Source organism: Bufo gargarizans, chromosome 1 (genome assembly GCF_014858855.1).
Source record: "Bufo gargarizans isolate SCDJY-AF-19 chromosome 1, ASM1485885v1, whole genome shotgun sequence".
Lineage (NCBI taxonomy): Eukaryota > Metazoa > Chordata > Amphibia > Anura > Bufonidae > Bufo > Bufo gargarizans.
In genome coordinates, this window is record NC_058080.1 from 572085392 (window position 1) to 572211878 (window position 126487).

Sequence of the window (126487 nt, forward strand, 5' to 3'; positions counted from 1 at the left end):
GAGGAGCCGCAGGGTGGGAGGCTACAAGAAAACCCAGAAACCAAGATGGCCGCCAGCACATGTCAAACGAAGGGAACAGCAAGGAGGTAAGACCATGACAGGCACCCCCTCATGCCAAATTCTTAACCTAACCCCTTCCCTCCAGCCAGAGGTGTAAATTGACCAGTATGCATTTTCTATAATGCCAGTGTCTTATGTGGCACAAGGGTCTTTGGGCCCCTCAGGCTCCTGGGCCCGGTAGCGACTGCTACCTCTTCACCCCCTATAGCTACGTCCCTGGCTCCAGGTCCCTGCACCGCCGCTGCTGCTTCTCCCTGTACACGGATGAAAACATCCGATGTTGGGGGGGGGGGGAGCAGACAATGTCAGGTGGGGACAGGGACAAGCATCCCTAGCCATTGGCTGCTCTTCCTCCCCCGACATCGGATGTTTTCATCCGTGTACAGGGAGAAGCAGCAGCGGCGGTGCAGGGACCAGGAGCGGCGCAGGGAACGGGGAGCGGGATAAGTATATTACCTGTGAGGGGCCCGGCACATGGAGGGGCTGTTGGAGACATTGGATAACCCCTTTAAGTCCTATGGTGTTGTATTGCAGTCTGAGCTCTTTACGTATATATATCTATATCCTTGAGGCTGTCCAGTCCAAGATGAATGCAGCTTAGTCCTTTTGTGTGTTTATTTTATTAATCTATTTTATTTATTGTTATGGAGATTGCATCAATAATGTGTGTGAATAAGGCCTTTGGATGTTTCATAGATTGATTTAGGGTACGACCACGTGGTCAGGTTTCCTGATGCAGTTTTGGAAGCCATGATCAGGTGTGGATCATAAACGAAGAGAAAGTATAAAGGACAGATACTACGTCTCCTCTTTTTTTTAATTCACTTCTGGTTTTGGCTTTAAAACTCTGGTTGTGGCATTAAACTGTGGTCGCATAAAGTGCAGCCTCCATTGAAATGGGACGCAGATTCAGCGCAGCTTTTGGTGACAAATTCTGCTGGCAAAAGGCTACGTATGAATGGGGCCCAAGACCTCACCAACTGCTCTCATTGTTGACGCAAAGCAACTGAAAGCCATGCTGGACGGCATCTTGGCGCAAATTCCAAATTGTATTTTGTGATATACGCTTGAGACATTCAACATTCAAATATGTAAACTAGTGGGGGGTATTTCAGCCCAAACTGAGAGCAATGCACACAGTAGTAACCTACTTTTGGTATGTTGCTTGGAACAAAGAAGACGTTTAAGTCATAGCTCAGATCATTCACTGAATTACCGTCTAATAATAAGTCACTGGAAAAAAGCCAACATGTTCTATTATTGTCCTGATATACGCAGCGCACTGTATGCATGTGACAGCACTTCATACTTTCCGTCTTAATTTACTTCAAGTCAATATTATTAGCTTGAACAAAACAAACAGTGCATCTTGTTTCATACATTAAAATATCAGAAATGGCATAAATTATATGATTTTAGCCAATAGGAATACAATGTTATAAACTGTGACTACAATCAAAATGTGTTGGACATTTTTCACAATGAGCAAAGAGAAAAAGTGTACAAGACTAAAAATGGCAAAACATTAAAAAGGTGGATAATTCTGCTGATTTTGTCCCCAGCAGCCCTCCAACAACAGATGTTAGCGGGAAAAAGGATCAGGCGTGTAGAATTTCAATTTGCCAAATCCTTTGTTCCTGTGGGGGATAAGAGTGGTCTGGCAGTGATTTACTATCAGCGCGGTGACCTGCTCCCCTTGCGTCACCTGGTCTATGGCAATCTTTGGATTTCATCAGGCATGATGCTTTTGTTCTCCTGGTTAAAGGAGTTATCCAAGATAAATAAAAATTTCAGAAAACCCTACAATGTCTCAAAATAATAAAACATTATATACTCACCCATTTTTCCAGTGATGGTCGCGGTGGAGCTGGTCTGGTACCTCTGCGGTTGTTTGTTTACAAACATCAGTGGCGGCATCCCTGGATACCACAAGCAGTGATGGTCAGTTTGCATTGTTCGCCAGCGAACACATGCGGGCTGCCATCTTGACTCACCCGTCCGGCGATGCACAGGTAAGCCCTTACCTGTGCCTGTGCCGGGAGCTGGACTGAAATCAAATGCGGTCACCGGAAGCAGGCAGTTCTGAGAACAGCCGCCGGGGGCCTTCATCGGGCTGTTCTCGGAACTGCCTGCTCCCGGTGACCGCATTTGATTTCAGACCGGCTCCCGCACACAGGTAAGGCCTTACCTGTGCATCGCCGGATGGGTGAGTCAAGATGGCAGCCCGCATGTGTTTGCTGGCAAACAATACGAACTGACCATCACTGACCACAAGTGAGCGATGCAGCCAATCACTACGCTCAACAGTCTACAGCTGTGAACAGTGGTTGGCTGCAGCGGTCATGTGCTGTATGCAGGTAATTCCATTGCCAGAGTACTAGACCAGCGCCACTGACAACATCGCTGGAGAAATGGGGGAGTATATTATGTTTTTATTTTTTAATTTTTTTAAAGACAGATTTTTTCAACCCCTCTAAAGGCAGCCTGTATTATCTGGTGGACACTTACCGTATGTCGATTAAAAAAATTACAAAGCTGCACAGACTTTCTAATCAGTTTTCAAAAGCAAATGTTACATGGCAGGACAACCTCTTCTTTTTTTAAAAGCATTTTACTAAACTTTCATATCAATTACATAAACAAGATAAATATCAGTCATTCATCAATAGCGACATATCAAGGTTATATATCCTATCGTGTCATAACTTTACAGTACATCCAGTGGTCAAAATCTAGAATATGAAAACATCCCCTTCTCTTGTCTTATTTGCACAAATGGCATTTATCATGTAGAGAAAATTAATATAAGGCACTTACTAATGTATTGTGATTATCCATATTGCTTCCTTTGCTGGGTGGATTCATTTTTCCATCAAATTATAAACTGCACGTTTCCATGGTTACGACCACCCTGCAATCCAGCAGCGGTGACCGTGCTGATCTGCCTCCCTTACATGCCAGTAGGAAAATAAACTCTTGTGACCTGTTTTTATATTTCTCATAGACTTTAAAGGGATTCTGTCACCTCCCCTCAGCCAAAAAACGATTTAAAAGCAGCCATGCAGCACAGCTTACCTGGATTAAGCTGTGCTGTTTAATCTTGAAATCCGTCCAGCAGTTACTTTAAAAAACGACTTTGATCAATAAGGAAATGCGTCCTGAAGGTGCCCAGAGGGGCGTTTTTTTCTTCCTAGTGAGCCCAGTACCGCCCCTCTTTCAGTGCCCAGCCCGCCTTCCTTGTATTTTCTAACTGCCGCCCCCAGCCTGCCACAGCCTCTCCTGCCTCTCCTCCCCCTCCCTCACGCCGAACGAAGTCTCGCACAGGCGCAGTACCCACTGAGGGCTGCGCCTGTGCGATCTGCAGGAGACTGAGGGCAGGAGCTTCATCTTCGTCACTGGGCATGCGCCGAGCCCAGTGACGTCCGATGCTCGCTCTTCCCTCAGTCAGCAGGGAAGAGCAAGCATCGGACGTCACTGGGCTCGGCGCATGCCCAGTGACGAAGATGAAGCTGCCGCCCTCAGTCTCCTGATGATCGCACAGGCGCAGCCCTCAGTGGGTACTGCGCCTGTGCGAGACTTCGTTCGGCGTGAGGGAGGGGGAGGAGAGGCAGGAGAGGCTGTGGCAGGCTGGGGGCGGCAGTTAGAAAATACAAGGAAGGCGGGCTGGGCACTGAAAGAGGGGCGGTACTGGGCTCACTAGGAAGAAAAAAACGCCCCTCTGGGCACCTTCAGGACGCATTTCCTTATTGATCAAAGTCGTTTTTTAAAGTAACTGCTGGACGGATTTCAAGATTAAACAGCACAGCTTAATCCAGGTAAGCTGTGCTGCATGGCTGCTTTTAAATCGTTTTTTGGCTGAGGGGAGGTGACAGAATCCCTTTAAGCTAATATCTGGAGCTGGCATTCTTACCGCAAAATACCTGTGTGTGAGCCCACCCGAATGCATGAGTGGCTCTGGCTAAATGAATGAACGGTATATTTAGGGTTAAGGATAGCATCGGATCCTGTCCTTGGAGATCAGGAAAGTCTTTTCCTAAGGCCTCTTTCAGACAAGGGATACAGGCTCTGTTCAGGAAAGAACTGATGGTTTTGCATGCAAGTTCAATCAGTTTTTTTCTGTGAATGTGTTTAGTGTTTGCGCTTTTTCCGCCTGGATTGTAGCCGGATTGCATGCATTATTTCACACGTGAAGAAAAACTAACTTGCCGTCCAGCGCTGTACGGCGCTCTAATCGGGCAGGTGCAGGAGTTGAGCTTGCTCGGTCTGTGGCAGGGGTGACTGGGACCCGATGGCTGGAATAGCAGCCTGATGCCTTACACAGGCATCAGGAGTTGCCACCCACGGAAGCTTATGTGATCCAGACCCCTGGATGGGTCACATAAGCAGGCTGTCAGTGTATTACACTGACAGTCAATGCATTACAATGCACATGTACTATATTGTAATGCATTGTAGGGGGGATAAAAGTTTAAGTCCCATAGTGGGACAAAAATAAAAGTAAAAAAAAAATAAGGGGAAAAAAAATGTAAACAGAAAAAAAAATAAGCGCCCTTTCCCATAATTAAAGGGGTTATCCGATATCTAAAAAATCCCCCCAATGCCCGGGCTCCTTGTATACATTATACTTACCTGCTCCCCAACACCCGCGTCGCCCTGGATCCCTGCGCGGTCGCCGCTGCATCTCTTCGTCGCTCAGATGAAGACATCCAATGACTGGGTGTTCAGCCAATAGCAGACCACGACGTTGACCATCCCACAAAAAAATTAGCCCCTACATAAGACAATTGTCTGAAAAATGAAAAAAATATATGACTCAGAAAATGGCAACTCAAAAACAAGATTCTTTATTTTCAAAAAAGCTTTTACTGTGTAAAATGTAATTTAAAAAATAGACATATTACGGTAGGCATCACTGTGTCCGTAAGAACATCTACCCAGTCAGGTGAAAGCTGTAAAAAGAACTAAATACAGTGCCAGAACAGTCTTTTTTTTTTTTTGTCACCTCACCTTACAAAATGTGTAATATTAAGCAATTAAAAAGTCGTATGTACCTCAAAATGGTACCAAATGTCACCTTATTCCGCAAAAAAATGAGCCCCCACATAAGACAATCGCCCAAAAAGAAAAAAAAATTGGTGATGCAAAAACATGATTTTTCTTTATAAAAATGCTTTGTGAAAAAGTAGTAAAAAATAAAAAAAATAAACTTGTTATCTCTGTAATCGTACTGACAAGTAGAAAAAAGTGTTATTTTTCCCACACGGTTTACCCCACAATAACAAACCCTAAAAAGCTATAGTATTTCTCTATCCTGCTTCTCGACTTTTTGGGGTATTCCACTGTAGGGTCATTTCAAATACAGCATGGTTGCCAAAAACCATTTCAACAAAATCTGCTCTCCAAAACCCATATGGCACTCCTTCCCTTCTGACCACTGCCATGTGCCCATAGCGCAGTTTACGACTACATGTAGGGTGTTTCTGTAAACTTCAGAATCAGGGTAATTAATATTGAGGTTTGTTTTGCTGTCAACAGTTGCTGTGTTGCAGGAAAAAATTGATTAACATATACAGGTAAAACTCTAAAAATTAGAATATCGTGCAAAGTTTATTTATTTCAGTAATGCAACTTAAAAGGTGAAACTAATATATGAGATAGACTCATTACATGCAAAGCGAGATACACTGCCTGTCCAAAAAAAAACGTTGCTACCTGGATTTAAATAATTACTGCATGGGCGATTATCTTTCAGCTGGCAATAAGTTATTTAACCCCAACTGGTGCAATGAGTTGCTTCTCATTTCTTAAACAACCATGTCGACAGACACATCTCGTGGTCGTGGAAAAGATGTTAGTCTGTTTGAGAAGGGTCAAATCATTGGCATGCATCAAGCAGAGAAAACATCTAAGGAGATTGCATAAACTACTAAAATTGGGTTAAGAACTGTCCAATGCATTATTAAAAACTAACTAAAGAAATGTGGCGGGAAAAAATCCTGAATGATCGTAATCGGTGATCTCTTAAACGTTTCGTCAAATCAAAGAAAAACAACAGTAGAACTCAGGGCTATGTTTAATAGTGAAAGTAAGAACATTTCCACACGCACAATGCGAAGGGAACTCAAGGGATTGGGACTGAACAGCTGTGTAGCCGTAAGAAAACCACGAATCGGTGAGGCAAACAAAAAAAAAAAGGCTTCATTTTGCTAGGGAGCATAAAGATTGTTATCTAGAGCAATGGAAGAAGGTCATGTGGTCTGATGAGTCCAGATTTACCCTGTTCCAGAGTGATGGGCGCATCAGGGTAAGAAGAGAGGCAGATGAAGTGATGCACCCATCATGCCTACTGCCTACTGTACAAGCCTGTGGGGGCAGTGCTATGATCTGGGGTTGCTGCAGTTGGTCAGGTCTAGGTTCAGCAACAGTATGTGCTCCAAGAATGAGGTCATCTGACTACCTGAACATACTGAATGACCAGGTTATTCCATCAATGGATTTTTTCTTCCTTGATGGCACGGGCATATTCCAAGATGACAATGCCAGGATTCATCGGGCTCAAATTGTGAAAGAGTGGTTCAGGGAGCATGAGACATCATTTTCACACATGGATTGGCCACCACAGAATCCAGACCTTAACCCCATTGAGAATCTTTGGGATGTGCTGGAGAAGGCTTTGTGCAGCAGTCAGACTCTACCATCATCAATGCAAGATCTTGGTGAAAAATTAATGCAACACTGGATGGAAATAAATCTTGTGACATTGCAGAAGCTTATCAAAAGAATGCCACAGCGAATGCGTTCCGTAATCAAAGCTAAAGGCGGTTCAACAAGCGTGTGACCTGTTTTTTTTGGGTGGCAACTTTTTTTTTGGACAGGCAGTGTATTTCAAGCCTTTATTTGTTATAATTTAGATGATTATGGCTTACAGCTTATGAAACCCCGAAGTCACAATTTTGAGGTACCCTTTGCTCAGGGGGTATGGATTATTTAGCTGACTGTCATGATATGTAGAGCGGCGCCCGGGGATCTCACTGCACTTACTATTATCCCTGGGTGCCGCTCCGTTCTCCTGCTATGCCCTCCGGTATGTTCGGTCACTGGGTTATAGTAGGCGGAGACTTAGGAGACTTGGTTATAGTAGGAGGAGACTGCCCTTGTTCTCCTGGGCGTCTTCTTCTCCCAGGCTGTAAGCTCTGCGCTGCGATTGGCCAGGGCTACAGCCTAGGAGAAGGAGACGCCCAGGAGAACAAGGGCAGTCTCCTTCTACTATAACCAAGTGACCGAACATACCGGAGGGCATAGCGGGAGAACAGAGCGGCACCCAGGGATAATAGTAAGTGCAGTGAGATCCCTGGGCGCTGCTCTACAGATCATGATACTTAGTTCACAATGTTTGGACCAATGAAAGGTCCTCTTTAACCCCTTACGGACACATGACGTACCGGTATGGCATGGTTCCCGAGTCCTTAAGGACCCATGACGTACCGGTACGTCATGTGTTGTTCCGATCACCGCCGCCCTGCAGGCGGTGATTGGAACAAGGTGCCTGCTCAAATCATTGAGCAGGCACCTCGGCTAAATGCGCAGGGGGGTCCCGTGACCACCCCATGTCGGCGATCACCGCAAACCGCAGGTCAATTCAGACCTGCGGTTTGCGGCTTTTACCTGGTGCAGCTGTGGTGCCATCAGGTCCCCATGGGGCTGTTGGGGGGACCCAATGGCATGGAAGGCAGCGCGATGCATTCCTGAGGCATCTGCGCTGCTTTCCGGTGAAGAGCCTGTGAGATCCAGCCCCCTGGATCTCACAGGCCCCGGAAGCTGTATGAGTAATACACACAGTATTACTCATACAGCCAATGTATTCCAATACAGAAGTATTGGAATGCATTGTAAAGGAATATATCCCCAAAAGTTCAAGTCCCAAAGTGGGACAAAAAATAAAGTGAAAAAAAAGTTTAAAAAATAAATTCCCCCCATAAATTGAAAGTTTTAAGTAAAAACAAACAAAAATGTAATTTTCCCCAAATAAAGTTAAAAATAGGGGGGGGGGGGGGAGTATACATATTAGGTATCGCTGCGTCCACATCGACCGGCTCTATAAACATATCACATGACCTAACCCCTCAGATGAACACTGTAAAAAATAAAAAATAAAAACTGTGCTATATAAACCATTTTTTTGTCACCTTACATCACAAAAAGTACAAACAGCAAGCGATCAAAAAGGCGTTTGCCCACCAAAATAGTACCAATCTAACCGTCACCTCATCCCGCAAAAAATGAGCCCCTACCTGAGAATAAATAAAATAAACTTTGGCTCAGAATATGGAGACACTAAAACATAATTTTTTTTGTTTGAAAAAAGCTGTTATTGTGTAAAACAAAAGAAAACTGTGCTAAATAAACCATTTTTTGTCACCTTACATCACAAAAAGTGTAATAGCAAGCGATCAAAAAGTCACACGCACCCCAAAATAGTGCCAATAAAACCGTCATCTCATCCCGCAAAAATCATACCTTACCCAAGGTAATCGCCCAAAAACTGAAAAATTATGGCTCTCACACAAAAACATGATTTTTATGTAAAACTTCCATAAATAAAAATTTTTTACACAATGAAGTACCGTATACATATTAGGTATCGCCGCATCCGTGACAACCTGGTCTATAAAAATATCACATGATCTAACCGCTATTTCTTGCCTCACAAAAAGTGTAATATAGAGCAACCAAAAGTAATATGTACCCTAAACTAGTAACAACAGTACTGCCACCCTATCCCGTAGTTTCTAAAATGGGGCCACATTTTGGAAGTTTCTACTCTAGGGGTGCATCAGGGGGGCTTCAAATGGGACATGGTGTAAAAAAAAAACGGCAGCAAAATCTGCCTGCCAAAAACCGTATGGTATTCCTTTCCTTCTGCGCCCTGCCGTGTGCCGTACAGCTGTTTACGACCACATAGGGGGTGTTTCTGAAAACTACAGAATCAGGGCCATAAATATTGAGTTTTGTTTGGCTGTTAACCCTTGCTTTGTTACTGGGAAAATGGATTAAAATGGAAAATTTGCCAAAAAAATTTAATTCTGAAATGTCATCTCCATTTGCCAATAAATCTTGTGGAACACCTAAAGGGTTAACGACGTTTGTAAAATCTGTTTTGAATACCTTGAGGGGTGTAGTTTCTTAGATGGGGGTCACTTTTATGGAGTTTCTACTCTAGGGTTGCATCAGGGGGGCTTCAAAGGGGACATGGTGTCAAAAAAAACAGTCCAGCAAAACCTGCCTTCCAAAAACCGTATGGCATTCCTTTCCTTCTGCGCCCTGCCGTGTGCCCGTACAGCGGTTTACGACCACATATGGGGTGTTTCTGTTAACTACAGAATCAGGGCCATAAATATTGAGTTTGGTTTGGCTGTTAACCCTTGCTTTGTAACTGGAAAAAAAATATTAAAATGGAAAATCTGCCAAAAAAGTGAAATTTTGAAATTGTATCTCTATTTTCCATTAATTCTTGTGGCACACCTAAAGGGTTAACAAAGTTTGTAAAATCAGTTTGGAATACCTTGAGGGGTGTAGTTTATAGAATGGGGTCATTTTTGGGCGGTTTCTATTATGTAAGCCTTGCAAAGTGACTTCAGACCTGAACTGGTCCCTAGAAATTGGGTTTTTGAAAATTTCTGAAAAATTTCAAGATTTGCTTCTAAACTTCTAAGCCTTGTAACATCCCCAAACAATAAAATATCATTGCCAAAATTATCCAAACATGAAGCAGACATATGGGGAATGTAAAGTAATAACTATTTTTGGAGGTATTACTATGTATTATAGAAGTAGAGAAATTGAAACTTGGAAATTTGCAATTTTTGTAAAAAAAAATTGGTAAATTTTGTATTTTTTTATCAATAAAAACGTTTTTTTTTTTACTTCATTTTACCAGTTTCATGAAGTACAATATGTGATGAAAAAAAAAATCTCAGAATGGCCTGGATAAGTCAAAGCGTTTTAAAATTATCAGCACTTAGGCCCCTTTCACACGGGCGAGTATTCCGCACGGGTGCAATGCGTGAGTTGAACGCATTGCACCCGCACTGAATCAGGACCCATTCATTTCTATGGGGCTGTTCACATGAGTGGTGATTTTCACGCATCACTTGTGCGTTGCGTGAAAATCGCAGCAAGCTCTATTTTGTGCGTTTTTCACGCAACGCAAGCCCCATAGAAGTGAATGGGGCTGCGTGAAAATCGCAAGCATCCGCAAGCAAGTGCGGATGTGGTGCGACTTTCACGCACGGTTGCTAGGAGACGATCGAGATGGAGACCCGATTATTATTATTTTCCCTTATAACATGGTTATAAGGGAAAATAATAGCATTCTGAATACAGAATACATAGTACAATAGCGCTGGAGGGGTTAAAAAATAAATAAAAAATAATTTAACTCACCTTAATCCATTTGATCGCGCAGCCCGGCTTCTCTTCTGTCTTCTTATTTGCTGTGTGCAGGAAAAGGACCTGTGGTGACGTCACTTCGGTCATCACATGATTCATCACCATGGTAAAAGATCATGTGACGGACCATCCAGCGCTATTGTACTTTGCATTCTGTATTCAGAATGCTATTATTTTCCCTTAGAACCATGTTATAAGGGAAAATAATACAATCTACAGAACACCGATCCCAAGCCCGAACTTCTGTGAAGAAGTTCGGGTTTGGGTACCAAACATGCCGATTTTTCTCACGCGCGTGCAAAACGCATTACAATGTTTTGCACTCGCGAGGAAAAATCGCGCATGTTCCCGCAACGCACCCGCACCTTTTCCCGCAACGCCCATGTGAAACCAGTGACACTGGTCAGATTTGCAAAAAAATGGCCCGGTTCTTAAGGTGAAATAGGGCTGAGTCCTTAAGGGGTTAAGCTGCATTAATGCAATTCCTTTTAATTTGCATTACTGAAATAAATTGACTTTTGCACGATATTCTAATTTTTGGAGTTTCACCTGTATAATCCTTTTGCTCTTGTGGAAGACCTCAGGAGTTAATACATTTTATAACATCAGTTTTGAATAATTTGAGGAGTGTAGTTTCTAAAACGGGGTCATTTATTGGTTCCTATTACATAAGCTCCTCAAAATCACTTTATAACTCAATTGGTGTTTAAAAAATGAAAGAATAAAAAAAGGTACCATAATATATATAAAATATAATATAAAAAATATATAAAATATAAAAATAATGAACAATAATAAAATGATAACTATATTAAATATATTAAAAATACATTTGCAAATATTTGTTTTGAGAACCTGACCATTATTATATAACATAAATTTTCCTTGCATCTGTATGCACCAATATTGTGCTGATATATTAAGATTATTATATTTAAAACATTATTATTATAATTTTTTATTTATATCCATTTCTTGATTTAGGTGAGCCATCTATTTTTTGTTGCTTAAAAAAACGGTTTTGGAAAATTTCTTGAAAAATATGAAAAATTGCTTCTAAAATTCTAAGCCTTCTAATGTCCTAAAAATTTAAATAAAATGACATTTACAAAATTATGCCAACATAAAGTACACATATGGGAAATGTTGATTGACAGAGGTGGACTGGGAACTAAAAGTGGACCTGGAAAATATACTAAAAGTGGCCCCATTTTGTAGTCGGATCAGGGCCAGGGCCAGCAATACCATATTGTGGCACAATATTACCCCCCCCCCCCCCAACAGAGCCAAATACCACAGTCCATCACAAAACACATCCCCAAAAACTTCCACTGGCCGGCCGTGAGGAGGGCTCAAGCGGCCCCCTGTAAGGTCTATGGCTATGAGATATAACTATCTGTCTTAGGCCTAGTTCACACGATCGTTTTTTTTTGCGAGTGTACGGGCCGTTTTTTTGTGGTCCGCATACGGTCCGTATACGGAACCATTCATTTCAATGGTTCCGCAAAAAAAACAGAATGTACTCCGTATGCATTCCGTTTCTGTATTTTCGTTTTTCCGTTCCGTTGAAAGATAGAACATATCCTATTACTGCCCGCAAATCACGTTCCGTGGCTCCATTCAAGTCAATGGGTCCGCCAAAAAAACGGAACACGTACGGAAATGCAGCCGTATGTCTTCCGTATCCGTTCTGTTTTTGCTGAACCATCTATTGAAACTTTTATGCCCAGCCCAATTTTTTCTATGTAATTACTGTATACTGTATATGCCATACGGGAAAAACGGAACGGAAAAACGGAATAGAACCGGAAACACAACGGAAACAAAAAATGGAAAAACAGATCCATGAAAAACAGACCGCAAAACACTGAAAAGGTCGTGTGAACTAGGCCTTAAAAGAAGAGAAATTCTTATTTAGAAAATTGTTAACTTTTCTAAATTTTCTGTAAATTTTTTACTTTTTTTTTTATAAATAAAGAAAAAAAAAATAATCCAAATATACCGCTATCATTAAGTACAATGTGTCACCAGAAAACAGACTGAGAATCGGTGAGATAAGTATAACCATTCCAAAGTTATTACCGCATAAAGTGACACATGTCAGATTTGCAAAAATAGGCCTGGGTTAGAAGGGGTTAAGCAATGCAAACCAATGCCATTACCGCTGGTGGCACAAACATATTGCACTTACTAATAACATATATAAACTTTAAATCTAACTATCCTATTGAACACGATTTGGGATTTCCAGGACCCTATAAGAGTCACGTAAGCCTTTGGTCAGTGAATGAGTTAACTTTGCTGCCAGCTTGGACATGCGCAGTAGCGCCCTCTGGTGTCATATAACCGAATCGCGTGCTGGCTGGGCGCAGAGTTGCTCGGCACTGGCAGGGTTCTTTCCAGCCCAGAAGGCCGGGACTAGCCTGAGCTCCAGGGGCTATGGAGTGAGGAGGGAGCGCTGTCTGCCGCAGGAGAGGCCACTACTCGGGAGGCGGCTGTGTGGAGGGCAGGAAGGAGGCTGGGAGGAGAGGGGAAGTCATGGAGGGGACCTCAGCCCTGGAGAAGAATGTGGCCGAGCTGACAGTCATGGATGTTTATGACATCGCATCAGCAGTGGGACAGGAGTTTGAGAGAGTCATTGACCAGTATGGCTGTGAGGCCATCGGCCGGCTGATGCCTAAAGTTGTGCGGGTGCTGGAGATCCTGGAGGTCCTGGTCAGTAGGAATAATATTAACCCAGAGATGGAGGAGCTGAGGCTGGAGCTGGACAGACTGAGGCTGGAGCGGATGGACAGGATAGAGAAGGAGAAGAAGCACCAGAAGGTGAGGAAGAAGGAGTCCACCAGCAGGCAGGGGTCTCCAGTGCCATCATGGCCTCACATCTACTTGTAGGAACCCTGCACCAGCAGTGGTCACAGGAAGTTTCTGCTGGGACCACTGGTGGTGGCTTGTGCTCAGCACTTCTCCTGTGCCTGGACCGCTCAGGGACTAATCCTGTCCCTGTCACACCATTGTCCCCTAGGAAGAGGCTGTATGACCTGGGAGAAGGTGCCACATGTCTGGCTGCAGATAGCAGTGCCCGCTGGGCAATACTGAGCAGTGCCAGGCTGTATCCCTTCCCTCTATGGGAAGTCTTAGGATGTCAGGTGCCCCCAGTAGATTGAGGCATTGGGGGCTTGTGTACAGAACTTCTTCACTTTATCTCTACAGTAGGTGAATGCATCAATTCATCTGCCCAGTGATTTCACCTAGAACACGACCAGTAAATGGGTTATGCCAAAAATATGCCCCGTTCATGGTGTCCATGGTCACAAATTATGAATATTTTTCCTTTTTTTTTTTTTTTTTTAAAGGGTATGTCCACCTCAGACCTTTCACTGTCTGTTTGGTGAATGCGGCGAGAAAGCGAATTCAGGCGGGTCCCGGTTTCCAGACAGATGCCTAAAGATCTATAGGGCTGTTCTACGTGCTTTATTCAGCGCAGTAGACGGCACTACGTATACCGTCCAGTAAACATGTACCGTGCAGTATACAATTCTTTCAAGCCATTCCATCCGTGAGATCTGCGGATAGCACACTGACCCTTTCTATGGGGCCTTGCACACATCCATGTTTTTTGTGGATCCGTGTTGGTAGGGATGAGCGAACTCCATTCCATAACGGACTTCTTGGATACGCCGAACTTAAAAACACAAGTTCTCTCATCCCTACGTGTGGGCAATGTGTAAATTCTACATGTCTTCTGTCTGTACTGCGGACAAGAATAACCATTTCTGTTGAAGGGAGTGAGTTAAATCTGGAAAGCACATGGAAGGGATCCGTATTTTGCAGATCTGTTATACCGACAGACACGGCGGTGTGCATGAGGCTTCAACATGGGACCCTAGGGGTGATGTATGCCAGTGTGAACACACTTTTATGTTTTTCTATGGATTAGGGCTTATGTACCCAGCCTTTGTCATTTTTGGTGTCCGCAAAACACGGATACCAGCCGTGTGCGTCCCACATTTTGCGGAACAGAACGTCCGGCCCATAATAGAACAGTCCTATCCTTGTCCGTAACCTGAACAATAATAAGACATGTTCTGTATTCTTACGGGTGTCGCAGAACAGACATACGGATGCGCACAGCACACCATTGAAGTGAATGGGTCCGCATCCAAGCCGCAAAAAATGTGGATCAGATGTGGACAAAAAACATGATCGTGTGCATGATATTTATCATTTTAGGTGCGCCTGTCTTTTGGCGGTTGTTTGTCACATGTGTTTCTGCTCAATATTCTGTGGCATTCACCCACTTGTGGCTCATGTACACGAAGGTATTTTCTTTCCGTGTCCCTTATAGTCTCAGGCTCAGTTATGTGCGAATCCGTCATAGGAACAGGAGAACGTAAAGGGTGAACGCTGATGTGAACTCAGCCTTACTTCATAATTTGCCACTTTTCCAAGTTGTCTGTGTTTTAGATAGAATTTTGCGTTTAGAACTGTTCGAAGGCACATTTACTATTTGCTACTTTTTCCAAAAGTCATAGAAAAGTCTCCACGTCTGACAACCTCTTGGTGTACTTTTACTGACATAGGCATACACCTAAGGCCTCATGCACACGACTGTGGCGTTTTTTGCGGTCCGCAAACCACGGATCCCTAAAAAACGGAAGCCGCCCGTGTTGCCTTCCGCAATTTGCGGAACGGGCGCCGGCAATGTAAATGCCTATTCTTGTCCGCAAAGCGGGGCCGCAGAATGCTGCCACGGATGCGGACAGCACACGGAGTGCTGTCCGCATCTTTTGCGGCCCCATTGAAGTGAATGGGTCAAAAAAACTGCGGCTCGGATGCGGACCCAAACAACGGGCGTGTGCATGAGGCCTAACTGTGACATTTCCTAAATTTGGCGCTACCTTACAAGAGCACCGTAAATGATAAATTCATTATGTGTGTGTGTGTGTATATATATATATATATATATATATATCTATATCTATATTTATATTTATATTTATATCTATATCTTTTGTCTGGTTGCAGCTCACAGCTATTTAGATGGATTGTCCATAATTAGAAAAACATGGCTTCCTTCCGAAAACTGTCAATAGGTTGTGTCTGGTATTGCAGCTCGGCTCCACTGAACTGAACTGAACGTGGCAGGGTTGCAATACCACAGGCAACCTGTGGACAGGAGTGGAACGATCCAGGAGGAAACGTGTGTTTGGGACCAGGTAAGATTTGTCAGTGTCGTGGGTCCAGGCATTGCGGGGGATGTTGTTCGGTGTTGCATAACACCTTTTTTGCGTTGAGTACAGTACAGTAGCCTCGCGGTCAGGCAGGAACTCGCAGCATTGTAAGTCACTATGATGCTGTAAGCTCAGATCAGAAGAGCAGCGTTCAGACCAGGAAATGTGGCCATCACACGGAGCGTCTTAGGCCGGTTTGACACGGGCGTTGCGGAAAAAGATGCGGGTGCGTTGCGGGAACATGCACGATTTTTCCGCGCGAGTGCAAAACATTGTAATGCGTTTTGCACGCGCGTGAGAAAAATCGGCATGTTTGGTACCCAAACCCGAACTTCTTCACAGAAGTTCGGGTTTGGGATCGGTGTTGTGTAGAATTTGGTTGTAAGGGAAAATAATAGCATTCTTATTGCAGAATGCATAGTACAATAGCGCTGGAGGGGTTAAAAAAAATAAAAAATAATTTTAACTCACCTTAATCCACTTGTTCGCGGAGCCTGGCATCTCTTCTGTCTTCTTCTTTGAGGAATAGGACCTTTGATGACGTAACTGCACTCATCACATGGTCCATCACATATTTTACCATGGTGATGGATCATGTGACGGACCATGTGATGAGCGCAGTGACGTCACTACAGGTCACTACAGGGCTGCGCGATCAAGTGGATTAAGGTGAGTTAAAAAAAAATATTTTTAACCCCTCCAGCGCTATTTAACTAAGCATTCTGTATTCAGAATGCTATTATTTTCCCTTATAACCATGTTATAAGGGAAAATAATAATGATCGGGTCTCCATCCCGATTGTCTCCTAGCAACCGTGCGTGAAAATCGCACTGCATCCGCACTTGCTTGCGATTTTTCACGCAGCCCCATTCACTTCTATGGGGCCTGCGTTGCGTGGAAAATGCACAATATAGAGCATGCTGCAATTTTCACGCAACGCACAAGTGATGCGTGAAAATCACCGCTTATGTGCACAGCCCCATAGAAGTGAATGGGTCCAGATTCAGTGCGGGTGCAATGCGTTCACCTCACGCATTGCACCTGGAAATCTCGCCCGTGTGAAAGGGGCCTTACCTGGACTGAACAAGCTTGTGTGAAATTAGCCTTAGGCCTCATGCACACGACCATATTTTTGGTCGGATCCGATGCAGTATGTCCTGGACAGGTGCAGGCCCCGGGAACTTTGTGGCTGATCAGTGTGTAATTCCCTAATATAATATTATGGACGGGACTTTCCAACACGATTGTTCTGCAGGTTATCATCACACTGTTTGGCGACTAATGATAGTTTCTAAAGAATATGAGCATGGTTTACTTTTTTTTTTTAAAGCTTTGAATTTTGACAAAGATTATACGGAAGAATGAAACGCGCTGCGGAGTTTGTCGCAGTATATTCTACGACTGAAAATCTGTAACATTGACCTGAATGGGACTTGCAGAAATCCATGTGGTTGGCTCCTTAAAAGAACGGAACGGTTTTTCAGTCGCGGAAATTTCTGCAACAAAATCCACAAAAAATAATTTCTGCCAGGAAATTGGCTATTGTTTAAATCCAGTTTTTACAATAACTGTATTTATTTATTTATTATTTTTGGTAAATATATATATATATATATATATATATATATATATACGGTATATACACCGTATATCATTTTTTTATATTTTTTTGCATGTCACTATCTCGCACACTAATCGCTAGGCCTAAAACATGTCAAGACTTCCTGTTCTTTCATACCTGCCACATAGGCCATCGACACAGTGGACAGGAGCGGACCCTATAGACTCATATGGGAGAGTTTTCTAGGCGTCCTGTACAGAAGTCAGGAGGGAGCGGATAAGCTGTGATATCGCCTACTGTGAATGGTGGATATGGTGAACTGTACATAGGTGATATCTATTATTGTAATCCTGCTTGTAATAATGTGAGGGCTACTGAAAGGTTACCTGAACAGAACAGGAAGTCTCAACATAGATAATTATTTGGGCTCATGCACAAGTGCATATGTATTTTGCGATCCGCAAAATATACGGATGACGTCCGTGTGCATTTCGTATTTTGCGGAACGGAACAGCTGGCCCCTGATAGAACAGTGCTATCCTTGTCCGTAATGCTGACAATAATAGGACATGTTCTATATTTTTTTTTGGAATGAAAATACGGACATACGGAAATGGAATGCACACGGAGTAACTTCCGCAAAAAAAACGGCACGGACACGGAAAGAATATACGTTCGTGTGCATGAGCCCTTAGGCTTAGGTCTCAACTTATTTTTTGTTTGTGTACGTTCCTTTATTTTTGTGGCCCATGTGTTGAACCATTCACTTCAACGGGGCCGCAAAAAAACTGAAATGACTGTGTGCATTCCATGGCCGTTCCGCCAAAAATAATATGCTATTCTTATTCGCATTACGGACAAGGATATGACAGTTCTATAAGGGGCCGGCAGTTCTGTCATCAATGACATTACTATGTACTGTAGATGTAATAATAGGCTTAGCACACTTGATGTGGCATTCTTATAGCGATCTGTGGCTCCCTTGCAGATAAAATCAGCTTTTTTTTTATGGTCTGAGGAAGGGACAGGGAGGTTAATGGAGAAGAGCTTCTGTGCATTGAGAGCAACACTGACATCCTCATTGCACTAAAGGCATCTTTCCATATTTGAAAAAAGACAATTTTATCTGCAAAAAAGCCATGGATCGCTGGTGTAATTCCGCGCCTTATGTGGAGTGTTTTTCTCTATAGACTTCAATGTTTTTTGTTTTTTTTAATTAACAAAATCCGCCCCAAAAAACAACAACTATAAATCGTGACAATTTATATATGCACCGTGTGCAGATAGTCTTAATATGTCAGTAATAAGGTTTTGATCTCTTAGGAGCTTGAACTGGTGGAGGATGTTTGGAGGGGAGAAGCACAGGACCTTCTGGGTCAAATCGCTCAACTACAGGAGGAGAACAAAAATCTACTTTCCAATATGTCTCTAAAAGATGTCAATTTGACAGAGGAAGACTTCCAGAAGCATGAAGGTATGGCTTTAACAGTTAGGGCTCTTTCACACAAGCATGTCCTTTGTGCGTTTTGGACTTAAAGCTGTCAACTGTAAGTCCAGAACGCACAATTCCTCTCTCACATGGAGCGAGTCCCGCAAGGGACACTCTCGTGTGAAAGAGCCCTTAAAGAGGACCTGTCCCACTCCTGATTTAGTAAATGCCATGTAATAACAATTCTGGGGCATTAGTTCTTAAAAATAAACTTGAAAATCTCATTGGGCAATATTTACTAATGCTGTCTAAGGCCTCTTGCAAAAACGGAACAGATACGGAAGACATACGGATGCATTCCGTTTTTTTTGCTGAACCATTGACTTGAATGGAGCCACGAAACATGATTTGCGGGCAATAATAGATGTTCTATCTTTGAACGGAAATATGGAAACGGAATGCATACGGAGTACCTTCCGTAGTTTTTGCGGACCCATTGAAGTGAATGGTTCCGCATATGGACTGCAAACAGTTTTAAGTCATGTGAATGTAGCCTAAAACTTACGCGACATTCTGGTGAAAGTTATAGTAAATCTGGTGGGCCGTGCACAGCCCCGCCCCTCCCATTTGCGAAAGTGCTGAAAGCTTAAAAAGCCATTTGTCGCGCGACATTTTGTTGCACCAATGTCGCGTGACAATTTTTATAATGGCAGTCTATGGTGTTGCACTGCAACATGCGACATGCTGCGACTGCGACGCGACAGTGGCAGAAAATCCATTCAAGATGGATTTTTCTGCGACTGTCGCGTCGCAGTCGCAACATGTCGCATGTTGCAGTGCGACACCATAGACTGCCATTATAAAAAATGTCGCGCGACATTGGTGCAACAAAATGTCGCGCGACAACTGTTGCGCCCTATCTGTCGCGCGACAAATGTCGTCGTGTAGACCTAGCCTAACTGCTGCATAGTGGGGGATGCATGGCGTTAGCCACTCTGATAGTGGACCTTTCTTATCTAGAAAAATAGCAGATAGGCAGGTTCCCTGGGAGAGACCAGTGCTTAGCATGGAATAATGCCTCTATAGGTCCCAAAGTGCCCTGAAAATTACGTATGCGGTGCAACCGTTGTTTTTATCCTCACACCCTTAATACCAGTAATTATAATAAAATAATTTAAAAAAAAAATCCAAATACAGTGAGTGTAAAGATTCTAGAAAATAACAAAGGATAGAATTTAAAGTCATAAAATGTTATAGCTGCTTAATTAGAGCAAGAAAATAATGGCAAAAAAGGCATGGTGATGAAAGAAGTACCAAGATTAAATTTGGAACATCTGCTCCATTCATCTCTATGGGACTGATCGTGATAGCAGAGCATTGAGGTACATGAAGCAGCATTCATACAGTGGGACACAGGACTTTTGGATCTTGTGAATGTTAGGGATCCCAGCATCAACCCTCACCATTCAGGCACATCACCTGTCCTGTGATAGGGTTAAAATCTTGGAAAAAAAACATTAAAGGGGTTCACCGAGAATAATGAGTTTATAGCAAGAACCTTGGGGGAAAAAAAAAACCTTTAAAGGGGTTCTCTGAGAATAATCATATAAAAATTTAAATTTTATTGGTTCAAGTAAACAGATATATATATATATATATATATATATATATATATATATATATATATATATATATATATATATATGACACGGTGGCGGTCAAGTACAGACAGATAAAAGACACACTGTCAGCATATGTATATTATAGACTACATAGACTGGGATAAAAGTAATAGTAATAGCTATATCTGGGACCCAATATGTCTCATGTGACTAAATAAAGTGCATAGTGCAAAACATACTATTGCCAATGGCATATGCTGACAGTGTGTCTTTTATCTGTCTGTACTTGACCGCCACTGTGTCTTACTATTTTATATACTGTATATGTCTGTGTACTTGAACCAATAAAATTTACATTTTTATATTGGGGTAGCACTACGTTGTGTCTTTGTATAGGTGTTATAGTTGTTGTTGTTTTATACACTGAGTGCATTAAATTTGTGGGAGCACTTTACTTTATTCTGAGAATAACCCGTTTATAAGCCCTCGGCCTTACCTGCTCCCGCCACTCCCATCCTCTGTACTGCCTCCGCTGTGTCCATGTTCTGGTTCCCGCAATGTTACATGGGCATGGAGCAGAGGCAGCACAGAGGACTGGAGTGGCAGGAGCAGGTAATTAGGAATATTCCTTTAAAAGGACAGGACATTTAAGTCTGAATTTTACAAATGTGTTGCTGTTTTCTCACATATTAAAATCTTACCTAAAAGGGATTGGACGCTTAAGGCCCAAAATCTGTGCTGAATTAAAGGGGTTGTGTGGTTTCAAGAGGAAACCAGACAACTCAAGGGATAAAGAGTAGATAACTACTTACCTGCCAGATCCTGTGCCACTGTTCTGGCTTTCCTGGCTGCAGCAGTGACTGCTGCAGCCAATCACTGTCCTCAGAGTTGCACTGAAGAGGCCAGTGATTGTCTGCAGCAGTCAGATTTTGCCAACATGACATCTCTGCTGTGGCCAGAAAAGCGGAGCTGGGGCCATAGCTTGGTAAGTAAGATCTGCACGGTAAGTAATCATCTATTCTTTATTACAAGTCAATCCCCTGAGTTGTCCAGTTTTCTTTTGCCACCATACAACCTCTTTGGGGGGGGGGGGGGGGGGTTAAAATGGACTATCTTGGCTGGTGTATAACGCTGCTGAATCCTTATTCTGAAGTCTAAATCTAGCACAGCTTCTTCATACATTCCAGACAGAAATACCGCTCGTGTCCATGTAGTCACTTAGAATAGAACAGTGTGCTGGGAAAAGAGGCCTTTCCTGCTGATGGTAAATACAGATGAGTCCTGGACGTGTGGAAAGTAACAACTGAATTGATCAGACTCCAGAAATGCATTTTATCACATAATTTACATGTACTTCCATGTGTTGACTGTCCAGGGAAAAACAAGACTAATGGTGACATAAAGCATGCTATCAATGGGAACCCCTACCACCAACACATCCATACTAAAACCCATCAAAGTGTGTAGCATTGTGCCTGTCCACCTAATGATGCTGCTGGTCACACATGCTCAGTCACTATTACAGTGCCACTATTACAGAACATAGCAATGTGTCCATAAATCTGTTTCAGGAAATATTTCGGATTTATAGCGATGCGTTTGGACCTTGAATGTCTATTGTGACAACATGTTGTGTGCTAAAGTGACACAAAAGACTCTTCTGCAGCCCTGATGTTCCTTCTGATATCAGTCCTTGAAGTGTTCTGGTGCTTAGTGAGCGGTACATGCTCTATCAGGGGTGCTCAAGTGCTTATTGTAAAAGACCACATACCTGGGTCTGCTGTAGGGTGAAGGTCCGAGCCCCCCCACTAAGAAAGAATATCCTTAGTGCCATCTAATAATAATGGTGCCCCTTGAACAGTATATCTGCAAAAAAAAGGGGGGTTAGTCAGCACATCCCAATGCGCCGGTGCACGCTGCCATTGCTGAAAACATAAAGAAAAAAAGACAATGCAACAGCACCCTGCAAACCAGATAAAGTACAATAATGCCATAGTCACAAAAAATATTATAGTGCTAATGCTACGCTTATTTATAAAGTGAGATGCTTGGCAAATGCATTTTGTACAAAACCATCTGAGCCCGTCTGCTGAACGTCAAGGCGATCTCTAAGACTGGTCCTAACAGTAAATACTACCTGTTATGTGCCATAAAGTTCAGGATGTGTTAGATCCGCATGCATGCTGGGTCCACTCTTCCTTTTGCCATTTTTGGTGCCATAATAGCCTCCATTATTTACAAGGCATGCAGGTACCAACATGCATGCCGAGCCCACTCTATACCTTTCCTTGTGCCAGACAGCTTCCAATGAAGGCCTAGTTCACACGAACGTATATTTTTTTTTTGCGAGTGTACGGGCCGTTTTTTTGTGTTCCGTATACGGAACCATTCATTTCAATGATTCCGCAAAAAAAACGGATTGTGTTCCGTATGCATTCCATTTCCGTTTTTCCGTTCCGTTGAAATATAGAACATGTCCTATATTTGGCCGCAAATCACGTTCCGTGGCTCCATTCAAGTCAATGGGTCCGCAAAAAAAACGGAACACATACGGAAATGCATCCGTAAATGTCTTCCGTATCTGTTCCGTTTTTTTCTGAACCATCTATTGAAAATGTTATGCCCAGCCCAATTTTTTCTATGTAATTACTGTATATGCCATACGGAAAAACGGAACAGAAACAGAAACACAACGGAAATTAAAAAGCGGAACAACGGATCAGTGAAAAACGGACTGAAAAAAAACTATAAAAGCCATACGTTCGTGTGAACTAGGCCGTATACTGAGACTAATTCAAATCAGCCTATGGGGCAGACCGGCTAATCAGGAGTGCACAACTCGCTGGAGTTCCACACATCCAGCGCTGTAAATCTGCAATGAAAAGGGGGGTTAGTCAGCACATCCCAATGGGTAGGTGCACATTTGGACTGTAGTCCCTGCTTTATAGTATTCTCTGCCTGTATACGTGCTATAGAATGTATACATTCTATCTTTCCCAACCATTATTTGATGCTGGTCACCAGTAATAGGAAACTGTCCATCCTTTAGATGGAAGAGGTTGTCCCACAAAAATGTACAATTTTCCATTTTGTTTTTATGGGTGAGATTATAGCAGAACTGATTGTTGGTTGCATACATACTTAGGCCCCTTGCACACGGGCGTCACAGATTTTGTCCGGATGCGTTGCGGCAAACCCGCGCGAGTAGGCACGCAATTTCAGTCAGTTTTGTCTGAGATTGCGTTTTTTCTGCGCGAGTGCAATGCGTTTTGCACGCGCGTGATAAAAAACTGAACCCATTTCGGGTTTGGGTTAGGTGTTCTGTTGATTTTTATTATTTTCCCTTCTAAGATGGTTAAAAGGGAAAATAATAGCATTCTTAATACAGAATGCCTACTAAAATGTCCATTGAGGGGTGTGGGGACTCGCTCTGGTAGACAGGATTAGTGGATGCAGTATAGAGGCAACAACAATTTTTTTAGATCAAACAGTTCAGTGTTTTTATTCACACTTTAGGCAAATGACAAAATAAGCAGTCATAATCAAACAAAGTCACCTTGCAGTGTTGGTGGTAATTCACACCATGCGGCAATTGTGCTTCAGAGTCCTTGCTCATTTCACACCAAACAGGTAGCAAGCCTTCATCCAGACACAAGGCTCCCAGATCCCAACACAGAGACCTGGCTTCTGAGCCCAGCTGCCTATTTAAGGACAGCCGAGTGCTGCCAAAACCCGGACCGGCACTTAAAATCTGGTCCGGTATTTGACCTGACCTGGCTGTAAATCAGCCTAGCAGCACATGCTGGGAGGAAAATATCTGTTTTCCCAGACCAAACCTCACGGTGTAACACCCCCTTCGTTCAACCCTGACAGACAGAGTACCCGGGACAGGGCATCCTTGTTGCCCTGTAACCGGCCTGCCCTGTGTTCCACCGAAAACAAAGTTTTGTAGGGAGAGAAACCATCGGGTGACCCGGGCATTTCTGTCCTTTGCCTAGCCCATCCACTTGAGGGGAGTGGTCAGTCACCAGGCGGAATTTTCTCCCTAATAAATAGCGGAGAGATTCTAGTGCCCACTTGATAGCCAGGCACTCTCTCTCCACTATATTATACCGGGTCTCGGCTGGGGTGAGCTTACGGCTGAGGAAGACAGCGGGCTGCTCCTCCCCGTTGACTTCCTGAGACAGTACAGCACCGAGGCCTACTTCGGAGGCCTCGGTCTGCACTATAAACTCCCTTTTAAAGTCGGGCATCGCCAAAACTGGGGTCCCGCACAGGGCCAACTTCATAGCTGAGAAAGCCTCTTCCGCCCGATCATCCCAGCGAACCATCATTGACTTGTGTCCCTTCAAGAGTCCTGGGAAGGGCGCGGCTAGAGTAGCAAAGTGGGGAACAAACCTCATGTAATAGCCCACTATTCCCAGGAATGACTTTATTTGTCTAGTGGTGACAGGGGCCAATTCCGTATCGCCTCTATTTTGTTCACTTGGGGTTTGATGACTCTGCGTCCAATGACATACCCAAGGTACTTAGTCTCTTCTAACCCTATTGCAAATTGGGTTAGCGGTTAGACCAGTTTTCCGAAGTCCACTACAGCCTGCACTTTGGATAGGTAACTTTCTCAGTCAGTACTGTGGATTACAATATCGTCCAGGTAAGCCGAAGCGTACCGATGATGTGGACGAAGCACAATGTCAATTAGTCGCTGAAAAGTTGCGGGGGCGCCATGCAGACCAAACATAAGACCTTATATTGATACAGCCCCTCAGGCGTGAAGAAGGCAGTTTTCTCTTTGGCAGCCTCCATTAAGGGCACCTGCCAGTAACCTTTTGTGAGGTCCAAAACAGAGAAATACCGGGCTTGTCCTAACCTCTCCATGAGCTCATCCACCGGGGCATGGAATACACATCGAATTTGGAAACCTCGCTAAGTTTTCGAAAGTCGTTACATAACTGCAACGTCCCGTCCGGCTTGGGTATCAATACTATAGGACTGTCCCACTCACTTTTTGACTCCTCAATGATGTCTAGCTGCAACATTAGCTGCACCTCCTCCAAAATGGCTTGTTGCCGAGCATCGGGTACCCGGTATGGTTTTAATCAGACTTTTGCCTGAAGCTCAGTGGCAGTGGCAATGTCATGCTGGATTATGGAAGTGCGTCCAGGGAGGTCCGAAAAAACATCCGTATTCCGACTAACGAACTCCCTGCTGTCCTCCTGAGTCTGTTTAGAGGAGAGGCTGTCAGCAATTTTTACTGTGGCAGCCACTTCTCTTGCATCAGACAGAGGGGCAGGTACCTCTTCTCCTTGAAAACCCGGCCATGGGCTGTCTTCTGTACAGGTTTTCCTATCTTTCCACGGTTTGAGTAAATTCACATGGTAAACCTGCTCCGGCTTTCGCCGCCCTGGCTGGTGTACCTCGTAGTTTACATCTCTGATTTTCTCGAGTACCTTGTAGGGCCCCTGCCACCTAGCCAGGAACTTACTGTCCACGGTCGGCACCAGAACCAAAACCCGATCACCCGGGTTAAAGATCAAGACCCAAGCCTGCCAATTATAGACCTGACTCTGGGCTCGCTGAGCTGCCTCCATAAGCTCCCTAACAAGAGGCAACACTGTCTCTATCAGATCTTGCTTCTGGGTAACGTATTCAATTACACTTTTATGTGGAGCGGGTTGTTGTAGCCATGCCTCTTTGGCCACGTCCAAGAGACCCCGAGGGTGTCTGCCATATAGCAGTTCGAAGGGCGAGAACCCAGTAGAGGCTTGGGGTACCTCTCGCACTGCGAAAATGAGATAGGGCAGAAGGAGGTCCTAGTCCTTTCCATCTTTAGACCTACCTTTCTCAACATATTTTTTTAATGTTTAGTTAAACCGTTCTACCTAGACCGTCCATTTGCGGATGGTAAATGGATGTCCGTAGTTTTATGTGCAGCAACTTAGAGTTCCCTCATCACCTTGGACATAAAAGGGGTCCCTTGGTCAGTCAGAACCTCTTTAGGTAGTTCTACTTGGGAAAACATCTTGAATAACTCCTTAGCTATGAGTTTGGCCGAGGTATGTCACAGTGGCACCGCCTCCTGCTACCAAGTGGCGTACTCTAGAATGACTAAGATGTGTTGATGCCCTCTGGTGGACTTCGGTACTGGGCCTATGAGGTCCATAGCTATTCGGTCAAATGGTATTTTGATAATCGGGAGAGGTACTAGGGGACTATGGAAATGTGGCTGGGGGCTAGTTATCTGGCAGGTTGGGCAAGACTTACAAAACTCTTCCACTTCTTTGAATATGGTGGTAAAACCGCTGTAGAAAACGATCTTGCGTTTTCTGAAGCCCATGTAGCTCCGAGAACGTGTTGTGGGCTAGATCTAACACAAGTTTGCAATAAGCCTTGGGGACCACCAACTGTTCAATAGGCTCACCCCGTAGTTGGTTTACCCGATACAACATATCCTGATGAACCACAAAACGGGGAAACACTGACTCTGCTCCAGGTTGTTGTGGTTCACCTTCTACTATTAACACATTTTCCCAGGCGCAGGAGAGGGTTGGACCCGACATTGGGCAGTACCAAAATTATCCCTGGAGACATTGAGGTCTGCCAATTCAGAACCCGGCGGCAAGTCCTCCATGTCTCCCACCATCACACTTAGCGGGGTTGTCTCCCCCTGTTCCACCGAAGTGGCGGTCATTCCTACTGCTGACCCTTCAGTCTCAGGTTCCTAGGGTTCTTGTTTCCCTCCTGAGCCAGGCCACTCTGCTAGGGTTACCCCTGTCTCATAGCAGGCCACAGTGTCGGGAAGTCTCTCCCTATTATAAGTTCATAATGTAGCATTGTGGCGACAGCCACCTCGTGGGTTCATCTACCCGCCACCGTGGTTAGAGACACCAGCACGGTGGGGTAGTATTTTAAGTCTCCGTGGATGCACATCACCCAGAATTTCCGACCAGTATACTCAGTGGACTGCACCAGTGTAGCCTTTACTAGTGTCATCAGACTCTGAGTCCAGCAGAGCCTCCGCCGGAGTGTCTCCCACTTCCACCTGGCACAAGTGATCTAGAGACTCTGGGGTACCTGTTGTACACAGCCTCCTGGCATATAGCGACTGACACGGTAGCCATAGTTAGTGTCCATTGGCTCAACCCAATGGGGATAGTCAGCCCTTACATGGCCAGGCTCCTGACACCACCAGCAGCGTATCGGAGCCAGGTTCGCCGTGGGTACATCCCGGGCGGGTTTTATCGGCTCAAATCTCCGGGCCTGGGGTGGAGATTTCTGGGGTTTGCTGACCCCCCCCCCCCCCCTTCCCTTCCCCTCCCATCCCTCCTTTAGATTCCTGGTAGCTTCATAGCATTCCACCAGGTCCACCATCTCAAGGGTATTGCCAGGAGACACCTGACCGATCTAATGCTGGAGAGGGTATGGCAAAGCCCTCCAGAACATATCGGCTAATAGTCTCTCCAGCATGGCCGGGGGACTCGGCACATCAGGCTGTAGCCACTTTTGCAAGAGGTGGAGTAAGTCATAATACTGGGTCCTCGCGGGCTCAGCCGGCTTGAACCCCCACTGATGTACCCACTGGGCCCGGACCAACACATTCATCCCCAGTCTTGCCAAAATCTCGCCCTTTACTTTTTGGTAGTCAGCCACTTGATCATCCGGCAAGTCGAAATACACCCGCCCAACCTGCGTCCCTCCAGCTGTTGCAAAACTACGACTCCCAACATGCCCTGATAGCTGTAGGCTGTCCAAGCATGCTGGGAGTCATGGTTCTGCAACAGCTGGAAGGCGGCAGGTTGGGCATCCCTGCTCTCGTTGTTACAAAGTATAAGATTTTTCTAGATCTTTTGAAGTTTATTACTGGATAATAAATATGTTTGTGGTTAGAAATTAAAGGTTTCCATGCTGTCCTCTCTTTACTATTCCTAGGCATGTCAGAGAGGGAGAGGCAGGTGATGAAAAAGCTTAAGGAAGTGGTGGACAAACAAAGAGATGAAATAAGAGCCAAAGACAGAGAACTTGTCCTGAAGAATGAAGATGTAGAAGCGGTGAGTAAAGCATAATTCCCAGCAGGTTTTCACTTGTGTTAGGCTCCATTCACACGTCCGTGATGTGTTGCGGACCCGCAAATTGCGGGTCCGCAACACACCAGCCCGGCACCCCCATAGAAATGCCTATTCTTGTCCGCAAGCTGTGGACAAGAATAGGACATGTTCTATCTTTTGCGGAGCTGCGGACCCGAAGATCAGGGCCGCGCTGCGCAAATGCGGAAGCGGACAGCATTCCGTCCCCATAGAAAATGAATGGGTCCGCACCCGTTCCGCAAAATTGCGGACCCATTTGCGGACGTGTGAATGGAGCCTTAACCACCTCCCGACCGCTGTACGCACCGATGCGTCCGGGAGGTGGTTGATTAGTTCCTCCTGGACGCATCGGCGCGTCTTCTCGCGAGACGCGAGATTACGTCACAGCCGGCCCGCGCATGCGCATCGCGGGCTGGCATTTCACTGCAGAGTATTTCGTCAGCAGCCTGCCGGCCACGATCATTGGCTGGCAGGCTGCTGATTTTCAAAAAAACCAATCAGCAGCCATTTAACCCCACATATTAGTAAATATGATGGGGTTATATGGCTGCTGTGCTCCTCTGCTCCTTCTTTTGGTCGGTTGGTTCCAGCAGAGGAGCAGAGGAGCACATCATTACTGTGAGTACCCACCACACCACACTTAGCCCCCAGATCACCCCAATTAACCCTTTGATCACCCCTTTTATCCCCCCTGTCAATCACTAGTGAAAGGAAAAAATTTATCAGTGCAAACTGTCACTTTTTTTTTTCACTGGTATTGACCGTTAGGTTTCAGTATAGTTTAGGCCCCTTGGTTAGGTAGTTTAGGGATCGGTTAGCGCCCAGCCCACCGCACCGCAGTCCGTTATTCGCTGATTAGCGTATCGCTAATCAGCATTTGTACTTTTATAGTATCTGGAAGTGATCAAAACTGATCACGGTCAGATCTATAATAGTACTAGTGTCACTTTAGTTCGCCCTCCACCCAAAACGCAGTGTTTGCCCGATCAGGCCTGATCGGTCGCCCACACGTGCGTACACCCACGCCCGCCCCACCGCAGTGACAAAATTTTTTTTTTGATCGCTGCACATTCACTTTACACGCACTGCGGCGATAAAAAAATCAGTTTTGATATTTTTTATCAACTGCAGCAGCCTCCGGTACTTCGCTAGCCTCCCCTTTGTAAGACAGGCTTGCTTTTTTTTTCTTGGGTAGTCTCAGGGAATACCCCGAAATTTAGTTGCCCACATGTCTAACAGGGGGTATTCTTCTGAAGAGGCCTACAGGCTTCTGACCCAGTCGGATGAGGAGTGGGAACCCTCATCTGATGAATCCAGCGGGTCAGAATACGAACCTGTAGAAAGCAGTGGCTCTCTGACCCAAAGTTCGGACGAGGAGGCTGAGGTCCCTGATAGCACCAGGCGTACCCGGCCTGTGTCGCTAGACCGCAGGTTGCGCAGGATCCGCTTCAAGAGCAGCAGAGTGGGGCTGGTGCTGTCGGATTACGTGGTGAGGCATACACCAGCAGCCCAGCCCTTCCTGGACCTAGTACCAGCACTGCCGTACAACCTGGTGAAGTAGCGAGCACCAGAAGGGCAGTTGAAGCTGGTACGGTGGCACGTGCAGTAGTGACCCCGTCGCAGCCACCGCAAAGACGTGCCCGTAGAGCCCCTAGAATCCCAGAGGTGCTGGCAAACCCTGATTGGCAGTCCCCAACTTCAGCCGCACCCGTAGTTTTCCCTTTCACCGCCCAGTCTGGAGTTCGGGTTGAGACAGCTCAGATCGATTCGGCCCTGGGATTTTTTGAGCTGTTCTTGACTGCGGAGCTTTTAGACTTAGTCGTGGCAGAGACAAACAGGTATGCCACACAATTTATCACCGCTAACCCGGAAAGCTTTTATGCCCAGCCTTTCCGGTGGAAACCAGTCCAAGTTTCCGAATTTAAAACTTTTCTGGGCCTCCTCCTCAACATGGGCCTGACAAAAAAGCATGAATTGCGGTCATATTGGTCCACGAACCCGATTCATCACATGCCCATGTTCTCTGCTGCTATGTCCAGGACACGATTTGAGGTCATCCTGCGTTTCCTGCACTTTAGCGACAACACCGCCTCCCGTCCCAGGGGCCACCCTGCTTTTGACCGGCTCCACAAAATTCGGCCCCTCATAGACCATTTCAACCAGAAATTTGCAGATTTGTATACCCCTGAGCAAAACATCTGCATAGACGAGTCCCTGATACATTTTACCGGGCGCCTTGGCTTCAAACAATACATCCCAAGCAAGCGCGCCCGGTATGGGGTCAAATTGTATAAGCTCTGTGAAAGGGCCACAGGCTATACCCACAAATTTCGGGTCTATGAGGGAAAAGATCAGACCCTGGAGCCGGTCGGTTGCCCTGACTACCTGGGGAGCAGTGGGAAGACAGTTTGGGACTTGGTGTCACCCTTATTCGGCAAGGGGTACCATCTTTATGTGGACAATTTCTACACAAGTGTGGCCCTCTTTAGGCATTTGTTTCTAGAACGGATTGGCGCCTGTGGTACCGCGCGAACTAGTCGCGCGGGCTTCCCCCAACGGCTCGTTAGCACCCGTCTTGCAAGGGGGCAGAGGGCCGCACTGTGTAACGAAGAACTGCTCGCGGTGAAATGGAGAGACAAGCGTGACGTTTACATGCTCTCCTCCATTCACGCAGACACGACAATACAAATTGAGCGAGCAACCCGTGTCATTGAAAAGCCCCTCTCAGTCCACGACTATAACCTCCACATGGGAGGGGTCGACTTCAATGACCAGATCATTGTTGGCTCCGTATTTAGTTTCCCGACGCACCAGACGCTGGTATAAGAAGGTGTCTGTATATTTAATTCAATTGGCTCTGTACAATAGTTTTGTTCTCTACAGTAAGGCTGGGAGAACTGGATCCTTCCTCAAATTTCAGGAAGAGATCATCGCGAACCTCCTGTATCCAGGAGGTTCCGTGGCCCCATCCACCAGTGTAGTTAGCCGTCTACACGAGCGACACTTCCCCAGTGTCGTTGCTGGTACCTCAAACCGACCGCCACCCCGAAAAAAATGTCGTGTCTGTAGCAGGAGTGGAATAAGGCGTGACACCCGCTATTTCTGTCCTGACTGTCCCGACCACCCTGCCCTATGCTTAGGGGAGTGTTTCCGAAAGTACCACACACAGGTACATCTAGCATATGGATCACATCTCACCAGGATAGGCACACAGGGCTATTAGGGCCCATTCACTCACAGCTGCTGCAAACGTCTCCTTTCACATGGGACAAAGTGCATAACGCACTTCGCCACATCTTTGGGCGATTTGCGCTTTGCACATTGACCCATGGGGAAGGAGAGGTTTGTTCTATAAAGGTAAAAAAAACAGGTAAGCAAACAGGTTAATGTTTAGTTCCAAAAGTTAAAGTTACATGTTCTGTTCCAAAGTTAATAAAATTATTGCGTTGTGGCCTGGTTTTTTTTTTTTTTTTTTTTGTCTTTTTACCTTCCAGGTGGACCAACCGATCTACTAGCTGCAGCACCGATGTGCATTCTGACAGAAGCATTGCGCTGCTGTCAGATTACACGCAAGTCGGTGTATGCGGCGCTGCAAGATGGGATTTTCTCCTCTGCAGTGACAGATACGTTTGCCGAGGCATATGAGCTGAGGAGGAGGCGGCGTTCCTATGCTTTGGCAAGCACTTTGTATATATATATATATATATATAAAAAAACAAAAAACCCGGCAATGATTTATTCATCCACATCGATTGATGCGAATGGAGAAATCTGGTTTGCCAGGGCATACGAGCTAAGTGGGTATGGATGTAGGGCGGAGCTCCTATGTCCTGGCAGACGCCTTTCCCCTCCATTTTTTTTTTTTGGCAGAGATTTTTTCATCCACATTGATCGATGCGAATGAAGAAATCTGTGCCGTTCATTTTTTTTCTTTCAGCCCAGAGGCTGAACGGAAAAAAAAATCTCATTACCTGTATGCTCAATATAAGGAGAATAGCAGAAACTCCTAATGCTGGCCATACTTGTAATGATTGCGGAGACCCTCAAATGCCAGGGCAGTACAAACACCCCACAACTGACCCCATTTTGGAAAGAAGACACCCCAAGGTATTTGCTGAAGGGCATATTGAGTCCATGAAAGATTGAAATTTTTGTCCTAAGTTAGCGGAAAGTGAGACTTTGTGAGAAAAAACAAAAAAAAATCAATTTCCGCTAACTTATGCGAAAAATTTTTTTTTCTATGAACTTGCCAGGCCCCTCATTGGATACCTTGGGGTGTCTTCTTTCCAAAGTGGGGTCACATGTGGGGTATTTATACTGCCCTGGCTTTTTAGGGGCCCTAAAGCGTGAGAAGAAGTCTGGGATCCAAATGTCTAAAAATGCCCTCCTAAAAGGAATTTGGGCACCTTTGCGCATCTAGGCTGCAAAAAAGTGTGACACATCTGGTATCGCCGTACTCAGAAGAAGTTGGGGAATGTGTTTTGGGGTGTCATTTTACATATACCCATGCTGGGTGAGATAAATATCTTGGTCAAATGCCAACTTTGTATAAAAAAATGGGAAAAGTTGTCTTTTGCCAACATATTTCTCTCACCCAGCATGGGTATATGTAAAATGGCACCCCAAAACACATTCCCCAGCTTCTCCTGAGTACGGCGATACCAGATGTGTGACACTTTTTTGATGCCAAGGTGGGCAAAGGGGCACATATTCCAAAGTGCACCTTTCGGATTTTGCAGGCCATTTTTTACACATTTTGATTGCAAAGTACTTCTCACACATATGGGCCCCTAAATTGCCAGGGCAGTATAACTACCCCACAAGTGACCCCATTTTGGAAAGAAGACACCCCAAGGTGTTCTGTGAGGGGCATGGTGAGTTCCTAGAATTTTTTATTTTTTGTCGCAAGTTAGTGGAATATGAGACTTTGTAAGAAAAAAAAAAAAAAAAAAACATCATCATTTTCCGCTAACTTGTGACAAAAAAAAAAATATTCTAGGAACTCGCAGTGCCCCTCACGGAATACCTTAGGGTGTCTTCTTTCCAAAATGGGGTCACTTGTGGCGTAGTTATACTGCCCTGGCAATTTAGGGGCCCAAATGTGTGAGAAGTACCTTGCAATCAAAATGTGTAAAAAAATGCCCTGCAAAATCCGAAAGGTGCACTTTGGAATATGTGCCCCTTTGCCCACCTTGGCAGCAAAAAAGTGTGACACATCTGGTATCGCCGTACTCAGGAGAAGTTGGGGAATGTGTTTTGGGGTGTCATTTTACATATACCCATGCTGGGTGAGAAAAATATCTTGGTCAAATGCCAACTTTGTATAAAAAAATGGGAAAAGTTGTCGTTTGCCAAGATATTTCTCTCACCCAGCATGGGTATATGTAAAATGACACCCCAAAACACATTCCCCAACTTCTCCTGAGTACGGCGATACCAGATGTGTGACACTTTTTTGATGCCAAGGTGGGCAAAGGGGCGCATATTCCAAAGTGCACCTTTCGGATTTCACCGGTCATTTTTTACAGATTTTGATTGCAAAGTACTTCTCACACATATGGGCCCCTAAATTGCCAGGGCAGTATAACTACGCCACAAGTGACCCCATTTTGGAAAGAAGACACCCCAAGGTATTCCGTGAGGGGCATGGCGAGTTCCTAGAATTTTTTATTTTTTGTCGCAAGTTAGTGGAATATGAGACTTTGTAAGGAAAAAAGAGAAAAAAAAAAAATCATCATTTTCCGCTAACTTGTGACAAAAAATAAAAATTCTAGGAACTCGCAGTGCCCCTCACGGAATACCTTGGGATGTCTTCTTTCCAAAATGGGGTCACTTGTGGCGTAGTTATACTGCCCTGGCAATTTAGGGGCCCAAATGTGTGAGAAGTACCTTGCAATCAAAATGTGTAAAAAATGGCCTGCAAAATCTGAAAGGTGCACTTTGGAATATGCGCCCCTTTGCCCACCTTGGCATCAAAAAAGTGTCACACATGTGGTATCGCCGTACTCAGGAGAAGTTGGGGAATGTGTTTTGAGGTGTCATTTTACATATACCCATGCTGGATGAGAAAAATATCTTGGTCAAATGCCAACTTTGTATAAAAAAATGGGAAAAGTTGTCTTTTGCCAAGATATTTCTCTCACCCAGCATGGGTATATGTAAAATGACACCCCAAAACACATTCCCCAACTTCTCCTGAGTACGGCGATACCAGATGTGTGACACTTTTTTGATGCCAAGGTGGGCAAAGGGGCGCATATTCCAAAGTGCACCTTTCGGATTTCACCGGTCATTTCTTACACATTTTGATTGCAAAGTTCTTCTCACACATTTGGGCCCCTAAATTGCCAGGGCAGTATAACTACCCCACAAGTGACCCCATTTTGGAAAGAAGACACCCCAAGGTATTCTGTGAGGGGCATGGCAAGTTCCTAGAATTTTTTATTTTTTGTCGCAAGTTAGTGCAATATGAGACTTTGTAAGAAAAAAAAAAAAAAAAAAAATCATCATCATTTTCCGCTAACTTGTGACAAAAAATAAAAAGTTCTATGAACTCACTATGCCCATCAGCGAATACCTTAGGGTGTCTACTTTCCGAAATGGGGTCATTTGTGGGGTAGTTATACTGTTTGGGCATTGTAGAACCTCAGGAACATGACAGGTGCTCAGAAAATCAGAGCCGTTTCAAAAAGCGGAAATTCACATTTTTGTACCATAGTTTGTAAATGCTATAACTTTTACCCAAACCATTTTTTTTTTTCCCAAACATTTTTTTTTTATCAAAGACATGTAGAACTATAAATTTAGCGAAAAATTTATATATGGATGTCGTTTTTTTTTGCAAAATTTCACAGCTGAAAGTGAAAAATGTCATTTTTTTGCAAAAAAATCGTTACATTTTGATTAATAACAAAAAAAGTAAAAATGTCAGCAGCAATAAAATACCACCAAATGAAAGCTCCATTAGTGAGAAGAAAAGGAGGTAAAATTCATTTGGGTGGTAAGTTGCATGACCCGAGCGATAAACGGTGAAAGGAGTGTAGTGCCGAAGTGTAAAAAGTGGCCTGGTCATTAAGGGGGTTTCACCTAGCGGGGCTGAAGTGGTTAAAGGGGTTTTCCAGGACCATAATATTGATGACCTATCACTTGCAGCAGTAATGAGTCCTGTCTTTTCCCTGGACTCTGCTGTGGAGGCTCCTACAGCAACCTTTGCTGCAGATGTGAATGTAGCTTGATCAGTCTATCCTGTTTGCTTTTGCCAAATTGATTACTAAAATCTAGAATTTTTCATTAAATGTACTACTCGACTGTAAATAATATCTAACAAGTCTTTCCGGACAAATTATAGTTACAGCAGCAGCAGAATCGCCTCATGAAGATCAATCATGACCTGCGTCACCGCATTACAGTGGTAGAGGCACAAGGGAAATCCCTGATTGAGCAGAAAGTGGAGCTGGAGGCATATCTGCAAGCCAAGGAGCACGAGTCCGGTAATATGAGAATGGAGATTGCAAAACTGAGAGAGAGGTTGAAAGGAGAACCCATGCAAAATGGGGAAGAGAATAAGGAGCCGGTAAGACAGATTACTTTGCAAATAATAGGTTCATATTTTACTAATTGTGCTGCCATCTGGCAATGTTTTGTACCTATGAAAATATTTAGTAGAAAACCTGTCGCCAAAATGTATTTTTTTTTTCTTTTTTTTTTTCTTTATTGCGTTTGTACTCATTCTGCAAGAATATAATATTTAATATTTCACTATGCTTAAAGGGAACCTGTCACCGGGATTTTGGGTATAGAGCTGAGGACATGGGTTGCTAGATGGCCGCTAGCACATCTGCAATATCCAGTCCCCGTAGCTCTGTGTGCTTTTATTGTGTAAAAAAACAGATTTGATACATATGCAAACTAACATGAGATGAGTCCTGTCCCTGACTCATCTCACATACAGGACTCATCTCAGGTTAATTTGCATATGTATCAAATCGTGTTTTTTACACAATAAAAGCACACAGAGCTACGGGGACTGGGTATTGCGGATGGGCTAGCAGCCATCTAGCAACCCATGTCCTCAGCTCTATACACAAAATCCCGGTGACAGGTTCCCTTTAAGGACCCGACTTGTCAGCTTTTATGCATAAAAATGTATCTGTTATTGGCAGCAGACAGTAATCTAATAAACGGCGCATGAATGGTCTGATCATTAATGCTGCTGTTCTTTGTGAGAAAAACGTTATCTGCCAGTTAAAAACAGATCTAATCTGTTTTTATTTTCTGATTCTAATATATAATATAATATAATATATATATATATAAGCAAACAAATAAAGTAAGATTTCCTGCACTGAATCCGGCACCATTCATTTCAATGGGGCTGTGTACATGAGCATTTTTTTTCATGCATCACTTCTGCAATGCTTTAAAATCGCAGCATGTTCTATATTCTGCGCTTGTAACACAGGACCGGCCCCATAGAAGTGAATGGGGCTGCGTGAAAAACGCATTGCATCCGCAAGCAAGTGCGGGTGCGATGCGTTTTTCACTGATGGTTGCTAAGAGATGTTGTTTGTAAACATTCAGTTTTTTATCACGCGCGTGAAAAACGCATCAAAACGCATTGCACCCGTGCGGAAAAAACTGAACAACTAAACACAATCGCAGACAAAACTGACTGAACTTGCTTGCAAAATAGTGCGAGTTTCACTGAACGCATCCTGAGCCAATCCGTCACGCCCGTGTAAACTCAGCCTTAGGCCTCTTTCACACGACCGTTTTTTTTTTTTCCGTTTTGCGGGCTGTTTTTTGCGGTCCGTATACGGAACCATTCATTTCAATGGTTCCGCAAAAAAAAAAACGGAATGTACTCCGCTTGCATTCCGTTTCTGTATTTCCGTTTTTCTGTTCCGTTTAAAGATAGAACATGTCCTATTATTGCCCGCAAATAACGTTCCGTGGCTCCATTCAAGTCAATGGATCCGCAAAAAAACGCAACACATACGGAAATGCATCCGTATGTCTTCCGTATCCGTTCAGTTTTTTGCGGACCCATCTATTGAAACTTTTATGCCCAGCCCAATTTTTTCTATGAAATTACTGTATACTGTATATGCCATACGGAAAAACGGAACGGAAACGGAAACCCAACGGAAACAAAATACGGAACAACGGATCTGTTTAAACACTGAAAAAGCCATACGGTCGTGTGAAAGAGGCCTGGTTTCACACTGGCGTTGCGGATTGGGGCCGGATGCGTTCAGGGTGCGTTCAGTGAAACTCGCACTATTTTGCAAGCAAGTTCAGTCAGTTTTGTCTGCGATTGTGTTTAGTTGTTCAGTTTTTTCCGCACGGGTGCAATGCGTTTTGATGCGTTTTTCACGCGCGTGATAAAAAACTGAATGTTTACAAACAACATCTCTTAGCAACCATCAGTGAAAAACGCATCGCACCCGCACTTGCTTGCGGATGCAATGCGTTTTTCACGCAGCCCCATTCACTTCTATGGGGCCAGGGCTGCGTGAAAAACGCAGAATATAGAACATGCTGCGATTTGCACGCAACGCAGAAGTGATGCGTGAAAAACAACGCTCATGTACACAGACCCATTGAAATAAATGGGTCAGGATTCAGTGCGGGTGCTATGCGTTCACGTCACGCATTGCACCGGCGCGGAAAACTCGCTCGTGTGAAAGAGACCTTAAGGTCCCTTTCACATGAGCGTGATTTCCGCGCGGGTGCCATGCTGTTTTACTATGCATTCTGTATTCAGAATGCTATTATTTTCCCTTATAACCATGTTATAAGGGAAAATAATAATGATCGGGTCTCCATCCCGATCGTCTCCTAGCAACCGTGCGTGAAAATCGCACCGCATCCGTACTTGCTTGCGGATGCTTTGCGATTTTCACGCTTCCCATTCACTTCTATGGGGCCTGCGTCGCGTGAAAATCGGACAATATAGAGCATGCTGCGATTTTCACTCAACGCACAAGTGATGCGTGAAAATCACCGCTCATGTGCACAGCCCCATAGAAATGAATGGGTCAGGATTCAGTGCGGGTGCAATACGTTCACCGCACGCATCGCACCCGCACGGAAAACTCGCCCGTGTGAAAGGGGCCTAAGGCTCCATTCACACGTCCGCAACCTGTTTTGCGGATACACGGAGCCACGGATCCGCAAAACACGGAAAGCGGCAATGTGCTTTCCGCATTTTGCGGACCGCACATTGCCGACACTAATAGAATATGCCTGTTCTTGTCCGCAATTGCGGACAAGAATAGGACATGTTCTATTTTTTTGCGGAAACGGAAGCACGGATGCGGAAGTGCGGATCCGCAAATGTGGATGCGGACAGCACATATTCGGCCCCATTGAAAATGAATGGGTCTGCACCCGTTCCGCAAAATTGCGGAACGGTGGGGATCCATTTTGCGGATGTGTGAATGGACCCTTAGACTGAGTGAACAGGTGAATGTGTGAACAGGATACATGACGCCAATACTTACTGCAAAGCAGTGAATAAGCTCTTAGTGCCCACCTACCAGACGACAAGGTAGCTTCTTATCAGGTGGGACCTACTCTAACATGAAGTGTCCAGCTCCATTTTCACTCTGATATATATGTGTATATATATATATATAATGGGGATTCGCTCTGGTAGACAGGACAAGCGGACGCAGTATAGAGGCAAAGACCAGTTTGTAAGTCAAAAACTGCAGTGTTTTATTCACACTTATGGCAGCAAAATAGTACAACTGCAGTCCATTTGCAGTTTTGGTGTTCGTTCACACCCGGTCGGCATAGCACAGGACAGAGCAGTCCTCCTGAATTCAGGCCTCCAGCCTGGCACAAGGCTCAGATCCCACAGAGATTGCCAGAGCTCCAATGTCAGAGAGAGATCATCACCACCACCTGACACTGCTGGCTGTTTTTTATAGGCCTCTCAAAACCCGGCCTGGAACGTGGGGAGTAGTCACCCACCCAGCACTTTGGCTACTCCCAGTAAAAGCCGTCCCGGATAAGCTTTTACAGCTATACTAAATAGCAAGGTGTCAAACAGCAACAGCTGCTCACACATGAAAACTGTCTCTTATTCCACTGAGACCAGGAACCTCGGTGACACATACCTTCCGTCAACGACGGTCCCTTGCGCCTTCCTAAAAATTGGTGCTGGAGAAACAGGTAAGTATATAATGATTTTTATTTTTAGGCTTTGTAGGAGTTGTCTGAGATTTTTTTTTTATTATCTTGGACTAGGAAATCTTGAAAACTATGCAGGACCTATACAGAAAGTACAGTAGATTGCATAACCCAGCATTCTGCAATGAATAAGCTTTATTTGCTGAAAACCTCAGTTCTGCTGACATGTCTGTTTTAGTAGAAACTTGTGTATAATGGCAGATTTAAAATGCTGGAGCGTATTTACTCACACATATCCGGAAGGAATAACAGAGGAACTGCACAATGCGGAGTTCTAAGGAAAAGTCTGCAAAATTGTTATTTTAAGGGGAGTACAAATAACTAAAATAGACGTGTCAGGACACCTTTTAATTAAAACGGGCTTCTAAAAAGTAGGGCGTGTTTTAAAATAACAGAAAAGCACTTGCTCATCTGTTAGCACGCCAGTCTTTGTTTCCAGCACTGCAGCAGTGACTTTCCTGACTACCCCACATGCTAACCGCGGACAGTCACTGGCTTCAGCAGTCACACAGGGTAGTCAGGGATGTCAACACTTTAGCAAATATATATAATATAATATATATATATATATATATATATATATATATATTAATAATAATATTTTTTTTTTTTTTTTTTTTTTTTTTTTAGCAAAATGGTTGCTCATTAATATGTATTAGGAATACGCCCCCATCTACCCACTTAGGATACATACTTTAACAGCTTCTTCTATATACTAATAGTTGATTGGCATGTCAAACAACCTCCTATTCTTTGCCGTGTGATAATGTACATGATTGGTCCAAGTTCTCATTGAGGCTTCAGACTTTAGACTTCTATCAGGGAGGTTGAGACACAAAATGGAGGCCATGACAGAAAAAAGCAAGAGGCAAACATAGGTCAGAGAGAGAAGGAAGAAGGTAAGTAGAGAGTGATGTGTTCCTCTAACAGAGCATGGAGGACACATCCTCAAGGACAGAGAACAGTCAAACTGCCAGATAGATGCATGGATACATACTTGCATACATAAGCTTGATTGTGTTTTCATGCTTTTGTAGGCCGAAGCTGTAAATGAAGAGTGCATTTTTGACTCCGAGAAAATATCCCTTGACCTCAAAGACTCCAATCGGCCTCGGTTTACATTGCAAGAGCTGAGAGATGTCTTACATGAAAGAAACGAACTGAAAGCCAAAGTCTTTATGCTGCAGGAAGAGCTGGCGTACTATAAAAGGTATTATAAAGCAGTAGGAGTAGTCACTGAATTCTGTGGACCAGAGTGAACGTCTAGATACGCATTTTATTTTCACTGATTTTATTAGATGAAACAATCTAGTGACAACTAACCACATGAGGTACATGTGTCTATCTTCACTGTCCTAATTCTGCACTCTCAAATGTCCTGATGGTATGTTTCCTGTGGAATAAAGCACATCTCTGGTTTGGACAATTCCTGCTCGTTAGAAAAGTCACCAGCAGAACACTTCACCTCCCCTGACATGTCTGTTTTAGCAACTACTTGTACCTAGGGCTGCAACGGTTACTCGATGTAATCGAGACAAAAAATCCTCAATGCAGTTTTCCTGCATCGAGGATTCGTTTTGATCATGTGACCACGGAGCGTGAGTGACTTGAAGCCTATCGCTCACCGCTCCGTGGTCTCCCGTCGGCACCGCGCTGCACTGTCCTGGGGGAGGGGGGGGCATGGCGTGGAGGAGCTGATGGCACTGGGGGGCATGGCGTGGAGGGGCTGATGGCACTGGGGGGCATGGCATGGAGGAGCTGATGGCACTGGGGGGCATGGCATGGAGGGGCTGGCTGATGGCACTGGGGGCATGGCATGGAGGGGCTGGCTGATGGCACTGGGGGACATGGCATGGAGGGGCTGGCTGATGGCACTGGGGGACATGGCATGGAGGGGCTGGCTGATGGCACTGGGGGACATGGCATGGAGGGGCTGGCTGATGGCACTGGGGGACATGGCATGGAGGGGCTGGCTGATGGCACTGGGGGACATGGCATGGAGGGGCTGGCTGATGGCACTGGGGGACATGGCATGGAGGAGCTGGCTGATGGCACTGGGGGACATGGCATGGAGGGGCTGGCTGGTGGCACTGGGGGGGAGCTGCAGTTCAATGGGAGCAGCGCTGCAGTGAAAAGTGTTCCCCCTACAATGTTGACACTACTCTGTAGCTCTTGCATCGACTTCTGGCGGCTCAGCTACACAGAACAGCTAAGTGGTGTGGGTGCAAGCTGCTAGAGACCCCCATTGATCAGCTAGCGATAGGCTATTCTGAGGGCAAGCCATCACTTAAAGGAAAAGTGTCTTCAAATTATTATTTTTTTTGCCAGTCTAAACCAGATAGTGACACACATTTTTTTCTTAATCTGAGCTGCAGACAGCGGAAGATGAGCAGATAGATATATAAATTTTTGTGGGTAAAGATTTAGTATAATTTGTATTTCATTCATTTTAATTCCTGCTCACTCAAGTCAAGGAGGCCATCTCTGTATACACAACCATAGAGGGAAGGCTGTCAGTCACTGGGAGGACCGCCTCCTGGACTTCAAAGACCAGAATACATTTAAATGAATGAAATGCAGGTTATACTGAATCTTTTCTCCTAGAACTATGCATCAATCTGCTCATCTCCTCCTGCTCTATGCTGTTCACATTTTCATAGTGACAGGATCCCTTTAAAGAGGTTGTCTCACCTCCCGCTTTGATCGCTTCCCTTCTGGTCACTGGGCACCCTTTCCTTTGACTGATGGCACAGGTAAGCAGGGTTGGGATGATGTAATCCTGCCCCTTGCATGTATGTGCGTGCTCCCGTGGTCCAGAGGCTGCACGTTCATTACATTAGAAGCCTCGGCACAGCAGACTTTTTACCCTGAAGCTTTCCTACAGTCATCTTTCACAAAATGATAGCAGGCAGTGGCGATCTTTATTACAGGTCCGGGGCTATTTCTGCAGGCCCTGAACCTGTACTACTTTATTCTCTGGTGACTTAACTGTATAGAACAGCACCAGGGCTGTCACGCGTGCAGTGAAGCTGTTCTATAGGAGGAATGAGGTGGCTGGGTGCCAGAGATAAGGTAAGAAGAAAACGAGATGGCCGGGGACAGGAGTGCGAGTGCGCGTGGTCTCTCCTGCTGTTCCCAGCCACCAGAGAGCCACCTGTTACTTGTAGTACGTAAGCATGGCCACCCATAGAAATAATGTCTAAATGGATGGAAAATGAAAGGTGATGGGTACCACAAGCATTATTGAAAAATGATATACATTGAGCTAAAGAGGACCTTTCACCTCTCCTGACATGCCTGTTTAATAACTAAATGCATTCCCCATGTAATAACTATGCTGGAGCAACAATTGTGTCTCCAATTTGTGGTGTTCCTTTATTATTTCTACTAGAAGTTATGAATGAATTGCTAGCAGTCTGCAGTAAGGGTACAGAGGGGTTGCCAGTTGAGGGTGTGTACCTGCTCAGTCTGAAAATGGCAGCACTGACTGGATACAGCGAGACTGTGCAGGACAAACCCCCAACTGGTCACCTCCCCTCTGTACCCTTACTGCAGACTGCTAGCAATTCATTCATAGCTTCTAGTAGAAATAATAAAGAAATGGCACAACATAGAGCCATAAGAACAGATGCTCCAGAATTGTTATTACATGGGGAAGGCATGTAGCTTATAAAACAGGGATGTCAGGAGCTATGACAGGTCCTCTTTAAGTAACTTAAAATACCATTATAAACTTAATATATGGGATATGATGAGGTGAGACGACCCCTATTAACTTTTCTGGAGTGCCACCACTGGTGACATGAACCATTACACAGAACCAATTCAAATCTATAGGTTGCCTGTATAATGCAGGATAGGACAGGTCCTGACTCCTCCAGAAATAAGATGCTCTTTGTAACTGCTCTCCTCCCTCTATAACTCAGAGTTACCTACTAGGGTGTATAGAAATTAGTTGTCTTAACTAGACAGCCCTATTAAAAGTTTGTTTTTTATTTTATAATACTCTACAGTATATTGTCGCGTTGTGAATTATTATAACTAATCTGATTTTGATCATTATACGTTTGTCTTTAGCGAGGAAGCCGATGAGGAGAGCAAGGTTCCACAATCCTCCCCATCCCCGATATTTAGCTCCAAACCTACAAACCCACAAGAATCTGGTATCAAAAGGCTGTAAGTACTGATCTAGTTATTTAATGAGTATTGTATTACATAGTTGTTATTTTGTTAGAAATCTTTATAATAGAATATAACCGAGGATCGGGCGGGTACCCAATTCTTCTCTCCCCTGACATTTGGTATAAAGGAGAGTCAGAAGGTCCTCATACACATTAGCTCTGGCTGACCTTTATCCATTGTGTATGGTCAGCTTTCAAGGACTAAAACTGACGACACTATACATTGAATATATCGTATGTGACTGTTGGCTGGGTTTACCTCATCATGTTTTTGCCATCCATTTAACGTATACAAAAAACGTATACCTTAAAGGGATTCTGTCACTAGGTTTCACCCCCTCCAGATAAAAATATGGTTATGTTCAGGGAGCTTTAACCATTCCTAATGTGGTCTTATAAATGTAATCTGTAGGCTCATTTTGCTAAAAATACGCTATTACTAACCTGTCAGTCATAAAAATAAGGTGCCCAAGGGGATGTAAATGGCTCCAAGCTGCCGCCCTCACCTGCTGCCGTTCGTGCCCAGCGCCGCCTCATAATCTTCTGTGACGCCTCCAGCTCTCCCTCTGTAACATGCTGTGAAAGCCTCCTGCTCGCTCTCTCTCCCTCCTCCCTCTGTAACATCGCAATGTTACAGCAGCAGGAGGCTTTCACAGCATGTTACAGAGGGAGGAGGGAGGCGGGAGGAGGAGAGAGAGAGCGAGCAGGAGGCTTTCACAGCATGTTACAGAGGGAGAGCAGGAGGCGTCACAGAAGATTATGAGGCGGCGCTGGGCACGAACGGCAGCAGGTGAGGGTGGCAGCTTGGAGCCATTTACATCCCCTTGGGCACCTTATTTTTATGACTGACAGGTTAGTAATAGCGTATTTTTAGCAAAATGAGCCTACAGATTACATTTATAAGACCACATTAGGAATGGTTAAAGCTCCCTGAACATAACCATATTTTTATCTGGAGGGGGTGAAACCTGGTGACAGAATCCCTTTAACGTATGCCTCAGATGGATACCACCATAGATTTCCATTGTAAAAAAAAATAAAAAATCACTCTACAGGATGGGAAAGCGTAATGTGCTTCTTTGCTTTTGTATGCCCCCCCCCCCCATTGTATACGTTAAACGGATGGCAAAAACGTGACCTGAACCCACCCTAAGTGTTGGATCAGAATAGTGTCAAGTATGTTCCTGGCAATTGTGAATGCTTATGAGAATGAGCTGTGAACAACCTATGTAGCGGCTGGAGCATTGTTCAGTGTGCGTGATTAGACCTACTGTAAGATTTATAGGGACATTGATATTTTAGCTATCATCACATGCTGTAGAGCTTTGTCCTTGTTAAAGGGGTTCTATCTCATTGATGGGAATCCCACACCCTGCATCCTCACTGATCAGCTTTTCCGCAGTTCTGGTACTACACATTTCTGTCCATTGTGTAGTGTTCGGAGCTGGTAACTGCAGCACTGCTCCCATCTATGTCAGTGGACACTACACAATGCATAGAGCTGTGTCCGGCACGGACTTCCAGCACCGGAGCTTCTGATGAGGGGCAGGGTGTCAACCCTCGCCAATCAGATATTGATGGCCTATCCTAAGAAAAGGCCATTTAAGATAAAAATACTAGAAAACCCCTTTTATTTCTGAGATCACAAAGGAATACAATTTAGAGACCTTCAGCCGATAATGAAATCCTGACTGCTCCATATTTACACTAACTGTATGCATCCTTTCTCCTGCCTTCGGGCATGGCAGGAAATAGTGGCTTCACACTTTCTGTTGTCAGCCATATTGGCTACCATATTCCCTAACTGTTTTTTTTTGTTTGTTTTTTTGTCACTGAAAGAGTCCTCCCCACGCCTGGTCCCTCTGGCAGTCAGTTGCAGACGTTCTTACCCTTCACATCCCCTATGGTTCAGTGAACGTGACATTGTGTCAGCAGGGATGTGTCCAACAGATCAGAACCACAAATTTTTCCTTATCCACCTAGCATGCAGACAACAAGAACTGAATAGTCCGAGATGATTATGTGCCCAGCACTACTTTCCCCTCACATAGCATTGGTTTCTTTCTATATTGCCTGAAATCAGTGACATACAGTGCCTTCAGAAAGTCTTCAGACCCTTTCACTTTTTTGACATTTTGTTATGTTGCGGACTTGTGGTAAAATAAAAATAAAGTCCCCCCTCCCCATCAATCAGCACTCAATACCCCATAATGACAACATGAAAAAAAAAAATGTTGGAAATCGTTACTTTAATTATTAAAAACTAAAGTCTTGCAGTGACCTAAGTATTCAGACTCTTTACTAAGAACTTAGTTGAAGCACATTTGGCAGCGATTACAGCCTCCTGTCTTCTTTGGTAAGATGCCACAAGGTTTGCACACCTATATTTGAGGATTTTCTGGGATTCTTCTCTGCAAATCCTCTCAAGCTCTGTCAGGGTGGATGGGAACCGTTGGTGGACAGTCATTTTTCAGGTCTCTCCATTTATGTTCATTTTGATCAAAGTCAGTGCTCTGGCTGGGCCACTCAGGGACATTCACTGTGTTGTCTTGGCCCAGTCTGAGGTTCAGAGCACTCTGGATCAGGTTTTCATTAAGAATATGTCTCTACACTGCTCTGTTCAGCTTCCCCTCAACTCTGACAAGTCTCTCTGTCCCAACTGCTGAAAACCACCCACTGCATGATTGTGCCTCCACCATGCTTCACTGTAGGGATGGTATTGGGTAGGTGATGAGCAGGGTCTGGTTTCCTCAAGACATGAGGCTTAGAATTTAGGCCAAAAAGTTTAATCTTGGTTTCATCAGTTTAGAGAATCTTGTTTCTCAGAGTCTGAGAGTCCTTTAGCTGCTTCTTTGAAAGCTCCAGGTGGGCTTTTATGTATCTTTTAATGAGTAGAGGCTTCTTTCAGGCACCTTTGCCATGAAGCCCAGATTGGTGGAACGCTGCAGTGATGGTTGAACTACTAGAAGTTTCTTCTACCTACACACAGGATCTCTGGAGCTCAGCCAGAATGACCATTGGCTTCTTGTTCATATCCCTTACCAAAGCCCTTCTCCCCTAATTACTTAGTTTGGTGGGGCAGCCAGCTCGAGGAAGAGTTCTGTTTGTTCCAAACTTCTTCCATTTAAGAACTTTCAAGGCCTCTTTGCTCTTAAAGGGGTTGTGTCACTTCAGGAAGTGGCATTTATCATGTAGAGAAAGTTAATACAAGGCACCCTGCAATCCAGCAGCAATGGTTAATAATACAATAATACATTAGTAAGTGCCTTGTATTAAAGGGGTTGTCCGGGATTGGGGACATGGGTCTACATGTACAATGGTCCCCTAAATATTACATTCATGCCTGTCCTTCCCTTACCAGACATTTCTGATGGCCCTTTTTCACTTCACAAATTTTCAGCCGGAAGTGCAGTTTCTATCAGTCAGTGACGTACCGGGTCCCTTTCTGCATAGCGAAGCCTCTCCTTCCGCTTCACAAGGAGCCCGGTGACGTCACCGTCAGCCTCTAATTATTCCAAGCGCATGGAGGGGCAGTAACTATGCGGCAACAGAAGCACCAAGCCACGCCCCCTCACTACGCAAAGCCACGCCCCTCGCCGAGCAGGGCGCATTCTTAGTAAGGAAGGAGGCGTTTAGCTGCGCTGGGACCCAGAAAGCATTGAGGCAGGAAGTTACCGCACACATAAACAGAAAGGTAAACAATCAGTGGGGGACTGTAGGAGCCCTGCTGAAGTGTAAAAATACCTAAAAACATCTGGGGGGGGACCTTCAAACCGCTATTAATAGTGATTTAACTGGTTTTAAAAAAAAATCTTGATCCCGGACAACCCCTTTAACTTTCTCTACATATGGTAAGTGAGACAACCCCTTTAAGAACTTTCAGTGCAGCTGAAATCTTTTGTCCACTTCTCCAAATCTGTGCCTCCACACAATCCTGTCTCTGGGCTCTACAAGCTGTTCTTTCCTCCTCATAGCTTGGTTTTAACTCTGATATGCATTGTCAGACCTTTATATAGACAGGGCTGTATCTTTCCAAATCATTTCCAATCAACTAAAGAAAAATGGAGGCCCCAAAGCTAAATTTCAAGAGTCATAGCAAAGGGTCATTATGGAGATGTGACATTTTTGTTTTTCCTTTTTAATAAATTAGCAAATATTGCTGAAATTATGTTTCCATTATTATTATTATTATTATTATTATTATTATTATTATTATTAGGTATTGAGTGCAGATTTTTGTATTTTAACACAAGCCCGCAACATAACAAAATGTGAGTGTGAAGACTTTCTGAATGCATTATAAGACTGGGTGTATTCTGCCTATGATGCAGCACATAGAGACTGGCATAAAACATTCAGTAGTTACAAATCGGTTGATGGGGAATCGAGATCCCCCAATCCTGCACCAATGTTGGATGACCCCTGCTTCTTAAAGGGGTTCTGCCGGTCAGCTGTTTGAGAAGGCAGAGGCGCTGGCAGTAGCGCAGCAACCTTCTCGCTGTTTACCGCAGGACCAGTGACGTCACGACTAATATCATTGGGATAGCCGGGGCTAAGCTATGTTCACTTGAATGGAGCTTAGCCCCGCCTAGGTCATTGATACTAGTCCCGACGTCACTGGGTAAACGGCGAGAAGGCCGCAGCACTACTGCCAGCGCCGCTGCCTTCTCAAACAGCTGATCGTCAGGGGTCCCTGGTGTTGGACCTCCGCTGATCTATCCAGAGGATAGATCATCAGTTTAAAAAAACTGCAGAACCCCTTTAAGTCAGTAATTTAGATAATCTGCTTATATGAAGTAATTGCTGCTTAGTTACTAAATATATCTGTTGGATCATTGTACTTCATTTAGTATATTGTTAAATTCATGGATACAGTAGACATTAACCTGGAAATGGATTTGACAGGAAATAGGAACTGCAGATCATCGATGTACTGTAGGTCCAAGGGGGACAACTTAATTTGACAAACACAAATGGTTATATATATATATATATATATATATATATATATATATATTAGTTGCAAGAAAAAGTATGTGAACCCTTTGGAATGATATGGATTTGATCTTCATCTAAGTCACAACAATAGACAATCACAGTCTACTTAAACTAAGAACACACAAATAATTAAATGTTACCATGTTTTCTTTGAACACACCATGTAAACATTCACAGTGCAGGTGGAAAAAGTATGTGAACCCCTAGACTGATGACATCTCCAAGAGCTAATTGGAGCGAGGTGTCAGCCAACTGGAGTCCAATTAATGAGATGAGATTGGAGGTGTTGGTTACAGCTGCCCTGCCCTATAAAAAAAAAACACACACCAGTTCTGGGTTTGCTTTTCACAAGAAGCATTGCCTGATGTGAATGATGCCTTGCACAAAAGAGCTCTCAGAAGACCTACGATTAAGAATTGTTGACTTGCATAAAGCCGGAAAGGGTTATAAAAGTATCTCCAAAAGCCTTGCTGTTCATCAGTCCACGGTAAGACAAATTGTCTATAAATGGAGAAAGTTCAGCACTGCTGCTACTCTCCCTAGGAGTGGCCGTCTTGTAAAGATGACTGCAAGAGCACAGCGCAGACTGCTCAATGAGGTGAAGAAGAATCCTAGAGTGTCAGCTAAAGACTTACAAAAGTCTCTGACATATGCTAACATCCCTGTGAGCGAATCTACGATACATAAAACACTAAACAAGAATGGATTTTCATGGGAGGATACCACAGAGGAAGCCACTGCTGTCCAACAAAAACATTGCTGCACGTTTACAGTTTGCACAAGAGCACCTGGATGTTCCACAGCAGTATTGGCAAAATATTCTGTGGACAGATAAAACCAAAGTTGAGTTGTTTGGAAGAAACACACAACACTATGTGTGGAGAAAAAGAGGCACAGCACACCAACATCAAAACCTCATCCCAACTGTGAAGTATGGTGGTGGGGGCATCATGGTTTGGGGCTGCTTTGCTGCGTCAGGGCCTGGACGGATTGCTATCAGCGAAGGAAAAATGAATTCCCAAGTTTATCAAGACATTTTGCAGTAGAACTTAAGGCCATCTGTCCACCAGCTGAAGCTCAACAGAAGATGGATGTTGCAGCAGGACAACTACCCAAAGCATAGAAGTAAATCAACAACAGAATGGCTTAAACAGAAGAAAATACGCCTTCTGGAGTGGCCCAGTCAGAGTTCTGACCTCAACCCGATTGAGATGCTGTGGCATGACCTCAAGAAAGCGATTCACACCAGATATCCCAAGAATATTGCTGAACTGAAACAGTTCTGTAAAGAGGAATGGTCAAGAATTACTCCTGACCGTTGTGTACGTCTGATCTGCAACTGCAGGAAACGTTTGGTTGAAGTTATTGCTGCCAAAGGAGATTCAACCAGTTATTAAATCCAAGGGTTCACATACTTTTTCCACCTGCACTGTGAATGTTTACATGTTGTGTTCAATAAAAACATGGTAACATTTAATTCTTTGTGTGTTATTAGTTTAAGTAGACTGTGATTGTCTATTGTTGTGACCAAGGCCTCTTTCACACTTGCGTTGTCCGGATCCGGCGTGTACTCCACTTGCCGGAATTACATGCCGGATCCGGAAAAACGCAAGTGTACTGAAAGCATTTGAAGACGGATCCGTCTTCAAAATGCGTTCAGTGTTACTATGGCAGCCAGGACGCTATTAAAGTCCTGGTTGCCATAGTAGGAGCGGGGAAGCGGTATACTTACAGTCCGTGCGGCTCCCGGGGCGCTCCAGAATGACGTCAGAGCGCTCCATGCGCATGGATTTTTGGCCGGAGCAAAAAGCGCAGCATGCTGCGGTATTTTCTCCGGCCAAAAAACATTCCGTTCCGGAACTGAAGAAATCCTGATGCATCCTGAACGGATTTCACTCCATTCAGAATGCATTAGGATAAAACTGATCAGGATTCTTCTGGCATAGAGCCCCGACGACTGAACTCTATGCCGGAAGAAAAGAACGCAAGTGTGAAAGAGCCCTTAGATGAAGATCAGATCACATTTTATGACCAATTTGTGCAGAAATCCATATCATTCCAAAGGGTTCACATACTTTTTCTTGCAACTGTGTGTGTGTGTGTATATGTATATATATTCCAAATAAATGTAACGCAGCACTCCTTAGATAAAAAGTGAAAAAATACAAAATTTATTCAACACATGTTGATACAGGCAACGTTTCAGCTCTCTCACAGAGCCATTATCAAGCCAAACCACTTGGCTTGATAATGGCTCTGTGAGAGAGCTGACACGTTGCCTGTATCAACATGTGTTGAATAAATTTTGTATTTTTTCACTTTTTATCTAAGGAGTGCTGCGTTACATTTATTTGGATTGTGTTTGGACCCCAGGACCCGGGGGAAAACGCTGGCACCTGAATCATTTGCATCACTTGAAGTGATATATATAACTTTTTTTATTTTATTTATTTTTTACTCATTTTCACAGTAAATGTGTTTATGAATGATGGTAGATCAGACATAAAATTGACCATATAATAAGATATATCACTGTATTCAAGTCAGTACAAGTACGAGATAGAATAAGTGTGAGAAAGAAACAATGATGATTATGACCTTGATGCTTAAAGAGGACCTGTCACCACTCCTGAAATGCCTAATTTAATAGCTTCATGCATTCCCCATGTAATAACAATTCTGGGGCATCTATTCTTATGGCTCTGTTTTGCCATTCCTTTATTATTTCTACTAGAAGTTATGAATTAATTGCTAGCAGTCTGCAGTAATGGTACAGAGGGGTGGTAACCAGTTGGGGGGGGGGGGGGGGGGTGTACCTGCACAGTCTGAAAATGGCAGCACTGATTGGATAGAATGAGTCTGTGCCGGGACACCACCCCAACTAGTTACCACACTCTGTGCCCTTACTGCAGACTGCTAGCAATTCATTCATAACTTCTAGATGAAATAATAAAGGTATGAAACCTATAGAAACATATACAATGTGTCGGCAGATAAGAACCATTTGGCCCATCTAGTCTGCCCAATATATCTGAATCCTATGAATAGTCCCTGGCCCTATCTTATATGAAGGATAGCCTTATGCCTATCCCATGCATGCTTAAACTCCTTCACTGTATTTGCAGCTAGCACTTCTGCAGGAAGGCTATTCCATGCATCCACTACTCTCTCAGTAAAGTAATACTTCCTTATATTACTTTTAAACCTTTGCCCCTCTAATTTAAAACGGTGTCCTCTTGTGGTAGTTTTTCTTCTTTTAAATATGCTCTCCTCCTTTACCGAGTTGATTCCCTTTATGTATTTAAAAGTTTCTATCATATCCCCTCTGTCTCATCTTTCTTCCAAGCTATACATATTAAGGTCTTTTAACCTTTCCTGGTAAGTTTTATCCTGCAATCCATGGACCAGTTTAGTAGCTCTTCTCTGAACTCTCTCTAGAGTATCTATATCCTTCTGGAGATATGGCCTCCAGTACTGCGCACAATACTCCAAGTGAGGTCTCACCAGTGTTCTGTACAGCGGCATAAGCACTTCACTCTTTCTACTGCTTATACCTCTCCCTATACATCCAAGCATTCTGCTGGCATTTCGTGCTGCTCTATTACATTGTCTTTAAGTCTTCTGAAATAATTACTCCTAAATCCCTTTCCTCAGATACTGCGGTCAGGACTGTGTCAAATATTCTATATTCTGCCCTTGGGTTTTTACGCCCCAGGTGCATTATCTTGCACTTATCCACATTAAATTTCAGTTGCCAGAGTTCTGACCATTCTTCTAGTTTTCCTAAATCCTTTTCCATTTGGCGTTTTCCTCCAGGAACATCAACCCTGTTACATATCTTTGTGTCATCAGCAAAAAGACACACCTTAACACCGAGGCCTTTTGCAATATCACTTATGAAGATATTAAACAAAATTGGTCCCAGTACAGATCCCTGTGGAACCCCACTGGTAACATGACCTTGTTTTGAATGTTCTCCATTGACTACAACCCTCTGTTGTCTGTCACTCAGCCACTGCCTAATCCACTCAACAATATGGGAGTCCATGCTCAATGATTGCAGTTTATTGATAAGTCTTCTATGTGGGACAGTGTCAAAAGCCTTACTAAAATCTAGATATGCGATGTCTACTGCACCTCCACCGTCTATTATTTTAGTCACCCAGTCAAAAAAATCTAAGATTTGTTTGACATGATCTCCCTGAGGTAAACCCATGTTGTTTTTCATCTTGCAATCCATGGGATTTTAGATGTTCCACAATCCTATCCTTTAATAGGGTTTCCATTAATTTGCCTACTATTGATGTCAGACTCACTGGTCTATAGTTGCTTGATTCCTCCCTACTACCTTTCTTGTGAATGGGCACGACATTTGCCAATTTCCAATCTTCCGGGACGACCGACTCCTGTTACTAATGATTGGTTAAATAAATCTGTTAACGGTTTTGCCAGCTCACCACTAAGCTCTTTTAATAATTTTGGGTGTATCTCATCAGGCCCCTGTGACTTATTTGTCTTCACTTTAGACAGCAAACTTAGAACATCTTCCTCTGTAAAGACACATGCATCAAATGATTTATTAGTCATCCTTTCTAGTGGAGGTCCTTCTCCTTCTTTTTCTTTTGTAAAACCTGAACAGAAGTATTCATTAAGGCAGTCGGCTAGCCCTTTATTCTCTTCTACATACCTTCCGTCCTTTGTTTTTAATTTAGTTATTCCTTGTTTTAATTTCCTTTTTTCATTTATATATCTGAAGAATGTCTTATCCCCTTTTTTCATAGACTGAGCTAGTTTTTCTTCTGCCTGCGCTTTAGAAGTTCTTATAACTTGCTTGGCCTCTTTCTGCCTAATCTTGTAGATTTCCTTATCTTCATTGCTCTGTTTTTTTTTATAATTACAAAATGCTAGCTTTTTATTTTTAATGATTTGGGCCACTTCTGCTGAGTACCACAGTGGTCTCTTCCTTTTTTTGCTTTTACTGACAAGTCTAATGCAATTTTCTGTTGCCTTCAATAATGCACCTTTTAAGTAGTCCCATTTCTCCTGGACTCCATGTAATCCGTTCCAGTCTGATAAGGACTCATTTATGACTAATTTCATTTTATCATCTATGGTACAACATAGAGCCATAAGAACAGATGCTCCAGAATTGTTATTACTTGGGGAAATGCATGAAGCTATTAAAACAGGCATGTCAGGAGTGGTGACAGGTCCTCTTTAAACAGTTTTATCCATTTGAAGGTTTGCACCATTTCTAAGTTTTTTTATTTGATAAGGAGACGATTGGTGGTGGCTGACTCCAAGCAAGAGAAGAGGTGAAGATAGTGAGGCAGGAAAGCTCAGACATATGAGGCCGAGATGTCATTCAATAGATGATCTGGGACACCTGAAGAGTTAGGGAGTATAGAGAACCCAGAACGTCACACAATCTATGGGGTTGTATGGATTTCATGACCTGCCCTGGTAGTTCTCCCACCTTGTCATGTCCGACCCAAAGCTTCTCTCATTTAATAGAGTCAACTTCTCAGAGGGATGTTTAACTTAACAAAGTATTTTATATTAAAAAGGTAAAGTCTTCCATTATTAATGAATTATTGGTATAAACCAGTATAAATATTATTCAGAACAGTTCCCAGAGGACTTCCAGCTTACCATACAGCTACAGGTTATTTTCCACTGATGGAACTTGCTTGAAATTACTGGACTCTACCCTATTTTTTGTTTGTTTTTCTACTAGGCCAGAGTTGAAAATAGTACCTGGTACTTTTATGATACCTTGGAGGTTTCAAGCCAGCTATAAGCTGGTACCATGAGGTCACTTGACCACTTTGTTGACTAGTGATTGGTTCGAAAGAATCTCCACTACATTGGTTCCAGCTACATGGAGGGCTACCATGTCCACAGTGGTAAACAAACTACCTGGAACCAAAACTGAGTATAACTGAGTAGAGTAAGGTAGAGGTAGTACCATGCACTGGAAAAGTGGCTTCTAATATTGAATTGTGTGGGTGCTGACACAAGAAGCAAATGAGAGGTAATCCTGTTGATCAGTGTGCATATACCTACGTATTCTTCATTATTTTAGCAACCTTATTCTTTCCTAAATAATATTATATCTTTGAAACCAACAGAGTTTCCTCAGATGGATTATGGATTAAAAAATGTTGTGGATATAATATGAAGTTGTTTTTATTTTTTGTAGTGATGAGTTCCCCACAATATACAGTTATTGGCTTATTTTCACATCATGGCTTGTCTGTGTCCTCTCTATGATCACCTTGTCCAGGTAACAAGGCCTTCCTTTTCCTTCCTCATGGCTTCCATAGTCCGTGAGCATGTATTGAAACTGCATGATCCTGATGTGCCTCATCAGTGTGTCATCCTGTCATGTCTCCTTAACAGTTTTACACAATTATGTGTAAAATTGTTGTTCATCTGCAACTCCTATTTCCTCAGTAACCCTGTAGACCCCAGAGTCATTGCTCACACATAGTAGAGAAGTTTAAAGGGCATCTTTCAGCAGATTTGTACCTATGAAACCAGCTGACCTGTTACATGTGTGCTTGGCAGCTGAAGGCATGTGTTGGGCCCATGTTCATATGCTGCGAAAAATGATGTTTAAATATATACAAATGAGGCCCTAGGGGCAACAGGGGCATTGCCAATATTCCTAGAGACTCTGCTCTCTCTGCAACTGCCGCTCCCTCTGCACTTTGACAGGGACAGGCAGTGTAAACGTGATCTTGTCTGGCCCTGACTTCTCCTAAAGTCAAAGTGGAGAGGGCGCTGCAGTTACAGAGAAAACATAGCCTCCAGGTGTATTGACAACGCCCCCGTTGCTCCTAGAAGCTCATTTGCATATAGTAAAACATAATTTTTCTCAGCTATGTGGGCACATATGAACATGGGACAGACACAGATGCCTTCAGCTGCCAAGCGCACAAGCAACAGGTCAGCCAGTTTTATGGGTACAAATCTGCTGACAGATGCCCTTTAAACCCTTGAGAACCTCCAAGTCCAGGCTTTAAACATGGCGCCCGCTCGCCTGTGCAACGGGCGCCATAGCCGCTGGGTTTCTGCTATTTTAAATAGCAGAGACCCGTGGCACATGTATGCGATCAGCCATAAGGCTGATTTCATACATTTTCCCCTTCAGATGCCGTGGAAAAATGTGACCACAGCATTTGAGCAGTCCGGAGGCGGAAGCTTCCGCTCCGGTAACAGCGTTCCCTGGCTGAGATCGGGAAACCTGTTACATTGCTAAAATAGCCCGAAGCCTCAAGCAGGCTTCGGAGTCTTTCAGGAATATACCAATACAGGTGGCAGCAAATGAAATGTAATGTTCAATGATGGCTATATGGCCATCAATGAACACAATGGGCAATCTAATGATTGCCAGTTATTGTCACCCAAGGTGACTTAAAATAAAAAGTAAAACAACGTTTTTACAAATATGAAAAAAATAAAATAAAATAAAAAAATAAAATAAAATAAAATATATATATATATATATATATATATATATATATATATATATACATACCGGTAGTCCAAATCACCATCCTTAAAATAAAAATACTTAAAGGGGTTGTCCGGGTTCAGAGCTGAACCCGGACATACCTCTATTTTCACCCAGGCACCCCCCCCTGATTTGAGCATCGGAGCAGTTCATGCTCCGATGCTCAGCTTTGCCTTGCGCTAAATCGCGCAGGGCAAAGGCATTTTCAAGAGTTCCGGTGACGTCACCGACACTGATGGGCGGGCTTTACTGCTGCCCTAGCCAGTAAAACGGCTAGGGCAGCGCTAAAGCACGCCCATCTGAGCCGGTGACGTCACCGAATACACTGTTGTGTAAACAAAAGAGCCCTTGCCCTGCGCGATCTAGCGCAGGGCAAGGGAGCGCATCGGAGCATAAGATGCTCCGATGCCAACATCAGGGGTGCTGCCTGGGTAAAAATAAGGGTATGTCCGGGTTTTGTCACTTCAACTACCCAATAATTTATTTTATAAAAATTGATCAAAAAGTTGCACACACTTCAAATTGGTATCACTGAAAAGTACAGATTGTCCTGCAAAAAATGAGCCCTCACACAGCCCCGTTCATATAACTACAAAAAAGTTATAGGGGTCAGAATATGTTTATACATTTTTTATTTCTCCTAAATGAGCTAAATCCCGCTTATCAGTGCCGGTGACATCACCGTGCACACTGCTGGGAGGAAGTTTCCGCCCGGCAGTGTGTTATTGAAAACAAGAGACCTTTCCCTGCACAATTTAGCGCAGGGCAAAGGAGCGCATCGGAGCATAAGATGCTCCGATGCTAGCCTCAAGGGGGCTGCCTGGGTGAAAATGGAGGTATGTCCGGGTTCAGCTCTGAACCCGGACAACCCCTTGAAGCTGGAGGGAAAGCTGGGTTGTAAAGAAAAGAGATCATAGAGGAGTGCTGAGAGGCTAAGGCAAATCAGCTGTGGCAGGTGTCCTATATGTGTTTGGTAAAGGCCATAGGCCCCAGGAGGGGAGTGTGGGGGGCCACGGGGGTCCGGTGTCATAGCAGGGTGTGTGGATGAACTGCGGCAATCCAGAGCTTTTCGATTTCTACCCATTTAGTGTATACCTGTTGGGACACCCAATAATGAACGACACGCAAATGGGAAGCCCAGTAATAGTGTATGATATTAGGAACCGATAGGCCACCTCTATTCGTGGCCGCGAACATGACTTTGCTGGGGATGCGGTGATGTTTACCTTGCCATATAAAGTTGAAAATTACCTTTTGGAGGAGGCATAGTTCTGACATAGGGATTCGCACTAGGAGGGTCTCAAAGTAATAAAGCAATTTTGGGAGGAGGGACATCTTCACCACTGCTATGCGGCCAAGCAGCAATTTATGTATAGAGGTTTCTATTTTTCAAGGAGGGTATTAAGCTCACGAAAGAGGGGAGGGAAGTTACTGGAGTACAGTGAGGTATACATAGGGGTAATATAAACCCCCAGGTACTTCAGCGTGGTATCCGACCATCGATAAGGGAAGTTGCTCCGGAGCAATGTTAGATCACAGGCGGGTATAAGGACCGGTAGGGTCTTAGAAGCATTGACCTTATATCCCGAAAGTGCGCCATATTGAGATAAGGCATTTTGTAAGTTTGGTAGTGTAATGTGTGGATTGGTCAGGGTGAGGAGGACATCGTCCGCGTAAAGGGAGATCTTAAATTCCTTATCCCGTACTTTTTAGATCCCTGAATGTCAGGGTTCAGTCGTATGTGTGCGGCAAGGGGTTGTATACACAATGCAAAAATAAGCGGTGAGAGTGGGCAGCCCTGACGCGTACCATTAGAGATATTAAACGGAGTGGAGGAGCTGAAGGGCAACTTGACAAGCACCGAAGGGGCAGAGTAGAGGCTGAGAATGGCTTGTAGAAAGGGTCCTGCGATACCGACGGTTCGGAGGGTTTCGAATAGAAAAGACCAGTCGAGTCGGTCAAAGGCCTTCTCTGCATCAAGACTCAAAATAACTGTGGGGGAAGGGGGGGGGGGGGTCGAGGTACGTGTCACCACATCTATCAGATTAACAACCCGGCAAGTGTTATCTCCGCCCTATTTGTAGGGGATAAACCCCACCTGGTCCTTATAGACCAGTCTGGGGAGCCACACATTCAGGTGAGCAGCGAGAATACGGGTGAAAATTTTAAGGTCTGCGTTAAGAAGGGCGATTGGTCTATAGTTAGCGCAGTCTTGAGGGTCTTTATCCGTCTATGGATGACTACAATATGGGATGACAAAATGGATGGTGAGATTGGGGAGCCCAGTAGAAATGAGTTGAGTAGGGCTAGAAGGTGGGGGGAGAGTTCTGATTGAAACGTTCTGTAGTACAGATCCGTGAACCCATCAGATCCCGGGGATTTGCCTAAGGGGAGAGCTTTAATCACGTCTATTAGTTCCTCGGCTGATATAGGGCTATTCAGAGAGGCGACCGCCTCCGTGGAGAGCTTGGGCAAATTAAAAGAAGATGGGTAATTCCGAATGCGGGATAGTGGGGGTGTGTGCGTGAGTGTTTATTGGCCACATTATACAGTTTGGAGTAGTAATCACGAAAGCATCTACAGTGAAGATGGGGTGGTGTAGTCATCTCTCTGCAAGATAATATTGGGGAGGGGGGGAGTTGGGTGATGGTTAAATTTGTTATTTAACAAAATTTTTGTATTGCTCTGTATTGTCATTGCATTAGATTTTTGTCCATGTAAATGACTGGCAGGATCCTGATCATTGTGTGCAATGTGTACTTTATTTAAAATGTCTTTTTCAGTGTTTTGCGGTCCGTTTTTTACGGATCCGTTGTTCTGTTTTTTGTTTCCCTTTCCTCTCCGTTTTTCCGTATGGCATATACAGTATACAGTAATTACATAGAGAAAATTGGGCTGGGCATAACATTTTCAATAGATGGTTCCGCAAAAACGGAACGGATACTGAAGACATACGGATGCATTGCCGTATGTGTTCTGGTTTTTTTGCGAACCCAATGACTTGAATGGAGCCAAGCACCGTGATTTGCGGACAAGAATAGGACATGTTCTAAAACTTCAGTTTTTTTTGCTGAACCATTGAAATTAATGGTTCAGTATATATACCGCATACTGAACTAAAAAAACAGCCAGTGTACTGAACGCAAAATACTGTTGACTTTTTTTTAACTATTAGGCTGAATTAACACATTTTTTGTGGCATTATTTCCTGCACTTAATTTTTATTTATTTTTTTACAGCAAAACAGCAGCTCCAGATATTAGCTGAATGTATATGGGAACTATGAACTGCAGGACAAATATTTATTTCTTTTTTGGCTGCTGGCATCTTTTTCAGTTTGGTGACTTTTATTTTTAATTTTTTTCTCTATCAGACCATAGTGAAGCAACGGCATCAGGCAATTTTTTTCATTCCCTTCTAGATAAAGAACAAAAAGGCCTGATAAAAACATGTCATTTGAACATGTTAGCACAAAGATGTCACTTAGGGCTCATTCAGACAACAGTTTGAATGGGTCCGCATCCTTTCTGCAATTTTGCGGAACGGGTGTGGACCCATTCATTTCAATGACGCGGCAAAAGATGCGTACAGCACACCGTGTGCAGTCCACAGCCGTACTTCAGCTCCGCAGCCCCGGAAAAAAAATATTCTTGTCCGCAATCGCCGACAAGAATATGCATTTTCTATCATAGTGCCGGCCATGTGTGGTTCGCAAAATGCGCAACGCACACGAGCCGGTATCCGTGTTTTGTGGATCCGAAATTTGCGGACTGCAAAAGACTACGGCCACATGATGTAAGTATAGCCTAGTGAGCATCTGATGACTCGTTTGAAGGCAACACAGATTGTATCACAGTCAAATTACATGTGTAGTTAGTAGTATGTATTGTATAATATGCTTTATTTTAATCTTTTTTGACTTTACCTTCCATAATGTTTTTGTTGTCTGTTTTCATCAGGATGTTTACAGCCATAATGCCCATGGTAGCAGCTGGATTGATTGCAGATGATCCCACTTTGCAGCCAATCAGCAGGCTTATCTCTCTTGTAGGACTCATTTTCATTGCTTTTGCATTGCGTTTGTCACTTTTGTGCATGGAGTGGGTGTGCTCCTGTCATGTGTGTTACCATTCTGACTGGCTGATTGTGGGATTGTTGAAATGAAAATTGTGCATCCAGCTGCCAATCAGAATGGCCAGTCGGTGTCTTTTCACAGACTTCATAAACAGGACTGTAGCTAATCAGATTTAGAGTGTATCAGCTAACAAAAATCCAGAGGTATCATGTACTTCAGAGCATTGTAAAGGACATCTATGTTCTGTTCCCCCCCATGTTGTTTACGTACAGTTTATAAGCCAGAAAAGCTCCTGGGATATGTTCCAAACTGTATCTGTAGGGCTTCATTCACCAGATGGGGGCCAAAAATGGGCCCCATTGACCTCCATAAGGGGGGTATACTTTTTTTTAGCCACGTCTGTCACTCCATGCCTATACAGAGATACCTTGCAGTCTTACAGACCTGAGCGTTCGCGATGGAGCGCTCTGTATGCGCGATTGTACCAGCGTTTGCAATCGCACATACAGAGACAAGCGAACGCCCATTGTCACGCGTTCCCGGAAGTCTATGTACGGGAACGTGCGACAAGACGCCCCAAAGAAGCTCATGTACTTCTTGGGGTGTCGGGCGTTTTACAGCGCGATCGTAGGCGCTGTAAAACGCTCAGGTGAGAACCATTCCCATAGGGAATCATTGGTTCTTGCCTGTTCAGCGTTTTACAGCGCGTAGGAACACGCTGTAAAACGCTCAGGTGTGAACCCAGCCTTAGAGAATTACGGTACAGTATTTACAAAGGATTGACCCTTATTATCCAGCATAAGGAACAAATGAATCAAGTGATTGATATAGTGCTTCTATTGACAAATATACTTTTATCCATAAACATACTTAAAGGAGGTGTCTCAATTATTAAAATATGTGCTCAAAGGCCAGGAACTGGAATACAATAACAGAAAAACCAATAACCGCCCCCCCCCCCCACCCCCCACCCCTTCCAGTGTCTTTCTCTGCCTCCCTCCAGTCTTTGTTTTCAGCGGTGATATGCCTGCATACACACATGGCTGCTGGAGTCCATTAACTGGCCTCAGCTTAATAAAGCACAAGACCACAGAGGCCAGTGATTGGCTCCAGTGGTCATGTGTGTATACTGGCAAGCCTCCAGTGCAGCTGGTTAAACAAAGACCAAAAGGGGGCAGAGAAGTGGCTGCACTGAAAGTGGCAGGGGTCCATCGGGTGAGTATTGTTTTGTTCAGTTATTCTAGTGCCTGCTTTTGGTCACATTTCTTTACTCATGACATTGATGGGCACAGAAAACCATGGGTATACCGCTAGTAGGTAAACACAAAGCAAAAAAGTAGCTATACCCTCATAATAGAAACTAAGCTAAACCAGTCTGCTATTTTTAAATCCAGTTTGGCCCTGAACTCCTCTGGCCCAGGGCCCACCATCTTGTCCCCGCCTCCCAACATCAACTGTCTGGCTGTCTTCTTCTGGCATCTGTTTCCCAGGGACATCCCCTTTCTCAAGTTCTTGTTCTCCATCCATCTATTTTCAGAGTACACCAGGGCATAACTTGTGAACCTAGTGTCCTGAGACTTTTTTAACGTGGTTTAGACACTGATCTAAACCAGTTTTAGCTTAGTGTTTGTAGGAAGTAGACCTCCCTGCTTTGTAGGTCTTATCTGCTATTCTTAAATCCAGTTTGGCCCTGAACTCCTCTGCCATGCCTCTCTGGCTCAGGCATCACCATCTTGTCCCAGCCTCACAACATCAACTGGCTGGCTGTCTTCCTCCTGGCATCTGTCTTCCAGGGACATCCCCATTCTAAAGTTCTTGTTCTCCATCCATCCATTTCCAGAGTACACCAGGGCATAACTTGTGAACCCAGAGTCCTTAGTCCCTAGATGTCTCAACCATTCTAGAGGCTAGAAAACATTCACACCACAGGCCCTAAAAGCCTTTCTACCACTGGTGCAAGGATAGAGAGCATCTTCGTCCTCGTTGTTTTCATGGTGATCAGTCTTTCTCCAGCAAGAATTGTATCTGGGACTTGGCCTCTTTTCCACGGAGGCCCAGGTCTTAACTATGTCAATTCTATTTCAGTGATTCTAAAGGGTATATTAGACTGGCAGATTTTCTGCCCAATAATTGCTAATGAGCGATCATCTGGCAGACTAAGGCCTATTGCACACGACCGTATGGCTTTTTCAATGTTTTGCGGTCCGTTTTTCATGGATCCATTGTTCCGTTTTTTTGTTTGCGTTTGTGTTTCTGTTCCGTTTTTCTGTATGGCATATACAGTATACAGTAATTACATAGATAAAATTGGGCTGGGCATAACATTTTCAATAGATGATTCAGGAAAAAACGGAACGGAAACGGAAGACCTACGGATGCATTTCCGTATGTGTTCAGTTTTTTTTGCGGATCCATTGACTTGAATGGAGCCACGGACCGGGCAATAATAGGACATGTTCTATGTTAAAACGGAACGGAAATACGGAATGCATACGGAGTACATTCCGTTTTTTGTTTTTTTTGCAGAACCATTGAAATGAATGGTTCCGTATACGGAACGCAAAAAACGGCCAGTAAACGGGAAAAAAAACGGCCGTGTGCAATAGGCCTAATACTGCCTCTAAATACCTGATGAACGAGCAAAGGCTTGTTTTATCGTGCAGTTCAGATCTTTCAGCATGCTAAAAGATCGGGATTTTCCGGCTGCAGATCGCTCTGTCTAATATGGATCTGCCACGGCACACCGCAGTCCTGCATGGGGATGAGCGATAGCATAATGATTGCTCCTCCCCATGTTGCGGAGGACATCACTCCATGTAATAGCAGCGGTGTCCTTTGCTAGCTCTCTGCCGATTGCCGGGAGGTAACGTTTCCCTCCCAACAATCGCTAGCAGCATCAAGGTGTCTAATACACCCTTTAGTATCAGAACCTGAAGTGACACCTTTTCCCCCAAGAGGTTGCCTATTTGGATTCCCCACAACTTCAAGGGACCCCTGTTTTATTTTTAAATTATGCAGTTGTCTCTCTTTTAGCATCTGTGTGAGATCTCTCTCCTGCTCCTTCCTGGTATTTTTTTATTTTTTTTTCCTCCATCCAGTTCTTTTGAAGGTGATCCTTCCCTTCCTTGGGAGGACTATGTACACCATTTGGATGTTTTTACAGGTTTTGCAGATGTATCTGTTTATAACACCCTTTGTTTAATTGATCCAATTGTTTTTCTTTATCACAGCTGTCATTTGAGGCTACTTTCACTTCTGCATTGGTGCTGTCCATTTTTGAGATCCGGCAGAAGGTCTCAGAACCGCAGCACAACGCTTCAGTTTTGTCCCCATTTAGGCTAGGTCTACACGACGACATTTGTCGCGCGACATTTTGTTGCACTACTGTCGCGCGACAATTTTTATAATGGCAGTCTATGGTGTCGCACTGCAACATGCGACATGCTGCGACGCGACAGTCGCAGAAAATCCATTCGAGATGGATTTTTCTGCGACTGTCGCAGTCGCAGCATGTCGCATGTTGCAATGCGACACCATAGACTGCCATTATAAAAATTGTCGCGCGACATTAGTGCAACAAAATGTCGCGCGACAAATGTCGTCGTGTAGACCTAGCCTTATTGTCAATGGGGACAACACTGAACAAACCAGAATGTAGTGCACCAGAATGCATTCCGTTTCAGTTTATTGCGTTCCCATGCTGGACATAAAATGGCTGCAAGAAACGTTTTTGTGTGCGGCATGGGAAACTTAAGAAGCTGGATCCGGCACCAAAAACCATACGGACATGAAAAAACGGGATTTGGCACCCATTGGCTTAGGGTACTTTGACACTTGCGGCAGAGTGATCTGGCAAGAAGTTCCGTCGCCGGAACTGCCTGCCGGATCTGTCAAAACGTATGCCAACTGATGGCATTTGTAAGTCTGATCAGGATCCTGATCCGTCTTACAAATGCATTGAAATGCCGGATCCGTCTTTCCGGTGTCATCCGGAAAAACTGATCCGGCATTTTTATTTTTTTTTCACATGTGCAGACCTGAAGAACGGATCCGGCATTCTGGTATTTTGAATGCCGGATCCGGCACTAATTTATTCCTATGGAAAAAAAATGCCAGATCCGGCATTCAGGCAAGTGTTTAGTTTTTTGGGCCGGAGATAAAACCGTCAAAACGACTGAACTGAAGACCTCCTGATGCATCCTAAACGGATTGCTCTCCATTCAGAATGCATTAGGATAAAACTGATCAGTTCTTTTCCGGTATTGAGCCTCCAGGACAGAACTCTATGCCGGAAAAGAAAAACGCTAGTGTGAAAGTACCCCAAGAATGGTTTTAGTGCCAGGTCCAGTTTCTTCATTTTCAAAATAATACAACCGGATCCATTCTGAACGGATGCAGCCGGTTGTATTATAACAGAAGCGCTTTGCTGTGGTTTTTAGATCCCATGCCGGAAGCTTCATTACAACGCGCCCTACACGTGGGACACCGTCTCCTGCTCCAACTCCACCATTGCGATGCATTGAAAAAGGTTTAATTTGACCGAAACGTCTCCAGCTATCGCAGTCCAAAGTTTACTTCAAACGTAACATTTAGAGATTTTTATTGATACCGCTCTTCTCTCTCGGCAATTGATTTTGAGAGTTTATTTTTTTTCACTATTATTTTGATTTATTTCATTTTTGTTTGTACACTGAGCATCACATTAAATCTTTTTTTCGCATATTTCACCATAGAGTGCGTGGTTTCATTGTTCAGACTTCAGCTGGGTTTTGACCCTTATACAACGGCACCTCCTCTTTCTTTTAGGAGTGCATATTCCCGTTTTCTCATTGGATCTCAAAACCGGATAGCAAAAACGCAGATGTGAAAGTAACCTTACATTGTCTCGTGGTTTGATTATGCTGACCATCTGCAAGATGTATTGCCTGGTGGTTAGGCTTTTCCCTCCTGTCTCACAGCGTAATACATGAGTGATGAGGACCTCTTGGCTGATGCACCATTGGGCTTCTGGTCAATAGGTGCGAAAGCAACTACCTGGTCTTCTGTCCACACCTACCTGTAGTTTGCGCACCTTGTGTCAACAGATGTCCTTTTTTCCCCCAGTTGCAAACTTCTGCTAATGGCCGCTGACTAAAAGACCAGTTGTCTATTCCCTTTTTCCCCCCTTGGGGACTGCTGTAGGACTTCCCACAGTCTTTTGTGTCCCCCAGTAACATGAGTGAGCAAAGAGTAGTATTTTCTGTTACTGAATTGTAAAAGAGCCTGTAGGAGGAGATATCACTGTTTTGCTTCGTGTCTGGCTCCTAGTGATGGCAGCATATAACCATGGTCTCTATGTCCCCCACTGAGAATAAATATTTTACAAGTGAGTAAAAATTAAATTCAATTTTTTTTTTAATAACTCAGACAACCCCTTTTAAATGTGTTATTTTGCTTAAAAAAAATTGCAACTTTTTTGCCATAAATCCTTTGATAAATGTGTTCTTTTGTGGGGTTTGTAACATTATTTTCAAATTGCAACATGCTCTAGGCATAATGTTTTTCCCCCAGGTATTGTGTAAGTCCTATAGAGAAGTGTATCGAGAGAAAAAAAAAAAGCCCACCTGCCCCTCGGTTTTTGGAATCTGCACCAAATTCCATAAACAAAACTAGCCCTAATTATACCGCGCCATTCATGGCAACAGCTTTAAAAGTATTGAGAAAGAATTGCAGGGTGGAGATTTTCAGTGATTTTTGATATATGCTAATATTGTCATTTGTGACAGTATTGGGGCTCGTTCACACAACCATGTGAACCCAGTGCCCATATTGCGGACTGCATTTGCAGATCCTGTTCCGTGGCCATTCCGCATCACAGATGCGGACCCATTCATCACGGAACGGAACACTACGGAAGCACTACGGAGTGCTTTCTGAGGTTCTGTTCCGTGCTTCCGCACCGCAAAAAGATAGAGCAAGCTCTATCTTTTTGTGGAACGGAGGGATCGCGGACCCATTTATGTGAATGAGGCCGCGATCCCTATGCGGCTGCCACACGGCAGGTGCCCGTGCTTAGCGGTCGTGAACGAGCCCTTAAAGAGCAGATTCGCTTAGCATTGCTCTGCACTTGGCGTTTCCTCAAGGTGTCAAACTGTAAAAAAAAAAGTGACAACCCTTATTCCTTCAGGAAACAAATAGATCTGGTTGTAACAGAAAACTGGCTTCGTTGCCCATACCAACCAATCAGATTGATCCTTTTATTTTCCAAAGGACCTCTGAAAAATGAAAGGTGGAACCTGATTACTATAGGCAGCTAAGCCAGATTTCTTTTCTATAATTGGATATACCCATGGCTACTCGAGGACTGTAGGAAAAGCATAGATTTGGAGAGGTTATGGACACACGTGATAAGTGATACTACCGTGAATGCAGTGCAGTGGTTGGGTGTGCACAGTGCATGCAGTGTAGTGTGGCACTCTAACAGCATGCTCCACACAGCGCCCGGATTGATGCCTTTTATTTTTTGTAAAGAAATTCACAAATGTCATTTTAACCAGTACTTTTCTTTGTATCAGCAGGAGCCAATGAATTTGAAATCTATAATATGTTCCTCCTCCACCATCACAGCATTTTATGTAGATTTTACATTGGACAAACCCATTAAGAATATCCAGTATATCCATATTCATACCCATGAATAACTTTTATACGATTATACATAATATATCAGTAATCCTAAGGGTCAACCTCATAAATGCCCATTAATTACGTAACTGTAAAGTCCCAATATCATTGCGATGGATTTTCATGCTGCAGGGTGGTAGTTTGCCATGGAGCAAAACGGTAAGGCTGGTTTCACACGAGCGTTGCAGGAAAAGATGCGGGTGCGTTACGGGAACATGCACGATTTTTCCCTGTGAGGGCAAAGCGTTTTAATGTGCTTTGCACGCGCGTGAGAAAAATCTGCATGTTTGGTACCCAGACCCAAACCCGGACTTCTTCACAGAAGTTCGGGTTTGCGTTCAGTATTCTGTAAATTTTATTATTTTCCCTTTATAACATGGTTAAAAAAATTAAAATAAAATTAACTCACCTCCTCCTCCAATTGATCACGTAGCTGCCGGTCTCCTGTTCTTTCTTCAGGACCTGTCAAAGGACCTGTGGTGACGTCAAATCACTGTGGTGATGGACCATGTGATGAGCTCAGTGACGTCACCACAGGTCTTTTGACAGGTCCTGAAGAAAGAACAGGAGACCGGCAGCTATGTGATCAATTGGAGGAGGTGAGTTAATTTTATTTATTTTATTTTTTTAACCCTCAATTGACCTTCTACTAAGCATTTTGTATTAAAGAATGCTATTATTTTCCCTTATAACCATGTTATAAGGGAAAATAATACAGTACATAGACTTTCATCCTAGCAACCATGCGTGAAAATCGCACTGCATCCGCACTTGCTTGCGGATGCTTGCGATTTTCACTCAGCCCCATTAACTTCTATGGGGCCTGCGTTGCGTGAAAAACGCACAAAATAGAGCTCACTGCTCATGTGCACAGCCCCATAGAAGTGAATGGGTCTGGATTCAGTGCGGGTGCAATGCGTTCACCTCATGCATTGCACCCGCACGGAAAACTCGCTCGTTTGAAAGGGGCCTAAGGGTTTACCACAAATCGCTTGGATTTGTCAAGAACTGCCCCACTGTGTAAAATCCCAGCCTAAACATAGATATAGGGGCACATTTATTAAGACCCGCTTTTTGGACGCCGGTCTTAATAAAGCCCTATGCTGGCCTAAGAGGCGCAGGCCTCACCATAACTTTGGCGGATCTAGCGCTGCTTCTAAATGTAAGACAGCTTCCTTGTTGTCTTACATGTAGACCTTTTTTCTATGCCTGAAACAGTATTAAAAAATGGTAAATAAGACAAGCCTGCCGTACACGGCTGACTTCAGCGCATTTTTATGCGCGTTTTTGTAATAGTAAACGCGCGTTTGACGCGCGTTTGTGTGATTCACTACAGTGTCCTATGGCCACAAACGCCCCAAAAGTCGCTCATGTACTTTTTGGAGCGTCGGGCGTTTTACAGCGCGATCGTACGCGCTGTAAAACGCCCAAGTGTGAACCATTCCCATAGGGAATCATTGGTTTCTCCTTGTTGAGCGTTTTACAGCGCGTAGGAACGCGCTGTAAAACGCTCAGGTGTGAACCCAGCCTCAGAGAAGATTTTAAGCGCACAGCGAAACATGGGGGAGGGGTGTAAAGTCTATTTAAAAATACCAAAAAGTTTTATAAACTTTATTACAAAAACTGTTATTAGGTCATTAGTGACATGTTCACAAAAGTTTAGTGACTCTTTAAAAAAAAAAATCCCAGTAAGTTATTTTATAAAAAATATGAGAATGACATAAAAAAAACCTAAGGCCTCTTTCACACGGGCGTCATGTTTTTTGCCCGGATAAGAGGCGGGTGCGTTGCGGGAAAATGTGCGATTTTTCAGCGCGAGTGCAAAACATTGTAATGCGTTTTGCACTCGCGTGAGAAAAATCGCGCATGTTTGGTACCCAAACCTGAACTTCTTTACAGAAGTTCGGGCTTGGGATTGATGTTCTGAAGATTGTATTATTTTCCCTTATAACATGGTTATAAGGGAAAATAATAGCATTCTGAATACAGAATGCTTAGTATAATGGTGCTGGAAGGGTTAAAAAAAATAAAAAAAAGTTAACTCACCTTCTCCTCTTGATCGTGTAGTTCCCGGTCTCTTTATTTCTTTAATGATGAGCTGTGGGCTAAAGGACCTGTGGTGATGTCAGATCACATGCTCCATCACCACCGTGATGGACCATGTGATTGGAGCATGTGATCTGACATCACCACAGGTCATTTAGCCCACACCTAAAGAAGAGACCGACCGGGAACTACGCGATCAAGAGGATAAGGTGAGTTAACTTTTTTTATTTTTTTTAACCCTTCCAGCACTATTATACTAAGCATTCTGTATTCAGAATGCTATTATTTCCCCTTATAACCATGTTATAAGGGAAAATAATACAGTGAATAGACTGTCACCTAGAACCCATGCGTGAAAATCACACCCCAGCAATGCGATTTTCACGCAACCCCATTAATTTCTATGGGGCCTGCGTTACGTGAAAAACGCAGAATATAGAGCATGCTGCGATTTTCACGCAACGCATAAGTGATGCGTGAAAATCACCGCTCATGTGAACAGCCCCATAGAAATGAATGGGTCAGGATTCAGTGCGGGTGCAATGTGTTCAACTCGCGCATCGCACCCACGCGGAATACTCGCCCGTGTGAAAGGGGCCTAAGTGCTCCTCCCCTCACTGATCCCCCGCCACTGCTTTTACTGAGTGACTATTCTCTACTTCCTGATCCCCCTCAGCCAATCACTGGGGTGAGTCCCTGCTGGGGCTGGTGATTGGCTGAGTGGTCGCTAGCAGTTTGCCCTGCCCTGGCTGTCAGTCATATAACCATAGTAGCAAAACAGTCGATGGACTCCATGCATCGATAATGGGTTTTACACCAGGATTTTTACTACATTATTTAATACAATATTGTACTGTAAGCATTCACTAGGAGTTGTTTGCTTTTGCTTTATATAATAAGGCTCCACAGACTGTTTGATATTCTCTATCATAATAACATTGATATTGTATGTGTAAAGTAGACCTGTCACCGTTATGTTTTCTTTACATTGCATATTTATATAGTAAAACAAGCATCAGAATTATATGATATATTACACAGTCGGGTGCAGAAGTATTTGGACAGTTTACATCCTTTATCCACTGTACACCACCAAATAGACTGGACACACATGCTCAGCTACTCTCCCCACAGCCAGATCTCTATCTGTCAAACATGGTGGAGGCGATGTTCAGGCATGTGCATGCATGGCTACCCGATAAAATGGTACATAGTGGAGAAAAGTAGACAAAAACCCGCAAGTCGGCGCTGCCAGCAGTATAGCTGCAGAAGCGGTGTTCTTAGGAAGTTCTTCTTAACTGTAATAAAATGTCAACTCGTTCCTGATGAAGGGGACGCTACGTCCCAGAAACGCGTTGACTGCACATACATACATATATATACAGACGTGGACAAAATTGTTGGTACCCTTTGGTCAATGAAAGAAAAAGTCACAATGGTCACAGAAATAACTTTAATCTGACAAAAGTAATAATAAATTAAAATTCTATAAATGTTAACCAATGAAAGTCAGACATTGTTTTTCAACCATGCTTCAACAGAATTATGTAAAAAAATAAACTCATGAAACAGGCATGGACAAAAATGATGGTACCCCTAACTTAATATTTTGTTGCGCAACCTTTTGAGGCAATCACTGCAATCAAACGCTTCCTGTAACTGTCAATGAGACATCTGCACCTCTCAGCAGGTATTTTGGCCCACTCCTCATGAGCAAACTGCTCCAGTTGTGTCCGGTTTGAAGGGTGCCTTTTCCAGACTGCATGTTTCAGCTCCTTCCAAAGATGCTCAATAGGATTGAGGTCAGGGCTCATAGAAGGCCACTTTAGAATAGTCCAATTTTTTCCTCTTAGCCATTCTTGGGTGTTTTTAGCGGTGTGTTTTGGGTCATTGTCCTGTTGCAAGACCCATGACCTGCGACTGAGACCAAGCTTTCTGACACTGGCTAGTACATTTCTCTCTAGAATTCCTTGATAGTCTTGAGATTTCATTGTACCCTGCACAGATTCAAGACACCCTGTGCCAGACGCAGCAAAGCAGCCCCAGAACATAACAGAGCCTCCTCCATGTTTCACAGTAGGGACAGTGTTCTTTTCTTGATATGCTTCATTTTTTCGTCTGTGAACATACAGCTGATGTGCCTTGGCAAAAACTTCGATTTTTGTCTCATCTGTCCACAGGACATTCTCCCAGAAGCTTTGTGGCTTGTCAACATGTAGTTTGGCATATTCCAGTCTTGCTTTTTTATGATTCGTTTTCAACAATGGTGTCCTCCTTGGTCGTCTCCCATGTAGTCCACTTTGGCTCAAACAACGACGGATGGTGCGATCTGACACTGATGTTCCTTGAGCATGAAGTTCACCTTGAATCTCTTTAGAAGTCTTTCTAGGCTCTTTTGTTACCATTCGGATTATCCGTCTCTTAGATTTGTCATCAATTTTCCTCCTGCGGCCACGTCCAGGGAGGTTGGCTACAGTCCCATGGATCTTAAACTTATGAATAATATGTGCAACTGTACTCACAGGAACATCTAGTTGCTTGGAGATGGTCTTATAGCCTTTACCTTTAACATGCTTGTCTATAATTTTCTTTCTGATCTCTTGAGACAGCTCTTTCCTTTGCTTCCTCTGGTCCATGTCGAGTGTGGTACACACCATATCACCAAACAACACAGTGATTACCTGGAGCCATATATATAGGCCCAATGGCTGATTACAAGGTTGTAGACACCTGTGATGCTAATTAGTGGACACACCTTGAATTAACATGTCCCTTTGGTCACATTATGTTCTGTGTTTTCTAGGGGTACCATCATTTTTGTCCATGCCTGTTTCATGAGTTTATTTTTTTACATAATTCTGTTGAAGCATGGTTGAAAAACAATGTCTGACTTTCATTGGTTAACATTTATAGAATTTTAATTTATTATTACTTTTGTCAGATTAAAGTTATTTCTGTGACCATTGTGACTTTTTCTTTCATTGACCAAAGGGTACCAACAATTTTGTCCACGTCTGTATATACACACGTTGACTACACGTGCACATATATCTGCACATACACTAAGACTATATCGCACATATGTTTTTGTCTTTGTTTTCTTTATATATACCAGATAAAATGGGTCACTGGTGTTTTGAGGATGTGGCTACGGATGGATGTTGACTCCACAATAAGCAATCCTGGCAGACAAAAATCATGTAGAAATATATAACTTTATTAAACGGGTTGTCTCACTTCAGCAAATGGCATCAGACAAATTTAGAGGACCTTTCACCGGTTCTGACATAACAATATAAGTACCGGCCACCGTAGAGCATTATAAGATGTCATGGCTGTAATCTTCTTTTTAACTTCGGCTGCTCTGTTCCCCCACTGTGCTGGTTCTGGTTTTGCGCCCTGTATGCTAATAGTCAGCATCGGTACAGGTAGGAGGAGATGCCAGCTTTTCTCAGGGGGCGTCTCCTTCTCCCTAATTGTGGGGCGGTCCAGTCACAGCGGAGAGCCTCACAGCCAGGGAGAAAAAAAGCTAACCTTCTTCCTGTCTGTGATGTGCCCCGATGCGACTGGACCGCCCCACAATCGGGGAGAATGAGATGCCCCCTGAGAAAAGCTGGCATCTCCTCCTATCTGTACCGATCCTGACTATAAGCATACAGGGCAACAGAGCAGCTAAGCTGAAAAAAAACTACAGCCATGACATCTTCTAATATTGCCCTACACGGCCAGTTACTTATATTATAATGTCAGGACTGGTGAAAGGTCCTTTTTAAAGGCGTTATCAAACCTATGTAATGATGACCCCCCTTCCAATGCCCGGGAACCTCATATAGATTATACTTACCCAGCTCCCCGGCACCCACAATGCTCGTCCCCGTAGCAGATTGCAGCTGCGGCCGTGCAATTCATCAGCAGGGGTAAGTGTAATCTATATGAGGGGCCTGGGCATTTGGGGGGGGGGGGGGGGTCATTATAAGGGTTGGATAACCCCTTTAACTTTGTCTACCTGATACCATTTTCTGAAGTGAGACGACCCCTTTAATAAAATGTTTTTATATATTTCTATATGACTCTTGCCTGGCATGATTGCTGATTTTGGAGTTAGCATCCATCTGATTCTGTAGCCACATCCTCAATAAACACCAGTGACCTATTTCAGCTGGTAGCCATAACATGCACATGCCAGAACATCGCCTTCACCATGTTTGACACGACAATGATAAGACACCTCAACGTGGGGAGAGTAACTGTCCAGCAGCACTGCGCAGTAGATGGATGTGCACAGTCCTATACACTTTGAACACTAGGTGGTGTGGTGGGACAACCCTTTTAGTAGCTACCAGATGCAAAATGAACACTTGTAATCAGCTTCAGACCTTCCATCCCCTTAATTTGTTACTCTTGAGCCTGTGAGAATGTAGGGACTATATAAAAAATGTCTAACTTCAAAAATGTTAATGCAGTATTTTTGATACACCTCTTGAACTAAAGCAACATGTTGTAGCCTTTGCTTCACAGTTACTGTAGTGGAGTAGAGGCAAAATGCTGAAAATAGTCACTCTTCAAGTACTTTTGGGCTCATCTGTGACCCCTGCAGGGCTCCATTCTTCCTATAATGCGGTAACTTCAGATTATTAGACCCGCTGTCCAACACATCTACTGTACATGGCCCTTGTAGAAATCAGAAATCCATGTCTTTGCTAAAACATTCAAAAGAACTGAACTCATTTTCTTTCTGTCACTATTTTTTTTACAACAGATCTGCTTGTTAACTACCTATGGGGGAAGTCATAACCCCTTTTTTGCTTTGTGTTTGCATTGATGTAATTTGCGCCAAATTTATCCAATGACATGCGGTGTTTAATAAAGTTGGGGCATTTTGAACTATAAGGGCTCATGCACATGAACGTATTTTTTTGTCTGCATCCGATCTGCATTTTTTTGCAAGTCGGATGCGGACTCATTCACTTCACTGGGGCCGCAAAAGATGCGGACAGCACACAGTGCGTATGTCTGTTCCGTGGCATCCGCAAAAATATAGAACATGTTCTATTCTTATCTGCAACACTGTCAAGGATGGGACTGTTCTATTACAGCCTGGACGTTCCGTTCCGCGGAATGCACATGGCCAGTGTCCTTGTCTTGTGTCGTGTGCATGAGCCACAAGACTGTTGTCTGGAGATGTTACTCTACTTTTGTACTTCACCGTTCTCCTGGAGTAAGATTTCACTTTTTTAAATGGTCGCAGTGATAAATCTGGAGCGCCCCTAATTAACATGGCTAACCACCGCCACTTTCCATGCACTTTTCAAAGTGTTGAGAGTGGTACCAAAAAAGAACTGCAAAAAGTTGACAAATGTTTGTGCATGCATCACAAAGGGCGGCTTTTTCTGGTGCACATTGAATGATAATTTCCCCTCTATGTATCGTGCTTATCCATGTAGGTAATTGTGTTCATTTCCTTTCCCTAGGTTTAGCTTTTTCTCAAGGGATAAGAAGCGGATGCCCATGATGCAGAAAAACGTCTCCTTTCAGGAATCTTTTGGTGTGTGGGCAGATTACAACAGAGACGACGGATACACGGAGCAGGGACAAGAAGCTTTACAGCATATGTGACGGGACAGGGGACATTGTGTGCACATAAGGCGGCCTTACGTGCCATAACCGTACTTAACAAGCCATGCAGATTTACTAGGTGACCAGAGGTCACGTACCAGGAGGTCTGTGCACTGTAACCCCGGCTACTTTATACAGTGCAGGGGAAACCGAACAAAGACCATCTGAAGTAGTAAGGATTGGTTCTGTTCTGCATTGTAGGTTTACCAGGGGACCTCCCAACAGCTGCCATAGCTTTCCCATCAGAAGAACACAGTGCCTGGCATCACCTCCATTTTTAGGAATAGTTTGGTTTTATGCCACCTTGATGTCACGAGATCTATTTGAACCGATAAAGATACCGCGGCTTTGCTTTATGTCTTGCTGAAGTGATGTGACCGCTATCACTGTAGGTATTGGGGGTACTTTATAATATGCTGCTGGAAATGAGGATACACCAGAGCCAACGCCAGTAGTTGTGATACTTGCAGATAAGGGCCATCGGAAGGGTTCCCTTGTGGGGCCTTTTTCAGGCTTAGAATTATATGTGATCACAGTTTAAAAATATATTAATCCAGATTACCTACATGCAGATACTAATCGGCCCCCACAGTGCTACAGCGAGTGTTGTGCAATAGACCTAATAAAGAGGTAAAGGACAGATTTTTTTACTAACTAATGGGGGGGTGGGGGGTGCACTACCACTAGTACTAAAGCATTCATTGGAAACTACAAGCACAAGTGTTTTAAAAAATATATATATTTTAACTGTTCAGACTCGACTTTTGGATGAAGGTTGTCGTCCTCCTGCCTGCAGTACAAACTCGCTTCATGTTGCCATGAGTATGACATACATTCTGGACTGGTATGTCTACACCGAGTTGTAATGAATTGCGAACCGCTCTGCATGGACCACTGATTTGCGCTACAATTTTGCAAGGATGTAAAAACTTCAAGGAAGGAGAATGCCTTTTTAATTCTCTTTACATGTGGTCTATAAATTGAGATTTATGAAAACTGGAACAAATCTCCTTTGGTTATAATGAGTAAAAAAAAAAAAAAATATATATATATATATATTACAGTATATATAATATGTTCACGCTACCTTCTTCAGTCCACAATTATGTAGAATACTTGCAATAGGCCACCTTTTGCACTGGAGCGTATTTGCCTGTAGATTTAGTGTTTTGCTATTTGCGACCTCTTTTATGAGATCTTTCTGCATTTTGCTACTTCCAGAGTCTATGTACTAAATTAAATAGCCTTGAGAGGAAATCCCAAACTGTGAAAACTGTGAGGTAGATTTTCTAATCCTGCTAATCCCTACACGAGACAGTCTAGGCAGTCTGAAAATGCACCCAATTTATCCCACTGACTAATGCTGTATGACAAATTTGGCGCATCTTTAGACACTTTTAATGTTACATCAGCTATTTATTGGCTTACTTTATATTTTTGCACACGTTTTCACTTAAAGGGAACCTATCACTTTGTGAGCGCGGCATTATCTGCCAGCAGCATGTTATGAAGCAGGAGGAACTAAGCAGACTGATATATAGTTTTGTGGGAAAATATTTAATTATACTCTGTATTTCATTCATTTATATCCATGTTCATTCTGATCTTTGAAGTCAAGTAGTCGGTCCTGTCTGTGATTGACAACTATCTGTGTATATACAGCCATAGGGGGAAGGCAGCCAATCGCTGACAGGATCACCTTCTTGACGTCAAAGCCCAGAATGAGCAGAAACTTAAATAAAATAAATACATGTTTTACAGAATCTTTTCCCACACAACTATACATCAATCTGCTCATCTCTTCCTGCTCTATAACATGTCTCCGGCTGCTTAGAAACCTCAGAATTGGGCACATTTAGTTTAGTAAATCTCCACTGACGTTAATAGATCTGCTTGGACACCTCAGAATTCTGGTATATTTAGGCTTCTTTCACACAAACGTGTGCGCTCCGTGGCCGTATTGTGGACCGCATTTGCAGATCCGTAATACACGGGCACCGTTCAGTGTGCATTCCGCATCACGGATGCAGACCCATTCACTTCAATGGGTCCGGAGATGCGGAATGGAAGCACGGAACGGAACCCTACGGGGTGCTTACGTGGGGTTTCGTTCTGTACTTTCATTCCACAAAAAGATAGAACATGTCCAAACTTTTTGCGGAATGGCCGGATAAAGTGAATGGGTCCACGATCCGCTGCGGCTGCCCTACGGTGGGTGTTAGTTTACTAAATCTCCACGGAGGTTAATAGATCTGCGTGGACACAACCACTGAACATGATAGAGGAAAGATCTACATCAAATGTATGCTTTTTATTGTCTAATATTTGTGTATTGTCCAGTTTCTGGACAAAAGGATTAGCCATACCAAATATTGCAGCACATGGACAGAAGTGGCCACCTTCTGTTAGCTTGTTGCCTCATGTCACAGGGTCCTTTACTATATGTCAGCTGTTAACATACTCTAATATACAAATTTTCACTGGAGGCAATAGACGTGGCTGAATGCATGTCTACAAGAGCAAAATGCTATATCTGAATGAGATAATGCTTAGTTTTAATGGGTTATCCAGTACTATGTAAGAAATACAGTGGATCTTCTGCTGCTCCTCAAGCAGCACCAAGACTGGGGGCAACAGCGCAGGAGTGAGAGGACAGGCACTTGCTCATTGGAAATCTCTGCTGCTTGGAGAGCAGCAGAAGAGACGCTGCACAAGTGCAGGCATGGGAAGAGTGGGCTAAGCCACAAGTCTGGCCCTATCAATCCAGGGAAGGGGGGGAAGAATCTGGTGCTGCGAGGGCTCTGGCCAACCCCTTGTTTCTCTAGTGAGCTATTTTGCAAAGTTTTCTTTAGTTTTCTGATCAATGGGGCAATGTACTGTCATAATCAGAGTATTGCTTTTATCAGCATGATCAACCCTACCAGGCTGTATGCCTAGTTCAATAGGGTTGATCATTCTGACAGATGCTCTTTATAGACAGAAATTACCTCTGTTCTTTTTTGAGTCAATGAGCCTGAAGATTGGCTCTCCTTAAAGGGGTTCTGCAGTTCTTTTAAACTGATGATCTATCCTCTGAATAGATCATCAGCATCTGATTGGCTGGGGTCCAATGCCCGGGACCTCTGCCAATCAGCTGTTTGAGAAGTCAGCGGCGCTCTAGGAGCCCCACAGCCTTCTCTCGGTTTCCCTCAGGACCAGTGACATCACGACTAGTATCACTGGCCTGGACAGGGCTAAGCTCTGTTCACTTCAATGGAGCTTAGCCCCGCCTAGGCCATTGATACTAGTCGTGATGTCACTGGGCCTGCGGTAAAGAGCGAGAAGGCTGCGGCGCTACTCCCAGTGCTGCTGCCTTGTCAAACAGCTGATCGGCGGGTGTCAGACCCCAGCCGATCAGATGCTGATGATCTATCCAAAGGATAGATCATCAGTTTAAAAGAACTGCAGAACCCCTTTAACATGGAAAATTCAATAAGGAAATGTTATGGAATGTTTCCCCTCTCCATCTGTTTTGATCAAAAAGACATATGAGTTTATAAATCTTTTTCTACTGGGGTCTCACCTTTGGGGTTAGTCCATCCCAAAAGCTTTAAAAAAAAGTCTCAATTTATATTATTAAAAATTTTATGTTAAAGAGATTGTCTGGGCTTTTACTATTGATGACTTATCCTCAGGATAGGTCACCAATATCAGATTAGTGGGGTTCCGACACCCGGCACCCTCGCCGATCAGCTGTATGAGGAGATGATGCGCGCAGTGTGCACATGCCGTCTTCCTTCTCTCTTCCTGTCCGCTGCTGCGCTCTATGGCAAAGAACTGGCTGATTTTAGATCAGAATTACAGCATGTTAGGCTTTTTTTTTTTTTTTTTTGTAGAGGGGAAGACATTAAAACACAGCAGTATCAACCCGCAGCGTTTTGGTGTCCGCCTGACGATGCGTTTTCACTGACACAATGCAAAATGATTAACTTTCAATGGCGTTGAAGACGGATCCGTTTGGCCAATGTTAAAGATAATACAAACGGATCCGTTCTAAACGGATGCATGCGGTTGTATTATCTGAACTGATCCGTCTGTGCAGATCCATGATGAATCCGCACCAAACGCGGGTGTGAAAGTAGCCTTAGACACAACAGTCGCAAGTCCAGGATGGATTTTTGTGTGACACCATAGACTAGCATTACAAAATATGTCTCGACACATGTAGTGTAGCTGTATCCTATATGTCGCTGTGTAGCCCTAGCCTTAAAGCACGAGCGAGAGGACGCAGCTAATGCCTGGCCCTGTCAATCAAGGGGAGGGAACAGAGAAGGTAATATGCACCGAGGGGTTAGATCATGCCCCTTGGTGCACTTAAGGCCTTTTTTACATGGGCGAGTTTTCTGAGCGGGTGTGACGCGTGAAGTGAACGCATAGCACCCGCACTGAATCCTTTTTTCGCGCACCAGTTCTGCGCGGTGTGATAATTGGAGCATGTTCTATATTCATGTGTTTTTTTACGTAGCCCTGGCCCCATAGAAGTGAATAGAACGGATAGTTGCTAGGAGATGTTTGTAAACCTTCAGTTTCTAAAACTCATCACAACGGATTCCACCCGCTTGGAAAACACTGAACGCAATCGCAGACAAAACTGACTGGACTTTCTTTCAAAATAGTGCGAGTTTCACTGAACGCACCCTGACGATCCGTATCGTTTGCGTAAAAGGGGCCTGAGTGTCATTTGCATAAGAATTAAAAGTTCATTTTCTCTATAACTGCACAATGTATCTTCTAATGAAAGGAATGCTTTTAACCAGCAGGACCAACCCTAGCAGGCAATACGCCTTCTGACAGATGCATTTTTTTTAAATGCATATGCTAACCTATTTCTATATATTTCCTTGCCTGGTCTTTTTTTTTTTTTTTTCCTTATGCCCAGAATGGCTCTGACAGCTGTACTGCAGATTTCTCAGTTTGTGGTATGTCTTTATTAGGGCTTATTAGAGTGTGATCCACTTGGTGCCTTCGGTTCCCAAACAGAATAAGTAGGGAATATTTTACCCGACCACCATGAAAAGTAGAGTGCATAAAAATATCAACATGTCCTATTTATAGGTGGAGGATGTTCATTGTGCCTAATAAATTCTGTACATGTACGAAGCATTGCATTTGCCATAGGGTTTTACAGTATTAACAAAGAACTAAATATATCAAAGGCTTTAGCAGTTTTTCAGTTGTATTTATTATAGACATTGGATAGTTTTCCTTATAAAGTGCAATGTAACCTGCACCAGGAACACAAGTGAATTTCTTTTGTTTGGATATTACCATCAAAAAAGTTTGAAGTGGAAGTAAAAATAAAGGGAAATTAACAGCAAACGTGAATGGCTTGTTATTTTTCTAGTAATGGCGAAACATTCTGACTGTTACTATACGAAATGCATTTTCCTGCTCAGATTTAGGCAGGGTTCACAAGTGACTGAAAATCCAGCAACAAGACCACATGTATTACATGCATTTTTTTTTTTTTTGCCGCAGAAAAGCCAGATTTCACCCTGTTGGAAAGAGGGAAATCCGCTATTGAATTTAAAATCCACAATACCGCAGGTTTTCTGCAGCGTTATTTTTACGCAGGATGTGAATTCTGAAATTATCATCCACTCTGTTGGCACTGTACAACGCTGTGGATTTGCCGCATGAAAATCCGCAACGGCAAATTCGCAGCTAATCATGTCTGACCCCAACCTTAGGGTTGCTGCACGTGGAAAATCCACAAGAAATCTGCACAAAAAACGACTAAATCTGGACTATTTATCTCATTTTATTGGTGCAGATTTGCCCCAGATATCGCCCTTCCATTGAAAAGGGTGAAATCTGCACGTGTTCTACATCCAATGTTGTGCACCTAATTCTCTGCACTAAATGTCCTGTTGGGGGTCTCTGTGTTGGAGAAACAGGACAGAAATGTAAAGCCTACTGCCACACAATTAAAGAGAAAAAGGTACATTTCCTGTGGCTAAGCATTTCTGTAGCCTAGGACACCATGAAGGACACAAATGGTAAAGGCAATTTCAAATCTCACAGCCAGAAGAATTTGGAAATACAAATGTATGACCCTGCTTGACATGTTGAACACTGGACTGCAAACTTTGGGTCCTATGATGCTTGTACAGGCGGTATTGCGACCTCTGTATAAACGTCAGACAATAAACTCACAAGTCCCCATTATTGAAATGAATATTCTATGTCCAATTCCCATTCAGTGCTGCTGTACCTCCAGCAGGTTCTTCATTCAGTAAATAACGATAGATAATGAGACTAGAATACTAAATCTTAAACCTTTATTCCCGTCACAGACATTTATGGTAATCCATAGGATCCAGCTCTGGGTCAAACACCTACATCGAGTTATGGAAACTGTGGCTCACGATGACCCCCCTGGCTGCCACATTCAGCTTCAGATGAAATCACCAAGAACCAGTCTTTACATAATGTGCAAATTAACACCTACTCACATGGGCGCATTTCTTGTTTTGCATGTCCAAAACATTTAAAGGATTGTAACGGTACCTTTGTTCTTTTCTTTAGACTTGCACCAGCAGGAAAAATGAAGTTTAATTCATATGCAAATGAGCACTCGCAAGTGCCCAGGGGCGGTGTTCAGTGTGTAGGTGCCCAGGCTGCTCTGCCTTCTTTTCACTTTACTCCTCCCCAGCCGCTTCCTTTGCCCGCCCTCAAGTCCGGACCTATCGATGAGGCAAGAGACTTGGAGGGCGGGCAAAGGCAGAGGCTTGGGAGGAGTAAAGGGAAAAGAAGGCAGAGCAGCCTGGGCACCTACACACTGAACGCCTCCCTGGGCACCTACACACTGAACGCCGCCCCTGGGCACTTGCGGGTGCTCATTTGCACATGAATTAAACTTTGTTTTTCCTGCTGGTGCAAGTCTAAAGAAAAGAACAAAGGTACCGTTACAATCCTGTATAGGTGTGCTACAGAGCCATGTAAGCACTGTATATGGCCATATGGAGGGGACAGACTCCCTTTAAAAATGATTGTTATACAGACATGTAGACTGTAAACCTCTAACATGAAGTCTCTTATTAAGGGTCCATTCACACATCCGTGTATGTTTTGCGGATCCACAAAACACGGACAGCAGCAATGTGCGTTCCGCATTTTGCGGACCGCACATTGCCGGCACTAAGAGAATAGGACATGTTCTATTTTTTTTTAGGATCGGAAGTGCGGGTCCGCAAAACGTGCGGCCCCATAGAAGTGTATAGGTCCGCAAAATCCAGAATGGAATTGCGGATGTGTGAATGGAGTCTTATAGTTTGTGTGCATGTATATATTAGGGCTGCAGCTACCGATTATTTGAATAATCGATTAGCTGTCGATAATTTCATCGATTAATCGGGGGAAAAAAAAAAAACACAAATGTAAAAAAAAAGGGGTTTATATGATTTTACTTGAAAGATTATGTTCAAAGGCCATATTAAAACAAATTGTGAATGGCACTGTTACCATGCTATTGGGGGGGGATCTATGGATGACACTATATACTATAGCATCTTATGCTTTATGTGTCATCCACAGATCCCCCTCCCCATAACAGCACCGGCATCGCCGCTCACAGCAGTATTCCTTAAACGGCAGTAACTTTTACTTTAAATCACCGCACCTTTATTACCTTACAATGAAGCTCCAGTAACAGGCAGAGCGGGCGGCGGCGTAACGTCACTCACGCGACTGGCCTGCTCCGCCTACTTTATGAATGAAGCAGGCGCGTGACATGAGTGAGTGACGTTACGCCGCCGCCCGCTCTGCCTGTTAATGGAGCTTCATTGTAAGGTAATAAAGAAGCAGTGATTTAAAGTTTAAGGACCCACAGGCATAGCACCTGACCTCTCGCCCGTATAGCAACGAATCGGCCGATTATTCGATAACTGGATTTGTTGACAACGAATCCTGTTATCGATAACGTTGATTAATTGTTGCAGCCCTAATATAATAATATATCTCTATATCATATCTTCATCTTCTGTGATCTCGCTCTCTGCTTCTTTTGCTTTCTCTTCTACTCCTGTCTTTGTCATCTCTGTCTCTGTTCCTTTCCTCCTTGGCATGCCTCTCTGTAGTATGTTCTCTTTCGGATCTTTGTGGCCACCTATCTCGTCCTCTGTCTCTTGTGTACTCCTTCCCTCTTCGGTCATAAGGTCTTTCTCTGGAGCGGGACCTTTGTCTATTTTCTCCATGGACTTCTAGGCGGGTGTTACTTGGGAAAAATGGCAAATTAATTGGTTTTCTAAATGGTCTATCTCGGCCTCCAAACCTAAGCTGGCCTGACTCCTTTTTACCACCAAATCCACCTCCTAGCCTGCGGGGGATCCATCCTTTCAGAGTTCTTTCCAGTTCAAAATCCACAAAGACTTCCTGCTGATCGACCACCAGTTTGTTGGCATCTCTATACGCTTTCTTTATGGCATGCTCTTGTTTATATTCAATGAAGGCATAACCCTTTGAAAAACCAGTTATGAAATCCCTAACTAACCGGATCCTCTGGATGTCTCCGTAGCGAGAAAACACCTCTTTTAGTTTTTCTTCAGTGGTTTGTTGGCTTAAACGTGCCACAAACAAAGTCAACTGGGGATCCCCAACCACCCCTTTATTGGGAACATAGCGGGCCAACATCGCCCGCAGAACGGCGCGATCATGAGGTTCTTCATCTGTGCCATCAATACTTCCAGCTTTAAGTGGATGATAGTTCTTTGCGATAGGCGCCCATTCATTCATTTTCTAAATAAAAGAAACATATATGAGATACATAAAATAATGTATAAGAGAAAATGCCATTATTTACAAATACAAGTAACGATTTCTCATAGAGCAGGACTAATAATGAGCTCTTGATATGGTAGTTAGATGTCCATCTACGTCTTTATTCATCCAAATAGCTTTGAATCTGTCCCAGAGGTAAAAGTGGCAATCTTCAAGGTCTTGAGCTGTTTCTTACTTTCATTTTGCTATGATGCCCTGAGCCCTCCATCCAGCTTTCTAGACCTCAATTGCAAAAGCTGTAATAAGCCGCTACTAACAGTACAGAATTGCGCAGTAAATACCAGCATATACAATGAAGCAGACACGCCACCGCAGCTGATACAGACAGTTGATCACCGACGGTGTTGAGTAGGACCCACACCAACGGAATAGTGATGGGATATCTGAAGGACAGGCCATCAATTATATATAAATGGCTGAGTCCTTTAACGAGCATGTAATAGACAACCAAACCAGCGGGTAATGGACCAAACCCGAGTCATCAGAAAGACCACTCCCAGACGACCCTATTACTACTTCAACATGAACTCCTCCAACTCAATACCTCATGTAGGTAGTTACATTCAAGCACCGAATTCCTAGGTGAAATTCACAGCATATTAAGACTACTTTCACACTGGCGTTTCTGGGTCCGCTTCTGAGATCCGTTTCAGGGCTCTCACAAGCGGCCCCAAACGGATCAGTTCAGCCCCAATGCATTCTGAATGGATAAGGATCTGTTCAGAAAGCATCAGTTTGGCTGCGTTTGGTCTCCGTTGCGTTTTTAGACAGTCACTAAAACGTAGCTTGCAGCGTTTTGGTGTCCACCTGACTATGTGGAGCCAAATGGATCCGTCCTGACTTACAATGCAAGTCAAGGGGGACGGATCCGTTTTTCACTGACAATATGGTGCAATTTAAAATGAATAAACAGGGCACTCAAGGATAACAGAGACCAGGTACTATAAGCAAATATTAGCTTTTATTACTACAACGAAAAAAGTTGATAAAACAATGTAGCACAATGTATCACAAATATAACAGATAAAACTATGTATCATAAGGATTGTAACATGGGTAAGCTGTAGACAGAGTAAATTGTGTTTGATGACCAGCTGATAAATGTTCAAAAATGCGATCTAAATAGGCCTCTTAGTCCAATGGGAATGACTCCGAAAATAATGTCAGTATTTCATTAACTGCAGTATTTCAAATAAATATGGCGACGTCACGCCAAAGCAATCTAGGTAGCGGCGTCCCGCTCCTGAATAGCTTGCAAAGAGAGATAATCCGTTACCTTTCCTTCGACCTGTTGTTCATCCGATGATATTACTTTGAGCCTTCAGGTGTTTTTACTCCCAGAATATGCCTTTAGTTGTTTTTAGCACTATTCCATCAGGATATTGGGGTCGGCTCGTTTTTTCGGTTGCGGTCGGTTGGTTGGTAAATTCAATGTTTCAGTACAGCAATGGGGTGTAGCACCAGACGCGTTTCGGGGTTCAACCCCTTCCTCAGTGGCACTGAGGAAGGGGTTGAACCCCGAAACGCGTCTGGTGCTACACCCCATTGCTGTACTGAAACATTGAATTTACCAACCAACCGACCGCAACCGAAAAAACGAGCCGACCCCAATATCCTGATGGAATAGTGCTAAAAACAACTAAAGGCATATTCTGGGAGTAAAAACACCTGAAGGCTCAAAGTAATATCATCGGATGAACAACAGGTCGAAGGAAAGGTAACGGATTATCTCTCTTTGCAAGCTATTCAGGAGCGGGACGCCGCTACCTAGATTGCTTTGGCGTGACGTCGCCATATTTATTTGAAATACTGCAGTTAATGAAATACTGACATTATTTTCGGAGTCATTCCCATTGGACTAAGAGGCCTATTTAGATCGCATTTTTGAACATTTATCAGCTGGTCATCAAACACAATTTACTCTGTCTACAGCTTACCCATGTTACAATCCTTATGATACATAGTTTTATCTGTTATATTTGTGATACATTGTGCTACATTGTTTTATCAACTTTTTTCGTTGTAGTAATAAAAGCTAATATTTGCTTATAGTACCTGGTCTCTGTTATCCTTGAGTGCCCTGTTTATTCATTTTAAATAATATACTGTATTGAGAGAGTGGTCTCAATTCACAGGAGCACCTGGTGTGGTTTCAGTGTCTTAGTGCGACATTCCTTAATTTAATATGGTGCAATTGAAAACAGATCCGTCCCCTATTGACTGTCAATGTAAGTCAAGACGGATCCATTTTGACTTAGACTTTTTTTTTAATGAATAATGCAAATGGATCCGTTATGAACGGATACAAACGTTTGCATTATCGGTGCGGATCCGTCTGTTCAGATACAAGACCAAACACGAGTGAGAAAGTAGCCTAACTATGTTTGTGGTTTTAGCAGCAGATTTCACCCTTTTCTAATTAAGGGTGAGATGTGCTGCAAAACCGCACCAAAAACCACTGTTAGAAATTGTGGTTTGGGTGCAGAAACATGGCGGGTAGCTCATACCTGGTGTAGATTTCAAAATTTGGTGCACAGGCCTGCTGAAATGCGCCCCTTAATAATTGTGGTGCATCTCATGGACACAGTCCTTTTCTCTACGGTTGTGTATAAAAGATTCAATTAAAAAGTGACATTTTTGGCGTTCTTTCTCCGTACAGGTCTTTATTAGCGCAGTGTTGTCATGCTCTAGGTGTGATGTGTCCTTTTTTTAAGGTTTTCTGAGTCATCAAACATTCCCACTCATTGAGTTGGGGAACCTTGTTAGATAAATGATCTATGAAGGCTGGGTTTCCACATCCAGGTTTTTAGATGCAGTTTTTGAAGCCATAGCCAGAAACGTATTATAAACACAGGACATGTAGCGGAGTCTCCTCCTAATGAATCCACTCCTGGCTTTTAGGCTTAAAAAACATCTGAAAACCTGAACATGGAAACCCAGCATCAGGGAATGGGAATATATCAATGTGTCAGCCTCCTCACAAATGGTGACAGGGTATATATCTAAATGAAAAGATGAAGAACATAAAGGAAGAGATGGCCGAACCTTCACTGGGAGAACCAGGATCAGCAGATCTTCTCAGCACCCACCAGTTCTGGAGCTTCTTGGTTACTGGGGAAAGACAGAAGAGGACATTCATCAACACAATAATCTCAAGCACAGACAAACCAAACAGGAGAGGCTGGCAACATGACTGGTAGAGGGGGCATATACCCCCGACCAAGCTGGAAGTGAAAAGACTCCAATCCAGCTGTGTATAACACACAGTGACAATGGAGAGCCCACACTTCCAGGAGGGGTAGTGCCAACGACGACAATGCTGGTTAGTTCCTCTCTAGACTGGCATATACAGGTGAAGGCTATAGAGCAGAGATCAGCAACCTTCGGCACTCCAGCTGCTGTGAACTACAACTCCCAGCAACTACTCGGCTGTTCTTGTAAGTCCCACAGAAGTGAAACGAGGATTCTGAGAGTTGTAGTTGCAGAACATCTGGAGTGTCGGAGGCTGCTGATCCCTGCTAGTGAGGGTTGCCTGTCCTATTGCTGGGCTTCTATTAATAAAAGCATGTTCACACAATGGATTTGGATTGCGTCAAAATCCGCCACGTATCCCACTGCAATTTCTGCCATGGTTTTTCATTTTGAATGCTGCGGTCCTCCACTCTCAGTTTTGCTCCATTAAATGGAGCTCAGGCTCCTGCCACGACTTTCGGACACGTCCACGCGGTAACAATGCTAATAATGGACATGTACATTCTTGGCGCTGTCTAAAAAAATCCACAGCTGCAAGAACTGCGGCATGGCGTCCAACTGAAAACAATGAGAGGGAGGCAGTTTAAGAGCAGATTCAGAGCAGTTTTCAGCACCAAATCTGCACTGAAACCGATGCCAAAAATCCGTAGTGTGAACACACCCCTTCAGGAGAATGAGAATTTTCCTTTGAAACGTTTACTGAAAGCCTCAGTGTGCCAGGGTGAGCTAAAGGTAGCATAGGGGCAATACCTGGTGGGCACAGTGTATGGGATCTGTAACCCTTATCACCCGCCAGCAGCTAATGTCGTGTGTGTGTGTGGTGCAGACCCCCCTCCCCTACAACAGCTTGATCTGCTCGCCATGTAACCGGTCGGGTCGCCCCGGTGCCTATATTTATCCAAGCGTTTTTGTGCAGTACCTACCACGTACCTACCGTACACCGGAATCGACAGCGGACCAGAGAACCAAAGTGCGATCAACATAGACCAATCTGAATGTTCCTTTCCCTCAATGAGCACGTCTATTGGACGGCTGATCCTGAGGCTTGGAACGCAGTACGTCACAGGGTGGGCCTACGACGTTAGGTGGGCGGGGCCTGAGGGAGCGGACAGAAGAATGCCGTCTCCATGACAACCCCCAGAAGAGTCACCTGCTGAGCCACTGGAAAGTGACTTGAGGAAGTGACCGGAGGCCTCGGCTGCGACATTTGTGGTAAGAGACTTATCCTAGGTTTGTGAATATCGTATAGGAAACCACTGATTAATATCTGCCCGGTGTCCTGAGCACCTACCTGCACGCGGCTGCCTGACCTGGACTGCAGGTGGCGCAGTGCTGTTCTGGGGAGTACACTGTATAATGCACTATTGTGCTGGGCTTCCTTATTCTGGACTTGTTTATGTAGTTTTTCACTCCAAAGCCAGGAGCGACTCATGAAATGTGCACATGTATTAGACATTTGCCTTCCAAATCCTGACCGTGTGAACATGACCTAAGGGTGCAATCACAGAGCAGGAAATACTCCTCAGAAAAATCGCTTGTGTATTGTCCTCTAAGGACTCATGCACCCTGCTGTAAGCGATTTGTGGTCCGCAAATCACAGATCTGCAAAACACGGATCCCAGCCGCCGCCATTTATTTTTTATTTTCTGTAGAAATCTCCTATCCTTGTCTGAAAAGTGGACAATAATAGGACATGTTCTATCTTGTTTGTGGGGCTACGGAACGGACATACGGATGGGGACAGTAGACCGAGTGCTGGCCACATCTTTTGCGGCCCCGTTGAAGTGAATAGGTCCGCATCCGACCCGCAAAAAATGCGGATTGGATTCGACCAAAAAAACTACGGTTGTGTGCATGAGCCCCTAATACACAGCATAAATAAGAGGATGACCCCAGGATTTCAGCTTTGGATTTCTAGTTGGAATGGAGCCGACCACGGACCAGCCCCCAGTCAGTGGCTCTGATCTGCACGTGGACATCCTTCTTTCTTGCTGCAGTTTTGAAATCCACGCAGAAATACAGCAGCCGTATGAAAGGCAGTGCTGGTTCCAGTTCAGGAACAATGGGAGGCGGAAAAGACGTTTCCCGCGGATTTCGGCACGGAATATAAGTCATTTCTTTTTCATTCCATGCCTGGCTTTGGCTTCAAAAACTGCACAAAACATTGAAAGTGGAAACGGAGCCGGAGTCGTCCAGGAATCTGTAATCAGTGTCGGACTGGGGTACCTAGGGACCACCAGTAAAATTTATTTGGGGGGCCCACCGTACGGATACATTCAAATAAAATAAATAATCTAACTTTTTTTTTATATGAACATAGGCAGGTTGAGGTGCTGTACAATGAATACATGTTTGTAGAGCAGTAAATCTACTGTGTTATGTGCCACTTGTGCAGGGGGTGGGAGACTAGGGGCCCACCGGGGGATTCCCCTGTACCCCTATGGGCCAGTCCGAGCCTGTCTGTAATGACATTCTTGTGTCCTCTTGTCATTGTCATTGTTCCAGCACAGAGGATCTTTATTACCCCCCACACACACACATAGAATTATCATTCCCAAATGTCCGTAGAATAGGTCCGCATCCGTTCCGCAAATTGTGGACCCATTCATTCTCTATAGGACAGGAATGGATGCGGACATCACGCAGTGTGCTGTCCGCATCCGCATTTCCGGAGCGCGCCCCCGATCTTCAAGTCCGCGGCTCCGGAAAAACATAGAATATGTCCTATTCTTGTCCGCAATTGCTATGGGGGTGCCGGCCGAGTGTATTGCGGATCCACAATACACTACGGACGTGTGAATGGACCCTAACGGTGTGAACAGAGCCCTGGGACACGATGAGAGTCTTTATTTACATGCATTACCACAGCAAAAGGCCACGGCAGCCGCTCACTGCTGTGGGTGACCCGCCGGCCATGTGTTACTGAATTAACATTTGCACCAGTTTCTCGAAAAGGGGGTTATGCGCTGGTTAAACCAAATGCATTCAGTTTGCATTTGTAGTAACATAAATAAGGCTGTGTTCACACTAGTGGGGGGTGTTTGTAAAGGAACACTTCTGTCAGTGCTGTACTTTTTTAAACAGTTTTTGGCCGTTGTATGTGAGTATTCATCCGTGAGTATTGGGGCGATGTTTAGCTATGGTGGCTGAGATTCTAGAAATAAATCCTTTAAGTTGTCCTGGCTTGTTGTTATATAGGCTGATTTTACACCAAGCAAACACACGGGGAAATTTATCAAAACTAGTGCAAGGGAACACTGGCTTAGTTGTCCATAGCAACCAATCAGATTCCACCTTTTATTTTACAAAGGAGCTGTGAAAAATATAAGATAGAATCTGATTGGTTGCTATGGGCAACTAAGCCAGTTTTCCCTTACACCGGTTTTGATAAATCTCCCCCACAGAGTTGCTAATCCTGTAGATGGTGTAACCTTAGACATGCTGTCTACACCTGCACCGTGGCTGGATGAGAAATCTGGTGCAGGGATAGACAGTTTTCACTGACTCTATGGGGAAGATTTATAAAACTGGTGTAAATGGAAAACTGGCTTAGTTGCCCATAGCAACCAATTAGATCCCACCTTTTGTTTTCCAAAGGAGCTGTTAAAAATGAAAGGTAGAATCTGATTGGTTGCTATGGGCAACTAAGCCAGTTTTCCATTTACACCAGTTTTATGTCCCCCTATGCTTGCAAAACACCTGTCGGGGGCCCACGCAATTGCATGGTGGTAAAAACCACCACTGGATGGGTGGGAGGCTTGTTTGTGGGGTGGTATAGGATTGTGTATGTGTTCCCCTGTATGAATGTTTGGTGTGGACACCAGGAGCTGTTCCCAGTGCATACATCGCTCCAAACACACTTTGCGTCTCAAATCCCCAGAAATAGATTAGTGGCAAAAAAATGATGTAAGTATTAGGGTCCATTCACACGTCTGTTTTTTCTTTCCTGATCTGTTCCGTTTTATGGGGAACAGATATGGACCAGTTCTGTACCCATTCATTTTCAATGGGTCCTGGAAAAAATCGGACAGCACAATGTGTGCTGTCCGTTTCCGTTGTTCCGTTCCGCATGTCCGAAAAAATATAAAACTTGTCCTATTCTTTTTCGCAAAAATCGGATCCTGGTACAATACAAAGTCAATGGATCCGCAAAAAACGGAAGACATTCATATGTCATCCGTTTTATGCGGATTCCGTTCCTGGAAATTAAATTCTGCCCACAGAAACTTTTTTTTTTTTATTTAATTTTTTTAATTTATTTTTTTAAAGAAATCCAACAACTTTATTTGCTTATTGAAATTTATACATGTTTCCGTTTTTTGCGGATCCGCAAAAAACGGATGACATACGGAAACATTTTCAGGAACAACGGATCCGCAAAAAACGGACCAAAATTCGGGATATAGAAAAATACTGACGTGTGAATGTAGCCTTAGGTTGAATTCACATGTGAGAGGTTAGTCCAAGGTTGGAGGTTGATCAATGGCAGCCTGGGGCCTCAGGGTGCCGTCACATGCGGCAGATTTTGTGGAAAATTCCACAACTGAAAATCAGTTCCATTCATTTGAATGGGGCAGCAAGCACATGGATTTCTGCAAGCCCCATTAAGGTGAATGGAACAGATTTTCAGTCGCAGAATTTTCTGCCGCAAAATCTGCTGCGGGTGAAGGCACCCTCATGAAGGATTCCTAGCCTGCCACAGTGAAATTGCCTGTTCAGACCTGTTAGATGGGGTGTGATGCTTCGCAATCTCGGCAATACGAATAAATCACGAATGCATCCTGTTTTAAAATTACAAAAATCACAAGAGCCCTCTCATTCACACAAAGAGTTAAAACTTTCAGTTACAGCTCACAGAGGTAAATTAGCAAATCCTGGCCAAAGATTCTTCCTGACCCCATGCCGGGGGGGGGGGGGGGGGGGTTATACATCCATCAATCTGATATTGTCTTGACAAAACCCCATAAAAGTGCCCTCTCGCTAGTCTGAGCGGCCCCAGCACAGCAGGGGTCCTAACACCCTGAGCCTGGTCAGAAACATCAGAGAAGAATGAGAGATCCTTATCACGCAGATGGTTGGTACAGTAAGGAAGATGACCTGAAAGTCACCTCTAATCCATAGATTGCATATTTTCCCCATATTTTCTTCATATTTCATGGGTTAGGAAAATACGGAATGAACAATCTCTTCCGAAATGGTTGGGGTTATTCTAACACACCTTCCAGGAAATCCGCAAGCAAATCGGAGATTCCCGCTTCGAGATATGACAGTTCTCAGGCACGCTGTATTGTCTTCCAGTCATATTTGGTATCAGATGATTCGTAAAGTTCTACTGATTATAAATATGAATTCTATTTCTTAATTTGACCTACGGGTACGGAGAAACTGGCGAAGCAAGGATGCTGCCAGATTTTCTCTCTGGGGCACAAGAGAGAAACAAGGCTGGACTTGTACGTGTCATAGCCACTCCCAGCTCCAGAGTGGGTAAAAACACAGGGACCCACTCAGGTCCTGGTCCTTCATCCACCATCTGACATCAAATAACCGCCTGCTGGACACGGGCACACCGCCATCTTGGATTATTACTTGCAAAGACTTTATCTTTTACTGGACTATACCACGGTAATTCTGAACTTGCATTCTATTCCCTTTCATCATTTACTTATTTCTATCCAACCAATCTGTTCGACTGGCAGGTATATTTATCTGTCAGTTTTAATGTATATTTTTGTGGATAGTTTTTAAAATAAAACTAACGATTTATTGTTCCAGTTTTGCCCTTGTTACCTGATTATCTGGTCTATGCTAAAGGTACTTTCACACTTCCGTTTTTCTTTTCCGGCATTGAGTTCTGTCCTAGGGGCTCTATACCGGAAAAGAACTGATCGGTTTAATCCCTATGCATTCTGAATGGAGAGCAATCCGTTCAGGATGCTTTAGGCCCCTTTCACACGGGCGAGTGCGATGCATGCGGTGAACGCATTGCACCCGCACTGAATCCGGACCCATTCATTTCTATGGGGCTGTGCACATGAGCGTTGATTTTCACGCATCACTTGTGCGTTGAGTGAAAATCGCAGCATGCTCTATATTGTGCGATTTTCATGCGACGCAGGCCCCATAGAAGTGAATGGGGTGCGTGAAAATCGCATAGCATCCGCAAGCAAGTGCGGATGCGGTGCGATTATCACGCACGGTTGCTAGGAGACGATCGGGATGGAGACCCGATCATTATTATTTTCCTTTATAATATGGTTATAAGGGAAAATAATAGCATTCTGAATACAGAATGCATAGTAAAAGAGCGCTAGAAGGGTTAAAAAAAATAAAAAATTTTTTTTAACTCACCTTAGTCCACTTGATCGCGAAGCCCAGCATCTACTTCTGTCTCCTTTGTTGACTAGGACCTGTGGTGAGCATTAAATACAGGTAAAGGACCTTTGATGACGTCACTCCGGTCATCACATAGTCTTTTACCATGGTGATGTGATGACCGGATTGACGTCATCAAAGGTCCTTTACCTGTATTTAATGCTCACCACAGGTCCTAGTCAACAAAGGAGACACAAGGAGATGCGAGGCTTCGCGATCAAGTGGACTAACGTGAGATAAAAAAAATATATATATTTTTTTAACCCTTCTAGCGCTCTTTTACTATGCATTCTGTATTCAGAATGCTATTATTTTCCCTTATAACCATGTTATAAGGGAAAATAATACAATCTACAGAACACTGATCCCAAACCTGAACTTCTGTGAAGAAGTTCGGGTTTGGGTACCAAACATGCGCGATTTTTCACACGCGAGTGCAAAACGCATTACAATGTTTTGCACTCGCGCAGAAAAATCGCGCATTTTCCCGCCTAAGGCCTCTTTCACACTTGCGTTGTCCGGATCCGGCGTGTACTCCACTTGCCGGAATTACACGCCGGATCCGGAAAAACGCAAGTGTACTGAAAGCATTTGAAGACGGATCCGTCTTCAAAATGCTTTCAGTGTTACTATGGCAGCCAGGACGCTATTAAAGTCCTGGTTGCCATAGTAGTAGTGGGCAGCGGGGGAGCAGTATACTTACAGTCCGTGCGGCTCCCGGGGCGCTCCAGAGTGATGTCAGAGAGCCCCATGCGCATGGATGACGTGCCATGCGGTCACGTGATCCATGCGCTTGGGGCGCCCTGACGTCACTCTGGAGCGCCCCGGGAGCCGCACGGACGGTAAGTATGCTGCTCCCCCGCTCCCCCGCTCCCCGCTACACTTTACCATGGCTGCCAGGACTTTAGCGTCCCGACAGCCTTGGTAACCATTGAGAAAAAGCTAAACGTCGGATCCGGCAATGCGCCGAAACAACGTTTAGCTTGAGGCCGGATCCGGATCAATGCCTTTCAATGGGCATTAATTCCGGATCCGGCCTTGCGGCAAGTCTTCAGGATTTTTGGCCGGAGCAAAAAGCGCAGCATGCTGCAGTATTTTCTCCGGCCAAAAAACGTTCCGTTCCGAAACTGAAGACATCCTGATGCATCCTGAACGGATTTCACTCCATTCAGAATGCATTAGGATAAAACTGATCAGGATTCTTCCGGCATAGAGCCCCGACGACGGAACTCTATGCCGGAAGACAAGAACGCAGGTGTGAAAGAGCCCTTAGGGTGTCTTCAGTTCAGTCGTTATGACTGATCAGGCAAAAGATAAAAGACTTGCCTGAATGCCGGATCTGGCATTTTTTCCATAGGACTGTATTAGTGCCGGATCCGGCATTTCAAAATACCGGAATGCTGGTGAAAAAAATAAATGCCGAATCCGTTTTTCCAGATGACACCGGAAAGACGGATCCAGCATTTCAATGCATTTTTCTGACTGATCAGGCTTTTTTCAGACTGATCAGGATCCTGATCAGTCTTACAAATGCCATCAGTTGGCATACGTTTTGCCAGATCCGGCAGGCAGTTCCGGCGACGAACTGCTTGCCGGATCACTCTGCCGCAAGTGTGAAAGAGCTGTGTCCTCAGAAGAGACATACTACCGCATTTGTCTTATTTTTATACATTGTTAATTGGTTAGCTAGGTTGCAAAATAACCGTTTCTTCCCTTTAGGATTAGCTAGCCGGGGTCTCTTCGCTCCGATTCAATACGAAGAGTGGTGGCAGCAAATTAGGTTGGTTTCCCGCGTGAAATCGATAATTTTATTGTACATACAATCACGATTGTATCATGTACGGGCACACCAACCAATCTTAAACGTTTACTGTGCTTACAGTAAATTCGCCTCTAGTGGACGAGACCTGTATGGCAACTGTGGCATAGGACAACGGGATTGGCGGGTAGTTGTCACATGGGGTAATACCATTCCTGTAAAATAAAATTTGAAATCATCCCCTTTCCCAATTTCACACATAGAAATGGACAATAAAAAAATCAACAGATTGGCATAATCACGTCCGAACTATTAAAATATAACCGCATTTATCCTGCAGTGTTTGTCCTTAGACAAAAATGAAAATGGCTGATTCACCATTTCTAGTCACCTTGCCCCCTGAAACGAATGTAATAGTGATAAAAGGGGGGTCCGACACCTGGGATGCCTGCCGATAAGCTGTTTGAGAAGGCATTGGCACTTCTGGAGCTTACCCTAGGCCAGTGACATCATTTTCATTGGTTACATGGCGCCATACCAAGCACAGCCGCTATACAATGTACTGCCCTGTGCCTGGTGAGCTGCGAGAAGGCAGCGGCGCGCACAGAAGCTGATTGACTTGAATTGGTCATCACAGTCTGAAAACCCCTTTAAAAAGTTGTATGCACCCCAAAATAGTACCAACAGAAACTATTGATTGGCCCTCAAAAACAAGCCCTAGCCCGTAGATGCAAATATAAACAGTTATGGGTGTCAGAATATGGCAATGCAAAAAGAAAAAAAAAAATTGTACAGTGAACGTGGTAAAAATAAAACTCAAAAGAACAATGTTGGTATTGCATTTTTCCCATATCATCACCATGACGGCCACAAGGAGATTGACCCATGACCTCTGTGGGGGCAGGAAACAGAGAAGAGGTTAAATTGCCCCCTCCCACCACCACACCTCAGTGTTCCTGTCCCCACTGTGGCCAGGGTCAGAGAAGAGTCTCCCTGCGGCGGCAGGGAGATGAAGATAGGATTCTGCTTTATTATTTTTTCGTTACCTCCAGGGGCCTCCTGGTTACCTGAGGCTCATCGGAGCTCCCCCAGTCCGCCGGCGGCCGCGTGCTCATGCTGGGCTGGGGGGTATCGGGAGGACTCGCTCTGGCTGGTCTGGAGCCTGCTCCCGGGCCGCAATTCTCCTCCTCCTCCTCCCCCGTGGGTCGGGCTGGTAGCGGCCGGCGTGTGCGCACGCCGACGTCGGTGACGTCACTTCCGGGTTCGCCGCAACCCGGAAGTAAAAGCGCAGGAGCAGAGCAGTTTGAATAAAAGGCGGGAGCTGCCATAAGGACGCTGATCTGAGGTCTGTGAGTATTGCAGCTGCAATTTTACCTTACAGAATGTCAGGTCCTGAGGTACAAACTGTTATGGAGCTGGATGCTCCCCCTCTGCCTCCTGTAAGTATCCCTCTGGGGATCCGCTTGTCTTATGGCACGATATTCTCGCCAAGCCTTATTTTCTGATACCGCTATTTCCATATCTGTTTCAGGCTAAAGAAGCGCAAAAAAAGCTTAAAAAACCTCCTCGCTGCATCTCTTGTGCAAGGAAATTGCCTGACGATTATGGAAAGAAGCTTTGTAAAGCATGTATTTCTGATGTAATCCAGGAGGAACAGTCGTCCCTTATGGAAAATATCAGATCGGTGGTTCAGGAAGAAATTCGGGCCGCTAGAGTTGCTCAGTCTGATCCCCAGGACGAGCCTTCTCGCAAGCGTCCGCGTTCCAGGATTTTTTCTTCAGGATCCGAGGACGCAGGCGATAAAGCTTCTACCTCCACGCAGTGGGAGGATGATCCATCTCTCTCTGAAGGGGAGGTATATGAAAATAATAGGAAATTTTATTTTTCCTCGGAGGAGATGAATGACTTGTTAAAAGCAGTCAGAGCAACAATGGGGATTGAAGAGACCCCTAGGTCCGTTTCTATTCAGGACGAAATGTTTGGGGGACTCAAGGTGAAAAAATCCCGGGTCTTCCCCATAAACGAACACATTAGACAAATGATTCTGGAGGAATGGTCAGAACCTGAGAAACGATTGGGGATTTCCAAAGAGTTTAAAAATCTATTATTATTCGACCCCTCTCAGTCTAAACTGTTCGACGGGACCCCTAAAGTTGACGTGCAGGTGGCTAAGGTTAACAAAAAAACTGCCCTGCCGTTTGAAGATGCTGCCCAATTGAAGGACACCATGGAGCGAAAAGCAGATGCCCTTTTAAGGAAAGCCTGGGAGGCCTCCATGTTTAACATCAAGACCAACATTGCGGCAACATCGGTAGCCAGGTCTATGTACCTGTGGTTAGGGGAACTTGAGAACCACCTAAGCAGGAAGACCTCCAGGGAAGAGATCCTGCAGTCCATACCGCTACTCAAATCAGCTACAGGCTTCCTGGCAGATGCATCTGCTGAGTCTATCAGATTCTGTGCTAGGGAGGCAGGGTTGTCCAATGCGGCTCGTCGGACTTTGTGGATGAAGTCCTGGTCGGGCGACAGAATCTCTAAGCTAAAACTGATATCCATCCCCTTTTCAGGAGAATATGTATTCGGGCCGGTCCTAGACGAGATACTTGAGAAGGCAGCCGACAAGAAAAAGGGATTCCCAGAGGAAAGGTCCTTTAGGAAGAATCAGTCCTTTCGGTCCTACGGCGGACAGAATAAATCTGTTAGAGGGAAAGGCAAGTCAGGCCGCTGGTCTTATCCCAAAGGGGGTAGAGGAAGGGGCTTCCTTCTCAAGCCCCAGTCCAAATCTGAGGACAAACAATGACGCCGTTGTAGGGGGGAGACTGAAGGATTTCCTGGGTCCATGGTCATTAACATCAAGAAATCCCTGGGCCCTGGACATCATTCAGCAAGGTTACAGGATCGAGTTCACCTCTCTCCCTCCTGCAAGATTCGTCATCACGAGGTTGCCTACCAGACTCTCCAACCTGAATATCTTTCAAGGAGTCCAGGACTTGGTGAAGAAGGGTGCTGTAATCCCGGTCCCCGCATCTCAGAGGGGTCAGGGGTACTATTCAACCCTATTCTTAGTAAGGAAAAAGGAAGGAGACTTCCGGACCATCATAAACTTAAAACAACTGAACAAGTTTATTCTTTACAGGAAGTTCAAGATGGAGTCTCTCAGATCCTTAGTGCCGTTGATAAAGCTAGGGGCATTTATGTGCTCGATCGACCTGAAAGATGCCTATCTGCACGTCCCCATTCACCCAGATCACCAGAGGTTTCTGAGGTTTGCTGTCCTAGACCCTTCCAATCGGATTCGTCATTTCCAGTTTATAGCACTGCCCTTTGGGATTTCAGCCGCTCCAAGGCTCTTCACCAAGCTTGTGGTAGAGATGATAGCCCCTCTCAGACAGGAGGGATTAAATATAGTGCCATATCTGGACGATTTCCTAGTCATAGCGGACTCAAAAGATCTCCTGCTGTCGGACCTGGAAGTATTTCTGTCCCGCCTATCTCAACTAGGTTGGATAGTGAACGAACCCAAGTCAATGTTAATTCCATCCCAGAAGGTGAGATTTCTGGGAGTTACCCTGGACTCTGTAACCCAGTCAACCTTTCTTCCACAGAGCAAAATCCAGTCCCTGATAAACAAGGTGAGACACTTCCAACGGGGGAAAAAATGCTCAGTGAGGGAAGCAATGAGCCTAATCGGCCTCCTAACCTCCTGTATACCCTCGGTCGAGTGGGCACAGGCTCACTGCCGTGTGATTCAGACCTGGCTTTTGTCCCACTGGAACAAAAAGGGTTCTCTGGACTCCAAGCTCCCAATCCCAGGATTAGTAAAGAAGTCCCTCTCATGGTGGACGAAGGAGAAGAATCTGTCCCAGGGAGTCCCTTGGATCAGATCACCGTCGATTACCGTCTTCACGGACGCCAGCCAATCCGGTTGGGGAGCAAAAATCGACAGAACCTATTTCCAAGGAACGTGGAAGCGTCTAATATCTGCTCAGTCTTCAAATTTCAGGGAGCTGTATGCAGTAAGAGAAGCCCTTCTAGCCGCCAAGCAATTAATACGAAATCAGCACGTGAAGGTCCTATCGGACAACGTGACTGTGGTCTCCTACCTAAAACACCAGGGGGGTACTCGATCAAGGAGACTCCAGAGTATCTCAGAGGAGATCTTCTCCTTTGCAGAAAAGGAACTAAAGTCCATCTCAGCAATGCACCTGAAGGGATCCCTGAATGTAGAAGCAGACTTTTTGAGCAGACAGGTAATAGATCACACAGAGTGGGCACTGAACCCAGAGGTCTTCAATATGCTAACCCGAAGATGGGGGCTTCCTACTATAGACCTGTTTGCATCAAGGAGAAATACGAAGGTGCAAACATTCTGCTCCCTAAATGCTGGGGACCATCCCTGGAGAGTAGACGCCTTCTCCCTAAAATGGTGCTGGGATCTAGGGTACGCATTCCCTCCATTGCCGCTCATCCCGAGGGTCATTCAGAAAATTCAGGAGGGGAGAACCACGGTGATACTGATCGCTCCGTTCTGGCCCAAGAGGAGTTGGTTCACCCCTCTATTAAAGCTAGCAATAGACGAACCAGTGAGACTCCCACTCAGGGGGGACATCCTATACCAGGGTCCTTTGCTACATCCTCATCCGGAGTTCCTGAAGCTCACGGCTTGGATCCTGAGGTCTCCCTCTTAAGGTCTCAGGGCCTGTCAGACCAGGTTATAGCCACCCTGAGATGTTCTAGGAAAAAGGTCACTTCAGCGATATACCTGAAGATCTGGAAGAGATTCTGTTCATGGTCAGGCGAGGAAAATCCAAATTCTGTGGGGCCCAGTATCCAGAAAATTCTGGAATTTCTACAAAGGGGCCTGGACATGGGCCTTTCTCCATCCACTTTAAAGGTTCAAGTTTCGGCTTTGAGCGCCTTCTTTGATTCCGACCTGGCAGACCATAGATGGATCAAACGATTCATTAGAGCTGCACGTAGACTGAGACCCACACTTAGGTCCCGCAGCCCAACCTGGGACTTAAATTTAGTTCTCAACAATCTTATGTGTTCCCCATTTGAGCCGTTGGAGGATTGTTCAATCAAGTTGCTTTCATTCAAGACTGCCTTTCTTATAGCAATTACCTCTGCCAAGAGACTGGGAGAGATTCAGGCTCTCTCCATTAGGGAACCATACCTTACCATCACTGAGGATAAGATTGTGCTTAAACTAGACCCAGGTTTCCTGCCAAAGGTGGCCTCAGACCGCAACAGAGGCCAGGAGATCCTACTCCCATCCTTCTTCAACAATCCCAAGGATCAGGAAGAAGAGCAATTCCATTTCCTTGACGTTAGGCGTGCAGTTATTAGATACTTGGAAGCCACTAGGGACTTCAGGAAGTCTGACAGTCTGCTTGTCCAATTTGCTGGAAGGAATAAGGGATCCAGGGCCTCAAAATCCTCCATTGCAAGATGGATTAAGGACACTATTACCTTATGTTATAAGAACCAGAATCTGGATCCTCCTTCCAATATTAGAGCCCACTCTACCAGAGCGGTATCTACTACCTTCGCTGAAAGAGCAGGGGCCTCCCTGGACGATATATGCAGGGCCGCCTCCTGGTCTAGTATTCACACATTTGTGAAACATTACCGTTTGGACTTGTCTGGAACCTCTGGCCTCTCCTTTGGTCAGAAGGTTCTCCAGGCGGTTGCCCCCACCCATAAAAAATAATTTTATAACTCTCCTTGTGGCCGTCATGGTGATGATATGGGAAAACCGGAATTAGACTTACCGGTAATTCAGTTTCCATGAAATCACCATGACGGCCCATACATTCCCTCCCATTCTTTTGTTGATATTTTGTTTTCACCGGTATTTTTCTGGTATGGTGTAATACTGGGAAATACTAGGACACTTCTGGCACTTGATATCTTTGGAACACTGAGGTGTGGTGGTGGGAGGGGGCAATTTAACCTCTTCTCTGTTTCCTGCCCCCACAGAGGTCATGGGTCAATCTCCTTGTGGCCGTCATGGTGATTTCATGGAAACTGAATTACCGGTAAGTCTAATTCCGGTTTTTTTTGTTTGTTTTGTTTTTTCATTTGTTTTCACTTCCCACAAATACCTTTTCCTGTTCTTCTATACATGATATGGTAATTTAAATGGTGCCATAAAAATACAATTTGTCTCCTATAAACAAGCCCTCACTGAAAAATAAGGCACCATTCACAGTTGTGTTTGGAATCTGGTAGCCTCATCCGGCTGAGGATCAGGCTACCGGAGCTCGCTGTATCCGTGTACCGCCGGATCCCCATTGACTATAATGGGATCCGGCTGCTCCCCGACATTCGCATGCAAAACTTTTTGTCTGGTCAATTCCCGGCACATTTTCTGGGGAGCGACCAGATCTCTGCCAGATCCATTATAGACAATGGGGATCCGGTGGTACGCAGCCAGATATGGTGAGCTCTAGAAGCCTAATCCTCGGATCAGGCTACTGGATTCTAAATGTGAACGAGGCCTAAAAAAGTTATGGCTGTTGGAAGGCGATGAGGAAGAAACAAAAATGAAAATTGGCCTGGTCCCAAAGGAATTAAAGGGGTTGTCCCACCATCCAGGGGACAGGTGATAAGTATGTAATTGGTGGGGATCCGACTGCACGCACAGTGCTGCTCCATTCATTCTCTGACTGCTGAAGCTAGCTGAGTACAGCCCTTAAAGGGCGTTTGTCAGGTGGTTTTCACTAATATAACTACCAGCAATGGTCATCGCAACGTACAAGCATTGTAACCATACCTTCATGTCATTTATCGAATAACCAATTTCCGGCAGAAGAACAGACTGTCGGAGTTCACCGTATCCAGCATAGCCAGATCCCCATTCACTGGAATAGGATCCAGCTGCTTTTCGGCATATATGCTGCGTTTAGTATTATTTGCATATACACAACACATATGTGAACCCGGCCTACGGATGGGGAAAATTACACGAGCAGGATAGCAGAGATAGTGACTAAAAAGCTGCTCACAGACATTACATACGTCTGTACCTGTCAGGGCAATCCTGCATTTTAATAAGGCATTACCTATTTTAATCTTAAAGGGAAGGTTTGTTTAGCATGCATGTACAACGTTCTGGAGGCCACTGCTGGTAGTTAGGTAAAGACTTCCATTAAAGGGAACCTGTCACCTCTACTATGAGAACAGCATAGCATAGTGAGAGACCTGCTGATTTCGGTGGGCTGTCACTTCTGGGCTAGTATTCAGTACTTTTACAGTCCTGGCAGGCCGAACCGCACAGCACCCTATTGCTGCAAGGGAGATGAGTCCGATGAGCCCGCCCTCCCCCACCTCCTGACCATGACTAGCAGTAGGAGTCTCATCGGACTCCTCTCCCTTGCAGCATTAGGGTGCTGCGAGGTTCGGCCTGCCAGTACTGTAAAAGCATGCTTGCACAATGTTCTGGTGGCTACGGCATCACCCTGATGTCAGGGGAGAGGGGAGGAAGCCTTGGAAGGTTAGAGGAGGAGCAGACGGCAGGGAAGGGCAGTGGGCTCAGGCACTTTAAAAGCAAAGCCCTCCCCGCTGGACACTTAGGGGCTGTTTTTCATTGGATTAAACGGTTGGACATAAAGGTTAGTTCTTCTAAAATTTCCCCACTGAGGGACAATAAAGGGATTTTCTTCTTCTAGTTTAGCATGCTTGTACAAGTACTGGTGGCCACTGCTGGTATTTAGATTAGCGAAAATTACCCGAACGACTCCCTTTAAAGGTAACCTGTCACCTTTACTATGCTATCTTCACTAAGGGCAGCATAGCATAGTGACAGACCCGCTGATTTCAGTACGGTGTCAGTACTTTTACAGTACTGGCAGGCCGAACCTTGCAGCACCCTAATGCCGCAATGGAGATGAGTCTGATGAGACTCCTCTGCCCTGCCTTCCCCATAACTGCCAGTCATGGTCAGGGGCTGGGACAGAAGTCTCATCGGACTCATCTCCCTTGCAGCATTAGGGTGCTGAGAGGTTTGGCCTGTTCCACCAAACAGACTGCCAGAGTTCCCAGTGCACATGTGAACACAGCCTTACCAGAGACCATGTAAAATGTATCTAGCACAGGGAGGGGGCTGTGTTGGTCTGGTTGTTTGGAGTAAGGTCACAGTCCAAGTGCTAGAGACTAGGCTGGCAGAGATTGTGTGCCCCATGACCACATCAGTGCGCCCCCCGCACACACAGTGAATCTATGAAATTGAGGATTTTATACTGTCCTTAACATCTACTCAGCTGTGAATACAACATTTTGCTTTATATCTTTGGCAGGAAGTAAGTGGATTACAGAAAAATGGAAATTGAGCAAGAGGACATGTCACCAGAGACCGCATTTGAAAAGGACCCCTTTCAGATGACAGTAGAAGATGTGTATGATATCTCACATGTTATAGGCAGAGATCTTATGAAGATCAGCAAAGAAGCCCACGGTGTGACGGACCTTGTGGCTGATCTTCAGTTTAAGATTGTCCGTATTCTGGAAGTCCTGGAGACACTGGTGAACCAATCAAGTCTTGTTACAGAGGAGATGAAGATGGAAAGGGATAATCTAAAGGGTGAGGTGGAAAGACTGATGAGAGAAAGCCCTCCAGCAGATCAGGTATCTTCCCCTTTGCCATTTGCATTTTTTTTTTAATCCATGGAGTCTACAATAAAAATTTTAAAAAAGAAGCAACTTTTCATGTAGTCTTGATAAAAAAATGTCTTCGGGTATGTTCACATCTGCGTTATGAAATCCAATAGACTGTTTCGGCAGAGAACAGCCTGCCAGATTTCACCGTATCCAGCACTGCCGTTGACTGCTGGATCCCCATTGACTATGCCGGATCACCTAACACTAGTGTGAACCTAGCTGCTGCTCCATGGTAACAGACTACAAACCCAGTTTGTAGGCTGATTGCAATCCTGTAGTCCGAGTCTGATTACTTAATATTATATTTGGGTATTACTTGATCCCTGTCAGCAGGATCAACTATGTTAAACCATGCGCTTTGCCTGGTAGGGTTAATCCTGCTGCTTAAGGCTGGGTTCACACCTGAGCGTTTTACAGCGCATTCAAACGCGCTGTAAAACGCTCAACACATGAAAGCCAATGCTTCCCTATGGGAATGGTTCTCACCTGGGCGTTTTACAGCGCGTACGATCGCGCTTTAAAACGCCTGACGCATAATCAAGTACTTGAGCTTCTTTGGGGCGTTTTGACGCGCGTTTGTGGCCATAGGACACTGCAGTCAATCACACAAACGCGCGTTTACTATTACAAAAAATGCGCGCGTAAAACGCGCGTTTGAGAAACGCTCAGGTGTGAACCCAGGGTAAAAGGATACAAGTCATGTGAAAATCAGTTGCAGCGTTCACAAGAAGAAATAGATTTTATTCTATGTGCAGATGGGATGTTCAGTGCACAGAGGGGCCCCCAGTAGCCAGACCCCGCCCCTTGGCCCTCATTCCCATAAAGAGTAACGCCACAACCAATTTTCACAAGACAAGTATCATTTTAATCAGCAGGATCGACCCTACCAGGCAGTATGCAGGTTTATTGAACTCTTCCTGCTGACAGGTGGTCTTTAAAACAAATCTGTTGTCGGGATATGTTGCCCTATATATGAGCAACGAACTATAATGATGGTTTCCTGGACTATTATACCAAATGACAAAAAATACTGTGCAATTTATTAAAAAAATTAGACAGACTCATTAGTCAGGAGACAAGTGTCTCCCATCAATGGCGTATAAACCGTGCCTTCAGTCCAGTCCTTGTGTTGTGTAGAGTTTCAATATGCTGCATATACTAAGTCGCACACCCTTTTTTTTCTAGACTGACCTTGGACCAGACAAGATGGTTATAGATCTCACAGACCCAAACCGGCCACGATTTACATTACAAGAGCTAAGGGAGGTGCTGCAGGAGCGGAACAAGTTGAAGGTTCAGCTCTTGGTTGCACAAGATGAATTGCAGTGCTACAAAAGGTGATTTAGAAATTGTCCTTCCAGTAATTTAAAATCCTGTTTAATGTTAAAAATGAATTCTATGAAAAGTCCGGAGTCCTTCTGAAGCTACTTTCACACTGGCGTTTTGGTTTCCGTTTGTGAGATCCGTTTCAGGGCTCTCACAAGCGGTCCAAAACGGATCAGTTAACGGATCCTCTCAGAATGCATCAGTTTGGCTCCATTCCGCCTTCATTCCGCTCTGGAGGCGGACACCAAAACGCTGCTTGCACCGTTTTGGTGTCCGCCTGATGATGCAGAGGCAAACTGATCCGTCCTGACACACAATGTAGGTCAATGGGGATGGATCAATTTTCACTGACACAATATGGCACAATAGAAAACAGATCCGTCCCCCATTAACTTTCAATGGTGTTCAAGACGGATCCGTTTTGGCTATGTTACAGATAATACAAACGGATCCATTCTGAACGGATGCATGCGGTTGTATTATCTGAACGGAAGCGTTTGTGCGGATCCGTCATGGATCTGCACAAACGCGAGTGTGAAAATAGCCTTACCTATTTCTATAGATGCCTGCAGGATAGGATTACAATCTAGTGATGGGGCTTTAACAATAGCAAAGGTTTTAAAGGTGAAGATTTAATCATTTAAAGCACTAAATAGTTGATAAATGTGAATATAGGTAATTTGTTAATCTCAGGAGAGTCGGAGAGTCTGCCCAAAAGGTCCCAGGGAGGGTGCACAAAAACGTATCCCCTATCCACAGGACACCCAACGATGGCTAGAGAGGGGGCCTGTTTTCCCCCATTTGAAAGCATGTGCACGGCCCCTTTATTCAGCTGTATGGGGCTGCCGGAGATAGCAGAGCACTTGTACTTGACAATGTTTGGCACTACCATACAGTTGAATGAAGTGGTGGACATGCATGCTGCTCCATTTAAACGGGAACATGGGCCCCAGTTATAGTAATTGGCAGGTGCCCCAGAGGTTGGACTCCTGCAGATCAGACGCTTAAAGGGGTTGTCCAGGTTCAGAGCTGAACCTGGACATCCCTCCATTTTCACCCCGGCAGCCCCCCTGACATGAGCATCGGAGCAGTTCATGCTCCGATGCTCTCCTTTGCCCTGCGCTAAATCGCCCAGGGCAAAGGCATTTTTCTGAGTTCCGGTGACGTACCGGGGCTCTCTATGGGGCTGACAGGCAGCCCGGTGACGTCACCGGCACTGATGGGCGGGATTTGGCTCTGCCCTAGCCAGTAAAACGGCTAGGGCAGAGCTAAAGCCCGCCCCTCAGAGCCGGTGACGTCACCGAACACACTGCTGGGCGGAAGTTACCGCCCGGCAGTGTGTTATTGAAAACACAAGAGCCTGTGCCCTGCGCGATCTAGCGCAGGGCACGGGAGCGCATCGGAGCATGAGATGCTCCGATGCTAGGCTCAGGGGGGCTGCCGGGGTGAAAATAAGGGTATGTCCGGGTTCAGACAACCCCTTTAAGGGCTCACATATTTTTTTTCAGTGTCCGTTCCGTTTTGTTTAGCGACCCGTATGCGGAACCATTCACTTCGATGGAGCCGCAAAAAACTGAATTTACTCCGTGTCCATTCCATGTCCGTATGGCTGTTCCGCAAAAAAATAGAAAGTCCTATTATTGTACGCATTATGGACAAGGATAGGACTGCTCTATTAGGGGCCGGCCGTTCCGTTCCGCAAAATGCGAAATACACACGGCCAGTGTATGTGTTTTGCAGATCCACAATTTGCGGACGGCAAAACTTCCAACGGTCGTGTGCATGAGCCCTAACTCCTATCCTGTGGATAGGGGATTAGTTGTAATAGGAAAACTCCAGTAATATGATGTAACTGTTTTTTTTTTTAGATACTTACAGGTGCACCACGCTCTCCATATTAAATTTTCTGGCAATAGTCACGCCATTTCAGAGTATGCCTTAATAGGTACATTCTCCACACAGGGTCCGACGGGCATATGCACCTATTGGAATATCGCATGGCCTTAGCACTGCTTAGGGTAGAGGCTAAGTGGAAAGAGCATATTCCCTCTGTGATGGCCGAGGATTGGCAAGAGGCCCTAGAGTCGCCTTCCACCGTATCTCCATCAGCTAACAACCAGTTGATACTGTTATTCATTCTACACCATTGCTACCTGTCTCCCACAAGGTTACACAAGATGGGTAGATGTTCTGAAGGTTCTGCGGACTTTTGGCACATAATGTGGGCGTGCTCTTATTTACAGGCCTTATGGCATAGTGTCATAGATCTCTTATCTCAGTTGGCCTCTAGTCAGGTCCCAGCTCGTCCTGAGATCTGCTTTCTGGGTATTCTGGTATAGGAAGTTTGGCCTCATCACACTCACATTTTCCTACGGGAGACTCTCTTCCTAGCCAGGAAAGCTGTAGCACTAAGGTGGATGGGGATCGTCCTCCTACTCTTGTCCAATGGAAATCTGTTGTGAATCAAGTTATACCCTTTGAAAATGTAGTATATAAGAATAGGCGCTGCCCGCAGACTTTCCGGAAGGTGTAGGGAGCGTGGTGCCCTTCACTTCTCACTAATTCAGGTCTAAATGCGATTTAATGTCGCCGTATCCACGATGATTGCTCTGAACTGATGTATTACTGCCTGTATTGATGTACCTTATGGGTTATTGTTTAATAAAACATGTAAAAAAAATGAATTCTATAAGCAAAAGCGTAATTTCTGCAATTCCCTTCTCAGTGGGATCATTCCTCCAACTGAGGACCACATTGTGACATTGGAAAATGAATCCATAATCACCACTTCACCTAGGCCAAACGACAGCAGCAAAGATAAGTCAACTATAAGACGCCTGTAAGTGTGTTACCCTTCTCTGTACATTGCGATTTCCTTAAAGGACAAGGATTATCTGATTGTAAACTAGAATTGATCATTTTAAACAATTCTATATATGTCGAACCCAGTGAAAGGGCATCTGTCAGCAGATTTGTACCTATGACACTGGCTGACCTGTTACATGTGCCTTGGCAGCTGAAGACATCTGTGTTGGTCCCATGTTCATATGTGCCCGCACTGCTGGGAAAAATGATGGTTTAACATATGAAAATGAGCCTCTAGGCAGTGTAAACGTCATCATTTTCTGGCCCTGTCAATCAAAGTGGAGAGGGCTTAGCAATTGCGGAGAGAGCTGAGCCTCTAGGTGTAACGGCAACATGCAACAGGTCAAACAGTTTCGAGGTACCAGTAAGCTGCCCATGACCGTGCCAGCAGTTAAAAAGCCGATTAGCCAGTTGATTTCTGCCATGATTTGTAGCCTGGTATGGGCTTCCATTGATGGGATACAGACCTGGTGTTTAGCATTGCGAGTAGAGATGAGCGAACTTGTGTTTTGAAGTTCAGCGTACAAGGTTCGGGTTGTTCAGCTACTACAGACCATAACTTATGGTCCGTGGTAGCGGAATCCATAATGGGATTTTTTTGATAACCCGAACCTTGAAAACACAAGTTTGTTCATCCCTAATTGCTAGATGTCAGATTGAATAAAACAGTAATAAATGGGGGCGGTGTAAGGTTGAATTCGCACGCTGTGTTTATTGCTGCAGATCCGCACTGCAATTCTACAGCAATTCACAGTATAGTATATGTGGATGAGGTTTTTAAAAATAAAAAAGGGATCAACATGTAGCAAAACAAAATCGGCATAATTGAGGGCACGCTGCAGATTTTACAGCATGTGATCTTTCAGCAATCGCTTACCAAACCCAGCGAGCGCACTGCACCACGGCTTGTGTCCTCCTCCTGGAGCTGATAGCTGTAAAGTCATTTCAGCGATATGAGATATAGTGATTTCTTATATATTTTCCCTTTTATTCCCTCCATGTAGGTTTTCTCCCTTCAAACAAGAAAAGCAAGCACAACAGTAATGCTGTTTTCAGTATTTTTACCCTGGGTATTTTTACAAGTTCACTACTTTAGGGGATTGTTCACCCATGGAGACATTTTGGGCAGGACCTGCGGAGGGAACCATACTTATCTGATCCTTGCCACTGGGTTCCAGCTCCTTTGCGCCCCTGCCACTGCCGCAGCTCTCTGGTCTTCCCGCGACAGGATCTGGTTTGATGTGGGTCACTTGGCTGCTGCAGCCAATTAATGCCCTCAGCGGTAACATGTCCCCGTGTGTCACCTGACCCAGTGACATGACAGATGGAGCACTGACCCTGACAAATGTTAGGTATTGATTTATCCCAGGCTGAGGCTATATTACCTATAGTCACATTTAACTATTTGGTGTGTCAACTTATTAAAACTTCACCCTTATTTTTGTAATTAAAACCTTTGCGATTGTTAAAAACCCAGCTTCCTATGACTAGATTGTAATCCTATTATAGTATCTATTTCAGCCCATGAGTTGGAGTGCGTGCGCTACCCGTAACCCCTCTTTGTGTCACTATTTTGCTGACAGCATGTGCTCCTATTACTAGCAGTAGATCGCTATTAAAGGGAATCTGTCAGCTCCGAACCCTCCCCCCTCCCCCCCAACTAGAGTAAGTGGTGCTGAGTCAGCTTATGTAATTTTTATCTTCATACTCACTTGCATTCCGACGCTGTGCTACAAACCAGCAGTGAGAGGACTCCTCCTTGAGTCCTCTGCATTAATGTGTATGGGCACAGGAGTCCTCTCACTGCTGGTTTGTGGAAGCACAGTGTCAGAATGCAAGTGAGTATGAAGATACAAATGACATAACCGGACACAGCTTACTATAGTTTGGGGGTGTTTCCAAGCTGACAGACTTCCTTTAAAATATTGGGGGAAATGTATCTGGTGTAGAGTAGAATCGGCTAATGATTCCTTCTGTGGGTCTGGCCATGTTGGAGAGTCTGCCCAAAAGGTCTCAGGAACAAGTTATCCCCTATCCACAGGACACCCAACGATGGCTAGAGCGGGGGCCTGTTTTCCCCCATTTGAAAGCATGTGCGCTGCCCCTTTATTCAGCTGTATGGGGCTGCCAGAGATAGCCGAGCACTTGTACTCGACAATGTTTGACACTACCATACAGTTGAATGGAATGGTGGACATGCATGCTGCTCCATTCAAACGGAGGAACATGGGCCCCAGTTATAGTAATTGTCAGGGGCCCCAGAGGTTGGACTCCTGCAGATCATGCTCATGCTTCTGTTTCCATTCAGTTTTTTTTGCGGCCTCATTCACTTCAATTCCTGTTGGACAAACATGCCCTATTATTGTCCGCATTACAGACAAGGATAGGACTGTTCTATTAGGGGCCGCCCTTTCCGTTTCGCAAAATGCAGAATGCACACGGCTGGGATCCGCAATTTGCAACTGTCGTGTGCATGAGCCCTAACTGTGGATTTGGGATTAGTTGTAATAGGAAAACCCCTGTAATATGATGCAACTGGTATATTTCCCAAAACTGGTTTATTTTTTTTATATATTTTTTTTTTTACTAACAAAAGCTTTATTGTATAGCGTTTACTGAGAGATGAAAGTGGAAGAGAAAATCTGTTGAAACAGGAAGTATTTATACATCTATGTACTAAAGGACTAACCCAAGACTGGGAAGATACTGGTTGTGGTACTGGTCGTGTGCTGAACTGGCCACTTGTGAATTGCCAGATAGGTTTACATACTTGCCATGTGTCTACATTTTGTAAATGAAGTATTTTGCCATTGATCATGATTAGTCTGAAAGGTTAAGGGGGAAAAAAAACACATTCCAGGAATCCTATTTTTCATATGTATGGGGGTGATCTGTGATCAGAAAGAATTTGCTTTCGTTATAATAGAAAAAAAAGCTGTTTGCCTACGTTCTTCTTGGGCCCCTTTCACACAAGCAAGTTTTCCGCGCGGGGTTCAATACGTAACGTGAACGCATTGCACCCGTACTGTATCCTTACCCATTCATTTCAAAGGGTCTGTGTACATTAGCATTTTTTTTCACGCATCAGTTCTGCATTGCGTGAAAAACGTTGCATGTTCTATATTCAGCGTTTTTCACACAGCCCTGGCCCCATAGAAGTGAATGGGGCTTCAGTGAAAAACGTATTGCATCCGGAAGCAAGTGCGGAGGCGATGGATTTTTCACTGATGGTTGCTAGGAGATGTTGTTAGTAAACCTTCAGTTTTATATCACACGTGTGCAAAACGCATTAAATCGCATTGCACTCGCGTGGAAAAAAACTGAACGCAATTGCAGACAAAACTGACTGAACTTGCTTATAAAATGGTGCGAGTTTCACTGAATGCACCCTGAACGCATCCGGACCTAATCCGTCACGCTCGTGTGAAAGGGGCCTTATACTTTGAGTTGTGTGAATTATTCTTGTGTTGTCACGTTGGAGAAGGATCCAGAATGTTTTATGTTATATATACAGATGAATGTTAAAATCTGCCTGATTATATACTATACATTCCTATATATTACTATCTTTTTGTATTTTTTTTTATGACTGTCTTAAATTATTTCTTTACTGCCAATAAAAAAAAAAGTTGAATTTCGAATCTTGTTTTGTTACTTATTTAGGTTTAGCAAGAAATGGACAGCATGAGAAGCGTTGGGGTTCGGCTACACATGTCATGCGACATTTTAATGTAATGTTTGTCAGTGGTTTTGCAATGCTACATGCAACGTTGCGACTGTCGCAAACAATACAAACATGTTGCATTTTTGGCTGCATGTCACGCTTGACTTTAATGTATGTTGCACGCAACACGCTCCTCACCTGTGACTTATGTTGAAGTTGTGTTTCCACAACAAAATCACTGCTCTAAAATAGTCACACAACAGCAATTTACAGAAGTCGCACATATTTTTGTGTCATGCGACACATGTAGCCGAAACTTTATCCATCTGTCTGTATTATTGCAGACGTTGAAGGCTAGGGGGCCCTGTTGTACTTCCATATGCCTATCATTTCATACTTCATCAGATTCTATATGAAAAATATCATTTGTGGCCTGCTTTATCCTCTTCTAGAATTATTGGTTCTAAGCAAGAATATACTGTATAAGGGCTTATGCACACAACAGTGTGTACCGTATTTTTCGCCCTATAAGATGCACCGGCCCATAAGACGCACCTAGGTTTTATAGGAGGACAATAAGAAAAAAATAAAATCTTATTAGATCTCTGGTCAAACCACCAATTAGACCTCAGCTGACAGCCCCAATAAGACCCCCAATGTTAATAAGACCTCAGATAAGAGCCCCATGCCTCTCATCAGTCCCCATATGCCTCATATCAGCCCCCCATTGCCTGTCAGCAGCCTCATATCAGCCCCCATTGCTTGTCATCAGCCTCATATGAGCCATCATTGCCTGTCACCAGCCCCCAGCAGCCTCTTTTCAGACCCTATTAACTCTCATCAGCCCCCAGCAGCCTCATGTCAGCCCCCATTGCTTGTCACCAGCCACCATAAGCCTTATATTAGCCCCCATCAACCTGGAATAAAAAAGCCCTTACCTTTCCCGCTCTGGACCCCGCCGCTCCTCTCCTCCAGCACGATCCTCTTCATCCAGCCGCTGGCTGTGCAGTGGACCGGCGCGCACAGCGTGAGGTCATAGAGCACCCTCACTCTGTACGCAGCCCTGCATAGCCAACAGCCGAGGACCAGGAAGCGGTGAGTACAGAGCCTTCACCGCTTCCTGGTCCTCCGGTACTAATGAGCATTAGTATTTGCCCCATAAGACGCAGGGGCGTCTTATGGGGCGAAAAATACGATCTGCCAAAAATACGGATGACGTCTGTGTGCATTCCATATTTTGCAAAATAGCTGGCCCCTAATGCGGATAATGATAGGACATGTTCCATTTTTTTTGTGCAAAACAGAAATACGGAATGCACTTGGAGTAACTTTTCTTTTTTTCGAACCACCTGAAATGAATGGTTCCACATACGGTGCTCAAAAAAAATGGACACGGAAAGGAAATAAGTTTGTGTGCATGAGCCCTAATCCTAATACACTGCTGTATGGACGCATATGGAATGCCTGTGTCTCTATCGGAGGCTTACAAGTGAAGATGCAATTATATTCTTGTATAAGAACACATTTACACAATTTCTTGCTGCAAATTTTAAAATCTGCAGCATGCTGTATTCTGCCATAGATTTGCAGCTATACTTTAGAGTCTGCTGAAAGAGAGATCAGAAGTGACTGCTGATGTTCCCATTATATATTTATATAAACTGTACCTACCATTGGAGTTGGTGACCTAATTATTTGAAGTGACACAAAGAGCCCGTAGGCTCAGAGTTCTACTGCGACGGATTGTCTAACCAGCAAGACCGGTTAGTGTCTATCTTTTATACTTAATTGCATAGCTTGACAGATAGCAAACTCCATAATGAAAGCAGTTCTTAAAAAAACGATGTGTGTGTGTGTGTGTGTGTATATGTATATATATATATATATATATACATACACACATATAATTGTTCAGGACAGTTAATCATCAGATCAGCTGTTTCAGAGAACCTCTGTCCGTTTAGAAGCAGATGATCTGGTAACGGCAGTGCCGCTACTATTGAATTAAAAGGAGCTGACCGTGATACCATCTATACAATGTACGGCATTGTGCTTGGTAAGCTGTGAGAGGGCCACGGCGCTCACAGCAGCGGCAATGCCTTCTCAAACAGCTGATTGGCAGGGGTTCCTGGGTGTCAGACCCCCAACAATCAGATACTGATGACCTGTCAGGCATGGAGTGAGGACATGCTGAGAGAGGCTCTCCAGGAATCCTGATATAATCTTGACTCCATCCACCTCATCATGCCCTGTGGGCAACGCAAATCCTCAACCAGAGATTCCTTGATCTGTCCCCCTCACTCCAGCCCAGCAGTTTTTGGTGGCGGGCGCGGGAGAAGCCGAATTCCCCCTGCACATGAGGTAGGTCTGCCGCGACCATAGCTGCAGGACACAGGGTAAACTATACGGGCTGCGAGGTCCTCACAAGCAACATCAGGACACCGAGGACCCTTCAGTTCTGGCTGCTTTTTACTGTTGCCCTGCACGGAGGTTGGGAGACGCTGGGCAAGGAAGTGACGATGCAAACATACAGGAGGGGGATGCCGTTGGCCATCTTCTCAGCAGCACCACACGGCTTTTCCAGATCACTCGGACGCCTGCAAAATTGATATGAGTTCTACACTCCCTTCTGGCTTATTCTATACATACAAGGGCCCATAGTTGAAACTCAGCAATAGCTTTGGACTGCTGTATGCTTTTTGAGGAAAGTCATTAACCCCCACTGTGCCTAAAGGTGTGGGGCTGCCTTTTCTGTGTATAATAAGGACAGAGCTACTCTACTCTTACACCCTGATTAAGAAAACTGTGCTCACGCATAAAATTTATTGTGGCCTTCAACTTTAGCTGAAACAGACTGAGCCAATACTATTGGACATATATCCTGGCGCAGGGACGAACAGTGTCCCCTTTTTCTGTCTTTGTTCTGTACGGTTCATTTGTATATGGGGCGGAAAACTTCCCTGGTGCCTCCTCAAACCCCAAGCAAAGTCTTGATGGATACCATGAGCCAAACTGAGGTAGATACCTTAGCAATGCTGACACGCCACAAACTGACAAGATCATGTCAGCCATAGCGGCCTGTCAGGCTGCCCTAACGGCAAAAATAGACCACCTCCAAAGTGAAGTAAATTTCCTGCGGCATGATATTGAGAAAATGCGGGCCCGCACAACAGAGGAGTGTAGAGTTGGGGAGGTGGAAGATACAGCAAGGGGCACTTCTGAACTATCTAGATCCCTCCTTGAGAAGGTCAAGGCTTTGCAGGCCCGAGCAGAGGATGCCGAAAATAGAAACGGGCGCAACAACATCCGCATCCTCGGCCTTCCTGAGAGGGCTGAAGGCACCGAACCAGAGGTGTTTGCTGAAGGTTTTTAAAATCGGTCCTAGCACCGTTGCATCTCTCTGAATGTTTTGTCATTGAAAGGGCACACAGAATCCCAACCAGGCGACTGCCTCCGGGCTCACCGCCACGTCTTTTTATAATAAAAAAAAAAAAAACTGAACTACAGACACCGGGATGCAATCCTGATGGCAGCCAGGAAAAGGGAACTATCAGTTTGGACATGCCTGTCCTATGACATCTATGTTTTCCCTTTAGGTGCTGGGATAAGGTGTGTTGGGCTAACAACAAATTATTACTAATGTCCTTTAGGACTTATTCTTACACCTATTTTTCCCTGCACCTACCAATTGCCTAAGACGTAACTTTTAATTTTATTCCATTTAAAATGTTTGGTAGTGTACACTGGCCTTTATTTTTTTTACTTATTGTCTAGCCACAAAATTGCCATTACAGGCTCCGCGTTTGCCTGTCTTTATTCACGGCACTGTGTCTAGAGTGAATTCATATACGTTTGCGCCAGTGATTCCTGTTTTAAAATTAGAGCCTCACGCTGCCCCCCGACATGTTTCGCCGTATGCACGGCGTCCTCAGGGGTTCGGGCAGAGTGTGAGCGTGTTCGCCTCGTTTGGGGCTTTTATGACCTAGGTTAATGACGTGTATCCTATGCGTTTACTTGGGGGCGTGGTATACACCTTTTACTACGTTGCTGATTGGATAAGTATTGGGGCTCGGCTCGACGACGACATAGCCTCGCCCCCTGACGTCAGTTGTGTATAGTTTTCTTGCTCGCTATTGGTGCGGGTCATCATTCCGTGCCGCACTTTTTGATGACGTAGGCGCTCTCACAGGTCCTGTGTCAATGCGTATGTTTTCATACTTACCTTGCAATAAGGATTTTCAATGCGCATGCCCATGGACTTAGCTCTAGCGATTATCGTAGCTTATATATTCCTCTGATGTTAGCTAATACATTCTACCAACTTCATTAGCTATCGATACACTATTTGACTTTATTCGCCATTGACAGAGTCTATTACACAACTGATGTCCCCTATATCTTTTCCATATTAGTTCCTCCATTCACGGTTAGCTTCTCATTTCTTCGATTAAATATATTTATTTTTTGGTGTATCTCCCCTCATTTTCGCATATGTTTTATTCTTCATCCGAATTTTAGTATAGTAGTGTTGGACTTATTTTTACTGGTTGCCCAGTTTGATAGGGAGGAAGGGGGGGGGGGAGGCAGAGACTGGTGGGCCGAGGCTATTATGATATTTTTTCCCCCTTTATTTAGTTTACTTTATGATTATGGTGTTTCTATGTCTGTATATATCAACAGGCTTGACGTACTATCCTCTAAGCTGTTCCTCGATTGGTTATACCTTGCATATATCTTGCCCTCTTCTCTGATTATTCTCTGCCCAGCTCTTGATCTAATAGGGCTCAGAGAATGATCATTTTTGAATTCTTTCGTCTCTTTAATTTCGTTTTTCCTCTCTCCTCTCTTTCCCCTAAAATTATTTAACCCCAATTCCTTCATCAAGAGCTTACTTGAATTGCCAACTTTTTTAGCCCCCCCCCCCCCCCCCTCGGGTTGATCCTATTTTTCTGTTCTTTTTGTATATTTCTCTTGCAAATATTTTTATAGCTTAGGTCTGGCCTAACTTGAGGCTGCTCTTTCTATTATTGATATATCGTGAATCCTACTCTATAGTTTTTTCCTTCTAATATCCTTTCATTTGTTCTCAGGTAGGAGTACCATCTATAGGAAGGACGAGTACATGAACCCTTCATTAAGGCCGTTTGGAGATAAGCTGTTTAGTAAGTATATCCATTTTGTTTCTTCTTGTTGGAGTTTTTTGTCTATGTCCCCTTTTCGTGGGCCTGTTTTCACCTTCATCACTCCCCAGACTTTTATGCTCGTATTGTTACCTTTATGTTTGTCTCTCATGTGTCTGGCCAGGCTGGTGTCTTCTCCTGTACTGATACTACTCAGGTGTTTCGAAATTCGCCTTCTTAACTCCTGAATAGTCTTTCCAACATATAATTTTGGACAGTCGCATTTGATGATATACACTACCCCCTTTGTCTTGCAATTGATGTAGTCTCTAATTTCGTAATTTTTTCCATCCACTGGATTACTGAATGTTTTCGTAACTACCATCCTACTACAGAAGATACAGTCCCCACATGGATAAGATCCATTGTGGGACAGCCAAGTTGTTTTTTTCCTAGTTCCATGAGCTTGGTAATGGCTGTGAACTAGTTTTTCTTTTAGATTCTGTCCTCTTCTGTATGTGATGGCGGGATATTTAGGTATCACTTGTTGTAGATCAACATCAGTTTGCAGTATATGCCAATGTCGTTTTAAAATTTGTTGTATGGCTCTATGTTCAGTATCGTATGTTCCTATACAGCGTATAATTCTTTCCCCCTCTTTTGTTTTTTTGTCCGTCAACAGATCCAGCCTTTCAGTCTTCCTAGCTCTATTAAAGGCCCGGTGTAGGCATTTCTTGGAGTATCCTCTCTCATAAAAACGTGAGTATAGGATTTCGCACTCTTTTTGAAAGGCTTCCTCGGTGCTATCTCCTATGAAAATACTAAGATATCCTTTTACCCTGATTTCACTACTGAAATACAGAAGAAGAGGAGACAGTTTGCACAAGTCCGAGCCAGAATGCGGGAAATGGGAATTCAATATGCGATGCTATACCCTACAAGGCTGTGAGTTCAAGCTGACGGGGGAACCCGCTTCTTCCAAACCCCAGAAGAGGTGTCTGACTGGTTGGACACTCGTCAACCGCAAGGGAGAAGATAACAAATCTCTATTTCTGATTTCTTCCTCTGTGCTCCTTTAGATTGTCTGTAGTTTTCTTTTTTACAAATCATATATGTGGAGATATGGGTAATATGGCTCCTGCTATCCGGAAGTGGGTAGAGGGGGAGTCTGAGTGAAGGAGACTAGTATAGGAGAGAAGGAGATCTTTACAACAGATTTAACCTCACACCGTATTTTTTGCCCTATAAGACGCACCGGCCCATAAGACGCAACTAGGTATTGCAGGAGGAAAATAAGAAAAAAATATTTTTCATTAGACCTCAGGTCAGACCAACAATCAGACTTCCAATGTTAATAAGACCCCAATAAGACCTCAGATCAGACCCCAATGTGAATGACCCCCAATCAGATCTCAGATAAGAGCCCCATGCCTCTCATATCAGTCCCCACTGCCTCTCATATCAGCCCCATGCCACTAATATCATGCCCCTATGCCTCTCAGTTCAGACCCCAGCCGCCTCAGAACATATAAAAAAAAGAAACCACTTTCCCTTCCTGCTCCTGGACGCCGCTCTTCATCCTCCTGCTGTCGGCTGTGTTGTGAACTGGCGCGCACAGTGTAAGGTCACAGAGCGCCCTCATGCTGTGCGCAGCCACTGCACAGCACAGCCGAGCGGAGGACAAGAAAGCGGTGAGTACAGAGCCTTCACCACTTCCCGGTCCTCCGGTGCTAATGAGTGCTTCCATACATTGTGTGTCAGAATGGATCCATTTGGCTCAGTTTCGTCAGATGGACACCAAAGCGGAATAGAGACGGAACAAAGGCAAGCTGATGCATTCTGAACGGATCCTTTTCCATTCAGAATGCATTTGGGCAAAACTGACCTGTTTTGGACCGCTTGTGAGAGCCCTGAACGTATCTCACAAACGGAAAGCCAAAACGCTAGTGTGAAAGTAGCCATAAGTCAATAATTTGTAGAGCCACCTTTTGCGGCAATCACAGCTCCAAGTCGCTTTGGATAAGCCTCTATGAGCTTGCCACATCTTACCACTGCGATTTTTGCCCATTCCTCCTTGCAAAACTGCTCCAGCTCCTTCAAGTTTGATGGTTTGCGCTTGTGAACAGCAATATTTAAGTCTGACCACAGATTTACTATTGGATTGAGATCTGGGCTTTGACTAGGCCATTTCAACACATTTACCGTACATGTTTCCCCTTAAACCACTCAAGTGTTGCTTTAGCAGTGTGTTTGGGGTCATTGTCCTGCTGGAAGGTGATCCTTCGTCCTAGCCTCAAATCACGCACAGAGTGGTACAGGTTTTGCCCAAGAATATCCCTGTATTTAGCACCATCCTTCTTTACCTCAACTCTGACCAGTTTCCCAGTCCCATCCCCACAGCATGATGCTGCCACCACCATGTTTTACTGTGGGGATGGTGTTCTTTGGGTGATGTGATGTGTTGGGTTTGCGCCAGACATAGCGTTTTCTTTGATGGCTGAAAAGTTCAATTTTAGTCCCATCAGACCAGAGCACCTTCCTCCATACATTTTGGGAGTCTCCCACATGCTTTTCGCAAACTCACAACGTGCCTTTTTTTTTTTTGTGCTGAAAGTAATGGCTTTCTTCTGGCCACTTTGCAATAAAGCTCAACTCTATGGAGCGTACGGCTTATTGTTGTCCTATGTACAAATACTCTAGTCTCTGCTGTGGAACTCTGCAGCTCCTCCAGGGTTACCTTAGGTCTCTGTGCTGCCTCTCTGACTAATGCCCTCCTTGCCCAGTCCGTTAGTTGTGGTGGACGGCCGTCTCTTGGCAGATTTGCTGTTGTGCCATGTTCTTTCCATTTGGTTATGATAGCTTTGATGGTGCTCCTAGGGGTTCATCAAAGATATGGATATTTTTTCATAACCTAACCCTGACTTGTATTTCTCAACAACATTGTCCCTTACTTGTTTGGAGAGTTCCTTGGTCTTCATCGCGGTGTTTGGTTAGTGATGGCCGTTCAAAAAAGGTGTGTATGTAATGACAGATCATGTGACACGTAAATTGCACACATGTGGATATCATTTCACTATATATGTTACTTCTGAAGGTAATTGGTTGCACCAGAGCTTTTTATGGGCTTCCTAACAACGGGGGTGAATACATATGCACATGCCAATTTTTCTGTTTTCTATTTCTAAACAATAGTTTTATTTATATATTTTTCAGATTTCACTTCACCTCGTATGGACTTTGTTAATGAGTATCTGTAAAGATGTGTTATTTTAACTAACCATCAATCACCCATTGATATAGAAGAGGAGGCACAGATATCTCTGAGAAAACAAGGCTCATCATTTTATTATCTACAACATAAAGTCATACTTGGATACTTAACCCTTAATAGAATGATACTAATAGCTTAGGTTATAGTATCACCTAGGGGTAAATGAGTAACAGTACACCAACAGCCTAAGTGCATTTTGGGTAATACAATGACATCACAGTTCTTATCATATGTACACGCCCAGCCAACTATGATTGGAAAACTCTAAGCTAGGAAGGTGTGTTTAACTGATAAGTGTGTGATCATAAACTACACACAGATGAGGGAGAGGAACAGAACGGAAACAAAAAGAACAAGAAAAAAAGAGAAAACACTGAGAAACAAAGAAAACCCAGGAGAAAGATCCTAATGACCAGATCGTACCTTAGAGCTGACTTCCCTTAGCCTCTGCACATCATCTGCATTCTCAGTAATGTATAACTTTATTTTGCGTAGTATTGATATAAATTAATCAGCCTGATCGTCAGCAAACTCCCCGCTGTTGGCGGATGTATAGTTGTTAAAAGTGCTACATCAATATTGTCACTATTCAGTAAAGATGCATATTACTGAATAAAACACCTAAATATTGATTTTAGAGGAAACTCTCTGATTGGAAGAATTTCATTCCATAGTCAGGGCCGTCTTTGCCAAGGGGCAAAAGGGGCAGCTGCCCCGGGCCCAGTTGCTCCTGGTGGGCCCAAGGCAGCTGCCTCTTGAGCCCTGCTAGCTACTGCCCCGGGTGTCAAGCTGTCTGTGTACTTTAACGTTGTGATCTAGGACCTTAGATGACATCATCACCATGTGACCAGTAACCTAGCAATTACTGGTCACATCGCTATGAGGTCATCACAGGTCCTACCAGGAGTGTTGCAGAAGTTAACTGTGGAGCTTTTTTGTGTGAAGATTACATCAGAAAAAGGTGACAGGGGCTGTTATGTTAATATACTGTAAACTACTGTATAGTGGGGTGCTGTATATTTTGTGGGGGCCTGTATATTGTGTGGGGCCTGTATATTGTGTGGGGCCTGTATACTGTGTGGTGGGCTGTATACTGTGTGGTGGGCTGTATACTGTGTGGTGGGGGCTTATACTGTGTGGGGGGGGCTGTATACTGTGGTGGGCTGTATACTGTGTGGTAGGCTGTATACTGTGTGGTAGGCTGTATACTGTGTGGGGGCCTGTATACTGTGGGGCACTGTATACTGTGTGGGGGCCTGAATACTGTGTGGGGGGGCTGTATACTGTGGGGGGGGCCTGTATACTGTGGGGGGGGGCCTGTATACTGTGGAGTGCTATACTGCATACTGTGGGGGTCTGTATACTGTGGGTGCAGTATAGTGTGGAGTGCTATACTGCTGTACTGTATAGTGGGGGGGGGCTGTATCGTGTATAGTTTGGGGTGCTTTATACAGTGAGGTGTTGTATACTGTGGGCTGCTATACTGCTCTACTATATACTGTGGGGTACTGTATAGTGTGTGGTGCTGTATACTATAGGGTGCTATACTGCATACTGTGGGGTGCACTATAACTCTAGGGTGACCTGAGCCCCGTTCTCCTTCCTGCAGAGCGGTGCCCACTTCCAGCCTGAGCCCAGCTGCCCAGAACACTGATCCTGAGCCGCTGGAGTCTTCAGAACTGGAAGTATTTACAGTCATTCACTGGACTCTACCAGATGTGTGGATTTTTTTGTGTGTGTGTGTGTTGTGGTGGAGGGCGTGATTGCCTGCTAAGGTGTGGGAAGGCGGGATCCAGGGGCCCCAAGTAAATTTTTGCCCAGGGTCCAATCAATATTAAAGACGGCCCTGTCCATAGTCAATACCAGGCTTGATAATTTATATTGCTACCCCAGTATCAGAGATTTGTCATAGTTTGTGCAAAGCAAGGATTCGTATATTTTATTAACGTTATTGAGTTTTTATATCTCAAAAGTGTGGGCGGGACGTTATATTTCATCTTATGTCTGAGAGGTACTGTGTATATGCTGGTATTTGTGTTGGTGCCATCTAGTGGTGAATTTTGGGTACTGTTTATCACTATGTATCATTGCAGATTATTGAATTTCACATTGATTAATCTTTGATTGTATTTTAAATTATTGTATAATAAATCATTTATATTTTTGCATAGATGCTTGTACCTTATTTTACTGATTGCACAATATAATTAAATAACCGATCAAACTCTTTTTGAGGTGTTATAGAAGCGCTTTTGTGGGTAGTGGATAATTACGGGAAGTATTCGGGATTAAAAGTAAACTGGACCAAATCTGTGCTGCACCCGGTGGATCAGCAATACATTTCTGGCCAGTCAAAATTAGTAGTAGTAGTAGACAAATCCAAATACCTAGGAATAGTAATACACAAAGATCTCCACCAATTTATCCCCCTTAACATAATCCCTACTATAAAAATATATAACTCAGAAGCTGAAGGCATGGGTGACACTTCCATTGTCGCTGATGGGGCAAATAAATATCTTTACAATGAGAATATTGCCTAAACTTATATTTATATAGGGCAGCCCCAGTGCTGCTGCAGGAATTTTACTTTGTGGCTATAGCTATACTCCTTACCCCTATTCTCTGGCCTAAGAGCTCATGAACACGACCGTATGTATTTTGCGGTCCGCAAAAATACGGAAAGTACAGCTGGCCCTTCATAGAACAGTACTATCCTTGTCCGTAATGCAGACAATAATAGGACATGTTTTTTTGCAGAACGGATATATGGAAATGGAATTCACACTGAGTAACTTCAGTTTGTTTTTTTGCGGACCCATTGAAGTGAATGTTTCCGCAACAGTCCGCAAAACAAAAACAGAACTGACATGGAAAGAAAATACGTTTGTGTGCATGAGCCCTAACACTCAACCCAGAATGTCTAGGGACACACTGAAAGCGCCTTATGCTAGGGGTGGGCTAGCCTTGTCAGATTTATATAGATATTACCAGGCTGTCCAACTCACATATGCAAGTTGGTGGATCAGAGCAGATCCTAATAACCCTGCAACTGTGTTAAAGGCGGCACTCTTGGGGTCATATGAAGCCCTGGCAAAATTCCTGTATAGAGGGGGCAAATACCCAGTTAGGTTTCTCACGTCGAATATGTCAGCAGTAATTAATGTGTGGAAGGTGAATACCCGGACAGGGGCAACAGGGATCAGAAATTAAGGGTGGTCCCCGATACTTCCTTTGTGGCGGAACACCAAGCTGCCAGTATTGTTAAACTTGCCTGACTTTGAATTTTGGCCACAACATGGGGTTAAGTATGTTACCCAGTTATATCTAAATAGTAATTGTAATACCTTCTCGCTTTTGAAAGCAGATTTCCACTTACCACAGTCTAGCCTTTTAGGTACTTGCAGCTCAGGCATGTGTACAGAGCAATTTGGTAGGGATCCGAACTGCAATACGGAGCGATTGAAAAATTTCAAGACAAAGATGTGTGCAAGCCAGTGTACTCTTTCTATTTGGTTCTTTTGTCACAGTTTTTTTTTCACCACTGTCCAGATCTCTGGCCAGATGGCGGGTGGACATTTGGGAAATGGAAGATAGGCATGAGAAGGAGATATTATATAACTGGAGAACTACAGTTGTTAGCGCAAGAGATCAGTTAATCCAGGTCAGGTGGCTACATCATATCTAACTCCAGTTAGACTGGAGCATATGCACAAACTAGATTGTGCCCAGTGCACTAGATGTGATAAGATCGGGGAGCTCTGATCCATATGATCTGGAACTGTCCAATTATTGGAGCGAACTGGTCAGAGATACAGGAGTTTTTGAATAAGAGATTGGGTTTCTCAGTGGTTTTCCCCAGTCTTCTGGGGCTAGGTAACGATCTGATCCAGACCAAACATTCTAGGATGTTATACCAACTCCTTATGTTTTATGCCAGGAAAACCATCCTATTAAACTGGAAACCTCTTAAAAATCCCATCTGTCCAATACTGGATACAGATCAGACGCGGCACTGCCAATGTACAGATTAACTTTTTTAGCGAGGAGCTAGCCAGATAAACTTGAAAAAAAATTGGAGTAGCAAAAACGCTAATTCCTTAGTGGTGGTGTAAGCCCGTGGCACTGTAATGTATGTGTGTGCTTGCACTTTTTGTCCATTCTCTGAAGTGGCGATGGACTACAGCAGGGATGTGGACTCACGTCCACCTCACCGATATGCACTGACACAAATAGTCTTGTTATGCTGTACAAAACTTCCATTGCTGTATGATGTGAGAATGACCTGTTATAAGACTTACAGTAATAGTCTCAGAAAAAAATAAAAAAAATACTGATGACCTATGCAGAGTATAGGTCATTCAGTATTACAATCTTGGAACACTCCTGTAAACCAAGCATAGTAGCTGGTATAGCTTGCACACAATTAAATCAGTACCTTTCTTAGGTCAATCTGTGGCTGCATTGTGCGGAAAAAGCCATTTGCCCTAATATGCAAATGTGCTCTTGCACCAAAGTGCCATCTCGGTAGAGCAAGCCCATCCTTTCCCACGCTGATCGACAAGGTCAGGCATTTGAGTAATGTTCTCACCTGGCCCTGCATCCTCACACACGCACAGTAATTATTCTCACAAGACACTGCACTGCGCCAAAGAAAGGGATTGGTTGTATTGTGTCGGCCATCCTACGAGCCACTATGCTTGGTTTAACAGACTAACTTTAAATGCTATAAAATTATTGGAGTAGGAAACTAATAAAATAACGCACCCAGATAAAAACGGCAGATTGCTGCAATACTCGGCATGCAGTTATGTCTCGGCCAGTTACGTAAAGGATTACAGGTGTGGTCTGATTAGACACTAGGTCTTGCCAAAAGGAGGCATAAAAGTGTTCCCCCCTTTGCCCTTTACCTCTTAAGGCTCATGCACATGAACATGAGGGCTCCGATCCCATGCTGCAATGCACAAGTACTGGATGTGTGCGCTGTGCTGCAGAAGTGGACCCATTAACTTAACTGGATCTGCAAGATTCGGCAAAAGATAGCACATGACTTCTCTTTTGTGACCCAAAAGCATTGAAGTGCTTCCTAGTGTTTCCAATCTGTGCCTCTGCTGAAGATAGGACATGTCCCATCTTTAGCCATACCTTACGGATCACAGGCCCATGCAAGTGACCACCGTTTGCGGTCCACAATATGGGCACGAGGCCCTTATGCTCGTGGGCACGAGCTCTTAGTGAGATCATTGACTGCTAGACATGCTGCTACAATGCACAACTCCATCTGTGAGCTGTCCGCATCAGTGTGGCCATTTTATAAATGATGGAAAATGTCCTTTTCTTGTCAGCTTACATACGGCCATGATCTGTATTTCGTGGATCCGCGGCTTGCAGACAGCAAGATTGATATGCCTGTGTTTTGGTCAGCGATTGTGAGCCAAAACCAGGATTGGAGCCTCCACAGACATAGGTATAAAGTGCTGGAGTAAGATGCACACTTAATTTTGGTGCAGTTCAGGAGATCTGTTCACTAGAAACATCTAGTGTAATTTATGGCAGTTTTGTTTTTAAGCAAGAAAAGTTAAAAAGTGTTAGGCCTCTGGATAGGTCATCAGTATCTGATCGGTCAGGGTCTGACACCCAGGACCCCCCTGACGTTCAGCTGTTTGAGATGGCAGTGGCAATCCTGTAGCACTGGTGCCTTCTCAAACAGCTGATGAACGAGGGTCCCGGTGTCAGGCCCCCCCACGATCAGATACTAATTACCTAACCTGAGGATAGCTTGTCTGTAAACAAAAAACACACAACCTGGAGCGAGGAGGCAGGTTTTTAGCAATAAATATTTATTCCACAGAATCCTCTTCAACTAAATATAAAAATGTCTGTTTACAATGTGATATTTTACACTCAATGCATATATATAAAAAAAAAAATCTCACTATAGCAAACTTATACATTAACAGCCTGTATGACGTTCTGGACCATGTTTAGGAATCTAACAGCTATAGGCCTCATGCACAAAGCCATATAACGAGTCCATACATCGGTCGAAGTCTATGGTCCTCATACTGTACCTCTATATGCGTTCAAATTCATATTCCATTTAAATATACATTCAACCTATGAGACAAATTCTTGTTGTGTTGCACTGGATATTCTATTAGGCTCCATTCACACGTCCGCAATTTCGTTCTGCATTTTGCGGAACGGAATTGCGGACCCATTCATTCCTATGGGGCAGCATGATGTGCTGCCCGGACACGGAACTGCAGATCCGCACTTGTGTTCTGCAAATAAAAAAAAAATAAATAAAAAAAATAGAACATGTCCTATTCTTGTCCAGAATTGCAGATAAGAACAGGCATATTCTATTAGCGCCGGCAATGTGCGGTCCGCAAAAAGCGGAACGCACATTGCCGCTTTCTGTGTTTTGTGGATCCGTGGCTCAGTGTATCCGCAACGTGTTTTGCGGATGTGTCAATGGAGCCTTAGAGGCATTTTCCCGCAGAAGCACCGCTTCTGGTGGGGGAGGACTAGTGCCATGTGTCAATATGCCAAGAGCCTGCACTCAACAGTACAGAACGGTTCTGCTGTGTGCATGAGGCCTTATAGTACTTTTCGGGCCAGGTCACATTATTCTACATGCTGG

At 44.3% G+C, this 126487-nt stretch overlaps 3 protein-coding genes across 6 annotated transcripts; 2 read left to right on the top strand and 1 right to left on the bottom strand.

Moving 5' to 3' along the window:
• Window positions 1-12872: 12872 nt before the first annotated feature.
• Window positions 12873-77803, top strand: RILPL1 (Rab interacting lysosomal protein like 1). Of its 2 annotated transcripts, XM_044275695.1 has the most exons (8): window positions 12873-13332; window positions 18626-18776; window positions 28283-28401; window positions 35786-36010; window positions 40674-40846; window positions 43714-43812; window positions 60294-60381; window positions 74590-74725. In XM_044275695.1, exons 1-8 carry the CDS (start codon window positions 13048-13050, stop codon window positions 74593-74595), a joined length of 1146 nt encoding a protein of 381 aa, XP_044131630.1. In that variant the 5' UTR covers window positions 12873-13047; the 3' UTR covers window positions 74596-74725. The 2 variants fall into 2 exon arrangements, with proteins under 2 accessions (XP_044131630.1, XP_044131629.1); XM_044275694.1 differs by lacking the exon at window positions 60294-60381 and having other exon boundaries at window positions 74590-77803.
• Window positions 77804-82551: 4748 nt separating this feature from the next.
• On the bottom strand, window positions 82552-87793 carry SNRNP35 (small nuclear ribonucleoprotein U11/U12 subunit 35). Of its 3 annotated transcripts, none has more exons than XM_044290248.1 (3): window positions 87734-87793; window positions 86597-86662; window positions 82552-83509 (listed from the first exon to the last, which is right to left on the bottom strand). In XM_044290248.1, the coding sequence occupies exon 3, from the start codon at window positions 83504-83506 to the stop codon at window positions 82748-82750; it is 759 nt and encodes a 252-aa protein (XP_044146183.1). In that variant the 5' UTR covers window positions 83507-83509; window positions 86597-86662; window positions 87734-87793; the 3' UTR covers window positions 82552-82747. The 3 variants fall into 3 exon arrangements, with proteins under 3 accessions (XP_044146183.1, XP_044146200.1, XP_044146192.1); XM_044290265.1 differs by having other exon boundaries at window positions 87738-87789; XM_044290257.1 differs by having other exon boundaries at window positions 87727-87774.
• A 106-nt stretch (window positions 87794-87899) lies between these two features.
• RILPL2 (Rab interacting lysosomal protein like 2) lies at window positions 87900-110860 on the top strand. The gene is made up of 5 exons (XM_044275696.1): window positions 87900-88015; window positions 103235-103562; window positions 104781-104932; window positions 107647-107760; window positions 108791-110860. The coding sequence occupies exons 2-5, from the start codon at window positions 103257-103259 to the stop codon at window positions 108828-108830; spliced, it is 612 nt and encodes a 203-aa protein (XP_044131631.1). The 5' UTR covers window positions 87900-88015; window positions 103235-103256; the 3' UTR covers window positions 108831-110860.
• Window positions 110861-126487: the final 15627 nt, after the last annotated feature.

What these genes read in the sequence shown, in the direction of transcription:
- RILPL2 (XM_044275696.1), top strand. Translation starts at nt 103,257, where the DNA reads ATGGAAATTGAGCAAGAGGACATGTCACCAGAGACCGCATTTGAAAAG. An exon ending in AAAGCCCTCCAGCAGATCAG is followed by an intron (nt 103,563 to 104,780) that starts GTATCTTCCCCT and finishes TTTTTTTTCTAG; the next exon opens with ACTGACCTTGGACCAGACAA. An exon ending in AAGTCAACTATAAGACGCCT is followed by an intron (nt 107,761 to 108,790) that starts GTAAGTGTGTTA and finishes CCCTCCATGTAG; the next exon opens with GTTTTCTCCCTTCAAACAAG.
- RILPL1 (XM_044275694.1), top strand. Translation starts at nt 13,048, where the DNA reads ATGGAGGGGACCTCAGCCCTGGAGAAGAATGTGGCCGAGCTGACAGTC. An exon ending in AGACTTCCAGAAGCATGAAG is followed by an intron (nt 18,777 to 28,282) that starts GTATGGCTTTAA and finishes TACTATTCCTAG; the next exon opens with GCATGTCAGAGAGGGAGAGG. An exon ending in GAATCTGGTATCAAAAGGCT is followed by an intron (nt 43,813 to 74,589) that starts GTAAGTACTGAT and finishes TCCTTTCCCTAG; the next exon opens with GTTTAGCTTTTTCTCAAGGG.
- SNRNP35 (XM_044290248.1), bottom strand. Translation starts at nt 83,506, where the DNA reads ATGAATGAATGGGCGCCTATCGCAAAGAACTATCATCCACTTAAAGCT.